Genomic DNA, 121896 nt, shown 5'->3' with positions numbered 1-121896 from the left:
AAAATATTGGGTGGAAGGAAGAATGGATTGGGGAGCTTTTTAAACATCATGTAGTCCATTGGTGAGTTTAAAAGTCTCTGCAGCAAATGCACCTGCATACTTACTTAACTAATATGACCGCTGGATCATCAGGCTACGTGACAGCTGTTTCAGACTGAAATAGTTCTGTTGTTTTACACCACAGATGATCTTTTCAATAACTAGACAGCTCACCTTCACGTCTCCTGGAAAGTAAAATCAAAATCAGGACAGTGAAGTTCATTTAGTTCTTCTGTCTTTTTGTTATGAGCAACATCCTCTCAGCTCAGTTCCGCGTTCCTCTTCATTGTGATTTTCACTCTCTGAGTCCGTCTGATGTCATTCATTTGGTGTCGGAACGCCTCGTAACTGAAACTTCATTGAAAGCCACACCCGTATGCAACAGCAGCGGCACACATAGAACACATTACATTTGAGAGGGATTTATTTTATTTTTTTCCCCCAAAAACAACCAGAGATTATGTTTAAAGCACTTTTATTATACAACATCTATAATCCTGTTATTACCTGTACAAGACATTAAAGATTTTTAGTCAGAAACTAAAAATATAAAACAACTCGGAGTCGAGCAGTTTCACTTTTATTAGCTGCCCCGGAATACTTGGTCATCTAAAATACAATCACTGTTCTAGAGACCTGTAAAAAGCACACGATGTGGGTGAAACGGATCATCCACAAGACAGGTTGCTTTATTTTCTGCTGCGTGTCTATGAATGTTCTGACCAATATCTACAGTGTTTAAATAAAATCAGGTAAAAGAAACTAATGACGGCTCCCGTGGTCATCTTTATCAGGTTACCATTCTGCTGGAGAAATCTACACAACAGATTTTCTAACTCTTGAGACAAACACGGACGACGGAACAGACTGTGGAGTGAAATTAATCCTAAAAGTGAAATGGACTGATCTGAACGCGCTGCTGCCTCACATCCGCTTGGCCACCCGTTTCAACTGCTGGGATGTTTTATAGAAGATAGACTTGGATTTCTGAGGCTCGAGGAAGTTGAGATTCCCCTCAGAGATGCTCCTCACAACCCTGCGAGGGTTGTTCTCTGAACCTGATGACAGACACCAGACAAAGACCGCCGTGAACAAACAGAAGCACGTCTTTACTCCCCGTAGCTCTGAATAATAATCCACTGATCCACAGGATCGTACGAGTGAAGACAAAAAGCATGGAGCGGTTACAGGAGATATACATTAAGACAATAACGGAGGTGGGTCCCCCCCCAATAATATCTTCCCTGTTTTGATCCTTACCAGCAAAGCGATGCACTCGGAGAGGCCTCTGGGCCACTGAAGGGTCTTTTTTTATACGCTTCGGTGCAGAGAAACTCTGCATTAACTCCTCTCTGGTGCTTCTACAACCAACAACAGACAGAAAAATAAGTCGTCAGTTCAAGTTCCTCATTATCTCCGTTGGCTCTTCATCTGAGTAACACCGATGAACAGAAGAAAAAACTAAACAATAGGTGCATTACCGGCTGAATTTCCGCTTTCCTTGCGCAGCAGACGTCATCTCCATGTAAGTTGGTTTTGCTCGTCTCACATCTTGAAGAAGCGGGATCTGTTGTCTAAAGAGCAAAGGTCTGCGTTACCGTGACAGCCTGACTGTGGGAATGTTACACGGCAGTAGGGAACCTTGTCAAATGACTGAAATAAAAAGGAGCCAACTGCTGACAAAAATGTAACCAAATCTTTCATATGTACACAAAACTGAACTCGATATCTGATGGTTCATTTTGATTTAACCGGTGACTCCCCCTCTATTGTACCTGAAGGCATGAAAATAAGAAAACATGTTTGAAAGTGAACTCTGAAAACACCAGTTTCCAGTAAATCCAATGCATAAATGCATCACGTCATTGAGTCTGTTGTACCATCATTTAGCAACATCTACAATCGGGTGTCAGGTCCGAACTGTTCTCCCACAGTCTGGTTTTGCTTGGATCTCAAGTATTTAAGGGGAAGCAGCATCTTGTATTAATACAGGTTGGTGGACAGCACATATATGATGAAGAGATTTGGTCTGTGATGCGACGTTATTGTTCAAGGGGATGCATTTTCAATTGGAGGTTGGTTAGGAACAAAAAGTCTTCACAAAATACTGTAATCCTCACTTCTGTTTCCCCCCCACTTTCAGCTGAAGACTCACAGACGCTGCTCAGATCAGCGGATTTAAGCCACTTCAGCCACTCTTCCAGACTGTAAGCCCACTGCTCGTGAGAACACTTGGTATTTACACCCTAGTTTCAGTCTCGTAGTGAATAAGGAATGGAGGATTTTCCACCTTTGAATGGTTTAGGTGCAGTACAGACTGCAATGAGCTTTCAAACATTTAGCAGGCCGCAAGAGGGAAACTTTTCATAGAAAGATGTGTTAATTCTCTTTATCTGATATTAAAAATTATTCATATACATCGCTAAATATATCAACTTAACATCAATCAAACTGGTCTCATCAGTGCAGATGACACGCAGCTGATGGAAAATATTGACTTGATGCATTGAAAACTCGGACTCAACTGTATTTAATACAGTTAGGCCCAGAAATATTTGGACAGTGACACCATTTATGATTTGGGCTCTGCGTGCCACCACATTGGATTTGAGATAAAACAACCGAAATGCAGCTGAAGTGCAGGCTTTCAAGTTTAATGCAAGGGGTTGACCGAAAATATCAAACGAAACGTTTAGGAATTGCAGCCATTTTTCTACAAAAATCTCCTCATCTCAGGGGCTCAAAAGCAATTGGACAAATTAGCTTTAATTTAAATAAAAATGTTCACTTTTAACACTTTGTTGAAAATCCTTGGCAGGCATTGACTGCTTTCCCAGTATGTGTTGGGTCGTTGTCCATCTGTACTATAAAACGCTCCAATCAACTTTGCTGCATTTGGCTGAGTCTGAGCAGAAAGTATATCACTACGCACTTCAGAATGCTTCTGTCACATCATCAATAAACACCAGTGACCCAGTGCCATTGGAAGCCATGCATGCCCAGACCATCACACTGCCTCCACCATGTTTTACAGAAGATGCAGTGTGCTTTGGATCATGAGCCTTTTTTGTTCAGGTACAGATTGATCTTAGCCTCATCTGTCCAAAGAATGCTGTTCTAGAACTCGACTGGCTTCTTCAGAGGTTTTTTTTGTCAAAGTCTAAACCGGCCTTTCCATTTCTGGGGCTGATTAATGGTTTGCACCTTGTGGTGAACCCTCTGTTTGTGCTCTCATGAAGTCTTCTCTTTAGGGTAGACTTAGGTACTGATACACCCACTTCCTGGACATTGTTCTTCACTTGGGTGGATGTCATGAAGGGCTTTTTCTCTACCATGAAAAGGATCCTGCGATCATCCACCACGGGTGTTTTCTGTGGACGTCCAGGCCTTTTCGAGTCCCCGAGCTGACCAGCACACTCTTTTTTTCTTTCTCAGAATGTACCAAACTATTGATTTATACTGTGGGTTCACAGCAACAGCTTTGAAATGGAAATGCCACACCTGGAATCAACTCCAGACCTTTTACCTGCTTAACTGATGATGGATTAACGAGGGAATGGCCAATGCAGCCCATAAAATAGTTGAGTTAATTGTCCAATTACCTTTGGTTCCTTGAAAAAGAAACATACATATCATTCTACTGGAGAGCGCTGATTATACCAGACATTAGTGTGCATTTTGAGTGATACAAATGAACAGCTCTAAGTATTATAGTTCTCCATTTGCATTAGAAAAGGCAGGAGGCTCGTAGGTCGAGTACGCAGCTCTTTGATGTGGAACGGGACACATTTGTTTTCATGCTGCAACTAGAATCTCCCTACATGTGGCCTGGACAACCATCTCAAAATGTCATTGGTGTAATCACATCTTTACTTAGAGCTGGAGATCAGATCACCAGAGACGTGTGTCATTGACGGGGCTGGTTAACCACAAAAGCACAAGTTACAAAAGGCTATGTTAAATTACGTTTGGTATACTACGATCAGATGCTAGGAAATAGCACAAGTAGCAACCGAAAAAGTCTCTACTGTGTCTGTTACTGAATCAGTCTTTTGTTAACAGCTAATACAATGTTCGGGGACTGCTGATGGCACGGTCTATTGTAATTGGCAGTGATCTGTACATACCAAAAGTGAAAAGCCTGCCAACATTACCGGCATGTTTTCAAAATTGCATACATTAGCCGATAAAATGAAACAAGTCAAAACAAAAGTTTGGATAGGGGCAAAGTCCGCTGCGAAGCATAACTAATTCAATTTCACTGAAACTAGGTACTGGAACACTGAAACACGAGGTTCAATCAAAAGTTTGATTTATCTATGGCAACTGACAATAACCCATTATAACCTAATTCTTAATTATTTCTTAATAGAAAATTTTTATTTTCTAGCTCAATAATTAAAATTAGATCTGCTGCTGATGAACTGGCTATTGATTGGCCAAATGCTTAATTGTCATACGAAATAAAACCACCATTGGCGTGAGAGGTAGAAAACCAATTAGCACGCACACACTTGTGTTGTATTTGCAGCAAATGCGTTTGATACTGCAGCCGTTGCAGTTTTTTCCCCTTTAAACTTGACATTTTAATGCAGGTTGGGATAATTTTTGTAAAAACTGCAAATACAGCACCAGCCTCAATGGAAGATGTTCTCTTCACTGTGATGTTTGGTTTATAGATGTCTGAATAAAGCCAATGTAGAATGAATGACTTGCCCTACATCTGAATACCATGCAATGTCAATACAGGTCCTAATGTTCTGCATTTAAGGCTTAAGTTCAGAAATGTCAATTATTGTTGTCACATATCTTGTAAATTCACTGAAATGATTGAAAATGGCTGAAATAGAAAGAGTCTTCTGCTTAAAACTCAAGAGAAAATAAGACCTGATTATTTTCTCACCTTCTGGAAGGAATCTGGTCTCCCTCAGTGGCTGTGGGAAGATGCTGGTGTTGACTGGGCCCTGACAAGTCCGTGGACTTTGACGCTTGGCACGGACTACCACAGCTTATTATGATGGTTGCATTACTTGCAGTTTGATCATCATTGTCTATAACTTCAAAGGTGGCGTTTGGATCCATGTTGCTGGAGCTTAGTGGCTGAGCCTTATCTGTTCTTTGTACAGGTTCTGGTGTGCACTGCAGTGGAAACATGCCTTCCTCAAACACCTGGGCCTTGGTGGTGGTTCGTGGGCTCTGTGGTGGGAGTAACGTAGATAAATTCCTCCTGATGGGCATTCGAGGAGGTCTATCTTGTGTCATATGTGGTTGATTTCCTCTGTCTAGAAAAACCAAGCAAACAATAAAAAGTTAATTAAAAGAAAACAAACAATGCAGCAATAAAGTCAATTACACTGAAATGGCACAATGATAAGCAATGTAAAGATGTCGACAGTCACAATGAGAGCCGTGCATTTCACACGCCTGACATCTGTGATGGGGTCCTACGTGAAATAAAGCAAAGATAAAACAGTCTTTGTACATTTGGATTAAAGATGTATGCATTTGTCCCTTTTCTGTCCTCTTTTTCACTCACGTTATTTCCTCTAAAGATAACAGAATTACAATGTTCCTTATCTAAAAAACAAATATTAGAACAGTAGAGATGAGAGTGAAATTGGAAGTAAGCTGAGTAAACTGGAAGGGGAACATCCTGCACGCCACATCCCTTATTCTGCATTTACTTTCTATGTCACATTGTGCATTCAGTGTTTGTTGCTATATTGTGCGTTATGTGTTCTCAGGCCCAAATATCACATGACGCATTACTACGGTATTTGGAAACAGAATGAACATCACCACCTCTATTAAAGTTCAAAGGACTCCTGTTATTGGACTCCCAATGAGTCAGCCTTCATCTGTTGCCCAATACACAACGCACCAGACCCCATGGCTCCTCCAGCAGGGCGTGGGCACACTCAAAGGTGGTCCCATGATGCTTCTTCAGCATATAAGTGGGGTCTCCTGAATTCCATAGAGTTCAGGGACTCACGGGGAGACTCAGTCACTGGTTGGATGATGCTCTCCCTGTGTTCCTCAAAGCATTAACATTATTCACCTGTCGTCACTGACATGCCGATCCAGCACCACACTGGCATACGGGATGGTGCCTCTGGATTGGCAGACCTGGGTGATTGTCTATCTTTTTTTGACATGGAAAAGTGTGCTACTTCACCATGGAGATCCCATTTCTCAGCTTCCCTTGGAAGATGTATGCCAGCTTGGTAGAGAGAAGACTCTGGGTGTTATTAAAACTTCTGATTCAAGTGGAATGATGCCCAACTAGATGCATATATGCTTTGCACTTGGCCAAGACATACAACCCCATTTTTGGAGTTTCCTTTGGGGATGTTTTGGGATCACTGGCTACTGGCCCCACTTCTACAGGCCATTGAGACAAGTTGCAAACGGAGAGAGAGCCTGATTTACATTGGTAGCAGTCAGTGGGTGCTGGGATCTGTCAAGGCTTCCCATTGCCACAGCTCATGTATATGACTTTTAAGGACAACATTTCTTGAGCAAGTCAAGGGTTACTGGGTGTTTGGTTCAACGAGCTCTCTGTTGCACCTTTGCAGTGATGCAGATCCTATACCGATCTGCTGTGGTGCAGAGAGAGCTAAGCCAGAAGATGCAGCTGTTGATTTACCGGTCAATCAATGTTTTATGTTCCCACCTACAGTCAAGAGCTGTGGGTGGTGACTGAAAGAATAAGATTGTGGATACAAACAACGGAAATGAGCTCTTTCCGAAGGATGTCTGGGCTAAAGCCAGGGAGGCAGAGTAAAGCTGAGGAAAGCAAGGTCTGGGCAGGTCTGCTTAGCATGCTGTGACGCACATCCAGACATTCAATAGAAAATGGACAGATGGAAGACGTACAGTACTATTAACTTTAGAATGTAACTGTTTGCATTATTAATCTGTCTGCGGCAAGACAAAAGGTCTACAAATGGAAAGACATGGTGAGGTTATGTCACCTCCACAGATCTGATCAACACTTAGTGACCGAGCGAGGTGTTAACAATTACTACATTTGTCAGGAGACCTGAGCTTCAGTGGTCTGATTTTACATCAGACTATTTATATTTAGCAGTACGTCTTTTTCTTTCTTTCTTTTTTCATTTCTACAATTATGAATGTTAAAACTTTAAAAAGTGTTCAGGGAAACAGAAAACAAGCGACGCAGTCTGACGCACCCAATCATTAATCAGTAATAAGTGCCAGCTCTGGGCTTAAGACTGCAATTTAAACAAATGTCACAATGTAGACGTGAGACAGACTGCTCTCTGAAGGGGTCACGAGTGTCAGAGTGGCACAAGGCAATTAAACATTATAGCCCCACCCCCCATATGAACATAAACTTTAAAATATCAGGGCAGAGCTGTGACATGTATTATTCACCCGACAAGCGCAGCATTTTATAAATAGACCTGAAAACAAGGCATTTATAGTCATGAAACTTTTTTTAAACCACAGACAACATGCAGTTAAAAACAAAACTCTAAAATCTTGGAACATTTCAAACAAATCTCAAAATGCCTGCCTTTTAAACAGTACAGGGATTGGTTCTAATTTAGTTAATAAGTAGCAATAATTGCAAGAAGATTAAACAATTAATCATAGGAATGCCAAACAAAAGTTTACATTTAGATTAACATTGAATATTGGACTCTATTGACAACTTTGGACTCATTGGCAATAAATAATCTGGATTAATTCTAACTAAAACAGGATAGACGAACTATATTGGATATGTCTTGATATCATAAAGGCTATTGTCCACATGACATCCATCTGGGTCCATTTAAATACGACAGCAACTGAAACCTGCACGCGTTCCGGAGCAGATAGAGGTTAAATCACAATGTCGACACCACATTAGGAGCACTATTACACTCATGGCATTTCCTGCAGAGGTGTGGTGGGGGTTGGGGAGCAGGCTAAAAAAGGAAAAATGCCAGCACATAAAGGAAGTGAGAACACGAAATGCAAAGGTGAATGACTGATTTATACATTTCCCTAAATATCAAATGCAAAATTTAGCAAATGTGAGTCAGACGTCAGACATAGCTCCGTGTGAGGAAACGGTGATAAATAGCCCTGTTCTGTGGCAGAGGAGTTGTCCCCAGCAATAAATGGCAGCAGAGTTCCTTCAATCACATATTTTTGGCTAGTAGGGGATTAATACATGCATGAGTTGCTATTTCTGGTAGAAGCTGCACTGAATTAGGGTCGCCTGGTTGCTGCTGCCTGTTTTTTATAGTGCGCCTTTTCTGGTTGGTGGAGCAGGGGAGTTTACGTCTGTTGACGTTTTTTCCTGCCCTGCTGTGGATCTGCATTTTCATGAATGAAGCTCAAGAGGGATTGGGAGGGTTAGATGCTAGACAGACAGAGAAAAACATTTGAGGGTAGGAGGGAACGAGAGGTAGAATGGAGGAGAATGGCAAACTAGTGCACGTTTGAAGCAAAAAGGAAAACTAAAACCGAGGGAGGAAAAAGTCGATGGGAGAATTTAGAGGTAGGTTATCTGTTAGAAATAGAAAATGCACACCTACCTCCTCTCATCTCTGTGGGAGATAGGTGAATGAAAAATCACAGAGCTATTAATAAGCGTGCGAGGACATGTGACAATGATCACTGAAATTAAATGCTTCCTTCACAATAGTCACGTTTGTGAAATTTGCTCTTATAATGCAGCCCACAAAGGGTTAACGCTCTTTCAAAACCACGACCCTCTCTAAAACCGATGAAATTTGATTGGCTTCGCAGACTGCAGGGTGGAGCTATTTCTCATAACATGCTGCAGTGACTACCATTAACAGCTGAGGAGGCAGTGAGGCACAGACAAACATCAGCAGGATAAGATCAGAGGAGTTTGTCTGAATGCTAAATGAAAGTCTAATTTGATGAAATAGCAGTCCTCCCCCCCCCATATCATTTTCAGCTGGTTGGTGACCGAAAAAAAACAAAACAAAAAAAAAAAGATTCTGCACAGCTGTTAAAGCTGCACCGCGCAGACAAAGCTGCGTTTTCCCGTGTGTGCATTCATGTGCCTGCAAATATGAGACGGGTGTAAGACGAGGAACCCTGCACTGAAATCAAGATGAACGTTTTCAAGGATGCAAACACCAGTGATTGAATGCAGTTTTCAGTTGTTACAGAGATAAAAACCTTTTTAACAATATGACCTTATAATTAAAAGGAACGCATGGAAGTTGTATATGCCTGGAAAATAAATTGCTATCAGTATTTGGCATAGGAACAGCTGATGATAAAAAAGGAACACAAAGCAGTAGAGGAGTGAGTCGATTTTTCTTTCTTTCAAACCAGCGACAGCTACATCTTCTCTGTAATCCGACACATTTTTTCAGGCTATGAAAATTGTTACAACCGACTGATTGTTCGCACACGAGTCCTAAGAGCTCTGCCAGGCCCACCAGAACCTCGGTCGGAGTGGTTGCGGCCACCCTCTGTCCATGTTTCCCAGTCCTGAGAAACTCTCCGTCGCCTTCCACTGTTTTGATATCCGAGAGTTGGGAAAGAGCAACAGTTTTGCTGTGAAGCCCCACCCTCAAACATTGCCGGGCGCACAGCTTTTTGTAATACCACTAACAGAGCAGCGCTGAGAAGGAATATCACTTACAAGGAACGGAGCAGAAATTACGGTCCTTCGGTCAGAGACTCAGAGGGGCCTCGTCCGCTGTGCTTTAATTCGAAAACATTAATATTCTAGTAAAAAAAAAAAAGTCCTTTGGATCATATTCGTTTTAATACAGCAGCACTCCTCTGAGAAGTAACACCCATCATTTAAGAAAATGTTTTTCTTTCCTAACACAAATGTCCAAATAAAACCTTGAAAACCCCTTTCCCCTTTAACTTCACAATTTACTCGGACTTCCCACACACTTTTACAGACAAAAGTGATTTTTTGCGTGCACTTTAATCATTCCAAACAACTAGACCTGCCGAGATATTGCTGTAGTTCCAGACTTAAATCGATAAAGTCTGAAACTAGCGATAAAACATCAGGGAAAAGCGTCCAAAGTTATCAATATACAATTTAAAGTGTATAATCACCCAGTTTACCTTGGTTCCGTGCATGTGAAACGTCCCATAGTGCATGTCAGTGTTTTACTCTTTACTTTACTCTGTTTTACTTTACTTTGGTATATTTGTTGCATTCAATCTAGAAAGAAAACTTCATATTTACTCCCTGTTGTAGTCTTAAGTGTTTGCAGACGTGCCTTTTATGACCACCACAACCCAATGGTGACATATGCTGCTACATTCAAACGAACAACTCAAGTGTGATTAGAACACCCAGCCTCGAACCCAAACACCACGAATGAAACCGACAGCGACAGATTGGCAGGCCTGCATATCAGCACTATTTTTAAAGATTATTTCAAACACGGCACGATTGATTTCATTACAGGCAACAGTAAGGTTTTTTTGCAGTATCATGTCCTAATAGTAATAGTTGCTTTATGTGTCTAAAAACTCAAGGGCAGAAAACTTGTGAAAAAAGTGAAAGTGAAAAGTGAAATTTTTCACTGGCTACAATAATTGAATAATAGTTCCAACTACTGCTTTCGCAATTGCAAAGTCTAAAGATTGGTAAGACCAACATTAAAGAGAGTGGCTTTTTACATCTGGACAACGTAACGCTCCGTTGGAGTTTACTTATTACAGTAAGTTGCAGGGAAATTTAATAGCAGAGGTGACAAACTCCCTGGAGTGTTTGCATTTCATCCTCAGGTCATCTGGCAGAAGTATTTTCCTCTTAAGTTACATTTCCCACCGTATGTTTCAATGAAATGCAGACCATCTGCAGTAAATATCATTACAGCCAATTCGAAAGACCATATTTCACAAATGCTTTTGTGTTACATTTCCCTCCCCGAAGGTTCTCCTTGTAAAGAGTTCTCTCTATTAAAAAACTCTTACGAGTACTCGCATGATTTCATTGTTCAAGTTTTGGCTGGGAGAGCATGTGTGCAGCACAGCCGTAAATCAAATTATATTACATGTCGGAGTTTTATTGTGCATTTTACTGCGCTGAGCAACTTTTTTACAGCTGAATGTAAAAACAAAACACCAGTAAAGTCTCAGGCTCGCATACAATTTTAAATTTAGATGACAATTCAAGGATAAAAGGTGTTGTTTTTGTGTTACGTTTCAATTTGAAAAAATGTGATGAAGTGAGTAAAAGGTGACGAGGAGAGCATGGATAAAAGAATGATTGAGGAAAGGTTGAAATTAATGGGTGTGCGGTGGTGTCAGATTACTGACTACAGTATGTTAGCAGGATGGGGGACGAGTATTTACCTTTAGGTGATGGAGCAGCATTGCATGATGATGCTCTTTTAGTGTGTCTCTCTGCACCTGAGAATAAGAGAGTAAAGGTTTGAACACAACGCGGACACATCATCACAATCACCACACAGAAAGCTTACACGACTCTTTAGTGGTTTGCGCTCATAAAAAATGTGAACTCACCCCTAAATGTTTGATCGTTCTTTGTTATGTCTGACATAAACAGCTTTAATTGGGTTTTCTTTGTGCAGACTTTACAGAAGTTAGACAAATGGATTCTTTTTCAATATCAAGTGATCTGACCCTAGAATGTAGAGATAAAAAATGGAACCTGAAGCAGAAGCCCAAAGGTTTACACGGTGATTACAGCAGAGATTTGAAATCAAAGGACAAAATGAATTCCCAAAACACTAAGTCGGTGTTATGGTTCATATATACTGCGTCTTATCTCTTAAACAATAAACTATGACTCACCGCAGGCTGACATTAATATCCGTATTCACATGTCGTCAGATTCTTTGTTTTACCGACAAATAATTTAATTAAAAGTCAACAAGATTTCCAAATTGAACAAGTCAACAGCACAGGGAAAGGTGCAGCCTTTATTCCCGACAAACAACTGACACGATCACGCAAAGTGAGCACTGTTGGCCTGCTTCAGTTCATGCTCCACCGTGTGTCGTGGCTAATATGACAGTTCTCTGCATGAATGAAACATGCAGTCTCTCACAAAACACACAAGACCTGGACCGATGTCAAACACACCGACTCTATTGAACTACCTCACAGGACAGCGGACTTAAAGATTTAGAGGCGTCTTAAATCCCAAGTGTTGCAGTTGAGTATTTTTTGTTAGCTCAAACCCTGATTTGAACAACAAAACCCTTATTTAGTAGTTAGCTAAAACAAGTATGGAACTTGTAACCCCTTTTTAAAATATATTACAATAAGCACAGCCTTACAAACGTGAATTCCTCCAGCAGGACAACGAGCCCCGCCACACTGTAAAAACTGCTTAGGAGCAGCTTGATGAAAATGACACAACCCACTATGTCCCCCCACAACCACCGTGACCTGACGAACTACAGAATGGACAGATGCTTTAATCCTGTGGCTGATTGGTGTCTCATGAGGGAAATAATTAGCCAGTTCCTTGGCCCGGCATCGTACACAATAAGCAACAAGTGTAAGGAACTGATCTTTTGAACTAGCTGGGTGGAACTTGTCAGATGACAATCAGGGACAAGGTTTATCTAACATTATCAACACACTATTTGCTGTTTTCTAATGTAGTCAAGCACATATGTTTGTTCATAGCAGACAGTCCAGCCTGATGGAAAAACTCAAGTCTTTTTAAAACATCATGTTGAGATCAACTAAGATCTGTCATATGAGAAGAACTTACTTGTTTGAGACAGTTGTATGTATATATGTATATATATATATATATATATATATATACACTGGGAGAGGTAAGACTGTTGTTGATAAAATAGTCGTTAAAATGACCATCGGATTTATCCACAACAATGTAAGTTCAAAGTTTTTCAGGTATTTTTCTTGATTTCTTCATAACTTAGGGGCTGTGATGTGTCCTTAAAGTTTACCATTTACCAGACAGAAAAAGCAACATCTGATGTTTTTGTTGGTTGAACATTTTATAATCATGTTTTCCTTTATTTCCATCATTCTGTGGTGAGCCGACATTCTTCCAGTCAGGTTATGTAAAAACCAATTCTAGCAATGAAACGATTAGTTGAAACAAAATGTACAAAAACTGACTGATGATGTGAATTCTCTGACTTTGCCCAACTCTTAACACATGCTGAATAAGCAGGAGAGTAAACAGAATGATGAGAGTATGGTGACTTACTGCAGGGGCTATTCTGATGGTATTGCAGGTGTGAGAAAGACAGGATGGGTGCCAGCTCGCTGCGGAGCCCAGCGCTTCCCACCTCATTTGTCTCCTCCAAGTCCACGCCAGTCGTTTCACCTTTCAGCTGCTGCCCCGCCCATTCCTGGTCTGCCCAGACCACACCTCTCTCCCTCAGCACGAGGTGCTCCAATTCATGGTATTCCATCTCATCTGCTGCCATGGCCAACCCAGACCCTCTCAACGCAGAGTAGTGTCTGCCATAAGCTGGCAGTAGGATGTTCACCATTCTGAAACGCAACAGGAAAATTATATTGTGATAAAACAGGTTGAGACCGAGGTGAAGTGCTCTCTTTAGACGCACTGTAATAATAGAGCACAAGAGTAAATGGTCAACCTACTTCTGCATGCGCTTGTTCTCCTGATCCTGCAGCGTAGTGAGCTCGACCATCTGCTTGATGTGTTGTTTGAGATCATTTACCTGCAGCTCCAGTCTGTGGCAACGCAAGTCCTTCTCCAACACCTGAAAGAGAAAGTGGGGGTGACTTCTGGAAGCAGAATTTGATGACTGAACAATCTAGTGGGCAGAGTTGGAGAGAAAAAGTTGGTTAGGGGTCATTATACTAGGGAGAGGACACAAAGTTCAGTGTTCATCCATGTTTCATCAGAAAAGCTGTCTGCTCAGGGTAAAGGAGGGAGAGAGAGAGAGAGAGGAAAAAAAAAACTCTGACGTAAAGAAACTATGAAACAACAGCACTGAGAACATTTGACTGGTGGGTGCGTCATAGTTCTGGGTCAGTTCCTGGAAGAAGGGATAAAGAAGAGGGGGGAGAAAAAAAACATGGACATGGTTTTAGGTAACTGGCTGCTGTGTGAGGGATGAGTAAAGGGTATTGATTTATTCTCTTCGGTGATCCACGAGTGAGCTGGAGAAATAAAATGAGCACGGTTCTAATTACTGAGAGAACAGATGGGAAGAAAACAAAGACAGTCACGACACCAGTAGAGACACAGCCTACCTTCCAAAATAAACAAACAAAAAAACAGTAAGCGATGAGTTATGATGAATGGGAAGTTTTTCCTGGTATCTAATCAGTTGTCCTCTTACGTTTCACCCTGTCCACATGTTGGGTCTTTAGTTAAACTCACCATTTGCTTCTACTGCGTCTAGTTGTTCACCACCGTCATCATTGCAAAGCATTGTTGGGCTTTCATTAACCATGACATCAATGGACACATTTTCAGTTGAATTAAAATGATCAGAAATCACAATGTAAGTTGGCATAACTTCAAGACTAAGACTAAACCACAAAGCAAATCCGTATTGATGAAGGCATACGATGAAACAAAAACGTGTGAAGTCTGTGAAACCACTAAAAAAAACAGGCACAGCACTACTATATGTGAATAGGTCACTGAGCTGCACTTACCTCTGAGGTCTGATCATTGGACTTCAGCAACTTTATATCATTCTCCACACGATGAAGCAAACCATCATTTTCCAGGAAACGTGTCTCTGCCTCCCTCAAACGTTTGCATATGTGTTGGTGCTGAGTGCGTAAACTGGCAATCTTCCGCTCATGCTTGCAGGTAGCCTGTTGAAAGCAGCAACAAAAGACAACTTAATCAATATCATAAACAGTCTGCTAGTACTAGTACTGCACAGCATTATATAGACATGTGGTCTAAACATTTAGAGCTGGAAGCAGTAACCAGATTTCTTTGAAGCAATAAAGACCTTCGGCATTTGTTCATTCTGAAATGCTTCTTCTCAAAACTAAGTTTTTTTTTTTTTTAAAACAACAAAATCTTAAAAATGCAACACTCCAACAACTGGATAACGATAGACTATTCTGAAACGCCTGGTGTCAGAAAATCTAAAGAAATCCCTTTTAAATTTGAAATTACATTTATGTGTAACAGGGCCTTAGACAAATAGTGGTGCAAACAGAGAGGCTGAGAAAACTACAGAGGAGAGACGAGTAAAATGATGAGTCAGCGGCCGTTTCCCTGCAGCAATGATGGAATCTGGAAAGACCGTGCAGCGTAAGCATCAACTACCTTCTCAGTCTTCTCTTTGGCACAGAGATATTGGACCCGCAGGTTGTCCTCCTCGCTGTAGCGCTGGCGCAGCTCATTCTCCTTCAGTTGTCTCTCCAGATTCAGCTGTTCTCGCCTGATTTGGGCACGGCTTGAGAAGATGCGCTGCAGAGCTTCAGACACCCTAAAGGGTGAAGAGATTTGTTTTCCCTTAATCAAACTCTGCTTCTTCTTTCTTTTTTTTTAAGGAACATGAATTTCTCAGGTCCTTTTGGTCCCAACTTTTCAGCAATTTGAAGGACAATCTCTGATTAAAGCATATACTGTTATCATCCCACAGCAATGTAAATGTGTTTGTAATTCTTACAATTAAAGTGCATTCATGTAAAATGAGACAGGGCATCATTAAACTGCTTTTTTTTAAGACAAAACAACTGTTGTGGTGCTTTGGATTACCTTCTATTGAAAGGTCTTTTAGTCCACCATCATTCAAATAGATGAACAGGGACAGAATATTAGAAACACCTTTTAGTGTAATGCAGTGCAATAAAAGATGAGCATCACCACAGGGACTCAAGCTAAATGTGATTAGAGACAGTTGTGTCATACATAAGGGGAAAATTAAATATTGCCACCCCTAGCTCTTTACAAACTGCTCGGTAAAGTGTTTAACACATCCTAAAAGGTCAAGAGAACACCTCTGAATCGGTTTAGATACAGTCTTAAAACCGGTAACTCAAATATTCGATCCAAGGACAACAAAAAATGACATTACTAACATCATTAGACAATGTTGGAGCATTTAGCTTTTTGTTATGATCCGAGATGTCACTTATTCTAATACTGAGCAAGAAAGATATTCTTAACTAAACCATGCATACATGTATCCCTGGAATAGAGATAAGGGTGCTGCTCTGATTGGATGCAAGTGGCTGTCTCGTTGAGTTAAAGCAGCAGCAGTCGGTGGAGGCATGCAGGTAAATAAGGCTGTCGAGCTGTCGCTGAAATGTGACTGCACTCTTCAATGCAACTCCAGTGACGTAGGAGACGTCGTGGCCTTGCTAGACTGCTGAATTTTTAATAGCGTGAGAAGCGTGCAGCCTCTATTCAGAGCCTCTCTCTGTGCGAGTTGTGAATTCTGATGCCAGTGAATGAAGTATGTGGGAGTGAGACTCATTCAGCTTTTCCCCATCCCCCCCGCCCCCAACCCAAATACCCAGACAGATGCCACTTTATGCCTTAAAAACAAATGGATGAGATGCCTATGGCTTGATTTTTAAGGGAAAATAAATTAAGATTTTTTTTCTTTTCTTCTAAACTTTACATTCAAAGAGCATCGATACAGAAGTTAATGTTGATTACAGGTAAACTAGCACTCTGGTATACATGGAGGTGCCCACTGCACAATGGTGGCAAATCAGAATGTTTTCAGTCTTAACCCTTTGGCCTAAAAACAAGTTAAAGTTTTTTTTTTTTTTTTTTGTTAAAAACGTATCGTGACGAGCTGCACATGCTCAGCAATATGTTACGTTTTCAAACAAAAAAAGCATTAATTTACTAAATGACCACAACTTGTTAATTACTTTAAAAGTAAACTAGAAATAAAGCTTTCTTCTTTAACTTTCTTCAATTCATCCTAAGTTTCCATGAATTACCATCACAGCGCCTGCTAATGTTTGTGTTGTATCCAGTTTCTCTTAGCAGGTCCGGTACAGGACAGCTATTATGTTGCACCTTCAATACTGTGGAGGGTGGGGGTGGTGGGGGGGATGCTGACACATAAAACTCGGTTTGAAGAAAAAGGAAATTTCTGTCTAGGGTGTAAAAAAAACTATTAGTGTCTTTGGGTGGCACATTTTTCCCCCTAAAGAAAACTTGGTACACATTGGTTTTTAGTCTAAACAGTTTGTCAGATATGGAGAGAGAGAGAGAGGTTGACACAACGGTTTTTTTTGGTGCATTTTCAAGGAAATAAGTTTTCCAGGAGGTCCGAGGGCCAATTTTTCACGAGACAGCATTTTATAAAAGTAACACAAAGAAGTTGGTTGATGAAAAAAAAGAAAAACACATCAGGGAAGTAGGATAGGCTGTAAGGTGCTCTTATAGAAGTTGAGTGACTTGGTCAAGACTTTCTTCAATAACTGAGAAAGCATTATCATTGGATCTTCAGTTCTGACACTTTGTCCTCAGGACATCCCCAGTAGGTCAGCAGTTCAAAACTTCCCCAGTGTTGCAACTACTTGCAGCACAAGCAAATACACCCTCGCTGGGATGTTCGATTATTGATATCCACGCTGATGTGTTATTAATCAAAACATGTAGACAGCAACATTCTTCATGTAAAATCAAAGTCCTTCAAAGGAAAATATAGCAAGAAGTATAGCGACTGAGGCTACCTATTTCCGCTGCGGGCAGAAGGTAGGAAGAGCTCATGCCATTGCGGGTGTGCTACAAATGTGGATATGGAGATAAATTAGGACAATTTGACCAAATACAATGGACTTAACTGCAGTCTCTAGAACAAGTGCAGCGGCCTGGCAGCTGATAAGGACGGTAATGCGAGTGAAGCAGGAAATATGAAGGCATTATGCTGCGTAAGTAATAAAGAGTAATGTAAATATCAATGTAATTGTAAATGCATATGAATATAGCTGAAAAGTCTGTTGTTGAACATACACGCTGATGACACAATTGAAAGCGGTAACAAGACTGAGATGAATCAATCAAAAAAAAAAAAGAAAAAAGAAAACATTTGTGATATTTTCTGTTATGTTGCCCAGCCTAAACTAAACCGAGTCATTACGTTTATGGAAACAGTGAAGACAACAGCTTTACTGTAGAGAAAATATTTAAAGGCCACAGTTTAAAAAAAAAAAGACTGACGACAGTTTTAAGGTGTAGCCCAGGAGATAAAAACACTGTGTTGATTTGGTTTTGGAACAAATGGCTGCTGTGAGTGAAGATAGTCAAATATGTTTGGCTGTTGCTTAGGAGTGAGGTGAGAAATGGACATGGAGCTGACAAGTGTATTGGTATGTTACAAGAGCCAACCAAAATATGCACAGTCTTTCCAAATAAAGGCAGTGGGAGACGACGTCAAAGATGTCAATGAAGCGTGACAGAGAAAAAGAAAAAGAAAAAAGAAAATCGAAAAGATGGCTCGCTGCCTGATGAAGAGTTGTAGTGTTCAAAATGTCACGTTGGTGCAATAAAGTAGCCACGAGTGAAGCCCCGCAGTGTGAGCAGTCTTCGACTTTTGTTATAAGAAGAAACAAGGGTGTTGCACCAGACTGTCATCAGCTCTGAATACTGACATAATGAAGGAGATTATGGATACGAAGGGTCAGAATGAGTTCACATGGTGCTTGGGGGCCTTTAGGGACAGGATGAGCGTTTCAGGCCTTCAGAAAAAAGACTGAGGTAGAACCACAGCTCATGTGCACCGAGTCAGTCGTGATGTCTGATTTCTTCCTTCCCCCCCTCCAAGCTCAGGACACCCAGAGGCAGGCTCAAAGCATGCTTTAAAGATTGTATATCCCGTTGAGACTCTGAATAACCTGGGAAACCTCAAGTAGGAGCTGGAATATGTGGTTAGAGAGGAAAGCCTCTACTTTTCCCAACAAAAGGCAACTTCTTTTAAACTGCTATAATAAAGATCAACAACAAAGCAAGGGTCAGACATTATTGAACAACAGAACACAGCGCAGCTACATAAAAGTAGAAATGTTGAAAGAAAACCACGATATAGTGGTCCAGTTTTCGTTTGACTGCAGGCAAATCTCATCTTTAGGGTGTGCACCCTGCGATTTGGAAGTGATCAGATAAAGCATTTCTGTGCAGAAATGAGCCTAAAGTTATGAGGCAGGCACCTCTGGTCCTATGGTTTTACTATGGTAGGTTCATTCCAGCTTGGCCTGAACAGAAGACCCTTTTCTGTAGGGTGTAAAACATACCCCTCTGCTAATCGCTGAAGATCCTGTTCAGTGTCGTCACTCTGAAAGTGCTAAATTCATACGTCATGTTTAGAAAAACAAAGACAATAAACTGTAGAAATCTCATGGGAATCACATAGCAAACCATCTCCAAAGGTGGTTTAATCTGATTGACAAACACTGGACTAGGAGTGTGCGATATGACGATATTAGATCGTGAAGGATTACAACGTGAAGACGATCTGTCAAACTGCAGAGATCGTGGGATCGCCTGGGGCACATTCTATAAATTGCAGTTCTATGCTGATGCACCAGACGTATTACGTCGTCAACCTGACCGACCAATCACAGCGAATTACGGGCAATGTTGCGCTTTTTTTTACACGCCTCCTTGTTTGTGTGTGTAGCAGTAGCCGCATGGAGAGCCATTTCTGAAAGCCAAACACATGCTCCATTATATGGAATTGGTTTGGATTTTCCGCAACTGATCAAGCGCAAGCGAAGTAGTTTGCACAGTAACGTTTCGCATGTCGGGTGGCAACAGGGCAAATCTGTTCCATCACTTGAAGAGGAAGCATCCCAAACAGTATGCTGAGAGCCAAACAGCGAGGGGCCCGGCGGCACCGGCACCACAGGCGGAGCCAGCAGCTAGTGTAAGACCAAAACAGAGATTAACACAGGCATTTCACAAAGGCACTCCTATGACAAGTCAAGCAAGCGACAGAAAGAGGTAACAGAAGCAGTTACCTTTTATCTTGCAAAAGATACGGTATTGTTCAAGACATCAGAAAAGGAGGGGTTCGAACGCCTGCTGAAAGTAGCTGACCCGCGGTACGAGCTGCCCAGCCGAAAATACTTCTGCAACACGGTCTGTTTTTCATTTTTCAATTTAAGATTGTGATAAAATCGAAATCGATATTTTAGTTAAAAAAAATCGTGATATGATATTTTTGCCATATCAATAATAATAATAATAATAAATATGGATTAGCTGTGTCGTATTATACTGGCAGCAACAATAATCGGGATATCAGAAGAATCAAATGCATCATAGCTTTAACTAAGCAACTGGTTTGGGGGGAAATTTCATCAGTGTTTCACATCCTCTCTTAATAAAAGAAAGCAAAAACATCTAACCTAAAAACTAACCTTAAAAAAAAACTAAAACAAAAATAAAATCTCTAAAATCCCTTGTACGACAAAAACTAATCTGGAATCAATTTAGACCATATAAACATATGTACAGTTTGTGTCTAAATACTTGCACAACCACAGCAAGAGAGCATGTTAATGCACTCAAATCATCTTGTGTTACTTCATCAAGCAACATATTTAGTCTTTAAACTTAAAATCAACTCAATATATCCCCAAAGTTATACAATTTCTATTGATCCCACTGAAAAGTAATAACAAACCAGTTTTTTGTCTTTCCCTCAGCAGTGTTAAAAGATGTTTTTGCCCTCATGGATGATTCATAACAACACACTTACTATAAGGGACTTGCCACACTCACCTAAAATAAGGGCTCATTGCTTAAAGGCAATAAATGCAAATACATAAATGAAGGTACAAAAAGTATTCTATTGAAATATTACAATCATACAACATACCCCACTATTCCTAATTACACCTTACACTGTCTGATCCTCATTGTTGCTAGAAATGACTGAAGAGTTCCACCACAGAACTGTATTAGAACTACAATAAATTGACAACATAATTCTTCCACCCAAATCAGTTTCTCCTTTCCAAAAATACGGTTTCCACTGAAGGTTTTATGACATATAAAGAAACCACAACTGACATGCTGCAAGTTACTGTGAATCCCACCACATGCTTACCTTTTGAACTCCGCTTGATTCTGGGAAGAGATCGAGCCGAGAGCCCCAGGCACAACGTTCTTCGCCTCATATTCTTTAAGTTTCTGCTTCAGCTGTAGAATCTTTAGAGAGTGCATTAAAATCACTCAGTCGGAAGTGAACTAGAGATCATGGCGAGAGTCCAAATAAGAAAGAAAGACATCTTCTAGATTTTTTTTTGCATCAAGCCAGGTAGTGTTGGCTGTTTTATATTACCTCTTGCCGTTGCTTCTCACATATCACAGCATATTGACCAATGTGACTGTCCAGGCTTACAACATTACTCTTGAGCTGAAAGGTAAGAACAGAGGAAAATGTAAAGATTTATGACCATTTTGCAATGTGCACTGTTCAGGAATCACTGCCGGAATATGAAAAGTAACGACTATAAAACCACATAAAAGCTTTAGCACTAACCGAGGACTTAATCTCCTTGGCCCTATTGGCATATTTAAGCGTGTTGTGGGTGTCATCATACGACTTGGACGAGGGGCCAACATTGGCGATCATAACTGTCCTGCAGTTGCCTCCCAAGGAGTCTTTCAGTAGTCTCGTCAGCTTGCTGTCTCTGTATGGTATATGAGCCTTCTTACTCTGAAACAAATCAGAAATCTTAGGATTAGCACAGAAAATATATGGTGAGTGTGGGTTGCCTTGTACCATAGTCAAAACAGCAACTCAGAAAACATTAAAAAAAAGAAGCAGCCTGGGCGTTTCATTGTTTTCACTTTGAAAATACATCAAATAAAAAATTTGAAAGGAACAAAAACAGAATCCAGGAATCCACTTCCCCTGTCAAACAAGACACAATCTAAAAAAAGAGTATGTTCCTGCTGCTTTATGCAAAGGAGCAATCACAAACGCAAGGTGTGCCTTAAACATGCATTTTCCATCTGGACCACCCAAAGTCCCGTCACATTACACTGGTGGGGACCTATAAACGTAAGACGCAACAAAACTCAGCGCAGAGCGTACATTTTAAAGCTGAAGCCTTTCTGCAGCTGGTCTTTGACTACAGCTCCGCCGCTAACAACCCAAGCAGATAAACTCTCCAGCCGCTCAGGTGAGTCACATCACAGACACTGGGACTGCCAAAGTTCGCAATTAAAGAAAAGTTAGCAGAGGAGTGAAAAATAATCTCCTTTGGGGATCACAGCTGCGCCTGCACACAGGGACAAAAAACCCGACTTTGCAGATGGACTCAGAGATCAAGGTTGCAGCTCAAGTCGGGTCAAGGGAGTTTCAGGATAACTGTGAAATTTGGGAGAAACTTTTTTTAAACAAGAGCAGGCTTTCAATGTTACTCCAAACTATGCATGTAAAAGTAAGCAATCGTATCTCTGAGAGGGGTGTTGCGCTTACATGTACTTCGACAACATGCTAAACCCTTGCTGTAACTATATCGCAATAAAAAGCTTCAACTGACCCACCATTTTAAGGATCTAAACATAAAGTAGACATAAGAATTACTCTTAATGAGTCAAAACCTCGATGGAACATGTAATCATGCAAATCCCAATGGGCGTACCCTTTAGTTTCTGTTGTCAAAACAATGTATGATTTAAACTTGTGTCAAAACTGACAGTTGTTAACCAAATTCAACAAGTACTCAACAACTGCAGCACAACAACTGGTGGAGTGACCTGACCATGTCTGACACGTTAACGACCACACAACAGAATTCTGAAAATTCTTGGCTTTTTTCGTTAACAATAAGCAAGACTGGCCCTATCAAATTCCAGATTTTACAACCACCCCAGACCATTTTTTCCCCCCGTGGGCGGAAAACATTGGCTTTGTGTGGACTGAAGGGCAAGCTGGAGAGAAGCGGAGCTTCATCAAATGTATCTGCGTAAGTGTGGCCGACGCCTAAGGGCATGACATGAAGATGACACACTGAACAGTCCCAAGCGGACGTAGGAGACATTCTTCACAATCACACCAATGGCATGGCAGGCCAGACACAAGTGGCAACATTCTTTCCAGTATATATATATATAAAAAAATGGCCACAGCATGAATTCCTTGTCTGCCAGCAGTAAATAATAGTGCACCAACAACCATGAAAAGTTGTGGTGGGTGTTGGAGGCTGAGCTGGACTACGGATTTACGACCGCAACTCTTAACATGACGACCGGAGTATAAACAGACCCTACAATGCAGATGAAAGCACACACATTGGGGCCAAATGATGAAGCAACCCGTTGGGTTGTGGTAGGTTTGCACAGCACTTCGTAAATACACGTGGCCTGCTTGTGCCTCGTCTCTTGAGACGGGTGTGTGACACGAGAACACTCCTTGACAGGTTAATGTATGCAGCTGGAATGAAATAATACCCAAATACATAGTTGACTCGCCTCCTCCTAAATTCCAGGTTCAACACTTAAGCCAGAGTGGTCAACTTCAGATACTTACAATCTAAACAACATTCAGTATGTCAAACAAATGTTCCACGAATGCTTATAGTGTGATAGCCAAAAACAAGATTCTAAATAATACTATGTGTGCATTTAATTAATGAATTAGTTTTAATTAAGAATTAATTAAGTTTCTGGTGCCTGTAAAATATGATAAAAGTTACTCTTTTTGTGCACAAGTATCAGTTAAAACAAAAACCCAGAAGTGTGTTCAGATTACGGATCGGTACTGTAGACTTATCACTTTATCATCAGAACTATTACTGTAGACCCACAAATGTTATACATCTAGACATTTTTGTCATATTTCCCTACGCACGATTTAAACATCTGTGATTAATGTTTGAAACAATCTGACAAATGAATAAAAAACATGTTTTTTTGCAAACTGTCGCTGAGGTTTCTGACATGCTCACAGGAGAGACTAAATAATAGCCAAAGGACGTTTTTTGTTTTTATATGTTTTCTTTATTACTAGAGAACAAAACCTAAGGTTTTCTTGGAAGGACTCCGCAGCTGGGCTGTAAAAATCTTGGAAAATGGAGGCAGTGTTTGCAACACAACTTGATGCTGTCATGTCAGAATGACACAGACAGCATTCACAACAACATGAATTGGTGTTCGTGTCGATAATCTCAAGCCCTCATTTTGCATGATGGCGACATGTATGAAAAACAACAACAGTGCAGTTTGTGTGAGCAGGGCAACGCTTTTCGCATTATCATAAAGACGTGACTGAGCTGTCAGGATATCTCGGGTGTCAGTAGCATCGGCATATATCACTGGTGACTGGGAAGAAGAAAAAGCCCTCCTTGATGTAGTCATTGTGCTTTTTCCTGCTACATTATTTGTTATCTATAGTGTATTTTACTGTATATGTATGAGTAACACAAAATAAACTAACCTTTGGGTCAGCAAGAGCATTGATAACATTTCCCAAGGCAAGGAGGGACCGATTGATGTTAGCACCTTCTCGTAGGCGAGCCCCTTTGGCGTTAGTGGCGCTGGCTCTCTCTGAGCCAGCAAGGTCAATCAGGCTCATTTTGGCAATGCAGACATTAGGATTGAGGCTGGCAGTTTTGTCCTGTTGTCTCAAATATATCTGAGGAATCAAAAACACGTGTCAGATGTTTGTCAAGTAAGATACTTCAAAGTGGGCACAGATTGCACTAATAGAATGAGCATTTATTTATTTATTTTTTTTTGGTGAATTATCTTTTTTTTTATTTCTTTTTCCATCTTTTCTTATTAGGAGTTATTACACCATGCTAGAGCCACTGATCCACTGAGGTTTAATAAAAACTGGACTGAAATACCTGAAATACAGCATGGGATCTTGAAGAGGTGGCATTCATATCAGTGGGATGCTGTGTCCTATTTCGATTGCCAGAATCCAAAGCCTCAAGAATGTGCTCTGCAGATTTGGGCTGTATGGAAGAAACCACACACCATGATTAGATACAGTTAAAAGTTGGAGCGCACTTGTGTGACACAGCGCCGAAACAATAAGGCGACTCAAAGTTAAATTGTTTGTATAGGTTATCCACAAATACGTCTTATGAAACAACCTCTTTCTTTAAAAGCGACAACATAACAAAGTCTAAAAAGGTTTTTCTCATCTCAACTGGCAGATATTCAGGGAGAAAATCAAGTCACTGTTTTCCTGAAATGTAATATTTTATTACACTTAGCAAAACATAGAAGAACTGTAAACAAAAAAAAACAAGTGGGCCCGGTGTTTACCCTTAATATCCTCCACAAACAAGTTGATACCAACCTTATGCAGCGTGAGGCCCTGAATAACCACTCCTTTCGAGGCGTCCTCTCTGACAGCAAGAGGCCCGGCATTAGCTAACAAGTCTCTGATCTGTTCATTGTAAACCTGTTAACACCCAAAAAAATAAAACTGTTAATGGCAGCAAATCCTACAAAACCATCTCATAACAATACATATAGATTAAGTGGAAACTGGAATGTTTCAGGTTGTAGATTACAGAGTAGAAACAATCCAAAGTCTCTTAAGTGTGACTGGTGCTAAGCTCTTAGGCATACAGTGAGACATTTGGGTAATAGATAAATATTGCAATTGTAACACTTTGGTGAGAGTATGAAACTTACTTTCACACAAAAATTAACAGGTCCTGTAGTTATTCAGATAAAACATCTCCAAACACACACACTAAATATATAAATGTTTAGATATTCACCTCAAGGTATGAGAATGCAACAGCAAACTCCTTCTCCTCCTTGGCATCATCCATGCGTTTGAATAGGTCTGTCATTGTGCGATACATGACCCCCGGGTTATTCTGTGAGCCTAACATGGTGTGCGTCTTGCCCGCTCCAGTAGCACCATAAGCAAACACTGCAACCAAAAAGTCAATTTACTACAAAGAAAATGCAGCATAAATGACAACAGTGCTTATTGCAGCAGCTGCTGCAACCTAACCAGAAAGCAAGTGAAAAACACCGAAACAAGCCAGGCTTCAGTGAGACTAGCTGTTCAGAATTAAATTGCTCAATTCAGACTCAATCTTAAACCGTAAAGATGCCCAGCCCGTATGGAAAGTTAAGCTCAAGCAGAAGTGACTGCTTTCTTTTTAATGATCAACAGAAGATGATATGTGTGGTTGGGAAGAGAAGTAAAACTGCGAAGATGTCATGAAGAAAATAGGTATCTTCGTAACCTATTGGTATTAAAGAGCTATTTAGTTGGAGCATCAGACGCCTTTCTATATTACTAAATTAAGTACCAAAACTCAACCCTCTTAACAGCATCAATTGCCTTATATGAAAATAGAAAAACTGACATCTAATGACATGTGTCCAGTCTGCAGAAGTGGGCTTTTTATGCGTGTCTCGGGTGTCCTCTTCATCAAAGTGAAATTAACTGCTCAAGCAACCAGGTGGTACAGAATTCAACATATATGGATGAACTCAATAAGATTAGAATATTAAATTAATGTTTTTTTGTTTTTAAATTGCTCTGAGCACAAAAAAACTGTGGCTATCATATATATATATATATATATATATATATATTAACTCCAACTATGGTAACTAAATTTAGTCTCCCGTGTGACCGAAAGATCCACTACTCAGTAAGCAAGCACAGTCTTAAAAGATAAGAGATGCACCACCCTGTTTGCAATGTCTGCTTAAATGGAAATGGAAATACACATATTTTAACATCTTTTAAATGGAAATCCCCAAATCCCCAAAAAATGATGGTTTACAAACAGACATCCACAAACCAGGCAGCTTGCAGCATGTGGATTAGAATAGAAAGCTGGTCTGTCTCAATACTACCTGAACGGGACCATAAATGAACAGAATACAACTCAATCAAAACAGGCTAGGTCATAAACACCAGCATTAGGCACAAAGTATACAATCTGTAAATCCAGTGTGACTAAATATATCTCCTTTATATCTAAGAAGGTAAGTAAAATAGTTGTGTAGGTTACAATGAGCAAACCTACACAAATTACTAGCATGTAAGTGAGTTAAACTTCCAGTCCACGTTATTTCTTTTATAGCTGGCAGAAACTATGGCTGTTGCCGTGATTAACAGAATTATTTTCTGAATAATTTAGCTTTGGCTGTTGCTGACTCTGGCAGGAATAACAGCTTCGCCTTCGCAAAATCATGCCTGTGACACACTTAAGAGGACCGTAAAAGTGACCAGAGTAGTGGCTGGTTGTGTTAGCAGGGCACTGTTGTAAAGCCACTCCACACTGACTGACACTCTTTGTAGTGTCCGCAGGGCATTTCCCATAAGTGGACTGGACCCACGCATCGCAGTTCCTATAAATCATAAAGAATGCAAAAGTAGTTCAAGGAAAATTCTGTCATGACCCATTGGTGGCCCAGAATCTTATAAAATATTAAGCGAAACCAGGAAAGGTGAGGTGAGGCTCATGCTTCCTGTTAATGCGCAGACTTTTTGCTGTTCCTGTCAATCTATTCAAACGGATTAACTACTTCTAATATTGGACCATTTTTGCAGTCTCTCTCTCATTTGTTTTTTGCTTTGATGGAGACAGCTGTCAACAGCTGTAAACACAACACAAACATATTATCACCTCCTTAGTCGATTTAGTGCATGCTAACAAACAGCTTCTGTAAAACAATCCTCATGCAGCAATGTTCAGCAGTTTAACTTCTTTCATTTGTTACCTGTGCAGTTAAATCCATTCATCACACCATCCAACACTCCCTTAGTGGTGTTCTCAAAAATGTCCTCTTGAGTGGAGTTCTCATCGAAGACGTGGTCAAAAACAAATTTGAGGTCTTTGTTAGCCTTCTTGTTGAGGTTTCTGTTCCTCACTCTTTGCGACCCAAAACATGACATGTCCTCTTCTTTGGGGTCAAATATAAGCATGTGGTTATCGACGACCTGGACCACATTTCGGCAGTTTTCCCGCTTCTCATTTTCGTTGGTTGGTCTCACTCGCACAACCACCTTTACATGGCTACACACATCACTTGCCATTTTCGTTCCTCTGAAATGACTGAAGTATTGCTGTGGATGGGGAAAGAAAAAATGTGTCAAGTACATTTTCTATTTTGTAAAGAGCAAATATAATATTACAATGAAAAAAAAAAAAAAGAAAACTGCAGCGAATGATAATTTTATCTGACCTGACCACAATCAGCAGCACTGTCTCCATTTGTCTATATAAACTTGAAGGAAACTAGCATGAATTTAACATTTACATGACAAACCTGGAGATAACATCTCACCTGCCACGGTTGAATGGCAACACTTCTTTATATCTAAGCCCTTAACTTTTTATTTGACCCACTTAATTGATTCAGCTGCAAAGACAAGCATCGTTTATGTGAACATTTTTGTTTTTAGCTAAATGAAAAGGGATCATTTGATAATTGGCAATGGGGACAATTTGTAGCAAATAAAGGGGAAGCCAGAAGGACCAATACCACTGATCGAAAATAGATGTAATATAATCAACATAAAAACAAAGTTGTGACAGCTAAATCTCCTACATCTTCAGTGATTAATAAACTAAACTAATCATTTGCTCATTTTACGATCTTCATCTGATTAGCATAGGCTGTATTTTTTAATGAAACATGGCAGTGCAATAAAACTATTTCCCCAACAAATAAATAGACAGATAAAGGGGGCTATAAAATCAATATACACAACCTATATAGTACTTGTCAAAGTGAAGAATAAATATGCACTGCTTCTTGTTTGTTCCACTGAGCTTGTTCATTAAACAATGTATGTTTTTTGCCACTTGAATGCTTATCTTTTGTTTGGCATTGCAGTTTCTTTCCTTTTAAAATTCTGTCGCTGCGCCATAGCAATGGAATCTAATAACGACATAACACATTCAAATGTTGCCTTACAGATAAACAAAGTCCAAAGTCTCAAAAAAGTTAACATTAGTACTGTCAACTAAGTGTCGTTTAACATGGTTATAAAAACAGCCTGAATATTCGACCTAAAGCACACACTGCTTTATGATGACAAACCTACATACGTTAACTTGACTGGGTGGCTGCTAAAACCACTGCTAGCTAGCCAGCTAGCTGGCTTACGCATACTTTCCAACGGTACGTTGTCTTCGTTCTCCTCACCTTGAACACACTTGTGTGTGATTTTGTCTTACCTTTTGTCAGTAACGGTTATCTCTCATTGGTGGTGACACGCAGTGAGTTCGTAATAGAAAAACAAACTTGTAATGTAACTTAGTAATGCATAGCTGGTGATAACTACCACGACAAGCGCCAATATTTTCAAACACGAGCCCTTTTCCTGTGTGGCAGCAGATTGGGTGAGAACCACAGGACGCTGGGCGGTCCATAGTGACGCACAGAGCACGTGAGTCCTGCTGAAGGTGGGGCTACTCTACGGTAAGCTTGTAGACAGCTGCAGATAGTTTTCTGAAGGGAAGGCATGTTTCTTAGGTAGAGGGCACGATGGTTATGATTGAAAAATTTTTTTAAACGTGACACAGTAAATTGTTGAGTCCATTTTGTGTGCCTGTTTATTATTTGTATATCTCATGTCGCACGATCATCCAACGTGGTAGCATAGCAACAATGTCCACTGCATCACCCGATTTTCCAGTTTTAAAAATGACCAGTCGCGCTGCTCTGGTATCTGCACAGCCAATATAGTCACTCGTGACAATGAGCGATGTACGTTAATAAACAAACGTAAGCAATATCAGCCTTCATCAAGCAATTCGCACGTATTTTTAGCACCTGTTAGCGTGTGCAAATTGAACGTATGCATTGTGGTAGGTTCGATAAAGAAATTGCTTCACACCCAGCCTTTGTGTGTTAATGTTACTTCAATATGGCAACAATCGTTTGGATAACTGAATAAGTTCCACCTACAGTTTAGTCCTTGAGGTACTGTTGTGAAGGTGTGCTAATGTGACCTCCCTCCAAACCCTAGCTTAAGGCTAGCTGCCAATATTTAGAACCCATGCTAGTTATGGGAAAGGCAGGAGAGTTGCTACTCATAAAGCTGTTCTGGTGCACAGGCCCCTCATTACTGAAACCATAAAGGGCCGTTCACACCATAACAATAAGTAGAAGGACAACTTTAGATAGATGGTTGTAAATCTTGTTCTAATTCAAGTTGGCCTGTCACGAGAATACCATTTTTTGGCGATATGTACAGTATGTGTGTGTGTATGTGTTTGCTGATAACTTTTGCTGATAATCTTTGTTGTCGTTCTTCACTTTCATACAATCACTAATAATTCTGATTAACCTAACCCCAGCAAAGGATGTTAGACTTTTGTTGAAAATTATTACAAGATCCTAAAAGAAAAAAACATATGCCAGCTTTTTCTGAAAGGCTTTTTAAACAAAACTGGACATGAGAGATACTGTATGTGCATTCTCAATGTGATTCTAGGATGTAAAATTAGTATTTAGCCCACACAAATGTTAACAAACCCTGATTCAAGTTAATTATGGGATTCTTCTTTGTTCCAAAATGTTAATAGGAAGTAAAACTTAATAACTGGCTGAGAATATTAACGCTGGGCTGCTCTTACTTAGTAGTTTTGCACTGGAACATGTAGTTCCACTTTGGAATAAATGAAAAGCCCCTTTTCCTTGTGGGAATATTAAAACTAATATGGAAGCTGGCGACATCAAATAGTTCTGTTCTGCACTTTTCTATTTGTTAAGTTTTTAATAATGTTTTATACCACGACGTGTGCATTTGATTCGATACCATTTGATTGAATCTTTTTCTTTTTGCTTATAAACGTTGCATAACTTTAGTCTTCTTTTCTTCATTTCAAGAATCATGGTTTTTCATGCAAATCCAGTGATAAGGAAAACAAACCTGGCTGCGTGGAGAGCATGGAGGACATTTATGTTCGGCCTGCATTCTTCAGCAGTTGGTTTGTCATCTGGTCCTTGTGCGACGGACAGATCTGAAGAACTGTCTGCTGTTTCATCTGAAAAGCCCCCTCACACACCTGTCATGGTTAAAGAGGTGCTCCATTACTTAGACATCCAACCAGCTCAGGTATGTTTACACCGTAGTTATCTGTGCGAGCCTTTGGGGTCCTTGATGGTGTTAATGTCTGTCTTACGTGGAGATTAATGTTTGACTTGAAATGAAAACAAGCCATTTTTATACATTTGGCATTGGTGGCCTTTCTTCTGATGTTTATTAAGAGAGTAGCGAGGAATCCCCAATATTTTGGTGTTTCATAGCACAAATAAGAAAGCGTTTCTTGGACCCCGTTTGACTTAGTCTTTACTTTGACATAACTTTTGCTCATGTTTGTCAGTAAGAATATTATCTTTTTAACATCTTGTACCTCAGCTTTAATAGATCATGTCACAAAAGCCATCAGTCGTGGTCAGTCGACCACACTGGGATGTCATAAATCTTTAGCGATGAATCGGACATAGATGCTGCAATTACTTTTGAACTTGTGGCTAAGTTGTGGCTGTAAAAAATGTCTTCTGTGCCTTCATCTTGATCTTGCTATTGCTGGCTGTTTTAGCGGCTGATTCATGGTGCATTTGAAATGACCCAGATGCACCCACAGGTGCCAAAATTTGGCACTTTGTATGACATAAATTAGTGGGTAGTAATATAGTTGCTACCTTTTAAAAGTATCAAATCTCAAAGTTTTTTTTTTATTGGTTTAATGTCACACTGTATATGTCAAATATTTTAGACTCTTGCGTGCAATCATTAAAAAAATTCAATGGATTCATTTTCCTGCTCCATTTATTACTATTGTTTCCAATCGCAGTCCCCTAATGTCTTGCTTTATTAAAAAGTCCCCAGAATGCGTTCTGTCTGTAAGCAAATCTGATTTATGACTAAACTCAGTCTTGAGACTGACACTCCATGCTGATATTTGCAAGTAATTAGGCCATATTTGTATTTTTAGGCATTGTTATCCAGCCTGCCTTGGTTGCTGTGGTAATGGCAAATGCATGTAAACTCACGCTGAGAGGTGTTCCTCATGTCCCTTAATTTGTCCCTTAATTTAGCCAATTATTGAACGTCATTGTGTGCGTGACTCTTGTTAATTTTTAGCTGCCTAAACAACTGATGATATTACTTTTCAGAAGTAGTTATACAAATGTGGAGCGTCTCTGAAAATCAATTTCAACTATTGAATGACTTCCTGACTGCTTATTCTTCTCTTAACCCAAAATGGCTGCTGAAATAAGGTGCACGCATCACAGAACAAGGCACTCATGAATTAGACAGGTTGCCAGTGTCTTGGCTTTCACTTAATGTATGTACTACCAGGACAGATGGACGTGAGTCAAAAGCCTTCTGGTGTTGCAGGCAGCAAAGGATGGGAAGTGTTGCCCCCCCCGCCCCCATATAATGCATGGTCAAGGCAGGTGGGGGCCATGGGTCAACAACTTAGTCGGGAATTGTGCCACTGTAAGGCTGTTGGCAGGACACAGGGTGCTGCGTCGCTCCTTCCTGAACTTTAGCACCTCTAAACTCCTCCGCTGCCCGCCCATTTGCCAACTGTCCCAAGACAGCTTGCCAATCAGATGCTATTAAAAACAGTTTGATAGATTTTATGTTGTTTTTTTTTTGTACAGTACATGCTGCAGACCTTACTAAGTGTGACATTCTATGGAAATGCTTGGTCACATCGAGAAGGCTTAAATGTTGCTTCGATACCGACGTTTCTTTTTTTTTTTTAAACTTATTTATTTATGTGAACACATGCAGCGTTGCTGCCTCACTCATTCTCTGACTACAGCAACACTGGAACCTCTTCAGGGCACCGACACTAAATATAACTATTACTACAGGGCTCATTTCATAACGACATCGACGTGCTTTGTTACTCCCAGTCAGGCCGTCAGAAATCTGAGTTCTGACATGACTCTGAGAGCGCTGCCATTTAAGTGGTTGAGTGATGGCGTCACTAACAGAGCAGTTGCCGTGAGGAGGACAGCCTGCCCTCAGTGTCAGACAAATGTCCAAACAATTAATGATTTGAATGCATGTTATGATTATAAGAAAATCTGTAATACGTGACTGCTCGTGAGAAGCGTATGTATGAATTGAGTAAAAGCAATTATGGTTGTCAGTGCAAATCCTGCAGTCAAACTAATGTGTGTAAATGGAGCCTTTTAGTGCCCTGCTGCCTCCCACACAGGACATCTGCCTGCATATTTCTATGCAGGTAGCTCATTTGCGTTTGGAGCTGGCATGATATTTTCTCAGTTTCATAAATCATCATCATGCTGGTTGGATCTGAATTGATAGTTCGTCATATTTCTTCACATGAATCACACATTAACCTAAAGGACAGCTAGTTGGTGAGCTGCTCAGTACTTTGTTTCAGACTGAAATGTCTGAAAACTGTTTTCCAGATCCACCAAATTGATTGGCACAGAATTTTGTATTTCGTGTCTGTTGGTGCCAGGAAATGCACCCTTACAACTTTGGTCTTGGCCCCCCTTTTTTTTTTTTTTATCTGGTGCCTAATTGAAAAAGTATTTGAGGGATTTGGGTAAAACTTTTTTTCCTCATTAAGTCACCAGAATGGTGTGAAAAGTCACTCATGTCTCCCTCAGAACTAATTCTAACTGTAGGGATTAACTTCACCATATGAGTTTTTTTCTTTTATTATGCCCAATACTTGAATATCATATGCAAAGCTAACGTTTGTTCCATTAACCTCTGTTATTTTTGTACCTCGTAAAACCATAAACGGCACAGAGGAAGTGGCAGATATTAACATGTCACTGCGAGCGGTGCTGTCAATCAGTCTTTACACCTGAAATGGTCACTCGTTTGTCTTCCTTTTTGTGTCGGCTCCTTAACCCTTTTGCTGTGGTTTCATATGTTGATTTAGAAGATAAGGGCTGGCTCAAATCCAGAGGAGAGGCATAAAACATTGATTTTTTTATTTTTTTTAAACCGGTAATGAAGTAAAAAAATGTTTTGATAAAAATCAAAGTAGTTTCATTGCCTGAACCTGCATTATCTTAGAAAATATTTACAGAGGGGAATAACAGATAGGCATGGGTTTGGACTCGCAGCTCGATTCATTTGAGCATACAGAGTGAGAGGGTGAAATGGCACACCCAGGGATGCAAAAGATACACAATGGGAGACTTTTTTTTTTTCTTCATTTTGCTGTGTCCATTTGGGAAATTTGACTTTTGTTGATTTTTGACTGAGAGGAATGTCACAAGGTTTTCTCTTCCAGTTGATGGTTTCTGCTGCTTTGTGTCACAGTGTTGGAGCGAGACGTAAGCGTTTGCAAAGGTTCAGTAACCTGGTTGCAGGGAATCGCTGATGGCATTTCTGCACTGCTGATCAAGTCATTTAGAAACAAAGCTGTAGTTTGGATTGATTGTAAAGCTAGTATCTTAGCAGCCTTGAGGTCATTAATTATTGTGTGAATGCAATCGAATGTCAAATTATGATCACTAACCTTCTTTAAGTTTTGACCCCCACATGCTTGTTGTTTTTCTTTTTTTTCCCTTTTTCCTATCTGTCTGTCTTCACGAAGCCAATGTCTAAGGCAGGATATTTCCACAACCACAGGCCAGACATCCATGGAATTAAATATTCATTTTCTTTGTCCCCCCTGGGGATTTATTTATATGTACTACAGATCAATTAAATATTGAACAATGACGTTCTTTCCGCCTTGCTTCTTTTATGGTACCTATTTTAGAATTTGTGTCCCGTTGGTCCTATTTTTAGCCAAGTCAGCACATCCAGAGATCTTAAGTTACTTTGGTGAGCAGTCGTGCAGTGGTAGCATTTATCCACGCTCCATCTACAACATTAAAACATAAACCACTGACCAGTGACTCCTCAGATTTATTAGGGAAGACCGGTGAGAGCTGGAGGGATAGTTTGTAAGCAAGAACAGCTTACAGCTTGCAGTGAAAGTGGCAGAACCTGCAGCCTGTTTGAATCACAGCACATTTAATTTCAGTGTGAAAAAAAAATTGATAAAAAGACTTGGAAAAAAACTCACTTAAGTTGAACCTCTTAACCGATTTGCCTTCGTGAATTTGAAAAAAACCCAAAAACTGTAATAAATTCAAACTTTTTGAGGTTTTCTCTTTGAATTGCTTTCGTCAGCTCCCCTGTGTAGACATAGTAAATATCCTGATTGAAAATGACAAAGTGGGAGATGTCCTTCGCTGCTGCAGGCTTTTAGTGAAGGAGACGTCCCCTGGAATAGATTAGTGAGCCATCAGCTTGTGAGTCCAGGGGAAGAACCCGGTGCTGCTGCAGAAGGAGGAACAAGCGGACCACTCTTATATTTCAGTCTCAAACACACTCCCCCTTGTGGAATTGATGAGACCGTAATTGTTGAGTTTACCATTTTAGATCAATATCAAAGCAGTTTTGAAACCAAACTCACTTTTGAGCACAATTAGGCACAGTTTTGCTGTTTGGAAGTTGCGTGTTATACCTTGTTTTTGACCTTGCATGAAAACACAAGTTTGTTTCCTACAGCAAGGATATAATGATGAGCCTTCAGACTGAATGCAACATAGACGTTAATCTCCTTTTCAGGGCAGGAGGGACGTTTGCGTGCTTTTACCTTTCATAACTGGTTAGAAAATCATTGTTGTGTCACCATTTTTTTTTTAGGAATCAGTACACAAGAACAAAGACAATCATTTACAGTGAAATTTAGCCACTGCTAATCAAGCTGCCCCCCCCACTGTTTCTATGTTCATATTTAAGGTGACGTCATAAGTGCTCATAACTTCATGTCTGTACCATGATACCAAATCTGAGGCAACAGCAGTAATTAGTGAAAAACCCAAAGTTTAAAATGATTTTTCCTGACTTTGGAAGTTGTCAAAGGTGTCGTAGCACTAGTGCAACTGCACTAGTCGGGGCTTAACTTCCTGAACCACAGCTTTCGTTGTTTTGGTTGCTGCAAAATGTTTTTTTCTTTTGTATTTTTTCGATGAACAGAACAAAAGCTTTAGAGATACTCAGCATGGTTACGTGCACAGTTTGGCTGAGCTACACTTAGAGCCCGACTTAGCCATTTAACTCGACCACCGTTCGTATAACAGCACACATGCACAGGAGGGCAATAGGTTTATTGACTAAACTGTTTCCAATACCAAAATGAGCTGGACTGAAAAAAAAAGAAAACAACCTTCAAGACATTTTGCTGCTTCTACTTCTCTGTTGGAGGTCATTCTACACGTAAGTATACCTAAAGTCACTGCACAGACGTTTGTCTTCAAGCTACTTGAATGGCGCTTTTGTCAGATCAGGCTGCAGTTATAAAAATCAGGGTTTAGTTAGAGCAGCGTGACAGTCTGGAAATGCTTTAAGCGACTGCAAGTTGACACAGTCTTAATGGTCTGACTTTCAATTGCAGTCTCTGACATGTTTAGCTGTTTGATTAAAAATGTATGTGAATGAGAACAGCTTCTTTGGGAATTTGGCTATTTTGATATATGCCTATACTTTTGCAAAAGAATTGCACTTAAGAGTCCATCCATCCATCCATTTTCTATACTCGCTTAATCCGTTGGGTGGGTCGCGGGGGGTTGGAGCCTATCCCAGTGGTCATTGGGCGAGAGGCAGGGTACACCCTGGACAGGTGCATCTAAAGTCCTGTTTAGTCAAACCTAATTTCTTTCTGTATTGTCAGCAAATTTTGAAAAGGGTGCATAGATTCACTGAAACATGCAAAGATAAATTAAAATGAAAGCAGACTTTGTACAGTTCTAATGAGCTTAAGTCAATATTTGGTGTGACCACCCGGTTTACTTGTCATTTCTTTAAGCAGTCTTCAGGGATAGTTCTCCAGGCTTCTTGAAGGACATTTCAAAGCTCTTCTTTGGATGTTGGCTGCCTTTTGTTTTTGTTCTCTGACACTTCTGCTTTTATCCTTCACTTTTCCAATATCCTCAATTTCTCAATTACTCCACACCTTGCAGAGATATGCCACGTTTTCAGCAAATTGTTGCTCGTGAATCCTTTTGGTGGTGCAAAACATGATTTTGATGTCTGTCAAATTGTGTTATTTTTGGCATTTTTCATAGATTCAACAAAATAAATATGAACAAGTTATGTGATTCTGTGACAGGCTGCTTGTAACAAAGTGCTGAAAGATGCGACTTAGAATTGGTTCCCTTCCAAGTTGTCTGTCATGTGTAGACACCAAACTGTTTCATGCCTTAAGTTAGAGGCCTTTGTGATACTTTCCACATTCCTCTAAAAACTGTCGGGTACAAGGACTGGACTGAGTCTTCGGTAGACCGTCGAGAAGCCTGAACAACTATTGTTCGAGACCATTTAAAAAGATTCTGAGAAAGTCTGGCTCCTCGGAAGCAAAATGTTAAGTAATGAGCTGTGGCTTTTGCACAGCACCGTACCTCTTAAATACATCTGTGCTGCTGTTAGTTAGCGACCATTTTCAACGCCATCAGAACTGATGACTTGTACTCCTCCTACTGGCTGAAAATCGGTCGGTACTCCTCCCTTCCTGCTAAACAGTCCGGACGAAAATCTAAATTGTGAAACGTGCCGTGTTACACATTTGACCATTATGAGTTCACCCTTTGATCACTCATAGTGTACCACGCATAGTTGTACTTGTCAGTGTGAACACACGTATGCACTTAAAAAAGCATGTGGAAGAGAGCAATTTGAGACGCAGCCTAAGTCCACAGTTGTGAGAGAGCTATATACGTTTATGCAAGACCTTAAAAACTTTCATCAGGTAAAGATGAATTTTTAGCACTTGTAATATATGTATTGGTCATTGTTAGACTGTAGCATTGGGAATGTACTCTATTTTAGATGAAAGCTTCTGCTTTTGTCTTTTTTTGTGTTTCCTGACGGACGTTTCCCAGTATCAGCATCGGTGAAGTGCTTTTGTAAACACAAGCAGAGGAGAAACATGATCTAGTCTCTTCAAATTAGTTAAGAGCCTGAAGTTGCTGTTTCAGCCATGCAGGCAATGGGTTAAGAGTAAATATTAAGTGCATGAAGTCGGAGTAGTCGCATTCCAAAGATGCCGTTTTTGCATATTGTCTCAAATAACAGTGCATCATCATGTGTCCAGTATTGTTTGGCTGAGTAATGAAATTTGCTTACTTTTCAGTCTTTTTAAATATTAGGCCGTGTCTTGAGTTTTTTTCTTTTACATATTTATATATTTTTTGTTATTGTCTGTCAAACTGGCATTCTTGTGAATATCCCTGATGATAAACTCTCATTCACTGGCTTCAGTTCTTCATGCGTTTAATTGCAGAAAGGTCCACATGCTTAAACACGGATATTCATGGCTCGTTTAATTGGTGAAAACCTTGAGAAGTCTTTTTTTCTTTCATCTGTTATGCGCAGTGCACAGATTAAACAGTTTGTATAATCGGAAACCGGTTTTCTCTGCACAAAATTTTTTGCCACCACAGTTTCTTCCAGATCTTGTCAGTGTTTTTCCTTTTCTTTTTTTTTTATTTCTTTACACTCCTTTTTTGGGAGTGCTGAGTAGTGAAAGAGGATGCTGGTAAATAATTGATCTTTGTAATTAAACACTCCAGCCAGGGATGCTGGGGCTGATTGACGGCCAGATATTAGGCCCTTGTCTCGTAAGGTTGCAAGTTTAGTCTGAGGTTATCAGTGGCCAGAAGAGTCTTTCTACCTCCCTGCCTCATTACTTTCATGAGTAGAACATTTCATAGTGGAGCGGTGGGTGGGGGTGTGGTGTGAAGACAGTCTGGGACTTCATTAGCCAAATGGGGTGCCTTGGTGTACAGAGCACCAAATCGTTCAGGCTTGCTGAGCAGACAACCCTTTTGTGGGCGCCTCACCACACCGCCCTGTTGAATTGTTTTGGCCCTTTCGTCTTGCACACTCGCCAGCTTCAGGTTCACTTAAACAACAAGTGGAACAAATAAAGAATGTTGTCTTAAGCCAGCCGGAGCAGATGTTATTGCTCATAGCTCGGCTTAACTAAACATCCCTCCCCACCTCCAAAATACAGTTCCTCATCTGTCCACATTGCATCCAAAGCTGTACCATTTAAAAAAATTTTTTTTTTTGTTTTTGGGGTAGAAAAACATTTATTTATAATCTAAAGTGAGCATGTTCCCAAAGGTTGTGTCTAATTGTTGTTTGGTTGAATTGCTCATTGCAACATCCACTGTGTTTGTGTGTCCATGAGAGAAAAAGAAGAAACAGTGGCTGTGTGTGTGTATGTGTGTGTGTGTGTGTGTGTGAGAGAGAGAGAGATAAAACTCTACAACTGATGTGTACAGGTAACATCGTACGGCAGTGTATGACATAGAGGTAAACTGGGGAAGATCGTGCTGCTACAACGTCAGTTCCTGAGAGTTATATATTACATATAATGTGATAACAATTATTTAAATGGAATGACTCAGTATCCGACATCCATCCAATATCACTAAACTTATTTTAAACTAAACTGGAACACATCATTGATGCTGAACTGATACAACTGCAGCAAGTTTATTGGAAGATTTACATTTGTTCCTGGTGTGTGTGAGTGTGGATATGCTAATCAGATACATGCCCTGTGGACAGCTGGATTGAGATGACTCATTCTTGCAACACATCTTTATTCGGTGAGTGTGTGTGAGGTCCAACTACATAATCAGTAGATTTTGGTGTAAATATGGTCAAGATCATTATTATTTATTCTAGCTATTATTACTGTCTACTGTCACAATTAAAGTGTAATTGTAATTATACACTGTAATGTGTTCACAAATTTTATGAACATTTTCTAATTGGATTCTTGCTTATATTGGGGAAAAAAATAGTTCCACTTCTCTTCATTTTTAGACTATGAAGTTGGGCAAAAATAAATCCTCAAGACATGTAGACACACCGTCTACGGTGCTGTAAAGTAAATGGGGTAATTCTACACTTTACCTGACACCTGATAGTCGAGACAGAGGGGAAAATGATTGGCGTCACCTTACCAGTTGTAAAATCCCTTTAAGTAGTTTTTTCAGCCTGAAAGTGCTGAAGGTAATCAAACTGAAGATAATTTGATTATCTTTTATCAATCTCTTCAGTATCAGTTTGGTTCTTCATGAGCACAACAGGTGGCAGAATCACCCCCCCCATCTCGTACTTGAAGGGGAGCAGAGGACAGATGCCAAGTCCTATGGCTTGCCTTATACTCCTGTTTAAAACTATGCTTAAAAGGCCAGTTGTGCTTTGGATCAACACATATTCACCTTTTTATGATGAACACCCACTATAGCTATGAATCCACTGTAGCACCATCTGATGCAGCGGCTTCATGCAGAGTGTAAACCCTTTCAAACAAACCGTCATACCCTCCAGACATGATGTTTGGGATTGACAGCAGGCTAAACATAAAGAGTTTGTTCATTTCTACCATTAAGATTGGACAAAATTACTATACAGATTATGAGTCAGATTAAGTAAACTCTATAAACATTAATGCTATTATTGACTGGTTAAATAAGTGAATAAGGATGGCATCTTCTTGTACAAGTCATTGAGCACGGTCACTAAAAATGGGCATTAAGTGTTTTTAATGAATGCGTTTAGTCCACCAGAACATTGATATAAGTTATGTCAAACACTGCTGACAGGTCAGGGCCTATTAATTCTCTCTTTCAAACTGAAAAAATGCTGACTTTGCAGTCAGGTCTGATACTGAGGTAACACCCTGCTACAGTTCTTCCTGATTAATGGGCTAATGCTATCTGCATGGCTCCCATTTACAGACAGGCAATCAATATGGAAGGGCTAATATGTTTAGCACTGTTGCCTCACAGTAAGAAGATTCCCGGTTTGAAACTCGGCTGGCGCCTTTCTGTGTGGAGTTTGCGTGTTCTCCCAGCACATGTGTGGATTCTCTCGAGGTACTCCAGTTTCCTCCTACTGGTTTGTATCTATGGTGGACTGGAGACATGTCCAGAGAATGCCACATGTCTCGCTCTGTGGTAGCTAGAATAAGCCTCCCACCACTACCTTCCAAAACGACCGTGAAAAGGATAAACTGGGTTAAAGAAAATTAATGAACAATCATTATGTAACACACACACACACAATGGAAGAGACACTGGTTTACATATACTGCATCCATTTCATTTTTCAGTTTAACCACACTGAAATGCAAAAAATTATTTGGCTTTTACAGCACCTCGAGCTCTTTTTGACTTGTATCATGGATATAAATTTGTTTACTGACAGTAGTTGAAGTCATAGAAAGGCCCATGGCATTTTTTTTTGTTTTGTTTTGTAGAGCTTTACGAAGGTTCCCTCCAAAGCTGCCCTTCAAGCCCACCCCCTACCTCAAGCCTCCTCCACAGCCCCCACCGCATTGCCTAGTTCCTTTCATTACATATATTGTCAACCTAGTCTACAAACTAGTGGTAGCATCATCTTAAATGCCTCTAGATGTCTTTTTCCTATTACCAAGCCTTCTACCATGTAGCCCTCATTTAGCTTGATTCTTCCGTGCCTCCTAATGGACTTGGCCCTGTTCTTCTTTTGTCTTTCTTTAGTGGCATGAAATTCACCTTCAGGAGAGAGAGCCATCTTTCCTGATGCCTCTTTACATTTTGTGAATATACTTAGATGATTCTATCTCCTCTTTTCAGATTGGCTCGTTTTTTCTCTTGGGCTTTATGTAGTTATCATTGTTTCCTCGGCACACTTTATTGACAGCGGTGTCACACTTAAGAGAAATCTTTCAGAGCATGCACCAATGGAGCACATAGCCATCTTGAATGAATCCAGGGCATCATTTTGACCTTATTTCTTGTTTCCTGTTAAAACAAAGAAGTAGTCATTCGTGTCATAGTTTATGGCATTTACTAACTGGTGGAAGGTAGGAGTCTGTATTCTGTAATTTAAACATTTCTCATTTACAGAATGTTATATTAGATGGCGTAAAGTAACATTTTCAATTTGGGTGGCCTTCCATTTAAAAAAAAAAGATAGCAGCAGTAGTTTTGCCAGTGTTTACACTCGGTGTCACAGCTATAGGTAGTGTGACGCACAGGGCAGCAGGTTGTGGAAGGGAGGAGTAGCCATATATAGCATTTCCTTCAATAGTTAAGACGAGGATTGCATTTTCTCTCCTTCCCACACTCAACTGTGATTATTTTTTTTTCTCTAAACATTTGTTTGGGTGATCTTTTCTCAACTTTTTTTAAGCAGTTTTCATAGTGGTAATAATAGTTTAACTTTTTTCATTATATATATGTCAGGTTTGTTTGCTTATGTGTTACCGGTAATTCTTTTTTTTAAATCTAAACTTCAGCTGCTACTCCCCTTAAGCCATAAGACTAAAAATGCTCATTAGTCATTAATTTCATTAATTCGTGTTATTCATTCATATGAAATGCTTCTAAGCACAAATGAGAAGTAATGCCCATTTATACACTAACTGGCTCAGATTTGCAACAGAATCAGAGTTATATAATGTCTGACAGACCGTCACGTTGTTTCTGTTGAAGCTTCCATTGATTGTGTTACACATGACGAGCAAATTTATTAAAGCATTTGTGCCAGTCAGGCAGCAAATGAAAGTCTTTACTTTTCTGAATAGTTGATGAACATTGACATTGAGGAATTGAGACTGACAGTGATATTAAGCAGTGTGCGTCCATCTCTGGGGAAGGCATATCAAGACTCAAATGGTGTATGGCTTTACTTAGAAAATAGCAGCGCATGATGTATTTTTAAAGACAATCTTAAGCATTGACCATTTGTATTGTCCTGAAGACAATAAAACCAGAAATCTGATTATGTTGTGTGGGAATATAATAGTCTTCTCGAAGATCCCCTCGAGATGTATTTTAAACTGTATAAGATTACTGTGTTTGAAATAAATAAATTTTTGTTATGACTCTCCCACAAAAAAGGTTTACTGTCTAAAGTGCAAATATACAATACTTGTGTGTTCTTACAAAAGAAAGAAGTCACAGTCCATGTGTGTGTTGTACTTCGAGTTTCTTGGCTTTATGTTGTGGATGCCAGGCTGGCTGTGTGTGTGTATTTGAGTTATTGAGCTAGATATTCGTACATCCAGTGAGATAAGACCCAAGACAGATCAGTTGTGAAGCCGCAACCAGCTTCTAAAAGTTGGTTAGGTTTTTAAACTCAGTTTGTTTTAGGCTGAGGGGCTGCTGCTCACACCCAGCGGATTACTAAGTTTGCCTGTTGCTCTGTTAAATAAAATTTCATAAAAATTTAACCTACTTCTATACACTCAGCTATTTAGAGAAAAAAAAAAACTTAAATTTGTCTTCATAATGATTCCAAGTTGGAAAAACTTTGGTATTTAATATAAAAATTGCTCTCAACAATGATGTCATCAAATAAAGTTGATCTGTTGTTCCAATGAGAGCATAAAGGTCTTGTGACTTTGAATGTTGTTTACTGTATATATTAAGAAGACTTTTTTTGTGACTAATGGTGGCTGTTAGCTGTGCAGATAAAACTAGTACCGTCAGATTACAACCACAGTGGAGCATTCTTGCATTGATGTAATCTCTGCATTGTTTGATGATAAAAAGAACTATTGTGTAACAAATACTGACATAAAGGTCAAAATGGCAGCCATCTCTAATTAACTCATATCCAGGATTGACAGATTTTATGACGTAACAAACAACCAGATTTGTAGAAATGCTCTATCACCGATGTTAAAGAAGAAAAAATAGAGTCACACCCTGCAGAAGAGAGGAGTGAGTTGACTCATTCCACCCCGTTACAACTAGTTGCTGTAAACAGAGTTCCTAAATAGTCTCCCATATTCTGCCACAGAGAAACACATCCTCTGAGAATGATGTTTCCACCACCATGTTTGACTGTAGGGATGATATTGATGAGGTAATCCTTAGTTCCTCGCTTCATTCTGAGCGTTGCAGAGAATTGTGGTCAAATAGTTCAGTCTGTGTTCGAAGTTATTATATCATTTTATAATATAGAATAATTATGGTCATTCCCAGTGGGTTGTCATGTGCCTTTTTGTAAGGAGCGGCTTCTGTCTGGTCACTCAGTACCATAAAGGCCTTATTGGTGGAGAGCTGCACTGACATTTATCTTTCTGTAATGTTCCATCTCCACAAAGGAACTCAGGCTGTTGGTAGTTTTCAACTTCTTCCATATGAGAAGGATGAATGCAGCTGTGCCTTTGGGCACTTGCAACAATGCAGATGTTTTTACTTCTAGTATTACTACTTCTACTTTTAATAAATTAACCAAACATTCCAAAAAATTGATTTTGCTTTGTCATAGCTCTGTCATTATTAAGTGTAATTTGATATTTATGCTACAGATCACTTGTGACATCAACTGTGATGTCACACGAGTAATCAAATTAATGATGAGGTGTTCACACAACAAGACTGTTTTGTTCTTCACACTAACCTGCAAGTCTTTGGGAAACATTAATTTGATGAGCACAGTTTTCCACAGACACATCTTAAGAGGAAGGCTATAATCTTTGTGGTTGTAAAATCCTGAAGCCCCACAGCTGAGTGGCACGATTGTTTTTGTGAAGAATGTAGTCGTATTTATTTAAATGAATTTCTAGGTATCAAATTCTTATCGCTATAAGTCAGACAGGCATGGGAAGAGGAGCAAGTTGGAAATAAATGCTTAAGTAACGTACAAACACAAAACCTATATTAACATTCAAAATAACTTTGTTGTCTGTAAAGTCCTTTTAAAAATCAATATGCCTTTATTGCTATGTATACAGTTTGTCTGCCTGATAAGGTCTGCATTAAGTTTTATGCAAAAAGGAACACATATCTATCTATCTATCTATCTATCTAATTTCACATTAGAGGACAAACAGCTCAGTAAATCTCCATCCTGCAAAAAAATAAACAAAAAAAAAAAGGAGAGAGACAGACACTTGGACTAGGGGCTGGGAGTGGAGAGTGATGACTCATGTACGCAGTAGAGGTCCCTCCCTTTCCATTTTTGTTTCACTGTCCAATCAGTTTTTTCACAGTTACCACCACTAAATCAGACCTACACAACGCTTTACTCATTTTTGCAAAGGTTTAGGACATGCAAGTTAGATTAGAGATGCTGTTGGTATTTTATAGTCTCACAGATTATTCCTTGCTACTGTGACAACCCCAGAATGCAGATGACAATCCTCCGCCTCCATGTTGGCCATGCTGTGGCCCCAGACTTGGCTAAAATACACATAAACACATTTCCTAATGCTGTAAAATACCCCAAAGTTACAAAATGTATTTTAAGCTGTGTTTTAAATATGGCTAAAATAAAGTCTTAAACTCGATAAAAACAGATTGGATGTTGACTCCTTTTTTTCCAGATTTTTTCCATTCAGTTGTTCTCAGATTGCTTCTTTAGAACAAAAACTGCCCATAAAACAGTAAGTGATTATTGAGTTATCGACTCATAGTTTCAGAGATGATACAAGTGTCTGCCATCCCTGTTTCTCCAGGGACCTCCTCAGCACCGCTGTGGTGTAAGAGCCGGTCTTAGGACTCCTTGAAGTGGGTGGATACTTGACATGAGCTTTATGAACCTTTTCAATGTAGAGGAGGACAGGGACTGAGGTTTTCCTCTTTACAGTTATAATTTTATTGAAAACCATATTAAATGTATCCACAGAACAAAGACAGAGCTGCCACAGATTATCTTTAAGGGCTGGTGAGGAAAGAAAATTACTTAATGAAGAATTAGACAGAAGGTAGGTTGAGGATGTAATGGTATTTCATTTTAAGTAAGTAGAGCTCTGGAGAGATAGTATTGCAACATTACAAGAAGCTTCATAATTAATGGATTACTGTACACGAAGCTTTAGAAATACTTTCTTTTAAAACATTAACCAACCTAAAAAAGACAACATCCAAAACAGGTAGACATTTGTCAAGGTGATGGTGACCCTAAATGTAAATGAGATGATAAATAGGTCTTGTTTAAGACTTGTAGCTGACTCCTATGTTCTGCTACCAACATTTTGGGTGGTGACACCTTCAGGTTCTTTGGTCTTTTGCACGCTGATTGTAAAACACAAATGTATTTAAATGTCACATAGTGACATAGTGGGGACAATGTGGATTTTTATTTTTTCTAAATGCTCCCATAACCCTGACGGTCAAAGGATCAGCACCCTGGACAGCGGTCATAGCATGCTTATGTACAAAATACTATGATAATCAACCAGTACTAAAATAATCTATTGATACTCTGGAACTTTTTCCACAAATGATGACTATATTATTCTGGTATAATCAAGGTCTTTCATAGGCACTTATTGGAACCCCCCCCCCCAAAAAAAAGCAAAAATGGAAACTATATCTCTTTAAAATGTGCTAATAAACTGTTATACTGTATATATTAGCTCTTTCACAATAGGTTGTTGCAGGCATGTTTTGTGACATAACTCATTTTAATTTCCAACTGCCTAACCACAGTAATATAGTAGTTTCTTCCCATTAGAAGTAGCGCTATTACCTTTAAAGATGTATCTTTTAAAAAAAGTATAATTTGCTGCCATTTATTTTCTCGGCCTTTCACTTTTTTATTTTTATTACGAGAAGCTCTTATTATGATTTTGTAAAGGAGATTTTCTCTTCTTGTCTCACTAAAGATTTACTAACTAAAGGTTTGCCTCCATTTGTCTAAACAAACTGATTTTCGAAACTCTGAAATTAAAAGGTCTTGTTGACCTAGAGGCTGCCACTGTCCTGTGTGATTCCTCTTCAAGATTTGCAGCTTAGTGTTGTTCTGCTCTTCCTCATCAGCCCCCCCCAGGTTCAGTATTTATTCAGTCTCTTAATATTGTTAGAGGTGTTTTGAGGTTAAAAGTAAACCCAGAGAAGGACATGTCTTCATTCCTTATCTCTGCATCCTTATGTCTGTATTTTTTGTATATGATGATATCTGTGGTGTGTATATTGCCTTGTTTATCCTCTAATTTAGAGATGTTGACTTGCGTGAACTATGATAAAGCAGTTCAGTTTCACAGTTTGAAAGAGAGATTATTTACTGATGTTTATGTTGGCTACATTTTTGCACAGGTCACAGATTTGACTGATTTACTTGTCTCTTCACAAATGCTTTTAATGAGCTGCTGTAAGTCGACGGCTTGGTGAACCAAATGAATATTTCTGGATCGTAAAGCAAGATGACATAAGTGGGAACATAAAAGCACTTAACCAGGCCTATGTTTCATAACAGCCCGAATTGTGCCTGAAATTTGCTATATAAGGTGTGGGGAGACACCATGACAAACAGACTAGCCAGCTTCCTGAAATTGTTTAAATAGTTTTCCAGTATGTCCTCAGCCTTGTGTTACCCTGTAGACCGGTAGCCTATATCATGTCGCAGCCAATCCAAACAAGGACTGTCTTCAGAAGAGTGATAATTCATTGGCTAAAACGAAGACAAGAATCCTGAGCCAAGATTTCGTGACTTTGTGAGGAGAATTAGTGGAGAAAGTCTAACAGTTAGCAGCAGTTGATATTTTTTTCAGCTGTTTATTTTTTGGAATTCCTCACTTCTTTCACATGACTGACACTGAAAATCCCACAGTCCCATTTTTGCAGCATATGCAATGTATTCTTGTGGATATGTAATAAATGATACACATGCACTTTTGGTCACATTTTCCTCAGGTGTGTGTGTGTGTGTGTTTGTGTGCGGGGGGTGCTTGATTTAATATTCAAACTTTCTGTTCCTTCCTTACAAATGATGTCAGTATCCTTTTTAGAATTTTATGAGTGTATCCACATGACGGAATCAAAAATTAAACAATGAAAACATCATGCTCGAAGGATGACCAGGATGGCCATAAATGCCACAAATTCTTACGTATTTTTGGTTTATTTAATGAATGCACCTCATTAATTGCATTTAATCTACAACTATAGCTAATAACATCCACCGGATTAAGATTTTATCCTTTGAGGGCCACGAATATTGTCCAAAATTTAATTTCAATGCAGTAATCCCTTGATTATTGTCGGTGACATTTTACTGTGGTCCAAATACATGACCCACAGGTGGACTGAGGAGACTGGCTGACAGACAGATGAGAGCAGAACTTGCCTTCCTTGCACATAAAGCCAACATGAAACACACAGCATACACTGATGCCTTCTCACAGGTATATTTGTAGTTACTAAACATGAACAAAAGTGTTGCATACTATGACATGTCAGTTCCCGCTTACTTAAACACCCTCAGTACGTACAGGTGGAATGTGTTGAACCACGAGAGCCTTCTGCTATAGTTAGAGTGTTTACATCATTATGCAATTTTGACCTTTCTATTCTTGACAAAAACTTTCCAGTGGTGAATTCATCTGCTAGGATAAGTACCTCAGTTCATGCCACTGGAATAACATCATCCCTTAATATCTGTGTGTGAGCTCCAACACAGTTCTGTAACAGCAAGGCTACTTTTTCCTTCACAAGTATTCCCATGATTAATTTCTGTCTCTGATCAGGGGACTCTTAGCCTTCTAACACCAGGGGACACTTAAAAAAAAGTAAAAAAAAAAAAAAAATGAAGTACTTCTAAGTTTCTTGCATATGCACTGGCAGACACTGAAAAAAGACTGGTCCTTTTTCATAGCTTGTTAGTGCCTCAGGATCAGTTCATTCTTCATTTTGGAAATGACCCACAAACCTCAGATGGGTGTTTTTGTTGGCAAATGAAGCAATGTTGTTTTTACCAGAGAAGGGAGACATGTCATGTCTTGACCAGCTGAAATACCTCGTCGAGTACTTTTATTTAAACTCATGCCAAAGCAGTGCAAACAGCGCTGGATGAATGAGGAACGAAAGTATTTGTTGTAACTCTGCAGCATTCCTTTGACAAAAGAGAGATTAGTCTAACATCCAGAGATGCATTTGGAAGGAGCCTCCTGGTTAAGAGTTTCGCCAACATTTTTGTGCCCCTGTGTCACTCATTCACACACTCTCTCTTACTGACTTGGAAGTGTTGTACACTTACAATGTTGGCAGAAGAGGCAGAAGACTGCATGCGTCTGAAACTTGACTGATCACCATCAACATTATCTCTTGACAGGATAATTGAGGGAAGCTTTCATGCCTTTCAAGTTTGTCTGCTCTCACTGGCCATCTGTTTAGTGCATGTCCGCCTCCTACCTGCTATACCTGTGTACATAGCAATTACATTAGTTTAAATAAAGTATAGAGAAGAGAAGCTGTGCTACCCATCTTAAAGTTAAACTGAAATCAAAACATGTTTGCAAGCTGTAGAAACGGCTTTAATGCCATGGTGACGGCATTTAAAAAGCAATTTACTATCATCTTGATGTAGTTGGAACTTAGCAACAGTTACGAGTGTGAGATTTATGTCTCAAGTCAGGTGCACCACTCTCTGCAGTCAGTTAAACCAAGATCTCCCCCATAATCCAGACTTCCACATGTATCTACTCATAACATGCTCTCATGCTGCAAACCTGCAACATTTCTTGACACTTGTATCATGCCATGAACTTTGTGTGACAGAGAAAGAAATGCAAACCGGTTACCTCCACTCTTGCCATGGCAACGGACGCGACAAGAAAAGCGATCCCGTACCTGTGTATCTGTCTCCCTAATGGTCTGTGTGTTAGTGTAACAAGATCTGTAAAAACTCCCCTCAATGACATTTTAGATCCCCCACTGTAACTGACCTGGGCTGGGGAGTCACAAGTAGGATTTAGGTGAGTACTCAGGCTTCTCTCAGGTTCCTGCTCCCCTTTTCCTAATGAATTCAACCATAAGAGTGCTTGAGATGAGGCCCCTTGTTTTCCACATGGTCAAGGTATGATATACCATACCATGAGCTATGTTTTATGTGCAAATCTTATTGGTGTAAAAAAACTTTTTTCCACATTACAGGTTTTTGTAAAATCTCTCTGGAGACGTTTTGGACTTAACAGACCAAATGAGAGTCATTAATGTGTTTATCTTTTCCCCTTTGGGATGCAAAGCTCTTATTAAGCATGTGGTGACTGTTGTAAGTGTCTGGCATTATTGCACCTTGCAGCCTGACTGTTGGACTGCACCACTCGGACCACTCCTAACTCTCCTGTTCCCTCTGCTGGGAAAGGCAGATATTGCACACCTTACACAGAGTACAAAACACAGACAGGAGCAATTACTTTTATTTTTGGTGTCATCTCCGCATTTAAAGTCCCAGACCCCTCGCGTTGCCTTCTGGCTTAATACCAGTCTGAAGCTTTCTCTGCAGGGATGTGGTCGAGGTGAGGGCCTCGCTGACACCGTTCTGTATGAAATATCAATGTGAATGACTCATTCCCAAGTTTGGTGTCAGCCATCATTGCAAATGCCAAACTTATTATCACCAAATCTTTTCAAGAACTTGTTTTGTCTACCCGGTGGCAGAAGTAACAGGAGGATTTTCACAACAGCATTCAGGTGTTTTGGAGAAGCTTGTTTTCCTTAAGGATGATGGGGGGGCTTAATTTATCTTAAACCTAATTTATCTTATTGTTTCTTTTAGCAGAATTCATTTGACTTTTGCATGATTAAAGTGTCTGAAACTAAGAGGGAACCTCATAAAGGTGGATAGTGTTTATGCTCCACGCAGCAGTGATCCAAATGAAAATAAACAGCGTTCATATTTCCAACGTCTCACGACTTAAAATATCAAGAATCAGCCGTCTGCCATTTGCACCGGTTAGATGAATAAGCTTTACCTTTGTCCTTTAGGCCACAACTTCTTCGGTATGTTACAAAAGACTGTTGTGACAAGTGCCACCCACTCCAGTAGGGAACCAGTTTGTCTCCTGGTTGCTTGTGTTGACTGTTTTGATAAAAGCCAGCCTACTTTGCTGTTTGTGTTTGTGTTTTTGTTTTTTTTTCTGTTTTTTTTTTGTATTGAATAGCACAACAGGCAAGTTCATTATGCGTGTGACTCATCCCACTAGCCCACACCCCCTCCCCATCTGCTGCTGTGCGCTGGAAAGGAGAGGGAACCGCCATTGATCACTTCTTCCCTCACACATGCACGCACACACCCCACCTTCAACGTCACTATCGATCGGCATGTTTAATGTTTTTGTGGGGAATAACTGGCTTTTCCTTTTGTTTCATGTTACGTCTGTTACCTGCCATTTGCTGATACTTTGATAAATGCCAGGGTTGACGTGAAAAAAAAAAGAGAAAAAGTGAATTCGGCTCAGTTTGTTTAAGCAGTGATTTGAAGGGCTAAGAGTTTTTTTTTTATTTTTGAACTAGAAATAATATCTGGACAGGATGCGTCTTGCATGTTATTCCTCGATGCAGCTGATGACAGCTGCCTGACCAAAGGAAAAAATGGTGCAGAATGGTTGGCATGCGTTGCTCATTTTTACCTCTCCCTCACTCATGTGACTCGATTAATACACTGTTTAACAGATAAATGCCTTCAACTCTTTAAACACTTACAGTGACAGTTACTCACAAAGAATAGGCGCAAGTAAGCGTTTCCAAATTTCTAACCACAGAGCTCTCTGTTCACTTCCTTCACCAGGAAAGTGTTTCGGTTCATGTTGGCTTACCTTTTTGTTTTTAATTTCACGAATGGCGGACAGCTAACTTTGTTCAGCATCAAAATCAGCATAAATCAGAATAAACAGGTTGCAATGGAAAGCATTAATGAACCGGATCTGTTTAGGCAAGACTGAACAAATGAAGAGAGAAAAGTGGTTCTTTTTTTCCCCTCTCCAACATCTTGTGATTTTGAAGGACTGAAATGGCGTCATTAAAGCAGGTTTATAAAAATTACTTTGATAAGTAACTTGTAAAATAAAGTAGAACATTTATTTATGCAATAATTTATGCATAAAATGTCAAATGAATGTATAATTCTGCATAAGTTTTTTTTACATCCAACTTTCCCTTTTTGATTTGTATGTACATTATGACACTATGCTTTATTTTAGTAACATTTATTTATTTTTGTATTTACTTTGAATCGTGGTAGTTTCATACATGTTTGCCTTATAATAAACACAGCATTTTTCAGACTGAGGGCCTTCACTAGTTGTACATCTTTATGTTGTTTATTGCACTTTTTGTTGAGAGTCTTTTGGAGAAGCATGAGCGCATGAGACAAAGAGCGAAAGACTTTGTTGGCAGTTGGTGCACAGTTGGTTTATTTGAATTCCTTCAGCATGTTATCGTGGTAGTTCCCAGCTGCACCTCCACAAATCGAGACTGTTTAGACCATGAATTTACAACTGAATGATGAGACATAAACTATTAGGATCTGTCTGATGGTGTCTTGTAAGTCCATGTGGTCGAGACACTTGAATGTGCATAAGCTAACAGCTTTGTACCTAATGTGTCTATATATAAAACGTTTATTTGGTCGGGTAATCTCATGGATTGAATCGATAAAAGGGTTGGCAGAGATGGGGAAAGATTCCCATGGAAACGACTTGTGACTGTCTTCTTCATCAAGGAAGCTGTGGGATGAAAGAGTTGATTGTGTGAGGATTAAGGAGATGTGTATGAACTAACAGCAATTTCATTAGTTTGGGCTCAGTTACACTGAATGAGTCTGTCTGACATGGGGAGTTCACTTTTGTTTGCGACCACGTAACAAGTCCAATACGTACGCGTATATCGGAGCTTTCATCAAAATCTAAGTTTCACGTGGCAACTGAGAGTTGGAGGCTGAAATGAATGTTGCACACAAGTTGCATTAACGCTTTTAAAGATTATTTTATGTGAACCTTTCTGCCGGTCAGAGCCTCCTATTGCTGCTCGAAACTGCACCGAAGAGAGTGGGAGAGGCGAACCAGAGTTCGGCAAACAGCTTGAACAAAGTGAACGGCAATGTTTGGTTACACGTGGCTAGTTCATCACCCATCCATAAAGAAACATTCATTAAATCAGCTACAGCGGATCTAAAATATTGATTATGAAATATTAATATGTTTAGTTCTGACCTAGGTTTACACAATATCCCTTGAATTTGAGACCCGCTGTAATTAATTTGTGCTGTGGTGCCAGATTACTGCAGAGGAGAGTAATAATGGTTATGTTGGCCGACAGAAACACTCTGGAAATAAAGCACTGTCATCACTGACATTTGCCAGAACTCGCAAGAGATTATAACCAATTTAAAGAGCGATTAAACAAATGCTGGCCCTGTCATGTTTTTCCGGTAGAGTTTATTTTTCGTGTTACCACGATCATTTCTTATCTGTCAGAGATTTCAAAATGCAAAGGTTGGAACTAAAAAAAAAGTGCCATAAGAATAGCTTGTAGAAGATACTGTTTGATTCCCATATTGGATGGAACTGTCTAATTAGAGGAGTATTGCAGTAATGATATGTGTAACTTTGCAGTATCGTACCCTCTTTTAATTCAAAGGTTTCAGGACACGATGAAGATCATTTCGTCCTAACTAGGTTTTAACATTAGGTTAATGCAGCCACGGATGAACAACAACAGATGACACATTACGGGTCGCCTCAACATTTTAATCAGGCTGAGGTCTGCACTTCGACTGGGCCATTACGACACCTCGATTCTTTTCTTTCTCAGCCATCCACTTGTAGAGTTACTGGTCTGCTTGGGATCATTGTCCTGTCCAATGTCAGCCAAGTTTTTAGCTGTCAGACAGATCTGACCTCCCATCTGACCCTAGAATACTTTGGTATAAAGAGGAGTTCATGGTCCACTCAATGACTGCAAGGTCCCAAATCATCACCCCTTGACTGTTGGTATGAGTTGTTGGTTCTGATAAGCGGTGTTGGGTTTTTACCAAACATGGCGCAGTGCATTATGGTCAAACATCTCCACTTTGGTCTGGTCTGTAGCTTGATCAGAGGGAACTTTAAAAGTGAACAAGACAAACATGTTCACCCATTTCATGAACTTTCATATTTAACGTGCTAACTGGAGCCTGTTGAGTCCTAGATGTTGCTCTTGTTTTTTTGTAGTTTCTCTGAGCATTGCACGGTCTGACCTTAGAATGAGCTTACATGGACGTACACTCCTGGGAAGATTAGCAACTCTCTTGAATGTTTTCCACTTGTCAATAATCTTCCTTACTGTAGAGTGCCAGACACTGAATAGTTTGGAAATGGTTTCATAACCCTTCACAGAATGATGGGCAGCAACAGTAGTTTCTCTAAGATCATTGCGGAGTCTATTAAACCTTTAAATTGATTATTTTCAAAATTTTTTTTAGAGTACTTTTATAACTGAAATTTTCAAGTTCAGACACAACACTATTTACCAGTTCGAGATGTATATGTTGAGGATATCTACATTAAGCTTACATGTCACATTAAGTTTGCCTGAGATGAGAGAGACAGAAAACTCTCTACAAATGGCCTTACAGTGTCCTACTGAGCAAGAAACACTTAAATGATGAACTAACATCGTGATGGTGATGATGAATTGTTTATATGGCGTCCTGCTGTGAGAAGAATGTGTTGTTTTCTTTCTTTCTCGCATGTAGGTGGTCCTGGACATGACATTTGGAGGTGGTGGTCATACCAAAGCAATACTGAACACTGTTCCCGAAGCCACAGTCCTGGCTTTAGACCGAGATCCGACAGCAGTTTCTGTGGCCCAGCAGTTAGCCAAGGAACACTCGTAAGTGATTTATTGAAAAAGACCAGCCTGACCAGAGCACAAGTTCCAGCTTAAAGCAACACACTGTCTAGACAAATGTTTATGCTCTAACAAAACTAATGTTTCACTATAAATTTTTATTGTCACAGTTGACTGCTTGAAAAACTTTAGAAATGTTTGGTTAGTGGTCATCATTTCTTGAAGCATACTGTGGGTTTGACATACAGCAGTATTGCAGCCTTCCCTCTGTTTCTCAATTCTTCCCTTAGCACCATTCCAATACAGCTTGCCAAGATACAGCCCCTGAGTTTCACCATCCAATCAAATCCATTCTTCCTTCTTAACTTAAAGCTTTCTCCCCCCACGCAAAGCTGGTGGGCCCAGCATGTCATTTGTCAGACTAAGGGCCCACGCCTGCTGTGTGAGGGAGAGCTGCCTCCCACGTAGGATCTATAAGTTATGGGGAGGGCGGTGTTAAAAAGTGAAGAGAGAAAAAAAAAAAGAAACTGAAAACATAAGAGTGAGAGAACAGGGAGACACGAGGACACAGTGCCAGGGTGAGAGGGAGTGTGTGTGCATGAGCAAGGCGCGGGTGGATGAAAATGAGATGTTCCTTAGACCATGGCGTGGGAAGGAATCCTTTTACGTAGATTCTGGGGAAACCTCTCTCAAGGGAATCTGCCGGAGAAATGTGCCTGTGAGCAGAGAATGACAATTAAGAGAGAGGGAGAACGAGAACACTGTATTCTGTCAGCAGCAATATACCCCCACTGTAAACTTTTCCACGCCTACTCGTGATGCAAGTTGAGAGAGGCTAGAGAAATCTAGCAATTAACCAATATTATTGGGAGCCTGAGTAAAAGACCCTGCCTGCCTACGCAGTGCAGCCACACAACAGGGTTAGAGGATTTTCTTTCTCCTCTGTACTCCCGTGGCTTGAGGAAAGTATTACCTCAAAGCAAACTGTTGAGTGTTGATGTCAATCTAAACCCAGTTTTACTGCACTAGAAGAGTAATTTCACAACCCAAACACTTAAAAGCATAAGCTTATAATGGTAATGCTTCTCCCTGAGTAATATTCAGCCATGTCTTTAATGCGATTTGTCTCCTGAATGTTGAGCCTTGCTGTTCTCTGCACCATTCTTCTTGTTGCTATGACTTCCCTGCACTTGAGGCTCTGCAGTAGTTATGCCCACAATAAATGTTATAAACCTGAAAAGACAAGAGCGTAGTTGAACAGATAAATATTGAATTGATGTTTTTTAGACGGGGTCACACAGACTGACAGAATGTTGTGAACTATAACGGACTTTGTTGATTAGAAAACAGACACCGTGTTGGCCGCCACATCAGCTTTGTGGGATCCAAAAACTTTGAAGACCATTTTGTTATAGTTTACCAGTGCATACAGAGACTTGGTTTATTTGAAATGTTGTTTTCATAATGGTAGTTAGTCCCCCTTGGTTGTGGGGTTCTGTCCGGGTACTCCGGCTTCCTCCCACTGTCCAATAACACGCATGTTAGGTTAATTAGTGACTCTAAAATTGTCCTTAGGAGTGAGTGAGTGTGAGCGTGTGTGGGGTTGTATCTTGTTTGTCTCTGTGTGGCCCTGTGACGGACTGGCGACCTGTCCAGGGTGTACCCCGCCTCTCGCCGAATGACAGCTGGGATAGGCTCCAGCCCCCCGGCGACCCTGAGTTGGATAGAAAATGGATGAATGGATTCATTCTCATCTACACTTATGTGATTATGTCTACACACACAAAGCATTATGTTTTTATATCAACTTTCAAGTCCCAATCCTGTGAATGTAAAATTTAAGTAAAGTTCAAACTGCAAGATTTTTTCATCCGATCATTTAGTTGCTCACACTACACAAACGTGTTTCTCTTGTGTTTTGGAGTTGTAGCGTGTTCATGTGACCGAACCGCGTTCACACGACATGCACGATCTGCAGCTAGACCTTATAAACTACAAGACTCGACGCCTTACTGTGTCCGATTGATCTATCAAGCAGTTACAGCTGTCACTCAGATAAGTCATCCTGTTTACAATGATGCTGCTATGCACACAATACAAGCAACTTCTGCTGATTCATTCTGTTCTGCTCACCTGGTTTTTAAGGAGAAAGTGGCACTTTCCCACCACAAATATAGGATGTATGGGTGACCTCACCAGTATTTAACCAAATTCTGCTGAGTTTCATATGCAGACCATAGTCTGTGGATATTATGTTGATGTATGTTTGTTTTCTTCGTGACCTTCACCTGACACTCTCTTTCGCTCTAATTGGAAGTAGCTGCTCGCTGATGTCTCAGCGTCTGAACATGCTTCACAAATGCACGTCCACATGTTATAACATTTTGCTGTCACTGAGGGGACTTTTGAGAAATATGTGGAGCAATATGAACTGTGGGCTGCTCTTGGTTGCGTTGGTGCTGTTGTTGGTCCTTTAGCTTTGCTCTGTTTTGGAACAGTTACAGTGAAACTACACTAAGTGTTGAATAATGAGGACTGTCCAATGCAGCTGCTGTCTGTTCATTTCACCTATGCGTCTTGGCTGTTTATTGATTTTGGTACCTTATCATCTTTCTTCTGAAATCGGTTGCTGTCAGTCCCTCTCAGCTCCAGCTGACATTCAGCCAGTAGGCATTTTACCAACATCATCTCCAAATCCTATGAGCTTTTCGCTTTTTGGAGGTCTGTGGGGGCTGAGAGTGACACAGAGAAATTCTTCTGTGCAAGTATAAGTAGGCTTTCACACTCAAACAAGCTTAATATTAAGTTGGAGGCTGGGATGGCCATGCTAGCCTCTTAAATCACGTATTTCAAACTTTTACACTTAGCAGCTGATATCCATTGATTTGCTTCAGATCAAAGCCATTTGTCTGCGACCGAAAAATCAGGCTTATTGTCTCATAGTGTGAACTGGGCTTTGGAGCGCAGAGAGGGATTTTCATTGTTTGTTTTATGTCAAAAAAAGAAACCATCAGGTTTATTATTTGTGTAAGTTATTCGATTTGCTTGAATAAAAAGTGTATGAGTTACGTCCCTCACAACAAAAGCCTTGCAATTTTAGTACTCTTATTAGTTGTAACTATGTAACAAGTTACCGGTTACCATGGTAACATCTTTACCCTCTGAAGCATCTGTCTGAAGCATCTGTCTGACACACTGCTTAATTTCCTCACTCATACGATCAACAATGGATCCATTCATTTGTAGGAGTTTAGAAGATCTCAGCAGAGACATTGTGAGACAGTTTTCCTGAAAAGACTCTTGGTTCATTAAAAAATTGGTTCATTACTCACGGACTTGAACACAAACGCTTTTATGATCCGTCTGTCATTAGTGTAATGTGGATTCATCCTCGGTGCAGAATTAAATCGATGTATTTTCCTTCTGTATAATACAGTAACTCATGGGCATAAATGTACCTGTTAGGTTGTCAAGCAACAAATCATTTATCGTATAATACTGAGGCGATCACTGTCTCAATACAACACCCTATCTTTAGAGATTCAGGGAGGGTAAATCACCTTTCATACTGTAATTGTTTGCAATGAAGTAAATATTTCAAGTAAGGGCGATTCTGATTTAGCCCTATATGACCTTAAACAACCTCTAAAACCTCCATTAACACCTGAAAATGAAAAAAAAGAAAGAATTTGAGAGGTTAAACCTTTTGCTTTTATAGTAGATTGTTGAGCTTTGCGTTTGTCAATGTTAAAAGAAAAAATAGATTTTTTTGGGTGTCTTGAAAACATTGATGTGGTGCACATGTTGCTTCGAGCTTCAAAGATTAAAGCACTCATATGTTGCATAAGGTAGTAATGGCAAGATATTTTTAGGAGGAAAAAAAACTAAGCTGTGAGTAGGCGTCTTTGCATTATTCTGTGTTATGCACAAATTCCAAGTAACCAGGTAATAACTTCAATCAGTTAAGGTAATGGTGGATATTTGTATTGGGAAATGAGTCTTTTCAGTAAGGAAATAAATATTTTGAAATCAAACTAGAGAAAGCAGCAGAAAAAAGGATACTTGTAGAGGAAGGATGGGAAGGCCCCCAGTGAATTAACAGACATGCAGTTACAAAAACACACTTATCCTTAAGCTTTGATAATAATTAAATAAGTCAGAGAAAGATCTTTCATAACCGCCTTTAGGTCAGTCGTGAGTGACCCAGAAAAAACATGTATTTTGAAAGACCAGCCTATCTGTTTCTTGTATACCTCTCCTTCTTTTATTTTTTTTCTCCTTCACTCACCGTAGATATTTTCATCACTGCTCCCCTGCTGAAAGCAATCAATCAGCATCTTGTCTTAGGCTTCAGTGACGCAGGTAAAAGAACTAAGCAGGTCAACACAAGGGAATATTTCAGGCTTGATTTGTGAGGAGGCAGCGTCGTGTCGAATGAGCATGCGCTCAAACTGAATGTTCCTGATGTCCTCTCTGCGTGTTTCACTTATCAACAGGAAAATATGAATGCCAGGGAGTATTAAGTGAGCAATTTTTTTGTTTGTTTGTTTTGTTTTGTTTGCATGCTATTAAAACTGGTTTGATAGAAGTATAGAATCAATTTTATAGACATCAGAATGATACTTTTATATATATATATGTAAGATTTATGATATATATATATTTTTTTTATACGTCATTAAGGAAAGTCATAGTATCATATCTTATTTTTTAATTTCACTGTGATTCATAATACCTGTCTACAGTTTTTATAACTTGAGTCTACTATATGCTTTGGCAGCTTTAAAGGACGCCTGTAGACAGTTTGTGGCGTCCTTCAGCTTTGCGTAGCTTAACAACGCTGGGTGTCTAGCAGATTTCACTGTCTGCTTTTCTTTTTTTTTTTGGTGATCCCAGTGTGTGGAGGATTAACATGAAAATACCTGGGACTTTGACCTGAATTAGATCTTGTTTTGAACTTTGCATTCCCCGCTTTGTCGTTTGTGTTTTCAGATCTCATTTCCAGAATAGTTGGAAGGTGAACGGGTACGAGAATCAGAAGATAAAACAACAAAATGGAGGTTATTGGAGACACTTTCGCAGTGTATATACGTGTGGAGTGTCATGTGGGTCGAAAATTTAGGGGAAAAAAAAATTAATTAAAGAAAGAAAAAACAAACGCTTTTCTTACGGCCTAATGGAAACCTAAGGAAACAAGCGTAGCCATCACTGCTATTGTAGATCACTAATTGCTATCACTAAACACGCTCGCCTCTTTTTCGATCACTCTGCGATGTAATCTGCAACGCTTTAAACGGTTGCGGGGCAAGTTGAAGCAAAAATCTTATCAGTATTGGGCTCATTCACCGAGATACCAGAAGAACAAAAAAATTAATTAGTCTGATGTCAATGTTGTCGGAGCTGCAACTAAAAATAACTTGGATCTCTTAAGCAATTATGAGCCCACATTTGAACCTCAGCACATAAACCACTGAAAATTGTCCCCTTTAATAATATAGGACCTTACATAAGGCATTTATATCTCCAACTCTGTTTCTAAGCCACATAAAGAAGTTAATAATTTAGACGTGTTATGTAACTGTTTTGCATATTTTTACACCCTTCAATGGCTCACAAAAAACATGTTGTGGAAAAAGTCGCAGTTTTTGGTGCAAGGTGTGTTCATCACCGGCAGGTCGGCGGACACATGCGCTTCAGAATTTTTATTTCCAACAATTGAACTGCTTTTCCTAATGTGAGGCAGTCCGGCACAACGAAATACAGGTGTTAGCAAGCTCTTTGTTAACGTAACTGAGTTCGAGTGTGAGCTAGCTTATACGAGACCAAGATCTTTATTTTTGTCAATGTGTCTGTTGGCAGTGACGCTATCGGAAAATACATCATGTCAAAAAATACATAGAAGGCCTGCTTTATTGGCTCTCCAAGCCAATAAAGTGAGGAATTCAGCAATAGTCTTATTTAGTTTGTAATTTGTCGAGAGGCTCGTGGCCTCAGTGGTCGTCCTTTCCGCTGTCTCGCTCGTGTCTGTCTGTCACTGTTCAATGGAAAAACAACTGACTGATAATTTTGACAATTTGATTTAGAGCTCCAATGGCTGATATGCTGGCCTGTATAAACGACGGCCATTTACTGAACTTGAAAACACTAAGATGAGTGTATGATTAAAGATCTTTAAATGCATTACCTTTATTTGCAAGCATGTTACATTTGTCTGAAAAGGAAATTAAGACGCGAATTCCAACCAACTGCTCTTGTTGAGTACAACCAGGGGCACGTCATACATGTGCAACATGTATTCAGTAATTTTAGCTTTTGTGAATCAGTTCAGAATCATTGACTGTACAAATTATTTCTGTTTGAATTTTCTGCAACTAATTGTGTCGTTATATAGTTTATGTACAGATGCATTCATAGCAATGTGATAAAAAGTTGAATGAAATAAATGTGTTCTGAGAAATGGAAAGAAAAGAGTGGAATCTAAGCCTGGAATTTGCTCACTTGTGTGCTACCTTATGCAGCACCAAACATCAGATAAATTTAGCTACAAGCTTTGAGGACACAACAAAGTTGTCATCAGTGCAGCTCTGCTTGACCTCCAGCTGTCAGCGTAAATAATCTCCAGGTAGAATGCAGGGTTAGTTAAATATTTTAAAACCAAGACAATTTAAAGTAATAAAGTATGTAATCGCTCACCAGAAAGAGTTACAATGCAACAAAAAAAAACATGTAGAAGATGGATGTGGTCGGTAGAGTGCTACTGAGGAGGCGGTAACAGCAAGGGATTGCATAGGTTATAGGGGAAAACAGCAAAGCTTACTATAGATTTTTCAACAAACTAATCACAGTGAAGGATAGTAAAAAATAAAAAAAAACCCAGCAGAGCAAAGGAAGGACCTGGCAGCGTGGGTGAGGCGCTCCCTTGCCGTTTTGTCATCAGTGGGCTTTGAAATAAAAGACCTGCCAGTTTGTGTTCTTTTCTTCGGTGCCCCTAGTTAATCTTGAGAGAGGTACAGTCATCATAATGCTCATAAAGAGTTCAAACTGTGGAAAACTGCATACGGTCCTGTTGTACCCGGGGGGGCAATTTGGCTGTCAGACAGCGGTCAATAATAGTAAGAATACTGCAACCAATTACTCATTACAGGGTATACATGGATAAGAACAAGTACTCACGTTACACAGTCACATCACCCTCTTGTTACCCCGAGAACCATGCGATAGCTAGTAACAGATCAGATGTAAAATACAGTTTTGTTTTTAGCGTTCTGGTACTGCTCGTGTCTGCACTTTGATTTAGTACTCTTGCAACATGCTTTCATCATCTTCTGTGGAAAAAAAAAAGTTTTTTTTTTTTTTTTTTAACATAAAGCAGACCAAAGGGCATCGTCAGAGCGTCGAAGCAGGCGCTACTTTCAGATAAATAGCAATATATATTTTTTCTAAATGCCTCCAGTTTACAGCCGTTTAATTTCATGCACAAACTCGTGGACAAAGATTCATATCGAAGTGCACCTAAAAAATGGGTTACAATTTGTTACAAGAGGTAATTAACAGTACTGTATGTTGCTTTCTTTAAGCGGTGAGCGCTCATTGTGGGCTCGCTTACACAAGCATGCACTAAAATCAACTAGCCTTCTCCTCCAGATGGAGGTTCACGTGTTGAGAACAGTGACTCGGTGTGTGTGCACAGGTTGCTAGTTGCCTCAAAGATGGGTGAGACATCAGATTTAACAAGGCACAAGAAAGTGCACTGCATATGTTCAAAGGGAAAGTTCAACCCCAAATGAAATGTACTTTTTTTTCTTCTCTGCCCGTAATGCTATTTATCTCACTAGGTTGTCTCAGAGTGAGTTTCTGGGTTCCCGAGGTGCCTGCTGCACTAATGACTCTCATCTAATAAATACAATGGAAATGGATGGCACTCGGTTTAAATTAAATTACATGAGAAAATCCACAAGTTTTGGTGTGATCACTTTAATGCATGAACTGTTTGCTTTCTATTCAATTCAGTTCAGTTTTATTGATAAAGCGCCAAATTACAACAAATGTCATTTCAAGGCATTTTGAAGATGACATCCAATTCAAGCCAGTTACAATCCAATTCATTGTAATCCAATTAGAATCCAATCAAATCCAATTTATTCAATTCCAAATTAGTCCATTTCATACAGACAGAGCCAATTTAAAAAAAAAAATAAAAAAAAAAGTAGCTTCGTTAAGGAAACCAACAGATTGCACCGAAACTTCTCTTTGATCCAATCTCCCGTCCTGAGCATGCATGAGGTGACTGTGGAGAGAAACGACTCCTTTTTAACAGGAAGAAACCTCTGGCACAACCAGACTCAGGGAGGGCGGCCATGCGCCTCGACCAGCTGGAGTTTGAGAGAACAGGAAAGACAAACACAACAAACACCAATTTAAAACCATGAGCTGCATCGCTTTGCAATAAGAAGCCAAGTTTAAACTCACCAATAGCTGATTTGGTATCGGTTATAATTAATATAGTCAACCATAGGAAGACTATGCTGATGAATGATTTTATGCACAATCGCATGCTATGTTGGTCCACTGATTCTGGGTCTGTTTGGCTGTGTGATTGTACAGCACTGCCTTGCATATTTGTATTCCTAGCAGAAAATTGACTGATGCCACATCATGAGATGGCAAGCTAAACACACTGTTAATGTAGATGTGACGTCAGCACATTAAACACAACCGAAGACACAGTGTCAGAGCAAGTTTGAGCAAGTTTAAAAATAATAAAGAGAGTATGGTATGCTTCAGTTGTGCTGCTCATTAAAGCCCTCATTTACTGTTACCGGCTAACACGAAACAGCACCGATGGGAGGGTGCAGTTCTGCAGGTGACTTCCTGAATCTGTTGATTCACTAAGTTGGATGCAACCAGCTCATTCTGATTATGACCAGAGCAGTCGACCAGGAGCAGCACAAATTAGTGTAAAATCTCAAATAGTCAGACCTGTTTATAACCTGGAGGATGTCGTTCACTAACGACACGGATTGTTTCTTGCTACAACACAGGACATGTAACCATGATGTCTGTTTGATCGAGGTGTTTCGATTTAAAAAAAAAAAAAAAAAAAAAAAAAAAAAAACATTTGCAAAGGTTCAAGACCGCACACATAAGTGAGGAAGAGCCATCAAAGCCTAACATTGTATAACAAAAAAAGAAAGCCTTTTGGACTTACCAGCTGCCACTGTAGCCATTATCCTCAGCACTCAGGGACAATCCAGGGGAAAATGTATAAGACGATGTCCCAGCTCCACAAATGACGGTGTGTCTATTGAGATAAAACATACATAAATAAAAGATGGAACAAAACGTGAAAACCTGTAAAAAGCTTTGGTGCAGCAGAAAAAAAAAAGATGCACGACTCCTTCTAATCGGAGATTTCAGGTTGTCTTTTATTCCCTCTGCTTCATTGAGAATAACATGGATTGACAGTCATAATAATAATAATGCCTTTTTCTGATTAAATTGGCATGAAGGGAGATTCAACTTTTTCACACGCTCTCTCCTCTCGCCAGTGTTGCACAAAAACCTGAGCTTCCTCCTCCTTTGCAGCAACTATTAAAGCAGTGTAAAGTAAAAAATTTAAGCAAAGCCTGTTTTTGCCCATTAACAAGGGCAAAGTCATTAGTTAATTGTAAGCTCACAGCTTTGTAAATCAGTCTGCATGAATCATTTAGATATACCCTCCCCCCTCTCTGCTTTGCTGGACCAGGTCCTGGTATTTGGTGATCTTACGTTCTGAGGCCTCAATGCATCCGTCTTCCGAAGGGACCGTTAATTCAATCAGGATGATCTTCTGGTATTCCTTGGACCATATGTCCGCGTCTGGTCTCAGGGAGGTTTGGACAACCTGGGGAAAGTTTTCATCTCCCATGATGGTGCTGTGTGCAGGAGGCCATTTATGGTTTTCTTGGAGGACGGTGGTCTCTCCCTCACCCAGGCAAATTGGATGGATGGTGCTGGGCGTGTGTTGGCCAGCGACCTGAGGACCTTGTAATGGTGCCATCGATATCTTCTTAGTCCTCCCTCAGCCCCCACCTGTGCAGGTTTGTTGGTGTTGGGAGGCTGTCATACACTGAACGGAGCAGGTACCAGATGTGGAAGGGCTCCAGTCACCAGAGTTCAGAGTTCAGAAGGAACTTGCAGCTTCATTCCGTAATGACACGGAGAAGTTTTACACCGGAACTGTGCCGACAACAGGATGGATTTTATCATGATCTTACGTTTCGGCAGGTCCCACTTCCCCCAGGCCCTGCCTTTTGTCTGCCTTCTCCCACTGCTGGAAATAGGTTGTTCCAAGTCCCTGGCACCCAATGCACAGGTTCCCAATGATGTCCTTCAACTTCAAGAGGTTCTCTGCCTGAGCCACTGATGTGTCCGCTGCCCATTTGCGTCCAGATCGTGTAGTGACAGTATTAAAGTATTAATGTACAACTGTGCATTTACTGTAAAGAGATAATGACTGCCATCTCCCCTGGTCCTTCACCTGACATCAACCCCATTTCATCAATGACTGTGGAAATGTGCTTTTTTTTTCAGGCAGTCAATTTATGTAGGTCTAGCATCATCTCCTTGCCCAATCCAGATGGGTGATTAATTACTGAATAGCACTTTCATTCAATCATCCACAGTCCATGACGGCTTCTTTACCCACTGTAACCTTGATTTCTTCTGTTTAGCTGTTGGTGATGGCCCTTCTAGAGGTGGCTTTTCTAGATGTAAATCTTATTTCCTTTAGTCGACTACTTCAGTGTCCATTTCTTTTTACACTTCCTTTATTAAACTTAATGAATGTTCTATTTTCAAGGCATACTGCTTTCACTTTTTTTGTCCTGATGCTTTGATATTGTCCTTGTATTCACCTATACGTTTCCCTTTTCATCCTTCCTGTTTTGTTTGTACTTTGCCTAAATTTTAGACACCACTGACTGGGAGCAGCCAACATCTCTGGCCACAGTCCTCGATGAATCACTTTCTTGAGGAACTTTTATAATCCTTCCCATGGTTTCCACTGACAGCTCTCTCGTTAGGGCCATGTTTCCTGCCAGTCTGCTTGGTGCACCAGCTGTTAAGCTCTGCAAGCACTCAAACTCACTAACTAACTCAAACAGTAAAATTTGCTAATTTGCATATTCAGACTAGTTCATGTATTGAAAAAAAAAAAAAAGTTCATTACATGGTGATTCCATGATATATGTTCCCCTCAACTTCATCTGAAAAAGAAATTGCAAAAAATGACAATGATTTTATTAACTGTTATCTGATAAGGACGACTACACTGAAATGAAGTCTTCCTGTCATGTTACTATGCGCTGAATGGAAATTAGCTGGGGTCTCTTAAAAAAATCCACGAAAAAAATAATCCCTTTGTTCAGTTCCACTTTGACGTTAAAACCCAACCTCAACTCTTGCAACAAAGTGCTGAATAAGTAGGAGCATCTCAGCTTTTTGCTGGAGTCTGTTTTATATAAATTGAGTTCTCATTTAGAGACAACGCAGAATAAGCAGACTGATATTTTGGTCTGTTATTTTCTTGAAGGGTGATAACCTCAACAATAAACCTATTTTCATATCTGAAAATATGGAAGATGGAGAAAGCTGCGGAATAACTTTTGCTCCTTATGTATAGATGCTAGGTCTTGTTGCTTTCTTCTGCCATCATATTTGTTTAAACAATGTTAAAAGGTCACATGAAAAATGCATGAATATGGTAAGGATCTCACCACTTGTGCAGGAGGAAGTCTTTCTCTGTCAAGGATGAAGAGGAATCTCAACAGAATAGCAAAGACAGTTTGCTTCCAAACAAAATAAACTATCATTTTTAGGTTCGCAGGGAAGCTAATCCAGCTGCTTTGGGTTGTGTTGGTCTCCCTCCCATCAAACTCTTTAGGTTTACTGTATTCTTTCAAGATTATACAGAGATTTGTGCACTGAAGTTTGAGGAGAGGACTCGATTTACTATTCCTGTTTAATCGCTGTTGTGGTCTAGAGGTTAGAATAAGTGAAATAACTATGACTGCTGATGTCTATTACATAGGATGGCATAGAACCAAACTACTTATGCTTAAGGGTTGGTTTGGTTAAAATGAGACCACTCATTTCCAGCGTGATTCTTCTCAACATCCCCTCGCCGCGTGTCGCAGTTTCCAAATCTCCTTTGCTGCAGGAAACGGAGCAGAGAATCCACAGTGAAGAGGAGAAAGTGCTCTTCAGCTCCACTTAGACAAGTCAGCAATGCCGCACTTACCTGCAGTGTTGTGCTGACTTGTGGGTATTTTCATTAGTGATTCGAATGCTGTGCAATAATCAGAAATCGTTCTTTTTCTCTGTTCCCCTCCTTTTTTGTCACAGTTGCTGCTGCATCTCCTCTTGCTTTATCAGGCTCACTTGACCACGACAGCATCCAATACATTGTGTCTCTTGTGGGCATGAATGGCTGAGTTTGTGGTTGCATACAGTGAGAATTTAAACGATTTAAAGTAAACAAAAAGTAAGCAGTTTAAGGTTATGCTGGAGATTGACGGTAGCTGTGTCTTCATATTTGTATTTGTATTTTGAAGGTGTGAATAGAAATAGTAAGTGGAGAAAAAAAAAGAAAAATGGTATACTCTCTGGAGCTGTTTGTTTTTTCTTTGGGGCCAATCCAGCCGGGAGGGGCTAGGGATCTCCCAGAAAGAGCTGGAGAAAGGGGGACGTGGGACGTGGGAGGTTTTGCTTTAACCCTGTTGCTACCATGACACTGAACGGGACTAATTGGTTTGGAAAATGGATGAGATCAGCTGCATAATGAAATACAACATTCAGCAGAGAAAATAAATGAATGTAATTTGCATCCGCATGCATGGAATTGTTTTTATTTTTTCATAAACTCTTTTTACAGTTAGTCTTATACAATTCTTCTGTATTATCCCGGGGTGGGGGATGACTGCACTAAAAACAGTGACAACTAAATTATGTAGATTTTCTGTATGCCAAATGCATTGGCATTCGAATAATTAGTTATTTTTTGTTTCCTGAATCCTTTTTCCAGTGGTCGTGTGAAACCATTGCTCGGCCGGTTCAGTGAACTTGAATCCCTGCTGTCTAACATGAACATTAAGCCAGGCAGCATTGATGCTGTCCTGTTGGATGCTGGCTGTTCCTCCATGCAGTTGGATCAGGCGGAGAGAGGCTTCTCCCTCAGCAAGGATGGGCCCTTGGATATGAGAATGGATAGAGACAGGTAAGAGATTCGCAACATGCATCTGTTCTTACGTTGGGAGCTGCTGGATTATCAGAGCCACTGGTGCCCTTAAATTCTTTCAGTGCTCATTGGAGCGATAATAACAAAGTGAAGCTAAAAAAAAAACTAAAAAAAATGGTGTAGTCAAAATGTGATGCCAACAACAGGGGCTGACATTGGTCCTAAAGAATATGCTTTATTTTAAAGCTGTATCTAAAAAGAGATTCTATGTGATTCTTTACTGTAATCTTGCAGGGGACTGTTTTTTTGAGCTTCCCACTTGCTCCTGCTGAATTTCTGACCATCACTGCCCATTTCTGTGACGTGAGTCCCATGGGATCCCAATCCCAGTGCAGCCCTTTAGTGTGAATCATCTAACAAATGAGCCGCTATTTAAAGCAACACAGTGATAAAGAAAGGCTCAGAACAATTATTATTTACAGAATAAAGTCTACTGACAACCTAACATAATAGTAGGATGAAGTCACAATTGGCGAGCAAAATACAAGTCTTGTTAGCTTTCTAACATGCAAATAACAGCAATCAATAAATAAGGTATGTGCAAGATAAACTGTCAGTTAAATGAAACCTACCATTATACTTATTTCCTTTCACAAATGTATATCAGCATGAGCATCGTGCACATCATGCACAGCACCATCACCACGCCGGCATCGAGCGGCACATATTAATACAGCTGCTCCTGATAGTTTCTATGATAATTGGAGAAGCTCAAACCGTCGGCAATTACAATAGCTCGATGTTGCTCCATGACACGTCGCTTCATACATGCGTTTTCTAAAGTTTTTCTTCTCTGCTGTTACAGTAGCGTTCAGGGAGTGACCCGCAGTTTATTCTATGACCACCCGCTCCGGCCCACGACGACATTAAAAGCAACCGCTCCTGTGAGATTTGCATTGGGTCCCAAAGGATTCTAAACCTAATGCATTTTTCTGTAGTGTGTGTCTTCTGCCATACATCACACACATGCCAGAATCTGATCCAACAATGATTTTAAAAAAAAAAAGCCATTTTGTTGGTACTTTGCAGGTCTTCAAGGATGTCCAAGTGCCCAGGTGCTCCTGTCCCCCAACCCACCCTTCAAGGTGGAGAAGGCTGAGTGTTATCATCGTTACAGAGACACAGTTATAAAGTTCTGAGGACACTTCATATTTAGGTCAAGTCACAAATATGTGAAAAAACAAACTAAAATGTTTGTGCTTGCCTACTAATTTAGCATCCAGTGACGTGTGTTCTCAGTCGTCTGTGTCCCTTTTCTATGACTATTAATTCAGATGAAAATACTGGTGCGGGTGCAGAATGGCGGCCTACACTGGCTCAGGAGTTGTGGGAAGGACCAGTCACCACGAGGGGCGTGGCCTCCCTAGCTTCTGCAAAAAGAAACCCATACTGTAAATGTCATTGAGTTTATAGAAGATTGAGCCACCTTGATGTTATCTGCAGGTTGTAAACAGCTATGTCTTTTTCACCCTCAGATGATGCTCCTTGCTAAGCACTCTGTAAGCTTTGCTGTTTCACTCTGTAAGCTTGTGTAACTTTAAAACAACCAACTGTTTGTCTTCTTGACAGTTTTTGTTTTCAGTTGTAAAATAAAGAAAAGTGGCGTTCTCTCGCGTAGTCTCGATAGAATACGGCTGTTTTCAACTCTGAAGGTTTGTAGACGTGTCATGTAGGGATTGCATAACTCAGAGCGAGGCAGTACCACCAGTATGCTGCTTATCAACACTGTGGATACGACCAAATATACTGTATGAAATGTTAATAACACAGACAAAAGTAATGTCGCCGTGGGCAGACGGGAGCTCATAATCTGCCATTCTCGACATAATCTAAACAAAACTGCAGCATCATTTCGCCTCACATCCTGCCTCCTGTGCTGTTGTCCAGGCTCTACCGCAAAGTATTTCCCAAAGCGAGAATGCAGCTCAGACGGAGAATCCCTTTCAGGGAAGTGGATGGGTAAATGGGAAACTGCCGAGAAAGTCCAAACCTAATTCTCTGCACATTTACCAGACATTCTCTGTTGTTCATGTGTGGAAATGGCATAACTGGGTGGATAAAACCAAAGTCCACATTCGGTGACCCATCTCCTGTCGGCGTCGCATCTCGTTTTCTCGTTTTTAGCCGTGAAGTGTGTCTCACCACAAATGTAATCGGAACCATATTTTCTGATGGTGCTATTGGGTGTGAATAAAAACAAATTACACATCACGTATGTGTATCATTACTGAAGTGTTACTGGGTAATACAAAAGCTGATGGGGAAACATGCTGACTTGTTTTTATCATTAACCAGGCTTAATGTGTGTATGATAATGTGTAGCAACATAATGCTTCTTGAACATTTTCAAAAATATATCTAGTTTATCTTTCAGCGTCAGCAAAATCCGCAAAGCAACCAGACAACATAACCTCATTAAAAGCTGTTGCACAAGCTGCACTTTTTCTTTCCCTTGCCTCACAATCATTCTATTCAGAACTGTCAACCATAAAGGTTTTCAGCTGTATCTCAGAGTTGTCAGGATTTGCCACTGTCAGCAAGGACATGACGTCAAGCGGCTTAATTGGGCTTCTCTTTGTGCGTAGGTACCCCGACATGCCCTGCGCTGCTGACGTTGTGAATACCTTAGATCAACAGGCTCTAGCATCCATCCTCTCCGCATATGGGGAAGAAAGACACGCCAGGAAAATAGCTTCAGCCATTGTGGAGGCACGCCGTGTCAACCCCATCACCCGGACACAGCAGCTGGCCAGTGTGGTTGCAGGTAGCTACATACTCCACTGATTAATTCCCCACAGCATTCTGGAGGCTGCAAGGGGAAATAAAACACGAGTGGAGTTATTAAGGCTGTCTCCCAGTGGGACACGAGTCCCAGAAAATTACGCTGACTGTGATCTCAGTCATCATCCTCTGCTCTGCCTCCATTTTTTTGGTGCTTTTATTCCCCACCTTCCTGCGAGAGATAGAGATGAGGCAAAGACAGAGTTGGAGGTGGCTGGAACAGAATGTGGTTAATGCCCAGAAAACAGTATCTCACATGCAGCAGCCTGTCTCTCCCTCCACACTCCCTCTTTCCCCTCGTTTCTTTGCTGGCAAATAAAGACGTACACCTGACACAAATGTAAACACCCACACATGCTCACAGAAGTGACACGCTCGAGCAGCAGGGGTTGGTTATTTGTCTCCAATGATTGGGTTTTTTTTGTTGTTATTTTTCCAAGTGTTTTTAGCCATATGACTCCAGATTTGAGATGCAAGATGTCGTTGCAACAGCGATTGAACAGAGCAGCGAGTGCGTCAGTGTCACCCAGGGAGAACAGGTGTGAGTAAGAGCAGCTGTTTGATCTCCTTTGAAGAGAAAGCCGAGTTAACACCAGTGTTTATTTGCAATAGTCGAAGAGGTCTTGATTTAAGAAAGTTCCAGGGGGAGCTCTATGACCAGTTGTGACAGTGACGCGTCTCAGGACTAATAATGAAGGCTTGTGCCTTTGCGTGTGGTACTGAGTAATAAAAGAAAGATTGCGTGGTTTAATGTTTTTCTCATTCATGACAGCTGATGTTTGTTAGACACTGCACAGCTGTACATTATCTATTGAAATTGCTGCATATTTTTTGCCGTAAACATATGGGCAGACAAGATGTTACATTTTGTCCATATCAGCGTTTGTTGTGAGTTTAATTCAGTTGTTGAGGTACATACAAATTTAGCATGCATCCCTATTCAGAAGCATGTCTTTGTGGATTACAGGACTGTGTAAATAATGTGTACTCACATGAACCATGTAAACATTGGCTGGGTTTCCATTGCCCAGTTTTATTTGCTTTTGAAAAAACATACGAAAAGATGAATGAAAACAGTCAAAATCGGGGGGGAAAAAACTCCCACCAGTGTGTGAAAATGATTGATATGCTAGCTTGAGGTGGTTGTTACCTTTTTCAAAGATGATTTGAAGCGCCTTAGGAGCAATTTAAACAACTTAGTGAATCACATCTGACCCGGCAAAGGCTGAAATGATGTGACTCACCAGTCGGAGCTGGCAAACAATACGTGAATAATCTTTACAGGCACACATGGAAAATTAAAAAAGGCAGAATGAAATGAGTTGGATGACGGACTACTTTGTTAAACAACATAGAGTAGAACATTCTTGTATTTTGTGGCTCTTGAAATTTAGGGTTGGACTTTTAGCATTTTATTAGTCTGTCACACTGGTTACCCACTAACTGAACATACAGACGGTATTCAATACTGTACAATAGCACAGTAGCCCGTTGACTGGTGGCTGCAATAGATGTAGCATAAAGACCTGATGTTTTTTAAGCAAGGCATAAAAAACGTTCAATGTCTGATAGTTGAATTTGTCTCTTCATTGCCCACATAAGCGCATCTTTTCTCACTGGTTCGCAACAGGTTACATCTTTGCCCTCTCTTTTCATGGAATATTGTTATTTTAATGTTGTAACTACCAACATGGACAATCAGTGCGGACCGCAGTGTACAGATTAAATGCTAATGGTGCCGAACAGTGCTGAATGGTGCCAGGTGCTAGCATGAGCACGGCCGCAGACTTCCCGGAGGTCAGAATGATTTATCCCTGGTCTATACTTTACAATCAAAGGTTTGGGCACACTAACCGTCTCCTATTGAATAAGTGGCCCAAACTTATAACTGGTACTGTCCGTGTTATGTTTTCTATAAACTCCAAGCCTTTGTGTATCTTCGGTAATGTCATGCCTCGACTCGGGTTGAGATTGAGTTGATTAGTAAGGTTCTTGTGCAGCTGAGAATCCCATGTTGTAAGCACCAACCCATGTCCAGGAAGTGCTTATTGATCCAGGATGTTAGCATAGAACACGATTTGTGTTAACTCACGAAGAAGGGGTGGCTCTAAAGTTTGTACATGACTTTATGTAATTTAGACAAAGATATAGGATGTCATATGTTCAGGACATATGACCAGTTTTTTCTTCTTTGCTTTAAAAATGTAAATTGACATAAGGGAAAAGGCAGTGATTTATAATGAAAGTCAAAGGTTTAAGCTCTCAAATGTTTCCTTTTTTCTTCTTCGAAGTGGAGAAATAAAGATTTGTGTGAATTCTGTCCACTTTTTTAGTAATAACTTCACTAAACGTTAAAAAAAGTAAAATAAAAAACTGACTCGTACCCTCATGTGAATTCTCTATGTGAAAGATGGAAAACTTAACTAACAAATGCACCATGGAGTTGGAATTAATGTAATCTAGGCTCCAGTTTTTTTTTTTACACCTCCACGAATGGTACAAATGCATGAATTTATTTTTTTATGAACAATCTTTAGCTTTTTGTTCAGCCCAAAACACTGAACACACTCTTGTCTTCTCTAAATTGCCTGTTGTTGCATGCATTAGTTCATGCCTTTCTGGAGTGTGACAAAAACATGAAATGCAGCAACTTATGAACAGACATAACACAGAGCGGAGTACAAACAAAGCCATGAGAGGTTTTTTTTTCCCTCTACATCTGTGTTAAACAGTCTCTGTGTTGTGGTTCACTCCTAACTACCTGATTTCCCCTTTATGTACACATCCTAATCTCTTCTTTTCTCTGCGGATCTGCCTGTAGGACCTTTGAAAGATGAATTAGAGACAGAGAGAGCACATGGCTTGGTGAGGCCAGACCAGGGCTGGTCCTTGCCGTGCGGGTATGGATGGTATTGATTGCAGTGTGAGTCACACCTTGGGCTGTTTAGTGCAGGAGGAGAGAAATGCCACATCACTCACTTCTCTATTTCTTGCAGTTTCTCTTTGGGTCTCTATAAGTGCATTGCTCTTTTGGTCATTTGTGTTTAGCGGTTACGAGTTGGTCGAGTTAAACTCTTCACACGTATCAATAAAGATTTGATAGAAAATCTTTGTACTTTAAGTTTGATACGTTTTGTACCCTGTATGTTTGTGAGCAAAAACAAAAGGCCTTGTGTGTGCTGCGACTCCTAATACCTTTGCATGTATTGCACTAGCAATTTGTTGGCTCAAAAATTGGAGACATCATTTTTAATTTTTTTTTGCAAGATTGTCCTCCCCCAACACCCGTCAAGGCTGAGTGCATTAGGTTTAGAGCGCACAACACACACGGTCATTTTTTAGTAGTATTGTGAGCGCGGTGACGAATGTTTTTTATACTAAGGTTTAACTTGAATTTGACAGTGACACATAATTAGTGACACATAAGCCATAACAACACCTTCTCCACCCTCCATCTGCTCCGCACAGTGTCGCTGATGGACTTGCCGCTCAGTCCAACTGTAGCTCTTTCTCAACTCCTGATATTGAATTGTATGTTTTTCACAAAGCTGTATATTTTTTTCTTTAATTGTGATACGGTGTATTTTCTCTCAGTTTACTTAAGAACCATTTTTGCTTTACTGCTATCAATCAGACTGTTATGTCTGATGTTTTTCAGTCAATCAGAAAATGGTGTACGTACGAGTCTTAAGTTAAAGGCAGCTGGATTTGTTTGATTCTTAAAAAAATATTTAGTTCTCCTGACAGATGGCATTACAGAGAATGTTTATCCCCTGGTTTCCATATCAATAAGTCTCAAAATGGTTAATCAGGTTTTGATGTATGGTGTCTGGAAGCCGGGTCATTGGCTTGGGATCTTTGTTATGTTACTGAGGGTGTGTTTGGTCTGCAAAAATGTTTAAGAAGGTGGTACCAAGTAATGACCCACTGGAATGACATAACTCAAAATATCTCAACATAGCATCACTCAGGGATTTTCTATTTTGTAATCCTACTTTGTTAAAGTTTGTTACATTCATTGAAAACATCACAACTAAAAATACAAACACTGGTTAGCCTTATAATTATGATCACCCACCTAAAATTGAGTAGGTCCTCCTAAATCCTGGATCCTTTGGATCTAGGATCGATGGCTAACGTCCCTTACTGCTATACCCTCATTTAGGTGCCTTTCCCTGAATACTTAACACATACACCATTCCATGGTTGACTGAAAAGCATCAGATATAAGTGTTTGATTCATTTCTCAAATGAGAGTGGTTTTAAGTCATTTCAAAGAAAAGGCACCATATAAAAACATAAACTTTTTTTTTCTTCCTTTTTGCCATGTCAACTGCAGTCCTGCTAGGTAAGAGGGATACTGTTGCCATATGTGATATGACTAGTCTGCAACAATGTTTAGGTAGATGCAAAGTGTCAAAGTGACATCCATATTGATGCCAGGATGCCGGTTTTCTCAGCAGAACATTGTAACACATCCTCCCTTAAAATGGCCGCACTTTGAGTCTGAAATGTTGTTTGTTAAAGTTTAGTCAGCCTGAATGAGTGGGTGCAGGAGGGTTGCATCAGTGTGGCCTTGAGATGACAGCTTCAGGGAGAGGGACAGCAGTGAAATGATTGGTTTAGGAGGCTGTGGTAAGATCAGATTTGTTTCACAGACAGAGTGAGCTGAGACAAAAGGGCCAGTCTTCCTGAATGAGTCTTTCATCAGTTAAACGCTCAAGTATGAGATAAGACAAAAAAATTTATTTTGGCATTTGTTTTTTTCTCTTTCTGTGTGCCGTATTCAACCTTTTCATACTCAAAGACAAAATGTAGTGCATTACTTACAGGCAGCTTTTACAAGATCCACTCACTTCCATTTCCTGTTTCTAGGAGCATTTCCTGCAGCTGTCATCTATGCACGAAAAGACCGACTCCACCGACCTGCACATGTTGCCACTAAGACCTTCCAGGCTCTGCGCATCTTCGTGAACGATGAGTTGAATGAACTACACGCAGGTCTGCGGGCTGCCCAGGATGCACTAAAAGCTGGAGGGCGTCTCTGCGTGATCACATTTCATTCGTTAGAGGACAGACTGGTCAAACGTTTCCTGCAGGGAGATGACTTGTCCAATCTGGATCAGTACCACTTCGACCCAAAGAAGCAAGGAAGCAGGAAGAAAAAGCTGGAGGGCGAGAAAAGAGACGTAAAAAGTGTCCACTGGGTTCCTCTGAGAAGAAAAGTGATCACCCCTGAAAAAGATGATGTCAGAGAGAATCCTCGAGGGCGCTCCTCCAAACTCAGAGCGGCCCAACGACTTTAACTTGGCAGTATTAATTATATGAGAGTTTTATATTTCCAGAAAATTATTTTTACAATGAACACAACTTTGCAGAAATATCTAATTGAGAACTGGCTCAGCAGAAACTTGGTGAGGGTCGTCCTTGGTGCTGAAATGAGTGACTCCTACTGGCTGGTTGGGGTGCTTCACCGTGATGCTGCTGCACAGAAGAAAGAATAAATCCCGCAGCCATTTTAGGGATTAATGCCCGACAAACACAATGTCTCACAAAAACAGCAGCAGTGTCAAAGAGTGTCATTTCTAATATCCTGATCTAAATCTATAAGATCCGCAGTTGGGATTTATGATCTCCACCTGGAATGAAATCAGTGATCCTAATGATTTTTGCTACATATATAGTGTATTCAGCAGAAACTGTTCTTGAGTTTAGAGACTCTCGATGTCTGGGTTCAGGTCAGCTGAGTCTCTCGTATTTAAGCCATTTTAAAACATTCTACCCAAAAACTTTCTATTATCCTTTTTCCAATCACTTTTATAGCATTTGAACAACCATTGTGCAGAGGGTTTCTATTTCTATTTCAAGGCTTCAACCTGCTACATCTGTCAGTGAACACCATTGATCCAGTCGTACATGCTCATACCATCACACTGCCTCCACTGTGTTTTAAAGAGGATGAATGGTTTGGATGATTAGCTAACCCCCCCCCCCCCCCCCCAATCTCCTCATTCTTCGCTGCCCATCATTCTGGTACAAGTTAACCTTGAATCATCCGTCCAAAAGTTTTCTTTAGAAACTTTTCCTGCTCTTCTGTTTGCAAGTGTTGCCACTTTGTGGTTCGCATCTTGAGATAAATCCTCTGAATCCACACTCATAAACACAATGACATTGATATGTGAGTGTTTTTGACTTGGTTACATGTTGAGAAGTGGCTTCCAGGCGTCTCGTCGTTAATAAGCTGATCAGGGCATTCACTCTTTTGGGCAATTAAACAAATTGCTGACGTGACAAACGTTCTACTTTTTCTCCAGTTGGTCTAAATTTGTATCTTTCAGCCTAATAAAGTCCTCTTTCACCTCCATCACTGCTTATTTGGACCCACATTGACAAGTCATATAAACTACTGCCAAATACAAAAACAGCAGTTGTAAATTCAGCCCCCTTCTTTCTTTTTTTTTTCTGTAACGGGCTGTATTTCAGTCAGCTCAATTACTTCTGGGCTTGTGAAAGTAAGAAAAGGTTAATGCAGTATTATTGTGAAACCTCTTCAATTAGGCCTGAGCGTCAACATGTCAATCACCCCCTCATCACTTCGTTTCAAATACATTCACAAATACATTTCAAATCCCGAGTAAAAATAGTCCAAATACTTATGGACCCAAACATGTATGTATTTATTGTGTTTTCAAGCTCTGTTTGACAGCACGTTAGGTGGTTGCTGTTCAGCAGCTCAAAAAAATCCTTTCCTCATTGACGTCTGTATTTTCCCTGAACCCCCCTTGATGAGTAGCTCGAGTGCAACCTCTACTGCACCATATGAATCAGTAATGCCACTAAATACTGAATGACGCAAGTGTCAGAAGTGGTGCTGAATGAGCTGGGTGGTTGTTCTTGAGCATTCTCTCACCCTCAACTGTAAGCAGATGAGATGTTTTGATCTTTACTATTTGACTTTGACTAATTGTAATTGCTCCATCAAGATTATTAACACCCCCCCCCCCCCCCCCCCCCCTTCTTTCTCTCTCAGTTTAGTGCTCTCTAAATATACCCTGCCTTGTTACCGTGGAAACTAAGTGGCGCAAGTAACACTCAAGTGGATCTAAAATTATATGGTGTTTTAATCTAATTTGAAATGATGCCACATTGTGAGTTTGTGCATCTGTGGATGTCAAACTTCTGTCCCTGCTCACAGAATTATTGCTTCTCTTTCATTGCCACAGACTGTTCTCTGAATCACGCTGTTTGCCGTGCTACAGGAGGTGAACGTGTGCAGGAAAATGTTTCTCACGACTTCATGCCTGACAGTGTCCACATAGATACAAAATAGAGAATCGTGGGGGAGGTGTACTTTTATAAAAGTCATCATAATCCTCAAATAATTGGTATCTTCTGACATATCCTCGCCCCTTTAAAACAGCATGGAGTCACGTTTGTGTGTTTCAATCGAAAGCATTTTCTGGCTTTTAAGTGAACATTTACAGTTTAAGGGAGCATCGTACTTACCACACGTTTTCTCTAGCGGCGGCTCTAGTGGGATCAGACTGGTGCCTTATTTGCAGATTTCACAGAAACATTTCATATCAAAATGATCAAAACATTAAAAAAAAAATATCTGGAGGTGTGGAGTTTGACAGAAGTGAGTCTGAAGGACATCTGCAGCTCGCCCCTGAGCTCCGCTTGAGGCAAACAGCTCGTCATCACACAACTGAAAAATGTAACGAATAAAGACCAAAACGCTCCTGTTTCTGCTCCGTTGCTTTTGATCTTTTTCTTTTTTTAATTCAACTGACCATAAGAAGCACCAGGCCGAAATGGAGACTTCCGTAACGCTTTTATTTACAGACATTTCAAACAGCACTTTAAAGCCTGTCACTCGTTTGATCTGTTTTCAGAGTGATTGTACTTGTAATTCCTTCAATATTTACCATCCTCTTTCAGGAAAGTTTGGAACACTGTGTACAGTGTAAATATGTGACATTCAATTAGTTGTTCAAAGAAATCAAATGTTAAAAGTGGAAATATTTTTGCTATTTGATAAATACTGTTTTTTTGCATTTCATGTCAGCGACATGATTCAACAAATTTGTGATGAGGTATGCTGGAATGTTGTGTAATGCTGAAAGCAGCAACACACATGTTGGAACATCTCCCAGCTTATGTGATTGGGCTGAAGCAAAGAGTCACCATTTCTCCATTCAGAATGGCCCGGAGAGGGAATTTCGGAGTTAAGTACTAATATGAAAGCGCTATAAGCAAACGATTCAACAATTTAGGTCAAATAAATCACATCACAGAGATTGAAAAGCACCTTGGGATTATATCATCTGCAGTGCAAACAACAGAATTAAGAAGGAAAATCCAAATCCAAATGAGAGATGACAAAATCATTGTAAACATCTATAGAAAGATTTAGAAATGCTGCCACTTTTCTCTTGGCTTGAGCTCATTTAACCCATTAAATGGTTTTGCAGTAACATAGACTCTCAGAAGACAATGTATTTTTTTGTTCTTTGTGCTTGATTTCCAGACCTTTCACCCAATGGAAACATTTTGTGACTTTTGGAATAAAAATTATGAAAAAGACCTCACGGAAGTGTTGATCAACTGAGTTCCTGAATCAAGAAAGAATGGCAAATAGTTGGCCCTAAAGGAACTGAGGAGCTATGTTTTTGTACTTTTAGGTTTGAGGGCTGCTGTCGATCGCAACATTCTGCATCATTTCTAGTTATGGCTGGTAATTAAGGATTAATTTCTTAGCTCATTATGCTCATATTTCTTGAATAGAATATTTTCTGCATAATTTTACCACCTCAACAACTCAGCAAACTTATGGCATACCCCAGGGCTCATTCCTTGTTCCCCTTCCATTCTCTATTTACTACCTTTTGTCCAGCTTATTCAAGACGGTTATGTATTATATGAGGTTTACACTGATGACTCTCATGGCTATATATGCCAATAAAACCCAGAGATGCCAGCAGCCTTGCTAACTTTTTTTCACATTAAATCCTGGAAAACCCTAAATTTTATAAGAAGTTATGGACACTATTGTCTATTCTCCCATTGACCACTATGATTTACTAAATGTATTAGTCAAGCTAGGCTCCCTCCATTGTCTCTAGTTGCCTCAAAACACTGCACCTGTACTCATTACCGGGACCAAAAGACATGAATGCATCTCCCTTGTGTTTGCCTCCCGGCACTGGCTCCCTGTTAAGACTTCAGATTGATTTTAAAATCTTACTGCTCAGCCTCAAAGTCTCTAATGATCCTTCATCAAAATACATCTCAGACCTTTTGACCCTTCCCTTCATTCAGTAACCTTGCATAGAAAATGTTCAAAATTCTCTAATAATGTGCCTAAGTACCAAAATATCCAGATCTATTAAAGATGCATCAATGACTTGTACGCACATTAGTAAGTATCACATTTTTGATACATTCCACGTCCTAAATCACCTGCTTGTACTTCTAATTGCCATTTGCATGCAGAAACACCCTCAATTAACCATTTACGGTAACAAAACAAAATTTCAAAAACCATGTGGAAATTGCTTGTATTTTTCCCCAGAATAATGGCCACATGAGCAAAGAAGAGGAATTTCAGAGAAATTAAGTTCAAGGGGTTCAGTGATGGGGTGGAGGACAACTGAAGGCTGCCGTTTTGTTCACACAGCTTAGAGGTAACTAGCAAAAGAAAAAAAACGTTGCATCAGAGAAAGTGACGAGTGTAGTTAATGACGTCTGATCAGAGGAGAGGTCACTGTGGGGGGGGGAGGGGGGGGGGGGGGGGGGGGGTTATCAAAGTCGACACCAAAGAATGTACCTCTGCACACCGATGAGACATATCTGCTACCTGAGGAGGACAGATCACAACATCAAGAGGACACAATTAAAGCAATAGATACACTTTAGGAGCAATTAACAAACCACACAAGAGCTGTAGAAGATTGCTTAGGAGTGAAGGTCTGGGGATCTCCGCTTAAGCTACTACACCCATGACCTGGTCCCGTAGAAGTGGCTGGAAATGGATGAAGATGAATGAAGTTTCCGATTGCTTGTTGAAGATAAAGACGTGATACAACTTAGCGGTAACAAGGATTTTTTTTATCAGTTTTTTTTTTATTGCTAGTGCTAAATTCAAAATGCAAAGCAAAGCAGTCCGTTTTTATTTACTGTTCAGGGAATGTCACATACTTTCAGAAACAGGATTGAGAATAACGGGGATCTTTACTGCTCTTTGGTGTTGGTTCAAAGCTAAATATATAGAATTACTTTAAATGCATTTGAGCCATATATTGTACTTTACACATCACAACTTTTATGAAACAGCTCATTTTGCCATATTACAATTTGCAGATAAAATTATTAACATGATACAGACCCCAAAACAACAAATGTTTGTAAAATAGCCGTTCCCATGAAATTAACACTTTTACCCTCAATACTTAAAGGAAAAATGTCTGCAAATGTATAAAGAAACGCACAACTTGAGTGTTAGTATTTCTAATCATACTATGTTTCAGATGATGGCCGTTACCTCATAGACAGGTGTTTGATATCACATGAAAGTTGTTGTATTTTCACCTAATAAAGATGATGAGACAAGAGATGGACTCGGCTATAAATTATGTCACAAATTTAAAAAAAAGAAAGAAAAGGAATCAGTGTTTTCTGCTTGATGCGAAAGACAACGATTGAAGACAGGAACTTCACTGATTACAGATGATTGTTATCTATGACTGCAAATTCTCAATCACCATGGAAACAGTACGCTTCAGATAACTGGAAATATACTGTAGGTTGATGCTAATCCTGAAGACTTGGATCAATCCATAAAATTAATACTACAAACAGCAGCTGTTGTAAAGCACAGGTGAAAAAAGTGTGATCTGTTTTACAGACCTGTGGACACACCAAAATAAGTCTTTGTCTAGCTTGTCTCAACAACTTTGGTACTGTTTGTTAGCATTTGAATTGTAGAGAATGGATGTGAAACAAGTTTGACTTCAGCAACCTTGTGTGTTCTGGTTAATTGACAACAGTGTGTGAGGTGGACTTACCGTCACATCTACAAATGAGAATGAGAAAGGACAAAAATAATGGTCAGTTCATTTGTCTTAAGATCAAGTTTATTATTAATTTGGTTACTTTTAAAGAGGTTATTTTTAAATTTGTAACACTTCTCTTCCGCGTTGAAAGCATTGTATGGAGGTAAAAAGTTCTGCAAAATTACAAAGACTGAACCAATGGAGATTTTTTTTCTTCCAAACTTCCAAGAAAAAAACTTTTGCCACCAAACAACATCACCAAGAGACCCCTGTGCATGATGCCAGCCAGTTTAACATGCCTCTACCAAAGACTGAGAAGCTGCTCACTCCACCTTTTCTCGAAGCCATCAGCTGACCAATCACAGCAAACTGAAGACAGAGGCCAAGCTTATGTGAAAGTAAGTGAAACAGTCACAAAATGAAAAACTTTTCATTCATTAAGATAATACAAAATCCCAGCATGATTTTCAAAGATGTATTCCAGTAGTACGTCTGGTTAGTCTATCCAACAAGTATTGCACGTTTGGCCAAAGAGGACTCGGCAGCTTTTTTTAAATTTAAAACGTTATGACAATGTTGGGTTTTTTGTTCAATTGATTTTCATTTATATAGTGGAAAAGCACAACACAACAAATGTCATCTCCAGGTACTAAAATGGCATTTCAAATTCAAGTCATTTTAAAACATCAGTAGTATGTTTGCTGAAGAAAGCCCCATCCCTCAACCCCTCCAACACTGGACTTTCTTGGCTCTTGAATTTAATGTGGTAATAATTTTGTCTGTCATGGAGTGAAGTGGTCTGAATGTTTTTGTTTCACGTTCTGCTGTGATAACAGGTTGAAAGATCAACCTCAAAGACCTGGGGCTGAAGCATAAAACAGTGTACATATGCAATCATCATGAAACCGAACACAAACCTTTCCATTCCCGTTTTAGCCTCAGATGGATGTGGACACTCCTAATTTGCTATTTGCATATCAAGAAATCGTTTGGATCCCAACTAAATGGGCACGATAATGAAAGCAGCAATGAAAAGTAAGTGCATCTTCAGTGAATATTAAAATGAGACACTCAACAGTGAAGTGGGGTAAAGGAAATCAGTTTTCTTTTGTGATCGCACTTTTGTAATGAGGAAAACAACAAAAGCTGCTGAATTTTGGAAAAAGTGACATGAAGAATGACTGCAGAGAAAAAAACCCAACAACAAATGGTTGGATCATAAACCATCGGTCAAACAGCTCATTCATCATAACAGGGCTACGACTTGTTTTCATCAACAGTCCTCCGAAGCCTGTTATCATGCTATCTTATGCCAGAAGATCAGAATTACCGGTTTATTTAGTTATTTCTTAGTGTGTTTTAGGTGTCAAGGAGGTCTACCTCAACCAATATGCACAATGCAGGTTATTTATAGCACCCGCAATCACTATTAATAGGAACATCTTGTGAAAACTGAGGATGAAAAACAAGTTCAGAAAATGAGAATCACTCATGCTGAGCATGCTCTGTGAAACTGTCCGTTTTGTTTTGTGTTAACTCATGTGGCCCCTTTTTCTTCTGTCCCCACCTCATGTCAGGGTTACATTCTTATGAAAACGTGCTGGGCACGGGCTGAAGTAAGAATAAGTATGCCACCATTCAAACTTCCTTTATAAATACCAGATTATGTGTAGAAAAATGCATTTTTTTTGTTCATATGTATAGTTTATACAGCTGGTCCCTTGAGATCGTCGCGAAAGAGTAGTTGGCATAAATGTTTGAGGATGGATGAAAAACGTTTTTGCTAAAACATTCGCCGTTTATCACTCAATTACATTTTGACATTACATTTTTTAAAAAAGGACTCGTCCAAACTGTGGTTTGTCTCTTGTTTGTGATAAAGAAAAAAGACAAACCAGAGGAAATCTGCCAATCAAAAAAAAGTCAGTATGAGTCACAATTTGACTTGAGGCTGAGTCAGTTCAGCCTTAACTGTAGTAGGAATAAAATATTAGTCATAATAAAACTGAACGTCTAAATGGGCACTCTGAAATGAGTATTTTAGAAGAGCACGTTGGACCACATGCTAACACTCAGAGCACACTCTGGTTTTAAACACAACTTGAACCACTTTATGACATGGAAAAGATTATTTAAGAAAACAACTGTACGATTTACACAGATGCTTCATTTAAATCTGTCGGAAACAAAAATACAACTGCAGCAAAGGAGAAAACAGACTATTACCATCTTGCCACAACCAACAAATAAACAACAATAATTACAGATATTGACTGTGTGATATACATTGATTAAACAAGATTATAAAATAACCTAATAACTACTTATGTCACAGCTTGAACTAGACAAAATTATGGAGAAAAGATGAGGAATAACGTAATCAAGGGAAATTGTATGATGGCTGTAAGATGAAATTAGCACTGGGGCTGAAAATAATAAAATAAGGGAATAAGAAGCCAGGAATAAAGAGCATCTGCTGGCTGCTTCTGTGGTACATTCAAAGATTTCATGACATCATAAATAATGTTTTGATTGGGTGAATTAAAACAATTTTTGATGCGTTACAGAGTAAGCCATTTACTCTAGAATAGACCAGACTGAGCCCTTAAATAAGGTTGAGTTTCATAAACGAGGTCTCTCAATAAAACATATAAAACCAAATAATTATCAATCTTTATCGACTGTATGTGTACCGTATAGGTTGTAAAGCGAGGCCTTGTCTTGCAGAGACTATTTAAGAAATGTCTGTATATTATAATAATTGTTAGCAGTAAATGTCTTTTACTTTTTGAAAAAAATGTCTCGAGCTAAATGATGAGGCAGTGTTTCAACATCTGCCACTGCCAAAATGAATGACTATGCACTACCTCTGGATATTCATCCTCCCCTGACTGGAGCTTTTTGTTGTTTCTGTCTGAGAGAAGTGAGCCAGGCGCTGTGACCATTAACTATCACTGTGAGGGGAGAGACATGCGTCAGCTGGTGGCTCCCCCTCTGACAGACTGAAGAATGTATGAGTTTCACAGCATTACAGAACAGAAAGCTCATTCTGTCCACATTTTCACTCCCTCCTTCCCACTCTGGCCTCCTGCCCATCTCTGAGGCGCCGCCTGCTATATAAAGACGTCTCCCTGCACAACACGAGCGATTTGAATAATTTTTGTGATTGACGCCGGGCCTGAAGGTCTTGAGGGGAAACAGATTCCACTGTGAAAAAAAGACGGCCATGTTGGATAATAGTGCGTGATCAAAGCTAGGTGCCACCATCTACACTTTCGATTTGAAACTTTGTTCAAGACGTTAAAGCATAAAAATGATATCATTGCATGATTCATTTTGTAGTCGACCAAAATGAATCATGTTTGAGCAAACAAAAATAAATGGAGGATGCTGAGTGCATTTAGGGCTTATGACACCTTCCTGGTTATGTTCCATCCATTACTGGGGCACCACTCGCTGCGTTAGGTGTTGTACAACTGATAGAGACACACCATTAGTTTTCTTGCCCTCTATCTAACTGCCAGTTTTTGCACCTGAATATTTATCTATTTAATATTTCACAGTCATCCTGTCCACAGCATCAAATAAAAATAGCAAAAAGAAAAATGCTTTTGATGTAAAACCTTTTTGTTTGTCATGCTACAGACTTGCAATACAATGAACGTCACTCCTCTGGCGTAAGATACTAAAAAGACTAATCTATAGTCCACCTTTACAAAACACAAGCCAACATAAGTCAGACTGTGTACAACCACAACAGATGTCCAAGTTAAAAATAATATGCCTGCAGGGTTTCATTTTATGCACGACAGATTTTATTAAACCTGAAATGTCGAGGTGGTGCTTCAAATGTGGCTCTAAAGGGCTGTTTGCCTCTGTGTTTGCACATAGTTTTTACCTTCTGTTATATGCTTGTTGATTCGAAAGTTGTCAGTATTCTGTTTGATAGTTTGTCTTTTGTTACGTTTATTTGCATGAAAGAATGTTGATTACTCTGGTTGAAAATGGGTCAAATTGGACCAGAAATAACAGAAATAGCAAAAGATTCTGTTTTATTTATTTGTAGTATGTAAAAAAAAAGATATCTAAATTTTTTTTTACATATTTTAACCATGTGCAGTCTGTTAAAAAAAGATTCTACCATTTTTATTTGCTTTTTCAAGTCACCTTTATGTAAATTCTTCTTTATTTTGCACTGCAGAGGATTGTTCATCCAAGAGTTGTCATGCTTTTCTTTTTGTTTTCAGGGTGAACAGTTTCACAGTCTCAAAACATTGTTATGGAAAGTTTTAAATATATATATTTTTAAAAAAAATCCTATCGAACTATGGCGTGTAAAAGTTCTTCCTTTAATTAGACAACACATAAATACAAAAAACACTCAAACAAACAGCCTGTTGCTATACAGAATGATTTCACTCTTAATCTTCTGTCCCTCATCTGATCTGTAATTATTTCAGCGGAGCGGTGGTATCTTTTTGTGACAAAAGAAAAAAAGCTAAAATTACTGTTAATGTCTGCACGCCTACTTGTGTCTTTGACAATTATTGAAAGGTGTATTATGTAACATAACTGAAAAAAGATGTTTAATCATTTATCAAATGAGCTATCTGAGTATACATTAAGTCTACAGAGCATCTTTCTTACAGTGTAACTACCGTACTTTGATTAATATACAGTTACACCAGTGGACAAAGAATTAAGAAATAACAGCTACGGCATTAGATCAGATGGTTTTCTGTTGTGCTGTGGAGATATCTGCTGAAGTCTCTGAAATTGGACTGGGAAAGCAACACAGATTCTTGCAGAGCGATGACTAAAGAGCGGCATGACCTGGAGAAAAGATGACCTTCAAATGTTTACTTTTAGTTTTAGCACTAACCATCACTCTGATGCTGCACTCCTCTTCCTCCCTTAGAAACGCCCCAGCACCAGAATCATGTGACACAGAACTGGAGGCCCGGTTTGTGCAGCATACTGAGGACCATACCACGGATAGGCATTTTTAGGCAAATATTTCTCAGAACGAGAAGAGTTTAAGTCATTAAACTGTAAATGGAGCCTCGTTAGTGTGAAGCATAAGAGGCCCTATGAGGCATGAGTCTTAAAAATGAAATGGGACTTGAATTGATGTTTGTAAACATGATTAACTACAACGGGAAACTAAACTAGGGTGTAAGTTTGAATCCATAATGTCATCATGATATACTTATGCTCATTTCTTTCACCTACTCCACTGAAAATGGAAGCTGATGATTTGTTTCTCTTTAACTTAGATGTCAACAAAATGTGTTTCATTTGAAAGATGTGAGAATGCGTTCCCATGAAAATAACTGGCAGTTTTCCTATGTACGTAAAAAAAAAAAAAAAAATGAGACAGAAATGGAGAAAAAAACAAAAAAATGACTGCCTTAAAATAAGGTTGTAGGAGGTGAAGCCTAGAAACCAGGGGCAGCCTGTAATCAACACCAATGAGGCGATATATTGGACGGTGGCAGCAGAATAAAATCAGCACACTCCAAGTAGGTGTGCAGTATATGACTAAATCTTTCCACCCCCACCCCCCCCACTTGCTGCCATTATCCCACTGTGGGGGAAATTGCCTCTCTGAGTACAAGCCTGCAATATTCCCAGCGGTCGTCCATTTGACTCTTAGAGAGGCTCCACTCTCCACAACAACAGTAAAATGGAGGTCACACACTGAACAGTCACCCTGGGGTTGAAATGATAGAGCTTGTGCAAGTGTAAATTACTCAATAACACAGGACAGCCTCACTCAGGCCTTCAATGGATACCTTCTCTTTTTTTTATGGTTATCGGTGCGAGCCCTGTTGGCTTGGGGAAATTGCTGTGACAGTATAAACCTTGTTATTTACTGTACATTAGACTTGTCCATTCTGGCGTTTTGGGAATTTTCTATCCCAATGACCGTAACCAGCGAGCACCAACTGGGACTTCATTGTCAATTTCAAGTTGAGAAATGGGTGATACTTCGAATGTTCGGGATCTCTTTTAGCCTTGTTTGTTTCTGCTAGATAAAATTCAGTCAAAACATTGTGTTGTGAAACTTGAAAAATGAGTTTTATCATTCTGAAAATCTGTACGTCTGTAGGTAAAGTGAGAAATAACACTGTGTTATTGTGAGGGTATTTCTCCAGAGTCGCACTGAGCTGAAAGTGTTGTCTACACGAACACGTAATTTCAACACATTAACTGTTTTATCAAATGTTATAAGTATGAACATATGGAGGCTGTACCCAGATGGACACATTACATCAGCAGTTCTTTTAAGTGAGGGCGTTTTTCCCACCTGGAAGTCCACACCATGGTCCAAATCAAGGTTCCTGTTCGTGTTGCGTAGTGCACACATGATCCATTACGGTTTGGTTTCACGCTGCGCTTTATACAACACGACATGAAAACACAATATTAGTAAACATAGCATGAAAGGCGGCAATCTTACCACCACACTATCCAGTCACATGTCAAACCTACATCCTAATAATGTCACCGAGGCGATCAGCGTCACTCTAAACATGACACTGAATAGTTTAGAGACAGCTGTATGTGTGGGTCAGCATGCTGGTGGGTAGCCTGGAACACACTTCAGTAAATGGAGAAAAATAAATGAAGAGTATTCCTTCATTACCATTTTGATTGTATTATTATGATGATATTGCTACCAGTAGCACAAACTTCAAGAAAATCAATCAGGGTTAGTTTGAATTTGCCAAATAAATGTCTTCATCTTATTAAAGCACTGACAGACCAAGAGGCAAAAATCTTAACCACCCTACGGGACTTGGAAGCTCTGTTTTTGTACAGATTGATTGGAAGTCTCTTGAAGAACATTAAATAAATCTTTTTCTCTCTCCAAATGCTTTCGCAGCTCAATTTTCCCTCTCTCTAGTTTTGCGTTAAACCACTGTAACTTCCTGTGAATGACTGAAAAATACTTAAGACAGTTGTCACGCAAAATAAATAAATAAAACGACCCACAATTCAGTTTAATCTGGACTGATTCCCCCTAGTTTTGTTTTGCCAAATTTCCTCTGAACAGGGGGTGTTTCACACCTGTAATTTCAGTCTGGACCACAGTGAAATGCCTAAAAGTCTGCGTCAAATGAGGTAAAAGCACCCTAAAGGTAAAAACCAAAAGAGCCCTAGCTTAAAACAGAAGAATTTAAATTGAATAAAAGGTGAATGTATTGTTTGTTCCCTGATTAATAACAGCCACACTTTCACAATATATAAAACAATATATACAAGAAAGTATTATAATCCTTAGTGAAGGGGCCTTCCTCCGTATAAGACGACACTGTCTTGATAGTGTGAAATACGATTTAGGGACGATACATTTTAGTTAAAGGGGAACTCCGGTATTTTTAAACCTAGACCTTATTTCTGGCATGAAATACGGTTATCTACTCACCGAGAACAGTTTGGCAAAAGTCGGCGTCCTTGAAAGCTATTTAGAAAACTCGCGATTGGCGTATATCCATATAACGGCGTGAACAGGGCAGGGACAATGCAGCCTCTAAATAAGGCTTTATCTGTCTTCATTTCACCAATACTTTAAGAAGAATGAATGAACGAACATGTACTATAGCTTGGTTAGCACATAGCTACTGTTATGTGACTACTTGCGGCTACAGGAGAGGGATTTCTACACAGGCACTCTACTGAGACCACTTCATCCACTCGCCCATGTAGGACAGTTTTTTTACTCCTTTCTCTGTGACAGTCGGCTAACTTCACATGGAGTTTGCTGCTGCTAGTTTTGTGCAATATGTCAGAATATTTATCAAATTTTGACAATGTGAATGACGACTTTGAGTTCCCCTTTAAATTTGATGTCTGACAGTTCTTAAAACTGTTAAACACTGTTGTTCATGTTTCATTGTAACTGAAAAGAAGTGATTTCTATAAATGTGGCATTGTTTAGATACCTTCAAAGAGATATGTTTGATGAAAGAGCAGAGAATAACACATAAGTAGTTATATGTAGTACTTCATAGAACAGGAAATAATGCATTCGATAGTTCCTAATTGACTTCATGCTTTGATTTGAAGAACAAGTCTGGCACATGTCAATTTCTAATGCTCTTTAGATTGATTGGTTTATTGTAAACTGTGTCAGTGTTTGTTATCATACATAGTACCAGATCTGAGCAGGCCACTCTGCAGACAGGCTAGCTGTTAGGCTGCTTTATGGTGCGTAGACTCCACTCATTTTCACACCATCGCCATGTGCCGGTTTACTCCGACATTGACTTGGCAAAGGATCCGCTTCCAAGCCTTTGTCAACCCCTATTTATTTTTAAAGATAAGTGTAAATATATCTGGCTCCTGTAAGTTGTGTAAGAGCTTATCAGTTCATATGGCAAAGAAAATTTTGAAAATAGATACCGGAGAGGAAGGGGAATGCCATGAGAAATACACAGCCAATGGCACAGTCTTCATCTAGTGAGTCAGACCAGTGGGATGCTAATCCTGATGCAGTTTCCCAAGAAACACTTAGTGTTCAAGACTTGCTGTTTTGGGTATTCTGCCCACGCCAAAGACGTATAGAGCCAAAGAGTATGGGCTTAAAATGTTATCTGTTTGTGAGGAAGCCTCCGAAGAAACGACATGACTTATGTGAGAGCCATATTTGTTGGGCCGTATACACTGTAAAGATCTGTGAGTGTCAGCATATGCCGTATATAATGACCAATCCATGACATATTGCATGATTCTGGATGTTTGTATGGCACCAGTGAGAGACCTGTTGGTGTCTGTTTTCCTGTGTTGTGCAGACTAGTGGGTCATCTAAACTTACCTTTGCTTAAAATACAATATCTAATTATGCTGTATAAAGAAATCCTGGTGTTTGAAATATAATGTCTGAGTCATTCAATCTTTCCATCAAGTCTTTGAAAATGAACCCATTTAAGTGAAATTGTCAGTTGATTAATTGGTTGTTTGACAAAAACAATCAACCAGGCATTTCACTGCCACAGAAGTGATTTTCTGTGGCCTCTCAGACTTCTTGTTGCTACTTGTATGTTTTGTGTGCATCATACAATTCAATATTGTCCTACTTTCAAGCACAGCTGTCCCTGAGAAAGACACATTTTTACTTGAAGCACATACCCACTCCAAGCAAGAAAATACTGGCTCCAGTCTCGTAGCAGCGTTTCTTCTTCTTTGTTGGTTTAATAGTTGTTTTTCTCTGCTTTTACAGCAGCACTATCTTGTTTCAAACGCAGGCCTGTTTGTAAAATGAATGAGGAAAGGTTATTTGTTGAGATTGAGCAATTGCGAGAGCTATACAATCCACAATCTTGTCATTGCAGGAATATTGCTCTTCAGGTCAGAAGTTTTAATACATGGTATTACACAGAAGTTTAACCTAATGTCTGAATGTGGCTGAAAACATTAAGGTAAACATATTATTATATAATACAGACAAGTGACTTTTATAAATGTAAAATTAATTGTTTTTTACAGTTGAAGTTCATATCAAGTATCACTTATAATATATATAGATATAAGATATAAAAATAGACAGCTACAATAAGGAATGTATATTTAAAGTCACCATAGCCCACAATTTGTGTGGCTAGTGGCAGCAATTGATGTGCATCATATGAAGCACGGCAGCTGTTTATCACCCATGTGTTGTTTTTAATTGCTTTTTTTAGTTTTATGTCAGAAACCTTCATGGTTGTAGTGTAATTTATTAAAAAAATGCCTTTCGAAACCCTGCATGATTCTGTCAAAGCTTCACTAAGCAACAACGTGACCAAGAAATGCTGAGATTATCCATCGCTTCTAGAAGCATAAATTAACAACATTTTACTCCAACAACTGGGCTGCGTACCGAGCAAAGCAGGGATGTATCTGAGACTGTCACTCATTTATGTCCCAGCTATAAATGTTACAGGTTTCATTGTGTTAAATTTGAACACAATGACATTTTCCTGAATCAGTGAAAAGAGCTCAGTGAATGTTGTAGGTGATTGCATTTTCACCTGCCCCACCTAACAGTACACACAGCTATGTGTTCAGAGGGAAATGCATGCTAAAACAAAAGAGACATCAATATCTGGAGGTTCATTATCAGGTAACATAAAATTGGTCAGATGATTTAACTCTGGGAAAGAACAGAGTTAAAAGTATCAATAGCAATGATATTGCACATACTGTTCCTTTGCTTGACAGTGGTAGACGACAGACAAAGCTCGATAGATAGATAGATAAATAGATAAATATTGAACACAAAGATAAATGCGCATTTTCACAGACTCTCAGATGTGAGAAAGGCTCAAGTGTGGCTGCTGCACACAAAGAAGTTGAAGCAGAGAAATGCCACAGCGCACACTGAGTGACGTCAACCAGGAGGCCCCGTGGGGATGAGGTGAGTCAGAGCCAGGGCCGCGGCCTCGCCAGCTCTCCGCAGCCATGAGCGCGTCATCACCAGTCTCACTGACACCCTCTCACATTTCTCTGCATCTGCTTCAATGTGCCTCTGCCTCCCTCCATCCCTCCGCCTCCTCAAGAGGATCTCTTCACATCCATGGCATACGCCAGTCCTAGCTATGCCTGTCTGTCTTTGTCTCTCTCCGCACTTTGTTGTGGGTGCTCACCGAGCATGAACTGTTTTATTTCTAATTATGGCAAAAGCTTTCTGTCTTTTTATAAATAGTCAAGGAGAGATGATCCTAAATAAAACAGGTAACATGCAAGGGAAGGTCCACAGTTTGTCATCAAGTGAGGGGTGAAAAGAAGTATTTCTTAAGACACCCTTACAATGTGAAAATGATCGCTTTGTATTGACTATGTTCAGACAACAGCGTAGTTTAGTGTTGCAAGCACAGTGAGTCACACTTTTGCTCTGCGCTGTTTGTTAGACACAGAAAAGCACAACAGACCAGCATCCTCTAATATCTCACAGAGCTAAACATGTTCAGGTTAAGAGAGCAGATACATCAGCAGTGAAGTTTTATGCTGATGAGGAGCTCATTAATGCAGGATATACTGTTAGTAATGGATAAGTGCTAAGGTGATTTACCTCTCATGAGCAGAGCATTCAGAATATTTTTGTTGAACTGCTTAGTCACTAAGAACCCCATAAACCTTCATTACTGAACCCACCCCAGGGCTTTCCCAGCAGTCTTTGCCCAGACATCACTGACTGATAATTAAATGCTTAAAACGTTTATAAAAACAGATTAAAAACAGGATTTACTGAATTTTATTGTCACAGTTCCAAACAATCCTAAACTGTTCAGTAGCAATTATGTAAGTTTAAATGACCTCCCTCTGACATTATCTCTCAAGCATATTAGGCAGAGACATCCTATTTAAGTGTTTTTTTAAAGCTTTGTCATGCCGAAACCGAGAATGCGTAACATCAGTTCGTAAATAAATACCCTTGCTTTTGACAGCATGACCTTTCATCCACATTTAACATGTACACATCTCTGTCATTATTTTACTGCATTAAATCGCATGTTGAGGTTTGTAAAAGGTCTCATGCAGGGTGTCAGTTGAACCCACGTTTAATGACACATGACTGATCGAGTAACCTTAATTATTTCACTTTGCTGCAATTCAAACAATCTCAGTCAGTTAAAACCAACAAAAAACAAACAAATATAAAAGTCGTGCCAGGAAATGACGCGACATGCTTCGCAGAAAGACGAGAGAGTTAGTTGCTCCTGCAAATGCAAGGTGCCCGCGGTCAAAATGAAGAAAATGGACAGAGAGTAATGACAGAATTCAGATGAGCGTTCTGAGTCTCATTTATTGTCAACTGAGGCTCAACATGAGGAAAATGAAAATCCTTGGCCTCATTTAAAGGACCAGTTCACCCTGAAGTGCTGTACAGGAACGTTGATGGCCTTGTTATGCAGAGTTTGCTTTGTTGTTGAGATGTTTTCATACAGGAACCCTGAATGCAGCCTCCCCAAGCACGTTCAGCTATGTTAATTAACTGCTGCTGCATGATTTCAGATATATCTTTGGTAATATTCAATAGCTTTGGTGTAGCTGCTCCAAAAGCTCAAAGTAGCGCATTTATCATCAATCAAAAATATTTGCATTTGAATGCTTTTCCAGGCAAACAGTTTTCAGTAACTATCACTCAAAACGCATTTTGAATGACTTATCACTATTTCCTTTTTTAGTACATTTTTACACAACTAATTGGACTCGACTTCACCACAGTGACAGTACAGTTCCCTGGGCAAAATATTTAAGCACTCTTGACAACCCCCCCCCAAACCGTCTTGACATTTAGTAAAGAACTTGGGTGACTAACTTATAGTCAGCTAAAAATCCAGTTAATGTAAAATCTGTTAATGACATCCTATCTGTTTCTACTTCATCCAGCTAAAGTTCAAGGAAGCCAGAATATCTCGAGAAAACCCACGCAAAGGCCCACACACAGAGAAAAAAAAAACTAACTCAAAAGCCAACACGATTTCCATCTTCACTTCTATACTGTGATGTAGATCCCGACATAATGACGAGCGACCCTACCCGAAATGTTGTTATCACACGACATTTTTAAGCCTGGATAGTAAAACAGTTACATATCGGACATGTGGATAAATTTTTTCCAGTGAGACTGAGCTGCGACTTGATCCAGCAGCCTTGCAGCTGTGAGTCAGCAGTGCTGACCACTACACCACCATGGTGCTCTGAAGCAAATCCATTTGTTTAAACCTTTCGGTGAATATTCAGTCACACAGATGTTTGCAAGTAAAACCTTATTCAAATGGGTGAAAAGGAAGAAAAGAATGAGAAAATATCAGTGATACAGCTCCATCCTTTTCCTTTCCTTTAATATTTTTTCATTTCAATCACAGCAAAATCGTCAGTTGCAAGGATTGGACTTTTCATGATTTCCTAGACATAGCCATGAACATTTACGTCACTAAAGAATTTACCACAGGTTCATTTTGCTCAGCACTTGCACACGTCCAATTCTCTGTAGATGCAGTTTACCAGCAATACCAGTTGCTCTGCAGAGAAGCAGCGCTCCGACAGCATGGCACACACAAGCCTCTGGTGGCTGTGATTGCAGTAGATCCAAAGGAGCGGTGGCAGATACAGAGATGCTGAATTAATTTTTGTATTGGTTGATGCCTGTCTGCCAGGTACAGGCATCAGCTGGGAGGAGCATGAGGGCGTCTGATGAAGGAGCGACGACGGAGGTGGTGGGGCTGTTGGGTTGTGAGTGGGGTGGGGAAGAAGCTTGCCCAGAGAAAGAGGTCTGCATCACATACAACATTCAAGCGAACATCTGACGTCAGTACATCAATAATTAAAGCATTTTATTCATAGCCTGGGAGCAAAAGAATCAATTGACAAATCACATATTCACTTTGAGTTACTTCAAACGGTGAGACAATTAAAATGCACAACATGTCCATGTGTGTCTGTGTGTGATGCCATTTACACATTTTCTATATATAGCTTCAGGGATATTTAGGATGCATTTCCCAATATATGGTGAGACAAGCATCAAAATCGTGATTCACTCCTTCTCCACTCATCTGCCCTTGCTTTCCGATTAGTTATGAGCTGCATTCAGCCACAGTATTTGAGCCATCTATCATACTTGAACACGACAGCCTCCTCATTTGTTTTCATTTATTGCTGTTCCTTCTTTCTAACAATATTCCCAATTTTGTTATGCTTCTGATAGTGTGTGGTCCACAAAAAAAAAAAATGCTGAGCTGAAAAGGACAGGTATTCATTTAGCACAAGAAGTCAAAAAAGGAACAGAGGACTTTTGTTAACAAGAAATTCTCAGAAAAGACCAAATCTTTTGGATGAACAAAACTGAATAACTACCTGAAAAGTTAGAATATTTTTTAATTTCAGTTGAACTCGCAGTTCTTTAGTAATGAGCATAGACTATAGAGTTGTTGGAGTTGGAGACATTAGTTTGGTCATTTTTCAAGAAATGTTGTTCAAGCAACGCTATGTAAAATTAGTTGACTTTTAAGCCCCAACGGCTTCTGCTGCTGCTATACTTTTGCTGATTCTTCTTATTCTCTGTAATTCCTGTTTTCTGCTCACTGGCTTTTATCAGTAAACTGATTAGGGTCAAGTTTTATGCCAATGAAAACAGCTTGACGACAAAGGAGCATGTCAAACGACAAGGTTGAGTGTTACGACAGGATTATACACAAATGTTCTTTATTGTAACATCGGAGATTCACATGACGTTAACTAGAATAGCAGCGTAGGATGCTGTGCGTTAAGCAGTTCGATGTAGAGTAATGAGCATAATAGAGTGAAATTCTGTTTTGTAAAAAAATATATGGCTGATTTATGTACACAAGATGAATCGAAGTGTGGGTATGAGCAAAGTTTAGAGAGTGGAAGACTTTGCTAACACTATCATTTACTACACAATTTACTTAAGTATTACCAGTCAAACAGTAGACGGCCAGCTTGGCAACCCTTTTACAACTTTTTATATCATGGTGTTTGTTCACAAGTAAAAGTCTTTTTCTCTTCTTGACATCCTCCGCTAACACTTTCTTTGGACTTTTAACCTCCGCCACACGGCAGTGTCGGGTTAGGCTTGAAATGCATGTACATGGCTGAACTGCTGCTACATGGCTGCATGTGTGCATTCCCACTGTCAACCTTTCTGTTGCAGCACTGCTCCCTACACATCTCTTTTATCAAGCAGTAACTCTGGTAATGAAATTAAATGGAAAAAACACATTTTTTCTATCCCAAAGGGAAATTGTATGGTGAAAAAAACAGAGTCTCCTGTAATGGCTGATATGAGTAAAGAATAGAAGACTGTAGAGTTAACCAGTTGCAACTTAAGACCAGTGACAGGAGGAAGTTGAAATGAAAAGAAATTCATCATCATAGGAGGTAATAATATATCTTTAATGTCTCAGACACTGTACACCTCAACTATGGGGAAAGGTTTATCGCTGCAGATTTGAAATCAATATGATGACCAACAAATGTGTATTTGTGTATTTTTTGCTGGCAATAACTGGCACATGGCTACCGTTTTCCAGTGGTTGCCTTGATTTTGGGTAATTCTCGTCTATTAAACTGTAACAGTAGACCCGCACCCTAATACATATGCAAATTTTATAGCCTGATATTAACAACTTGATGCAAGATATTATGCATAATTTCCGTAATTATGTTGACATGAAAATGTTCTGATCATGTCTGTTCCTTAGTGACATACTTTTGAAAGGTTTGAATGTAAATCCATTCTTGCTTGCTTGTTGAAGGAACGAGGTGATTGCATTTGAGCTTGATTTAGCTACGTAGCCATACTATTTAACCAATGATATTATCAATTTTTCTTTGTCCATGTTTGTCCAGAGACAGCCCTTGGGAGGGAAGAACAAAACAATAAGGGTCTCCTTCACAAATTAAAATTTATCAGCTAATTTCTGATTTACAAACAAGGCCTATGAAGTTAGAGTCAGCGGCGTGCAGCTGACAGCTAAAGGTCCAGCAAATCCACTGGCACGCAGTCCATTTCCAAACGACCTTCCAGTGCATATCCAGCTGCATACTGCACAGCTGGAGCATCACACTGAACGATAACATGATGGATCTTGTTACAAATCTGGCCAACAACTGTTTCAATTAACTATTTTTAGTGACTCTAGATCTTAAATGCTGCTTAGGCATCAGTATTATTTTTCATTGATGAAACAATTTACATCAAATATGCCTGGCACACTGCATACAGTAAGATGCAGCTGGGGTAACAGTTAATCATCTGGAAATTGTTTCCAATAAATTTATGTCTTTATTTTCTTATGGCAAAGAGTAACTAAGTGGCTGTATTCCTGACAATGCCCTCATTAAAGTGGTGTAAATCATCACTCACAGTTTTATGGTCAGCCTCCCAACTGCTTTGATTCACTGGCACTGCTTTCATTAGTCATGTTTCAAGCTGTAGCTGGAGAATGTCTTTGGAGAGAAAGCTCAGATAAGTCATATCCACAACCTTCCCAGCAGCAAAAAGTGAACTGGTGATGTTCACAACTTGCCAGTGCACCTAAATGTGTTTACAGTATTGTGCAAAAGTATTGAGGCACCCCTCAGGTCTTCATATATTGCCAGGAAAACAGGCACACAAACTAATTGAAACATGGGAAAACATAATGCAAATGCAGTATATAAGGCAAAAACAGAGTTTGTGCAATTCTAACAAGCTTAAAAGTGTCACGAAGCAAGGTAGACGTGAGGACCCAAATGGAGACAGAACACCAGGAGGCTGCTGGATCAGAATGAAAAACACTTTTGATAAACTGAACTGAACAAAACACAGGCAGAAATATAAAGTAAAAACAAAACAAAAACCCTGATGGAGAAAAGGAAAGTGGTCTGGCACCAAACAAAACCACCCAGCTGAATATGAACTGAGGGAACTAATGACAAATGAACAACAGGTGTGATCAGAAACTGAGACCAGGTGAATGGTGAGTGAAATTAACTAAAGCGTAACAAAGGAAAAAAAGGAAATAGTAAGTCAACTCAGAACAGAAGCAATTAACATAAAACCAAGACAAATCTATGAGATAACAAAACATGACATCAGTTTAGAAAACCAAAGGATAATTTCTCAATTGTCGTCATACTCTCTACTCCGCCTCGCTGTTTTATAGAAATTGTCAAATATTCAAACAAAAATGTGTGAAAACTTGAGACTAATATGGCAAAAGGATCTAGGTAGTGAGATTAGTGAAGATGTATGGCAGGAATTGATTTCAAATGCAGACTGGGCTACAAGGGATGCAAGGAGTAAGTTCATCCACTATAAGATCGCACACAGATATTACTTGACACCATTGAAATTGTTTAGAATGGGATTAACTCAGGATAATAAATGCTGCAAATGTCATAAGGAGCTGGACACATTCCTTCATACCATATGGGACTGTCCTATGGTACTGTCCTTCTGGAAGGTGGTGCTGAAAAACACTGAGGGATGGCTTAAACGACCTTTACCAGAATCCCCACAACTATGCCTGTTAATGGATAAGGCTCTAATGCCCCAGGCCTTACCAAAGCAGAGCTCTGGTTGACAGTAACCGGTTTTATTGTTGCGGCTCCACTCTATGCAATACTATGTAACCGGAAGAGCCCACATAAACCAGAGCGTGTGGAGTGGTTTGAACTCATGACAGAGACTGCTGCCTTTGAAAAGATGATTGCCAGGGTTAATGATGTTCCAAGTAAAATGAGTCAGGTGTGGGAAGTCTTTGTGGACTACATAAGGTGTAACACCATAGAGGGGTACAAGGCATGGTGGGGAGGATAAGTATGTTATACATGTGGTTATAGTCATGTATGCTTTGAATGTGTATGAATCATGACGGGTACCAGGGGTGGGGGCTGCCTTTAAGTTGTAAGATGAGTGTATTATTTGTATTCATGTTATATTTAATTTTTTTAATCTTTTATAATTTTTTTTTCTTTGTCCTATCTGTTTATCCTTTTTTATTTTCTTAAACAGACTATCAATTTGTTTATGTCACATCTGTGACATCTGAAAATGTCTGAGAAGATATTATGCGAAAACAAATAAAAATTTGAATGACAAAAAAAAAAGAAAACCAAAGAATAACATCTAAACCAAACCACAGCAGAACCCACAGTCTACGACAGAAAGTCTAAATTTGGTACAACGACCTTTATTCTTCAACACAGCCCAAACCCTCTTAGACAAGCTTTCTTGTCATCTCTTTAAGTAGTCTACAGGAATAGTTCTCCAGACTTCTTAAAGGACATTTCAAAAGCTCTTCTTTGGATGTTGGCTGCGTTTTGTTCCGTTCTCTGTCAAGACGATCATGGAGGCCATTTCTGATGAGGCTTCAGTGCACAGCAGATGGATCAACTGAAGGTCCAGATGCATCTCTCAGGTCCTGTGTGAGGTCTTTGATGGATTTTTTCTTATTTCTTACAGATGTCAAATGGCCTAACAAACAAAAATGCACATTCCCCTGAAAATGGTCAGGTACAAGAAACATGAAGAAAGCAGCCAATGTCTAAATAAAAACAGAAAGATCTTCAGAAAGCCTGGAGAACTAGTTGTTGATCAATACCATTTTAAAAGATCACAACAAAGTCTGGCTCCTTGAAAGCAAAATATGAAGAAATGTGGGGTGGATTTAGACTTTCACACAGTGCTGTATCTTTTGCCAGTCATAAAAAATCTATTACAACACTTGTTATACAGCAATACTTAGTTAAATGATAGTTTTAAACTATTTTGATCTGCATGTCATGGCAATCTGCTTTAATGATTTACAATTTTACACAGAATTCCAACTTTCTGCCTTACGATTAAGTTGTCAGACACAGCATTGTGAAGGTATGATCATGGTTCTACAGTTTTTCTATTGTTCCCCAGTAAGTATTTGACATTTAACGTTAAATACGCTGTTGTTTAGATTTAGAAATGGTAACTGAAAGGATTCCCCTTTAGGACGCATGTGCATCTCTGGCTGACAGCTTGCAGCCTTAGTCTACAGAAGAATAAAGGTGGTAAATGGGGGAAAAAAACAGCTAAATTAAACAATATACTACAGTATTTCACTATTTGTCGATTTCACTAATTATCAAATGATAACAGCAACCTCTAACTTTCAGAGACATTTTATTAGCTTTCTTTAATATGTGCAATGTTTGAACCAACCATTAAATCAGTATGAATGCTGATTTCATTAACTTGCCAAGCACACCCTCTCTGTTCCCCATACAACTGTCTTTCCCTTGCATGCTGACCCACCGCTGATCTAAGCTGACCTCAGCTCTGTCTTTGCCAGTTGCTGCATCCTGACCTTTGCTCTCCGAACCTCCCAGGACACCTCTGCATGCTCTTTCTGAGGGTTAAGAGCGTGTTATTATCATGGGTAGAACCTGGGAGTAAGCTTTATTTCAAGGAAAACAATATCGCTGTCTCTTGCAAACTAAATCGAAACAAGATTCAAACAGATGGCTGCGGGGCTGAACAAAAAAAGACGAAATATGTCGATTAATAATTTTTTTTCTCTAGATCTGCAGCAGCTTAAGCTGAGTGAAGCATATTCATTGAAATCAACCATCAACTTATAAGGTGGTACGATGGGATGTTGGTGTAGGAAAAGCTGACAATTGTTCAGCTGTCTGATGACTACAGCTTTGTTTTGCTGTACCATTTCGCTGCGTGTACATCATTGAAATGAACTGGCCAATAATGTGGAGGTTCCACCTTGTGCTGCCAAAATAAACCCCGTCTAGCCCGTCTAGGTAAAGAGTCCACAACATTTCTGCAGGTGTCCTGTGATATTGGGTTTCATGACGGTAGCAGCAGATCTTTTATGTCCTGTGATTAGTCAGAATCAAACGTCTTTCCTTTGAAAGTTCCTAACGGTTTCCAGACAACTTCTCCAATGGTATGTGTAGTAAACCATTCACTGTGTTAGGTTATCACACTGTCCCATAGTGCACAGACCAGGCCACCTTCTCCTAGTGTTCCACAGTCGAGTTTCAAAGCCCAAGTATCAATTGTTGGTACTTCAGTCATTCTAAGCTTTGTCATTGGTCTGCAGCTGTGCAGCCTTCTATGCAATACAATACAAGGTCTATCGTAGTCAGTCCTATGTGCGCGACAAGCGACACTGAGCAGCTGATCCTCTTATTAGGACATAAAAGGAGCCTTTATTCCATTAAATCTTAAAAATACAGAACTTGGCATTTTAAATGGACTAGTAGGTATTTGTAGTGCTTAATAGTTCATATCATACACGTTCCAACTGAATACTGAGAAAGGCCAGCGACTACATGGCGCGATCTAACATCATAACTGCATAGTGAAAAAATAAAAAAATTTAGCTCAAACCATGATTTTTTTCCCCCATGCTTAACCAGGTAACCCTAACCAAGTAGTTATAGTGCCTAACCCTAAAACTGAAAGGGAAGAGTGAATAAATGAAAACAAAGAAGCGAAGAAACAGTTGTTGGAACATGCTCTTCAAAAGCAGCACCATCCGCTCTCCTTTGTAGTTTGAGTAAATTCTTCATGATGATGTTTGCTCCATCAATGTAAATGGGAGGCATGATGTAGGCAAAGTAAGTAATTACTGGCCCAAATGAATGTGAAGGATTTATGCTGGAAACGGCTATAGAATGGTATGACCACAATAAGATCAGGTGGATCGAACCACAGGCCTTGGACATTCTTGTTCCTGTTGCTGGTTCATTGATTCAGCTTACTAAAACCACTTTTGGCATGTTCTAAAGACTGCAGACTGACTATTTTGGAGATACTTTGACCTAGTTCTCTTGTATCTATAATTTGGTGATGTGAAAGTCACTTACATCTTCACATTGCCTATTTTCCAACACTTAAACTTGAAGAACTGACTATTCATTCGCTGCCAAGTAGATTCTAGACCCAAGAAATGCTACTGTAACTTCATAATCAAACATCTGTGAGTGGTTTTAATGTTTTAAAACTGTGTAAGTTTGGAGAATGGGATTCACATAACAGAGTTCACAGACTTCAGCATGTCATTTAGTTTAAGGCTTAATGTTTTGTTTTGGTTTGGTTTTCTGTGAAATATTCAACATACTCATCAAGTTTTAGTTTCCCAAAGAAAAACTAAGATGATAATGTTTATTTCCTTAAGTCCTGTGAATACAGTCGTAACATTTATCAACTTTTTGTTTCGGTGGACTCAACAGTCCAGTGGTTAACACTGCTGCCTCTTAACAAAAGGGTTCAGTGCAGAGTTTGTACGTTCTCCCTGTGGTTACGTGGGTGCTTTGATTGCCTCCCGCAGTTCAAAGACGCGCATGTTTCAGTGGTGATGTCCCGTCTGCGTCCCTGTATGTTCTGTTTCCTGTTTTATTGTGGCGTCTCGTTCTGTTCTGTTTCCAGTTTTGCCCTTCTCTGTCTCCGTCAGATTTCTCCCTGTAATTAAGGTTCATTTATCTCACCTGTGTCTCAATGTCGTCTCAGTATATATTGTCCCTGTTTTCATCCATTCTTTGCCAGATTGTCACCTCTGCTCCCTGTGTGTCCAGTACTCTCCTGGCCTTTTTTTTTCCTCGGTTTATGGTTGTTTTTTTTTTGTCTTGCCTCCACGCAGTGTTTTCTGTTGTCACTTTGCCAACAGTTTTCCAGCATCGCTGTGACTTTTTTTTAAGTTACTTCTGTGGACACTTTTGGTTAATAAATACAGTAAAAAACTTTTACTGTTGGTCTGCAAGTCGAGCATATGGGTCCTCATCCTGCCTGAGCTCTGCTTGAAACCATGACAGGTGATTTATGTATTAGTTTCGGTGCCAGTGTGTGTCCTCTAAAGGATGAAGCAGGTATCACAAATGGAAGCATGTTTTAATTTCAGGTTAATGAGCAGATTCTTGTGTTTCAGGTTGAATACCCGGTCAGTGAACATTCTGCAAATGCATTCAATATCAGTGTTTTCTAGCTTGGCAGACAGGTTCATTGACATGTTTCTTAACGATGAAGAAAAAGCTGTCCTGCTGCTGGTAAATTTCTGCGTGCTTCTGCAACTCGGCTTTTCTTTTGATTAAAGTGGTTGTTCTGCTGAGTTCACTTGACAAATGTCTCACAATTAACTTGGGGGGGGGGCTTTAATTTTTATCAGTTATCTATGAAATGTGACAACTTCTCAGCTCCAGTGACAGAGAAATGTAATGCTTAGAGAAGAATGTGTGAGTTTTTGGGTCGGCCATTTGACTGAGGGAATAGTAACTTCTCATACCTGCCCTTGAAATCTTTGACCAGTCACACAGGGCTTTGCTCGCAGACCGATGCAGCTTCCAGTTGGTGTTTGCAAAACAACAAATCTGATTATCTTGAACTCTGAAAGTTTGCTCAAACAATAACTTAAGGCTTCTAAAAAAGAAACGTGAATTTGCTAAATCTGCACAGTGCAATAAAGTCCAGGCTGAATCTTTGACTCTGTGTGAGGTTGGCCATGCCAGTCATGTCAATGTGCCACATTCTCTGACTCATGGCGTTGCCTACGGTGGGGGAGGGAAACTCAGGAGGCAGAAAGAGATGGGGAGAGAAAACCAAGAGCTCAGACACAGAGAGTCGGATGAAGTGTTTTCTCCCCCTACTGACTGAAAAGCTCTCTGATATTTGCAATGGAAAATTCACACAGATGCAAAGGCTTTCACACATTCATTCATGTTTAGGCTACATGTCCTTGTTTTGATTATTTTCCCCCATTTCATCACAACACTGGCTGGTTTTAATGAAGAGCAGTTTCTGGACACACATACAGCGTTTTGCTTTGATACAATGTTTTTATGTCATCAGATCACAAGATGGAATGTATTGAAATATGCAAAAGAACACTTTTAAATTAGCAGAAATGTGAAGCATTGTCAAGTTAATTATCCAGTCATTCTTTTGAGAACGCTGCTTTTGTGTTGTCAAGAACATGCAGTCCCTGTATAGCCAATTGCACTGCATGTCTGGTATTATCATTTCTTTGTAATTCTGCAGTTTTCATTCATCAATTCACCAATTTGAAATGATAAAAGACATGTTGCTTTTAAGTATTTCATTTTTTACCATCTATGCTATTGGTCAGCAAGTGGTCTATCAACTGAGTAGGCTTAAACAATGCACAATAGGTCGATCGCTTACCTTCCACTTCCAAATTAAAGCAAAAACCTGTGTCAGTGATGTTCCATTAACATTTGTGAATACCAAAAATTAAGAATAAGCTATAAGCAAGAGGAGCAAGAGGAAAAATTAAATCGAAAGAGATGTGAAGAAGGTTTCATTTAACAATTATGAGTTCTCTGTGAAACCAAAATGAGAGTAGGCTATGGCTTCTTTTCTTTCTCCTGTGTCTCAGTTTTTTTCTCTCAAACAGAAAGATACAGTCTCAAATTAGCCTCTTTTTTAAAATTACAGTTGAGATCTCATCAGTCCCCTTAAATAAACCTTAGATTCCCTCAACTTTGGCCCTCGTTTTGCTCTCAGACTCTCCTTGTGAACTCAGTCTGTTCTCACCCAAACTTTTCTTAAACTTAAGTTTTTCCTCCCAATCAGGGAAGAAATAATAGAAAAACTTGGCTGTTGACTATAATCAGGTTGTCAGCTGACCTCATTTTAGGGCACATATTGTTGTTGAACCAAGATCTGACCAACTGTAGCAACTCCAGATCAGAAAGATGCCCCCACAGGTTTGTACCTTAGGTATTTAGCGTGATGGATGCAAAACTTAATCCACTGCTCTTACCCAGATGCACTCATTACTCACAGGTTAAATCTGGATTTACCAGACCACATGACCTTTTTCAATCGTTCAAGAGTCCAATCCTTATACTCACTGGCAAATCAAAGCTTTTTTTCTCTGTACAGTAGTAGCCTAAATGATAGGTGGTTTTCTTGAGGCTACGCAGCTGTTTATTCCCAATGCCTTGAGTTCACTGTTAAATTCACTGTGATTTCTGCTGTTGATTTTCTTCAATTTGATTTAATCAAAGTGTCACGATAAATCTGTATTTTAATCTGACTGCTTCCTAGAAGGTAATGATTCACCACTGTCCCTCCAGGCTTTAAATCATGCGTTTGTTTAAAATTTTTATACAATTTTTAGTAGTTTCTGTGATCTCCACAGTTGTTTTGTTTGCTTGATGCAAGTCAATAATTTAACCTTCCCGAAACAAACATATTTCCCACAACCACATGATGTTCTCCAACACGGTCATTTACGTGATGAGAAGCTATGTGTTGTATCCTTTAGGGCTATATAACTTATTCCTAGCTGTAACATGTCTGCTGTACTTTTACAATGAGGGGCTCTTACTTACTTGGATTATTTCTTGCTGGGCAGTGTATTTTCCAGAAACCCATAGACCAAAACCCAAGACCCAAGACAGGTAGCTTTGTGGATTACAATGTTGACTCTGAGATGAAAAGACAGGGTTCAATTCCAAGTTGCGCTGCTATCCAGTGAAAAAATAAGCATCTGTGTCAGGTGGAGGTCCAATGTAACGCATGTTTTGCTCATTTTCTTTTTCAAAGGGAGACATAAAAGGAGCCTTTAATCTATTTTCTACTCAACTCTCGAGTATCACCCCCTGTTACCAAATACCCTGGCTCACTCATGTCTCCTTGTGAATTTTAAGAGGAAACAAAAATATCAAAACTAATCAGACAAAATACAAACTGACATTAAGCTGAAGTGAAAATCACATTTTAGTCTCCTGAGCATTCAAAATTTCCTGTTGTAAATTCTAAAGAAGTTCTAGATAACTTAACTAAAACTAAAATCTACTGTAAAATCTTAATTTGTTCTCTGACTGAGCAGAATCTGTGACCAACTGACACCGCTCTTTGCATGACTCATGATGGTACCTTGATGACAGAGAGGGGCTCTCTTACTTTTCCAAACAGTCCTAAAGTGGAACTTGCAGGTTAACAACCCGAGTGACTGAAAGCGTAGGAACATGAAGCAAGAGCTAAAAACATGGGGAAAATGGGGAAAAAAACTATCTATATATGCACAGAATAATGCTTGGAAGTGTTTTTGTATCTGTTAAAAAGAAAAGAAAGATTTGCATAATGTAGAATAAGGCAGAGCAGCTAACTTCAGTTTAACTTATCATATAAAACATGGATCCACACAGGAATTTTGATGCTGAGGAGATTGAAAATGTACATGTACAAACACATGTTGTTTTTAAGAGCTTGATAAGTATCAAAGAGACGATGACAGAAAAAGAATCAGGAGAGAAATTAGATTGTGGTCTGAAGAGAACCAGCGGGGAACTTAGCTGGCATTCTCGCAACATTACATTATGATTGCTGATGCTGTTTCTATAGTATTGTAAAGTTTGTGGCCGCATATTACAGTATAAGAAAAATAGAGGACAGTCCCCGTCTGAATGGCTGAGTGGGGCCAACTGAAATCATTTTGACCCCTACTGTCTTACCTGTATAGTGCAGGTAAGACACTACACACATACATATATATATATATATTCAAATATATATTTCCTACTTAAATACTTCTTTCCAACCACACCTCACCCCACATACATTTCTTGCTGCACACGCGTATCCAATGTGAATAGCTTTTCACAAATGTTGGACTGAGTTCTGAGATCTCGATGTCAGTGACAAACCAGGAGTCAACAGGATAATTCCAGTTAATACTTTTGAGGATATTTCTGGTGAGAGCCATGTAGACAAAGCTTCCTTGTCTGATGCGGCTGGAGCTTCCTGCAGCCCTGTAGTGTCTCTATGTAGCTCACAGACATAAACACAGCAGTCCCTTTGAGCAAGTGCAGACGACCACATGTGCAAACAAATACTGTTCATCAGCAGGTGTGAATATACACGTCTCGGGTATTTAGATAAAAACTCTCTTCTACGTGCGCACATTCACACACACAATGATCTGCCCATGTGCAGATGGGTGCATCAGTGTGTGTATGTTATGTGTTTGTATTTTGATTCTAACATGAAAAGGCACTTCCACACCCATATATTACCTTCTAAAAATAAAGTCATGACGTCAAACAACAGTTATTTCAGTTGGTCAGCTAACATTTCCCCTCCCCTCTTGAAACACACTCAATAACTGAGCAACTTTCAGGCTTAAAAAAAGAATAAAAGTACGAACTCGTTCTTAGTGAACAGGCAACATAAAAGATAACTGTGACATACTAATCTTATTGTGCATCATGAATTAGGAGTGTAAAATTTTAAGACAGATTTGATTTGTCGTGGGCAGTTATTAATGTACTTATTGAAAGCAAACCTGTCCTCCTGCTGATTTACAACAAGGATGAAAGTGTAGAAACAAGTTTAGGATTGTTGCCTTGATAAGTATTCACATCACATATAACTCTCTGCAGTGAGGCTTAGATATGAGTCATAGTCTAGAATGGTAGGAGGGCACATTAACAGGCTGACTTTTTATCACCATGAAAACAAATGTCTTCCATGACTAGAGGGATTACTGCGCACCAATAATTAGGAACTAACTAATTAGAAAAAATAGTTAATTTTGAGTAGAACTGCTGAATTGATTTGATTAGTGAATCATTAGAGGATTTGTGTCTCTTAAATCTTATGAGGTTATCAAACATGAGAATTGATTTTTTTGCCAGCTTGAAATCTAGTTTGTCTGAGCCCCCTAGTGACAGTAGAAAGAAAAAAAATATAATTCTGAGGCCTAACTGAAATGAGAGGCTGAAATGCACTGTGTGCATTTGTTCTCAGTATTTAATTCCCACATTTAGGTTGTTTTATTCGCACGTTGCAGTGAATTTTGTTCACATGTTTCAGCTAACGAGGCCCGGCTCCTCTTACTGAAGACACAAGCTTCACTAAAAACACGATGCGTGGATTTTTAGAGGGAAATATCAACAGCATGCGTTTATATGGATATGGATAATGCATAAAATCGACAATTAAGTGTAGCTGAACCTTTCCCATCACTGTTCTCCACGCGTCCTGAAGCACATTCATGTTTCATTTTATAGTCGTAACTAAGAGAACACCGCATGCTGTGACAAAATACAAAAATTTAGGGGCCCTGGGAACGATAGGAGGTTTTGTGGGCTGCTCACAAATCATCAAAGATGATACATCTGCTGCAAGTTTTTGAAAGGAACCTTTCAAGCAGTTATGCAGGAGAAAGTCTGCAGCCTTTTAAGATCAAGGTCAAGATTTTTAGGCAGTATAGTGTTAAGGACTGCAGCTCTGCACTAATGTGGCATTGGAGTGGATTGGAGTCAACCAGACTAAATGACATTTGTGTTAGGTGTTATGTATTGATTTATTCGTTGCTATGTATTTTAACTAAAAAAAAAGCCATTTTAATGTCATTGATCATTTTAAAAAACTAACTTTGTTCAGGCATTGGTGCGGTTTTAAAAATCAGGGTAGGCAGAGTGCTGCATGGTAACACGTTATGTGTGTTAGGCATTAGTTGTTTTAAAACACGTTCAAGGACTTAGTACTGTACTAAATTCTAGAGCTTAACTGTTTTTCAATGAATTTTCATTCATTTATTTTATTCAAGATTTTAAGGTTGGGTTTGAAATCAAGGTTCAATGATACCTTAGACAAGCAAAAGCTGACCCCACCCATAACATTTTAAACAGGTGTGTTTCATTGCATTCGCTGAGGACTAGTCAACTACACCGTCTAGCTGTGTATCTGACAACTAACTAGCTAACAGTTTTGCCTGCATCATGTAAATACAGCTTCCCTGGATGCCAGAATTTGTAGAACTTGGCCTGCTGACTAAAAGTAATGAGAGGAAGAAGAAATGCGTTTATCTTGTGAAGGGATGAAACGTAGTTGGAGCACACTGGTGAGTTGAACAGCCTAGTTAACAATCTACTCCTGTGGTTGTTACAGAGTGTATGTCCACATTCTGAAGTGACACGGTGTGTGAGTAAAATGTTGTGGATTCATTTTGTGATGACGTTTAGAGGGCTACAGCAGTGAATGAGTGCTGGGTGGATAGATTTTGTGCAGAACTATGGTAACAGAGTTGAAGATCATCGGCATCAATCGCCCCATGTGGTAGTGTAACAAACTTTCACCGGAAAAAGCTGAGATTAATTTATAAGCTGCCCCACAGTTTATCATAGGTAGAGTTTGCGGGTTCACATTGGCCAACAGCTCGGCTGCATCGTTAGCAGGATGAAGCAATCTAAATTGAAGTTGCTCATTTAACAAAGTTAACTTAGTCCACAGCTGGAAGGTGAACAAAATGATTTCAGACCTGCAGCGTGTGTTTGTGATTTCACATCAAAGCAGTTTGGTTTGATTAAAACGAACTCTGTCACACAGCTCGTTGATTCAAGCTGAAATTAAATCTATCAATTAGCAATTGTATTAATAGATTCTATTTAGTTGCACCATTAACAGCTATTATTTCTGTAAGGTTGGAAACTTGACCTTTTGAAATTTAAGCTGTGTGGAAGAAGTTAACCTTCCAAACTAAGCGCTTCTGCTGTAGCCATATCGTGAGTCTTATATCATTTCTAGTGCATTGTCTGCATATTGTAAAAAAAAAAAAAACATCTTTATTTTCTTTTATATTGAAAAAGTAAAAAAAAAAGAAAACATTAAGAAACATTTTTCATGAAAGATATTAGCTTATCTTGAATTTGATCGCAGCAACATGTACGTCTCAACAAAGTTGGAACAGGGGCAACAAAATGCCGGAAGTAAGTGGTACTAAAAAGAAAATGAACATGATCGGGTGTAAAAAGAGCACTTCAGAGAGGCAGAGTCTCTCAGCAGAAAAGATAGGCAAGGGTTCAGCTAATGACAAAAAATGCATTTACAAATTGGGGAGCACTTTTAGTATAATGTTCATCTACCTAAAATTGGGAAGTCTTTGAATAATCCATCATTTACAGCTCTTGTTTTCAGCTCTCAGTTCAGCATCCTGCATCTCTGATGGTTATGGGGTAACACATTTTTAAAGGCACCATCAGTGCTAAAAGGTACATACAGGTTTTAGAGTGTCATATACTTCCATACAGAGAAAGTCCTTTTCATGGAAGGAGCTGCATATTTCAACAAAAGAACTCTAAACGACATGTTGCATCTATTACAACGACGTGACTTCACAGTGGGTGTGGCCTCCCTGCAGTCCAGAACTGAAAACATTTCGAACATCATGAAACACAAAACAAAGAAGACTGGGGGCCTCATGTACAAAGGGTGCGTACGCACAAAAAAGTGGCGTACACACTTTTTCATGTCAACGATCAAATGTATCAAGAGTGAAATGACCGTGGAAATGTGCGGTGCCTCACGCCAACTTCAGAGCTGTCGTACGCACTTTTCTACAGCTGTTGATTCTTTGGCGACACTTAGAGGTGATGTTGGGAAACTGTTACAATAAATAAATGTGAACACAATTTGTCCTCAGACTGAGTGATGTGCACATTTGAGACACATGAACAATTAACACTGATGAACAATTAACACACGTGTCTGTAATTACACAAGCGGATATAAAAGTATGCACAAAGTGTTGCAATGCATACCATTAAAAACAATGGCTGCTTCAGTGGTACTGGCTCATCAGGCGTTTTGAGGCCAATCCTCCTGGAACTGTGCGCAGAGCTGCGGCCGGCGCTGGAGCGCAACACAGCGAAACGCCATGTTTCAGTAGGAAATCCACACAAGTCTTTGTCCATGAGGCCCTAGGACTGTTGAGCAGCTAAAACCCTCAATCAGACAGGTGCTGCTTCTTATGGACACAGTAACCTAGTTTTTCCACACAATGCTTCAGCATTTTGGGTAGATTTTTGTTAAATAATGTGTTGTTGTTCATCTGGGGATATATATTTTAAGACACGGTAAGGACAGGAGGATTTTCCTGGTGTCTAGAGATGTAAAACATTAGAATTCCCACTGAAATGTTCTTTCTTTTTCACACGACTGTATATCGAATGACAAAATGATGTCTGACACCGTCTCTATTGTTCATATTATAACTGACTACAGCTTTGAGTCAAAGGGTATCCTGCGGGGAAAAGATGGGATTCAAAGTGCAGAAAATCCTTTCTTTACTTTTATTTAACCCAGATGAAATAGCTTAAAATTGTTATCAGGTCATTTACAGCAACACTTCACTCATTGTTTTTCTTGGCATATAAAGGAGACGGTAATGGGAGACCAGGTATTCCAAAGTGGTGAGGACAGAGACCCTCAACACTTTTGATAGTTGCAAGACAAAGTCTGTAAATGCTTCAAATTCTTCTGTGTCCATGTGACAACACTTCAAATTCTTATAGGATGAGGAGTTGTTTCCTTGTGAAGAACAAAGCAAGAGCTCTGCTTCATATCCATCCTTCTTTTGTTCGGTCTGCGGCATTTTGATGCCATAGAAAAATGTAAATATTGAAACTTGTCATGAAGTGCCGTGGGAGCAGCACTCGAAGCCAACTAGAAGTTTACATATTTTAGTTGTGAGACGCATATTCCTGAATGAGTCTTACATAAATATCTCGCATCACGTGGGCCGATACGGCGCATCGCAGTGGGGCATCATGACCGCAGTGTTTAAATGATGTCACTAAAACAATGAGCTTGACTGCTTACTGTAAGCCTTGTTAACTTTTCCATTGACTTGTCTCACAAGCGAACCGCAGTCATTGGCAGTTTTTGTAGACCCACCTCCTGGGATTGTGTGTTTGACCTGAAATCGCTGTTTTTTTTCTTTGTAGTGCTTTTTCAGCTGATCTTATTTTTAGTTTAGTTTAGTTTTCCAGAGTTTGAAAAAAATATATATTATCATCATTTATCACCGAACCATCCTCCACCATGTTTTTCAGACCAAAACTCTCTGCAGTGAACATGTCTTGCTGACAGCTGTGTGAACGTGATTAGAGCAGTTGTACCCAGACTGGAAATGACACAAGGTGCTTATAGCTACAGCAGGAGAGGAAGTAATAACTCCTAATGTTGGGGCACTTGGGAGATGCACGAGGTCTCATTATCTCCCTAAACGCTCGAGGCTTTCCGATGTTCTCACCTTACACCCACCGCTGACCTATGACTCACCAGCCCCTCTATCCTCATAGTAAACCTTTATTACATTACCTTAATCGCGTAGCATCATGTCAGAAGGTTGGAGGGTGAACCCTTGGCTCCTCATCATTTATCATTTCTCCCTCTTCTTATAAATGATGCATACACAACTTGCATTTTGTCTGCTGGGTAAAATACTGCACATGCTATGCATTCCTCCAGCATGATTTTCAAAAAAAAGAACCAGCTCGCTTTTATTTACTTTCACCAGACTACGTTGTTGGCTGATGTCTCTGCACGACAGAACACAGACGTGTCCAAAGACTGACGTCACTTCATTGAGATAATCTGGGGAGTGACTTCTATCAGAGAACTGATATGTTCTTGTACAATAATGTGTCGGTTACTAAATGTGTCCCTTTTAGAATTGAGCCCTTTTAGTCAAATGAAGTTCCAAACCCACAACCAAGCGACATGGACCCGTACTCATTCTCATAAATCTGAATTTTAATCTCCGAAATTTCTACACTGCATGCATGGAGCACCTTTGATAAATTCATTTGGGAATTTTCCTTTTAATCAGGGATTTTTATTTAGATACAAACCATTCTTTCAGCCCAGTTACTCACCGAGTAAGTGTATCCCAGAAGGTTTCAAGGGCAAGTTCAGCTGCCAGCCAATTTGAGCACATTTAAATATCAAAGATGAGCCAGGTTTCCTTGTACTGTTCTGACTTTTCTCTTCTTCCTGTATTGAAGTATCTTGATTCAAATGGGTTCATATAAAGACCACAAAAGGACGGGAACTTTTATTTATTAATTCAAATACTTTTTTGTGTGTACACACCCTTTGTACATGAAGCCCCTGGTCTTCTTTGTTTTGTGTTTCATGATGCTCGAAGAATACTAGGTCATAATCAAAATCTATCAAAAGATGCACATTTTGTAAAACACAGAGGTAATATATATCTATACATATAGATATATATGTATAGATATATACATATATATCTATACATATATATATATATATAAGATGAGGCCACGTCTCTTCAATGTTAAGTAAACCAACACTTCTATCTAGCTACTATGCTGTAGTTTTATTAATAAAACTATGTTCCTATTTTGCTGGCTGAAAAGTGCCCACAGAGCAATGTGGAGCACAACAACAAGCTTTAGTGATAAAAGAAAAAAACACTCAGCAGTAATACAAGTGTCTGGAACATCTACCACTCCCAAACTGGGTTTTCTGTGTTTGTTCTAACCATTTCTATCTGACAGATAAACAAATTCAGCTCCAGATCGACAGCTAAAACCGCTTCTCTGCCGTATGATTAGTTGTCTAAAAATTACGGAGCGATGACAGAGAAGCTGTCTGAAAATTCAGGCACAGCCACTGCACAAAAAGAAGGGAGGACTTTGGAAAAGAAACTGGATGCATTTTTTTTTTTAACTCGTTACGTACACTTTTTACGCTTTTGTTGGGAACAAAGTGAAAAAAAGATGCTGGTGCTCAGGAAAAATAGAATTAATAAAATTAACCCGATCACCCGCTATAGCATAGATTAGAAATTAAAAAACCTTGATTACTTTTCGATATTTTATCTATTACAATGAGAAATACAAATGATGAGAAGAGTCATTACAGGCTGAAACTTTTCTTTCAGTCTATTAGTACCTCTTTAAAAAGGTGAATATGATTACCAGAGATGGTTAATATGGCTGATTTATTTCATGCAGTGAGATTAAACGATTACAAGTACAGTGAAGTTAGTGCTTTAGCATTAATGTCTGACCAGTATTTGTGCTGTCCCACTTTAAACCAAATCAGGCACCTGTGAAACATGCAGCACAACTTTTGACGTTGTCGTTCAGTAACCAAGACTGATGTGGCTGTCAAACTTTAAATCACTCGATAATATCTAAGTGTAACATACTCAGTGTTTTTAAAGCACATTCCAGAGGGGGCAGACAAATTATGGATTTACGTTGGAGTATGCAATAATATCTTAAATTGTTTTCACCTTTTCTTTTTAAATTCAAAAGCATTGTAGTGTGTTCCGTCAAAAGACAGCAAAGTACAAATTACCAGTTCAAAAGATTGCAAGCTAACAGCTATTAGCTCTTTAATAGCAAATCTTTTAACTAAATAAAGATTGGAGAGCCGCTGTGACAATAACATGTCCTGTTCCACTGTTTTCCAAATGCAAGGCAGGAATCTTTCTTTGCTTAAGGGCCATCCAACCAAGGACCCATCCAACTGAAATGGTGAAGACTTTCAAAAGAACCACATGTATAGATTGCATTACTCCCTTCACACCACACAGGATGACTGACACTGACAATCTGCCCCAATGCAGAAAAGCTCAGTTTCAGTCTTCTGAAGCAACTTGGGGGAGACAAGTACTAACCAATGTCAAGACAATGTCATGATATCTTTTGGCCAAGTGCGTACTTTTCTTCTAAAATGCAAATGTATTACTTTCAAATAAATGCTGTGACAAAATAATTAAGGTATGAGCTATTAGGTATTTTAAACACTGTTATATACCCACTTCCTGTATACTGTAAAATAAGACTTAAAATAGTAACTTTGTTGTTGATGGAGAAAGCTAAAAATTATATTCTCACAGTGGAACATTTACAGAAAACAAATTTTGATGCAGAAAAGACATCTTCACTGTTTATCCATATGATAAATTATGTTCAGAAAGTTGCAAACTGGGTTGCATGCAAGCTATGTCCAAAATGAGTTAAAGCTCACTGAAACAACAAGGGAATCAGCATTCTTTGGTGCGAGCTTAGTTGCACAGGATTGTGTCTGTCTCTCAGAACCAGAGATTTTCATCTCAGCCAGAGGCCACATTCCTTATTTCCAATCCTCACTTCCGCTGATGACTCATCCCCCCCTGCCTTATTACAGGGAGCAGCACTCACTCTCCATTGTACTCCAGTGCACACACCTTTATAATGAAATGGAGACGCCAATACAAAAGGCAGAAACGGGCATCAAATTGATTATAAACTGCCTCTGAATATCTGTTTGCATCACAGAGGGGGATTCTGATGAGGTGAGCATTTATAAAAAGATTTACGTAAAAGGTCATTTTGGACAGCCGCAAAGAAAAATTTGCTGAGTGCGACATACAGTTGACATGGGAAATGGTGTCTCTGCTAAAAACAGGTTGTTGAAGAAGTGTTCCAGAAAGACTTGGAAACATATAGGAGCTGATATTTTGGGACATTCAAATCTGATAGAGAAAGATGTGAAGAGCCGGAGGTATTCCCAGAATCAAAGCAATGACGTTGTCTATGCACTATACCGAAGCTGAGACAAACCTATTTATGTTGCACTGCTGTCACAAATCTAAGCAACTCTTCAAACATGCTTTTCATGCTCATAATGAAATTGCAGGTTATTTGAAGACAAGGACATTTTGTGATTCATTTACCTGGATGTTTTTCTTATCACATGGCGGAGAACAAACCAGTGCTAAAAATAAAACTTATGGAACAGTAACCATCATACTAAGGACTGCATCACACTCCTACTGTGTCACATGTTGTTATTATGTTTTTCGACTCGCAGGGTTAACATTGTAGAGGAGTATATTTTCAAGCCAAACCATGATTTTTTTTTTCCTAACCCTAACCAGGTTATAGTGCCTAAACCTAATTGAACATTAAAAAGTAAGAGCCACACTGCAAAAACAATGGTTTGTCACAGGACTCCCAACACAATTAAACTTATTTTATTGGTCATAAGGCAGAATTTGATCTTAGCAGACACACAAACAGCAGAAACCCTGCTAGATCAGGTAAGTAGTTGTGACAAGAGCAAGGGAGGCGATATGAGAAAAACATAATGGTTGGATGGTTCATTGAAAAACATCAAACTTTACCTTAACCCTTCATCTGTATGTTTGTGTGCATGTTGGCTCAAGTCTATCTTGGACAGCAGAGTGTAAAAGTGAGATGGGAGGAGTGTGTTCTGAAGCGTTTATTTTGAGGCAACCATTGAGAGAAACCACATTTTTCAAATCAAAAGGCCTCAAACAAAGAATTCTATCTAACAAGAATAACAAGGTCTGTAGTTTGTCATTGTGCTTTTGTTTGAATTTTGTCTCTTGACTTTATATTCCAGGATCTAGGTTATTATAACTCTTGCTGTAATTCTTATTCTTTAAAGCTGTTGTTCTTTGGGTATCTCAATATTCCTCCTTGTGCATTGTTTCAGTTTGTATCTGCTTAATTTCTTTGATCATTTTCTATGAGCTATATTTTTTTGTGTATTTCATAGAGTTTCTAGTTCTTCATTCTGCTTTCTGACCACTCTTTATTTCCTCTGTTCCTCTGTTATTGTCCCTGTATGTCTTAGGTTCGAAAAATTATTGATTTGGATGCCCATATTTGACATAGATGTACATTTACAACTAAAGAGCTTTTCCTTTGACCACATGGGGATTATATTCAAGAAAAAAAGCTTCTACATATGTATTGTTGATCAATAGGTGTGAAGGATATTAGAAAACATCTGGTCTTGACCAGATCTTAAAACAGGGTAAATACAACCTTAGATGAACAACAACAACAACAACAAAAAGTTTGTAGTCTGGAATATTCAGGTGTGTGTTAACAAAATGGCATTATTAAATCCGTGGGTCATCTTCTGCTATGGGAGGCTTTTTTTAATGGCAAAAACTTAAAATGACGCAATTTTCAGGAAAATGGCTGAGTTGTTAGCGGATCAGAAACTGCTGGAGAGGGACTTTGAGATAGCAACCCAGTGGTACAGTTGCTTAGCATGTGTCTCACAGCAGTTACGTGCTCAAGCACATATTCACATCACTGAAGACCACCAAACAATCCCTTTGGAACATGCTCCATGGCAGGATTTTGATACTAAAATAACCACTCGGCTGAGAGAGCCTGTTTGTGTGTGGCACAGTCATGAACACAAATGGAAAAAGAAGAAGATGGGGAGACAGCAATTTGAATGAATGGCAACATTTTGCTATTGAACATAGCAAAATGAACAAAGATGGAAAACTCTGGCAGAAAGCAGAGTCTGCAGAGAAAAGCACCAACACATACTTCTAATGTGTGTCTTCCCATCTCACTTAGAGAATGATTGTTTTGTTGTACAGTTTGTTTTGTGGGAATTCAGCCTTTAGTATGTCAGTGAAATGGAAAACCTGTTAGTTAAATGTTCTTTATTTAAATATCCAGTAGTTATGGGTAACTATGTTTCAGTGGGATTCATAATTGGGCTTCTTGTTGATTGTTAAACGCCAAAATCCTTTAGTCTGCCCCACAATAAATGAAGTATTCCATTATCTTATTTGGAGAACTAAGTGTAAGAAATGCAACTCCTGTAGGATGAAACTGTTCTTCTGTGTTTCCTGCATGAGGTATAATCCAACACCCAGTCAACCATGTTTGTTAGATTTAACGATTGACAATAATTTGGGGTCGTATGTCCATCAGGTTGTTTTTAAATTGTTCTGCCTTCTAGTGGCCAAAAAAAATAGTATTGCAACTTCAAGTGAAGAAATCTTCTCTGTAGTCATAACTGAAATAACACATCTGAAGCTCACGTCCACATCTGCGCTTTAATGTCCACTCTGTATAGATTTCTTATTGATGTCATCTACTATTCAGACATGACTTTTAAAAAAATGCTTAACACATACTGCTAACAGCTGCCTACATAGACTTTATTACCTTGTTTACTGTATTCTCTTTATTTATCACTGGCACATGCATAGGGCCCAGTATGTTCAATAACGTTGATTTTTCTCTTCCTTTATGATTTAATCAGTGAATGTTGGCAGGAGTCTAATAGCAAGGCCAGTGATGAGTCAGCCAGCCTGCAGTTTTGGGAGCTGGAGGTGAGAATAACACTGAGGGAAGGAGGAAGGCGGGGACAGAAAGAAAACGCAAGCAGAAAGGAAGACGAGCAATGAGAAATAAGATTGTTTCTAACACCGAATATGGAGATAAGCTTTTTTTTTTTCCTCTCCTTGGTGGTCATACAGCTTCAGAATTGTTGGAATGCAAAAAGGCTTTTGCTTCAAAACACCTCACTAATGGTCATTCTTGAAATGTTTAACATCATGAAATGCTAAGATGTGTGAACTACATAGATGATTTTCCAGTCCAAGGATGCCTTTCCTTAATCCATCATTTGGGTTGGACATGCTGTTATGCTCTGTGCTCATGTCGTCTGTACACAGTTAGGATAACATGAATGTAAAGGTTGCTTTAAATGTTTCCTTGGGAATGCATAACCACGTCAGAGACATTTATATACCTCCTATCATCTTGATTCATGGGCCGCACTTGAAGCATTCCTTCCATGTCCAACAAAAGGCCACGAGGGTATGAACGCTTTCCGTGACCGAGTTTACTCCACATCCCGATGTCCTCATTTCCAAGAAACATAAAAATAAACCAAATAATGAACGTAATGTTTATTACTGCCGGAAGAATCTAGAGACATGCACAATGCATGACACACTACAGTTCAGACAGTGTGGTATTTTCATTCAAAACACTTGAGCTATTCCTGTTCCTGTTATTTTCCAAAATAAATCAAATAGGGTAGCTGGCATCCGTCAGCTGTTGTAAAAGCTTTTTTTAGAAAATCAATATTTAACTGTCACTGAAAATCTATCACAGAGTTTGGATACATTCTCACTGTTTGTAACAACAACACTACATAACTTATAAAAAAAAAACCTTTGTGTTTGTGTACTAGAGAATCTGCGATTTTTTTCAGTTTCAGAGTAAAACACTGAGGAAACACTTGAACTTCATCAAAGTGTCCTTTTTCCACCGTGACAAGTTTGAATATCCTAAGATATTTAATTCATCAATCAATTAAATACTGTATAACCCCCCCGAAGTCCATAAATATCTGTCCCACATTTTTTGGAATTCTGGTTGTAAATCGTGTGTAATGAATTACAAAAGTCATAGAGTTCTTAATTCAGTCCAATGGTTGTGACAGTGGGATCATCCCATTATAAATCTGCAACTCGGTGGCAGCAGGTGTTAATGTCATGTCTGAATTTTGTTCAAACAAATGCACGAAGCTTTGACACTGGAGACAGTGTCCCCGGGTGCATTAAGTGCACTGCTCCTTTTTTTCACCACCCCTGTACACACGACAGGCTAAAAAGAGTGATAATGGAGATACTTTGATCCTATATTTCACTTATTCAATGTCCATCTTGTCCAAGTGGCGAATATTATGCACACTGAGAGAAGTTTTAATAAAGTGTGAGGAAATTTGACAGAAAAGGGACCATTGTCCGAGTGACCGAATCCCTGTAACACATTCGTGATGCCTTTCGTGTTTACGTGTCTTGTGTCTGAACATTTTTTTTTTTCCCCACTCAAGGTGAACCCATGTGCTATAAATATTGTCGTCTGATGTTGTCATGGTGACGAGTACCACGTATAAGCCTAATCATAATAATAAGCCTCCAAAAAGTAAGCATCTTTATTTATTTTTTTGCAAAATTACTACGCTTTGCTTTGTGAACCAACACAGCTAGTACAAGTTTATGTGAGACTGAGATGACACATCTTTTATCAACACTGTTGACAAATCTTTTGGTCTCTTTATATTATATGATATTTGTGCTTCTTCTAAAATTGTACTGACATTCAAAACCAGTGATACTGGATAAAAATATGACTTAAAGCAATATCTTAGTAACTGCAAAGAATTTGAATTTCCTTAATTATCTGATGAGCAGAATAACGATCCTAAAGTTTTGTTTGAAGTCTTTACTTGAAAAGGAGGCTGCGTGACTATGAGCAAAAGCTCCATCTTTCTCATCCTACTCGTTTCAGTGTAAAAACTCATAGTGTCCTTGGATTTTGTTTCTTTTTACTCCTCAGTGGCAAATTTACCACCACCCCCTTGGTCCCAGCTAGATTTCTTACACTTATTATGAGCAAGAACTCAAAGGTCGGGCTTGCTCATTTTGAAGCAGCCGGAATGGCGCCTTCTGTGTTTTCATCTATGCGGCTCGTATTCTGCATGCTCCTGCATGTGGCAGATGTGTGTACATTAACATGAAGCATATGAAATCTGGCTGGTATGAATCCTCCTGCTGATTATCATATAGAGGAAGATATTTTAATTGTTAAGATGTCACTTACATATATAGGAGTGAGAATGGTGTGAAAGTATGTGAATTAAATTTAATATGTATCCAAGATCTGGGTAGGAAATGTCATCATGACATGGACTGCCTGTGAGCCGACTTTCAAAGAAAAAGAGGATGACGCATGAGTCTAAGTGTTGAATGGAGGATAGAAGTACCAAGAAATGAGGGTGCGAGAAAAGGTTCAGTGTGTCTGAGAAAGGCAGCTGGAAAATTACTGAGCATTGGGAAACGGAGAGACGTTGATTATTCTCTAACTTTGTCGAACTTGAGTTGTTATTCAAACATACGTCACTTAAAAAACATCCATCCTAACCAATTGTCCAGCCCCATGTTGTTTATTTTTTTCTGGTGCTCTACCATGTGAAGTTTTTGGTGAAGAATGGGGCTTTTTCAATGAGGGGAAGCAGTGCCTGAACATCCAGACTTTCTGTTCATGCCTCAGCTCCTCACTGCTACCAAAGCACACGGCAGTTACTCTGATGGTAAGCACAGATGCAAATAGATCACATAAGGCACACAATAACCTCCTTTTGGAAAGAAAAAAAAATATGTGGCCAAGCAAATATTCAGTACATGCTCTTCCATCTTTTTGATAAATTAGTACGTGAGATCACAGAGATGAGTGAAATTTCATATGTTAGAGAAAAATAGCTCGAGCTACTTCGGTAGTTGTGCTTGAAGCCATCTTGACAGCACCAATCAAGGGGATGCAAGTAAACCCAGCAGACAAATTGATGATATAGATAAAACAAAATTATATAGTGACAATTTTATTCTGCAGTAGCATCAAGTGAGACAAGAATAACAGATGTGACGGTCAGTTTTGCAAATATAAAACTGTTGTATTTGTCGCATTACAGCAAGGGACAGAGGTGGAGCAACAGGTCAGATGAGAAGCCAGGTAGTCGCAGCAACAACTAGGCCTTTACAAATGACAAGGCTGCTTCTGTCCTCTGCACAAGATTTATTGTTTATGAAGCAGCATCTATTTATATAATTAAAGATTAAAGATTGATCTAAAGAACACTGTGCACCTTACCTGCAGTGTTAGTGATTGAATGAAGCACTGTTGGGGTTCGCCAAAAAAACAACACCGAACATACACTATGTATCAACGTTCCGCTGTCCTGCTGCTCAATCTGACTTTGAAGTGGATTAAGATACATAGAGCTGTCCCAGTTCTGGCTCTTTACACGCATTCAGTAATGAGCAAGTTTAATTAACAAGAGTAACTCTCTTGGCATAATTCTGGAGCTAAGCCGGTTATTCTGTTGTGATTACAGCCAAATGATATGCTATGCTTATAAATACCTTGCTCTTAATTTTAGCAGAGAGGGGTTTCATTCACATAGCTGGCTCAGTCTGTTGGTGCAGTTATTATATGTCTGGTGTTTTGGATATTCATTTGTCAGTCTGAGGATATTTGTACGGTAGTGTATAGGTCTATTTCTGCTCTTTTTTTTTGTTGTGGTGTTGTCTTTTGGATTTCCATGTTCTGTGTTCTACTTTAGCTTTTGTCATTGGTTTTAAAACATCTTTCTTTCT

At 39.5% G+C, this 121896-nt stretch overlaps 2 protein-coding genes across 2 annotated transcripts; one reads left to right on the top strand and one right to left on the bottom strand.

Moving 5' to 3' along the window:
* Positions 1-517: 517 nt before the first annotated feature.
* On the bottom strand, positions 518-29176 carry kif18a (kinesin family member 18A). The gene is made up of 18 exons (XM_072380727.1): positions 29116-29176; positions 27653-27998; positions 25681-25838; positions 25251-25355; positions 24790-24900; positions 24378-24575; positions 21474-21650; positions 21273-21347; positions 21039-21139; positions 15287-15449; positions 14656-14820; positions 13627-13748; positions 13226-13515; positions 11365-11421; positions 4943-5321; positions 1521-1613; positions 1300-1400; positions 518-1097 (listed from the first exon to the last, which is right to left on the bottom strand). Exons 2-18 carry the CDS (start codon positions 27966-27968, stop codon positions 964-966), a joined length of 2745 nt encoding a protein of 914 aa, XP_072236828.1. The 5' UTR covers positions 27969-27998; positions 29116-29176; the 3' UTR covers positions 518-963.
* Positions 29177-30768: 1592 nt separating this feature from the next.
* mettl15 (methyltransferase 15, mitochondrial 12S rRNA N4-cytidine) lies at positions 30769-76566 on the top strand. Its single transcript, XM_072380714.1, has 5 exons — positions 30769-31001; positions 54420-54556; positions 67578-67769; positions 70376-70554; positions 75447-76566. Exons 1-5 carry the CDS (start codon positions 30777-30779, stop codon positions 75875-75877), a joined length of 1164 nt encoding a protein of 387 aa, XP_072236815.1. The 5' UTR covers positions 30769-30776; the 3' UTR covers positions 75878-76566.
* Positions 76567-121896: the final 45330 nt, after the last annotated feature.

The sequence above is a fragment of the Leuresthes tenuis genome, unplaced genomic scaffold (genome assembly GCF_036924035.1).
Source record: "Leuresthes tenuis unplaced genomic scaffold, fLeuTen1.0.hap1 SCAF_2, whole genome shotgun sequence".
Classification (NCBI taxonomy): Eukaryota; Metazoa; Chordata; class Actinopteri; order Atheriniformes; family Atherinopsidae; genus Leuresthes; species Leuresthes tenuis.
The sequence above is the reverse complement of the archived record's forward strand: the minus strand, read 5'-3'. Positions and strand labels throughout refer to the sequence as shown.

Excerpts from the sequence above, each read along its gene's own strand:
- mettl15 (XM_072380714.1), top strand. The coding sequence starts at position 30,777 with ATGGTTTTTCATGCAAATCCAGTGATAAGGAAAACAAACCTGGCTGCG. Across the intron at positions 31,002-54,419 it reads TAGACATCCAACCAGCTCAG|GTGGTCCTGGACATGACATT; the intron begins GTATGTTTACAC and ends TCTCGCATGTAG. Across the intron at positions 67,770-70,375 it reads ATGAGAATGGATAGAGACAG|GTACCCCGACATGCCCTGCG; the intron begins GTAAGAGATTCG and ends CTTTGTGCGTAG.
- kif18a (XM_072380727.1), bottom strand. The coding sequence starts at position 27,968 with ATGGCAAGTGATGTGTGTAGCCATGTAAAGGTGGTTGTGCGAGTGAGA. Across the intron at positions 21,140-21,272 it reads GTGAGAAGCAACGGCAAGAG|ATTCTACAGCTGAAGCAGAA; the intron begins GTAATATAAAAC and ends CACTCTCTAAAG. Across the intron at positions 1,098-1,299 it reads CCGAGTGCATCGCTTTGCTG|GTTCAGAGAACAACCCTCGC; the intron begins GTAAGGATCAAA and ends GTCTGTCATCAG.